The sequence below is a fragment of the Podarcis muralis genome, chromosome 13 (genome assembly GCF_964188315.1).
Source record: "Podarcis muralis chromosome 13, rPodMur119.hap1.1, whole genome shotgun sequence".
Lineage (NCBI taxonomy): Eukaryota > Metazoa > Chordata > Lepidosauria > Squamata > Lacertidae > Podarcis > Podarcis muralis.
In genome coordinates this window covers 3,005,188-3,146,128 of record NC_135667.1, presented here as the reverse complement: position 1 = coordinate 3,146,128, position 140,941 = coordinate 3,005,188, and the positions used below count along the sequence as shown (strand labels likewise).

General features: G+C 50.3%; 5 protein-coding genes and 1 non-coding gene across 8 annotated transcripts in view; 4 read left to right on the top strand and 2 right to left on the bottom strand.

Annotated features, from left to right (window-relative positions):
- Positions 1 to 1,888, top strand: part of LOC114582613 (uncharacterized) — a 7,192-nt gene extending 5,304 nt beyond the window's left edge. The window contains exon 3 of the mRNA XM_028703773.2: positions 913 to 1,888. Coding sequence (XP_028559606.2) covers positions 913 to 1,757 — 845 coding nt within the window. The 3' untranslated portion in view covers positions 1,758 to 1,888. The remainder of the gene's footprint in view (positions 1 to 912) is intronic.
- A 2,462-nt stretch (positions 1,889 to 4,350) lies between these two features.
- TMEM102 (transmembrane protein 102) lies at positions 4,351 to 12,003 on the top strand. 3 transcript variants are annotated; one of them, XM_028703424.2, is made up of 3 exons: positions 4,351 to 4,436; positions 6,744 to 7,011; positions 8,636 to 12,003. In XM_028703424.2, the coding sequence occupies exons 2-3, from the start codon at positions 6,819 to 6,821 to the stop codon at positions 9,652 to 9,654; spliced, it is 1,212 nt and encodes a 403-aa protein (XP_028559257.2). In that variant the 5' UTR covers positions 4,351 to 4,436; positions 6,744 to 6,818; the 3' UTR covers positions 9,655 to 12,003. The 3 variants fall into 3 exon arrangements, with proteins under 3 accessions (XP_028559257.2, XP_077772925.1, XP_028559258.2); XM_077916799.1 differs by lacking the exon at positions 4,351 to 4,436 and adding an exon at positions 4,448 to 4,488; XM_028703425.2 differs by lacking the exon at positions 4,351 to 4,436 and adding an exon at positions 4,537 to 5,104.
- Positions 12,004 to 37,271: 25,268 nt separating this feature from the next.
- On the top strand, positions 37,272 to 86,441 carry FGF11 (fibroblast growth factor 11). The gene is made up of 5 exons (XM_028703095.2): positions 37,272 to 37,965; positions 71,905 to 72,015; positions 74,963 to 75,066; positions 82,974 to 83,172; positions 85,532 to 86,441. Exons 1-5 carry the CDS (start codon positions 37,773 to 37,775, stop codon positions 85,651 to 85,653), a joined length of 729 nt encoding a protein of 242 aa, XP_028558928.1. The 5' UTR covers positions 37,272 to 37,772; the 3' UTR covers positions 85,654 to 86,441.
- Positions 82,824 to 82,894, bottom strand: TRNAG-GCC (transfer RNA glycine (anticodon GCC)). Its single transcript has one exon. It is a non-coding gene; the product is annotated as a tRNA-Gly (tRNA).
- A 6,518-nt stretch (positions 86,442 to 92,959) lies between the features above and the next one.
- Positions 92,960 to 114,673, top strand: CHRNB1 (cholinergic receptor nicotinic beta 1 subunit). Its single transcript, XM_028703754.2, has 11 exons — positions 92,960 to 93,053; positions 95,744 to 95,883; positions 101,984 to 102,028; positions 102,873 to 102,982; positions 104,061 to 104,169; positions 104,663 to 104,810; positions 106,801 to 106,992; positions 107,429 to 107,652; positions 109,047 to 109,222; positions 111,555 to 111,702; positions 113,468 to 114,673. The coding sequence occupies exons 1-11, from the start codon at positions 93,002 to 93,004 to the stop codon at positions 113,606 to 113,608; spliced, it is 1,485 nt and encodes a 494-aa protein (XP_028559587.2). The 5' UTR covers positions 92,960 to 93,001; the 3' UTR covers positions 113,609 to 114,673.
- A 7,761-nt stretch (positions 114,674 to 122,434) lies between these two features.
- Positions 122,435 to 133,291, bottom strand: LOC114581888 (thialysine N-epsilon-acetyltransferase-like). Its single transcript, XM_028702585.2, has 6 exons — positions 132,950 to 133,291; positions 131,743 to 131,797; positions 130,000 to 130,083; positions 129,736 to 129,837; positions 127,276 to 127,316; positions 122,435 to 125,429 (listed from the first exon to the last, which is right to left on the bottom strand). The coding sequence occupies exons 1-6, from the start codon at positions 133,010 to 133,012 to the stop codon at positions 125,253 to 125,255; spliced, it is 522 nt and encodes a 173-aa protein (XP_028558418.2). The 5' UTR covers positions 133,013 to 133,291; the 3' UTR covers positions 122,435 to 125,252.
- Between the last annotated feature and the right edge of the window lie 7,650 nt (positions 133,292 to 140,941).

Genomic DNA, 140,941 nt, shown 5'->3' with positions numbered 1-140,941 from the left:
GGGACGGGCGGTGCAAAATTTTAGTGTTGCGCAAATGCTGCTAAAATTTGAGAGCCCAAAGTCCGCCACTGAGATGGGCACCCCACCTCTTTTTAAAAACCTGCAATGAAGGACAGTCCAGCTTCTGAGGTCATGGACTCATAGGTTTGCAGAATTGGAAGGGACCCACGGGGTCATCTAGTCCAGCCCCCTTTAATCCAGTCCAGCCCCCTTTAACGCACAAATCGCAGCTAAAGAATCCCTGACAGGCAATTGGCTACCATCTGCTCAAAAACCTCCAGCGAAGGAGAGTCAAAACACCCCTGATTCAACTACAGCGGAACCTTGGTTCTCAAACTTAATCCGTCCCAGAAGTCCGTTTGACTTCCGAAATGTTCGAAAACCAAGGCGCGGCTTCCAATTGGTGCAGGCGCCCCGGAAACAATAGCCGACAGCCGCATCGGACGTCCGGCTTCCGAAAGACGTTCGGAAACCGGAGCACTCACTTCTGGGTTTTCGTTCGGGAGCCGATTTGTTCGTCAACTATGCCGTTCGAGAACGAAGGATGCACTGTATAGGTCAGCAACCTTTTTCAGCCGTGGGCCGGTCCACTGTCCCACAGGCCTTGTGGGGGGCCGGACTATATTTTGGGGGGGAAATATGAACAAATTCCTATGCCCCACAAATAACCCAGAGATGCATTTGAAATAAAAGCACACATGGTTCCTGGACCGCTGGTTCCTGGACTGTCCGCGGGCCGGATTGAGAAGGCGATTGGGCTGGATCTGGCCCCCGGGCCTTAGTTTGCCTACCCATAGTATATAATAAACAAGCCCATTGACACAGCAGGACAGTTGTTCGCCATTATTCAAATGCAACATTTTAAGAGAGTTCAATCTTTGCCGCTGCGGCCCCTTTGCTTTCTCTTCCCAGAACCCGAGACGTCAAAGATGTGCGCCACCCCCAAGACGAGGAGAACCCAATCCCGGCGGCTGGCGGCGCAGTGGTCCGACCAGACCCTCCCTCGCCGACGCCGGCGAGAAAGCTCTTCGCCCCACCGCCGCTGCCTCCACTGCACCCTGGAGCCGCTGAAGGTCACCATGAACTTGCAGAACGAACCTTTTCCCTGCAGAGAGCACCAGCGCCTTGGCCGGCGCCCCTGCCCTGATTACCTGCCATGCCACGCTCTGCGGTGCTGCACCTGCGACTGTGACCCCCGGCAGCGCCCGCGCACATCCTCAGCACCCTCCCCTGTCACCCGCTGCCGGGACGTCGCCTGCGGCTCCTCCGACCCCATGCTGGCCTCGGGCAGCAGCAACGATCACCGGAACAGCATGGCGGTAAACCCCGATTACTTCTCGAGGTTGTCGGCGAACGATAACCAGTACCGCTCTGCACCGGAGGCCGAATACCCTGGGACGGCGGGCCGCAGGCCTACCAAAGTCTACATCTACCCGGTGCACCCCCAAACGCCGCCGGCGAGCCGGTCGGGCAGCCCTGAGAGAAGCTACCGGCGACGAGGGACCATTGTGACCACGCCGGAAGAGCAGCCGGTCGAGTATGAGCCTCGGGAATCCTCCCGGCGGAAATCGCGCGCCGAACCAGAGCACCTGCTCAACAGCCCGCTGTCGCCACCGGCAGCGCCCCGGTTCCACAGCATCGGTGGCGGGCCTTTGCCAGGGACGGCGCCGCCGGAGACCCCCAGTGCCAAACCGCGGTATTCCTGGCCTGAGCCGGCCGCCGTCTCAGACTGGGTGTACCGCCCAGTGAAACAGTAGCAGGGGCCCCATCCGAAATGGGAACCCGCAAGAGAGGAGGACGAGGACCTAGCCGCCCCAGCCTGAGTCACCTTTGGGTTGGGAAAGGAAATAAAAAGCAAAACCATCGACCGCACGTCCGTTCTGCGAAAGCGTTGTGTGTTGCGCAGCGATTCTGGCTTACGATTTGGCTTGGTTTGTGTTTAGGCCTGGGGTCCTGACAGGAGCAAGGCAGCAATGAACCATGTGAAATTAACTCTTAATTTGAAGAAACAGGATCTGGCCAGGGGTGCCAGGCCTAATGAGTACAGTGTTGTAAACAAAACCTGCCCTTCTTCCCTTATGGGGTATCCAAGAGCCCGTACAGAGTCCTTAAGTGGGTTCCCTATCGGTAGGAGAAAATAACAGAGGCCAACCAGAGAATATTGAGAAGCAAAGCGGCTAGTAAGCCTGATCTTTATTAATCTGTTGCAACAGGGTGCTCCCCTCACACGCAGGAAAGGAGGAGGACACAGAACCAAGGTGTGCCTGCCCTTATACAGTGGTACCTCGGGTTATATACACTTCAGGTTACGTACGCTTCAGGTTACAGACTCCGCTAACCCAGAAATAGTGCTTCAGGTTAAGAACTTTGCTTCAGGATGAGAACAGAAATTGTGCTCCGGCGGTGCAGAGGCAGCAGGAGGCCCAATTAGCTAAAGTGGTGCTTCAAGTTAAGGACAGTTTCAGGTTAAGTACGGACCTTTGGAACCAATTAAGTACTTAACCCGAGGTACCACTGTATACACATTTTAAATTGCCTTCCCTGGAGCTCAAGACCGCCCCTCCATACATCCTACATACATCACAGAAGGGGTGTATCCCAAGACACCCCCCACAAACATCATATTTACATCATAGAAAAGGCGGTCTACAACAGAAATCCGAGTGCCTTGTTTATCTCCTGTCTGCCAGGTTATCTGATAATGCCTTATCTGATTGCCTTTCCTGGTAGTCTGGCCATTCCTTTAAGATGGTGATTTCCCAATTCCTGAGACAATGGGAAGGTTCCCTCACCCCCTCCCTCCTTGCAGAGAAAGAAAACATTTGGTCAGCTTGGGAGTCAAAATGGTTTCAGAGCGGTCTTCCTGTGCTGCTCCAGACATGCGGTCCACATATATATATATATAAGACCTTAAATTTTTTATTACAATGTATTTATGTATGTGTGTTTTCCTTGTGCAATGATCGACATTTGTTTGATTTTTGAGACCTTAAGTAAAGGTAAAGGTACCCCTGCCCGTACGGGCCAGTCTTGCCAGACTCTAGGGTTGTGCGCCCATCTCACTCTATAGGCCGGGGGCCAGCGCTGTCCACAGACACTTCCGGGTCACGTGGCCAGCGTGACAAAGCTGCATCTGGTGAGCCAGCGCAGCACACGGAAACGTCGTTTACCTTCCCGCCGGTAAGCGGTCCCTATTTATCTACTTGCACCCGGGGGTGCTTTCGAACTGCTAGGTTGGCAGGCGCTGGGACCGAACGACGGGAGCGCACCCCGCCGCGGGGATTCGAACCGCCGACCATGCAATCGGCAAGTCCTAGGCGCTGAGGTTTTACCCACAACGCCACCCGCGTCCCACATATTATGTATGTGTGTTTTCCTTGTGCAATGACCGACATTTGTTCGATTTTTGAAACCTTAGAATTCCCATAACATGGGAGAGGATATATATCTCAGTACGTGAAGCAATTATTGTGGCTTTTGAGTGGGGAAAGGTTGAAAGTACAGTGGTACATTGGTTTTCAAAAGTCTTCATTGATGAACGCGCCTCAGAAATCGAATGGCTTCTGCTGAGTGTATGTTATTTTTCTCAATTTTCTCTATTAAATATGCAGACCGCTGTTTATGCCTTGGTTTCTGAACGTTTCAGAACAAAAACGGTCTTCTGGAACAGATTATGCTCAAAAACCAAGGTACTACAGTGGTACCTCAGGTTACATACGCTTCAGGTTACATACGCTTCAGGTTACAGACTCCGCTAACCCAGAAATAGTGCTTCAGGTTAAGAACTTTGCTTCAGGATGAGAACAGAAATCGTGCTCCGGCGGTGCAGCGGCAGCAGGAGGCCCCATTAGCTAAAGTGGTGCTTCAAGTGAAGAACAGTTTCAGGTTAAGAACAGACCTCCGGAACGAATTAAGTACTTAACCCGAGGTACCACTGTACTGTAGTACTGCTGCAGTTACAAGGCAGAAGGTGGCATCAAAGTTTTCGCTTAAGGCAGCCAAGTAACCTCACCTGGGAATGCAGGTATTTGCATCCATAGAATCACAGAATTGCAGAGTTGGAAAGGACCGCAAGGGCCAGGTGGGCAGGAGTCCCAAGGCAGGCATTTTGGAAACCCACTTTAAAAACTACAATTGCAGCTGGATGGAACCAAGAGAGAAAAAAAATAGACGTCTCAGGGCTGTTAGGACTGCACTGAATTAGCCCTGGATGTAGAAAATAGAGCCAAGACTTCGCTTTGGACAAAACTGCCCAAAGTGCCTTGGAGGACCTTTTGAGAGCGCGTTAAAAAGAAAAAGGTTGGGGGGAAATACTACGTTTCCCAGCATGCTTTGGGGCACGCCTGGAAGCGGGAGTCAGTGGGGAGAAACTACATTTCCCAGGGTGCTTAGGGGCTGAGATTCCCTGGCTGTGGGCGCGCCCTCCGCTTGGGCAGGTAAGTTGCAGGTGAGCGGGATGGGGCTTCCTGGATTTCCTCGGCGGAGCAGGTAGCAGCCGGAGGGGGGGAGAGGGAGGGAAGGGGAGGAGAGGAAAAGAAAAGGAGGAAGGAGGAAGAGAGGGAGGAGGAAGGAGCAGGGGTCGTTGCACCTGCCTTTTACCTGTGCGATGGTCCCCATCGCGCGCCCAGGTGCGCCGGCAGAGCCATTCCCCGCCCTTGCGCGTCCAGATCCGAGATATTTCCAGCGGAGTCTGGCCCCCGAGGGCGAGCGCGCCCACCTGAGCCGGCCCTCGGGTAGCTCCCACCCACCCACCTACCTACCTAGCCACCTGCCTGCCTGTCCTTTTGCTGGCAAGCAGCCCAGGGGTGGCACCGCCCGCCACCCCCCTCCTCCTCCTCCACCTGCGTCTCACCAGACGCGGAAAAGCACCTTTCCCCTCTCCTCCATCGCCGCCCAAAACGATCCGTGGGAAATGTAGTCTAACCAGGTGCTGCGAACTGTAGTTTGACCCCGGCTACAGTTCCGGGAGCAGCCTGGATAAAGCGCAGTTCCCGGGGTTCTTTCTTGAAGAAGGAATCGAAACGTTTGGCGCGATGTCGGAACAGGAGGGAAAGGTTCACTTTGAAGCCGGGCCAGAAAATAGCAAAGAGTCGGTGCCAATCAGGTATAGAAAAATGGGGAATTGTGGGCAGGAAGGTGGGAATAGCTAAATTAATGGTTCTTCTAATCCGAGTTAAAAACAATAGAGGAATGTAAAAGGGTAAAATTGATGGGAACTGCAGCCAGGCAGGTTATAGCGAGCAATTGGAAAAAATGCAGAAGAGATAGGGGTGAACCAGTGGAGGAAAAAACTGAATAATATTATAATTTTAGAATATCTAACTGTGAAGGTACACAGAATGAAAGGGTTTAAGGTCAGCGAGAAAGAGGAGGATCGGTTTTGGAATCATTTGGGTAGGTTTGAACAATGTGGGGCAATTAAAATGTTAAAAGTTGAATAAACCTTGTGGAGGGAGGAGGGTTAACGTATATAAAATTGTACATATGGTTGATTTGAATATGTTATTTTTGATTATGTATACCCAATGTATCAGCCGCCTGGGAGAAGTTTCAATGCTTGTGCTTGGTTGTTGGTTTAAAAATAAAAAATTTATTAAACATTAAAAAAAAAACCTAGTTGGTGCCAATCAGAGTCAAATGTTGGTGGGGTTTTGCCAGCCGTGAATTTATTTCTTAATATTTGTCAGAAACAGCCGCCGTGTGGCAGCCTAGTCCATGTGACTATTGCAATTGTAGCTCACCTCTTCCTTCCATGCGCTCAAGGTGGCCTGTACAGGATTCCTAATTTAATTCCCATAAGAACAGCAATCCTGCGAGGTAGGTTAGGCTTAAGGTCACCCCTGCAAGGTCAGCACCCAGTGAGTCTCCCGGCTGAGCAGGGATTGGAACCCGGGTCTCTCTCCCAGGTCCTAGTCCAACGCTCTAACCACTACACGGCACTGCCCACTTTTTGCATGCTTTAAACAAACCTAGAATGAGGTGAGGGTCTTTCCGCCTCCTCCTCCGCCAGTCTCTTTTAAAAAAATAAATAAATTGTATTAACATATAAAACACATACATATACATTTACACATTTACACAATGCATGTACATAACACACTACAGTGGTGCCTCGCAAGACGAAAATAATCCGTTCCGCGAGTCTCTTCGTCTAGCGGTTTTTTCGTCTTGCGAAGCAACCCTATTAGCGGCTTAGTGGATTAGCGCTATTAGCGGTTTAGCGGCTTAGCGGCTATTAAAGGCTTAGCGGCTAAGCGGCTTAGAAAAAGGGGGGGGGAGCGAAAAAAATCTCAAGACTCGCAAGACGTTTTCGTCTTGCGAAGCAAGCCCATAGGGAAAATCGTCTTGCGAAGCAACTCAAAAACGGAAAACCCTTTCGTCTAGCGGGTTTTTCGTCTTGCGAGGCATTCATCTTGCGGGGCACCACTGTACCTTATTTTCATAACATAAAACATACCTACATTATATAATACCTACCTATACTGTACGTATCAGCATATCTACCCTCCTACCCCACATGGACATCCACCAAGTTCTCATCCAACCTTGAAATTTCATTTCTCAAATCCTTTTTGTTTTATCTTTTGCCAAACTCTGATTAATTGGAAAATATTGCAGCCAATTGTTCAAATATTTTTTAACTTCCTTCTTTCAATTTAAGTTTATTGTTTTCTCAACGGGAGCAGAGGCTGCAGTAGCAGGATCCTACCTCCTTATCAAGTCGTTTTTCTCTTCCAGTGAAGGTCGCGAGGAGATCATCCCCCCTTTTCTCTCTCTCTCTCCTCCTCTCTCTGTTCATCCTGCTGGAAAGTTGGGGGATGGCATCCCTTTTCAGGGACCCCCCCAACCCCAAGCCGGCCCCTGCCAAGCCTCTCACAGACCTGGATTTCCGTTCCGGGGCACGCATCGAAGAGATCAACCAGCTCATCCAAGAATACGAGGCCAGGGACCCAGGTGTCCGGGACGCCCCGGAACTCCACCATGCAAAGGATAAGATTTTCTCCCTGCTGGGTGAGTGGCTGGAAGGGAAGGTGTTTGGGAGAGGGGGGACAGAGGGAGACGGTCAGCCTGGGAAGGGAGCCCGTGTTGGTAAACTCTGATCCTAAACTTCGGCTGCCTTGCGGGACATCTTCGGGAGAAGAAAAGGCTCGGGGTAAACTCTACACTAATAATAATAATAATAATAATAATAATAATAATAATAATAATAATAATAATATATTTATACCCCGCCCGTCTGGCTGGGTTTCTCCACCCACTCTGAACAGCTCCCAGCAGAACATTAATACAGTGGTACCTCGGGTTAAGAACTTAATTTGTTCTGGAGGTCCGTTCTTAACCTGAAACTGTTCTTAACCTGAAGCACCACTTTAGCTAATGGGGCCTCCCCCTTCTCATCCTGAAGCAAAGTTCTTAACCCGAGGTACTATTTCTGGGTTAGCGGAGTCTGTAACCTGAGGCGTCTGTAACCTGAAGCGTCTGTAACCCGAGGCACCACCGTAATAGTAATAAAAAAGGGATAAAGCATTAAAAATGTTCTTGATCAAGACTGCCCTCAGATGTCTTCTAAAAGTCAGGTAGCTGTTTATTTCCTTGACATCTGATGGAAGGGCGTTCCACAGGGCGGGCGCCACCACCGAGAAGGCCCTCTGCCTGGTTCCCTGTGACGTCACTTTCTCAGAGGGAGGGAACCGCTAGAAGGCCCTCGGAGCTGGACCTCAGTGTCCAGGCTGAGTGATGGGGGTGGAGGCGCTCCTTCAGGTCTACTGGGCCTTTGAGGCCGTTTAGGGCCGTTTAGGGCTTTCAAGGTCAGCACCAACACTTTGAATTGTGCTCGGAAGCATACTGGGAGCCAATACAGATCTCTCAGGACCAGTGTTATGTGGTCTCCCAGTTCCCCAGTCTAGCTGCCGCATTCTGGATTAATTGCATTTTCTGGGTCACCTTCAAAGGTAGCCCCACGTAGAGTGCATTGCTGTAGTCCAACCAGAGCATGCGCCACTCTGGTGAGACAGTCTGCGGGCAGAGAGGGTCTCATCCTGCGTACCGGATGAAGCTGGTAGTAGAGCTGGGATGGTTGGATGAGGCCTCGTACGCCTCCTTCCAGCAACTCCTGCAGCCAGGCTGGTGCCAAACATCTTGTTCTGCTTTCCTTTGGACCACATTAGCGAGACCGAGAGGAGGGTCTTGAAATTTGGGCAGCCTTGGACCCCCCCCCCCCACTGTCTAGAGTTGTGCCCCAGGGAAGTCACTTCGGAGCTGCTAACAAAACAGTTTGACTTCACCCCCGGAGGCGCACTCCATTGTTGATTTGACTTCCTCCCCAGTGGCGAACTCCATTGTCAGTTTGACTTCACCCCCAGAAGAGCACTCCATTGTCAGTTTGACTCCCCCCCCCGGAGGCACACTCCCTTGCCGGTTTGACTTCACCTCCGGAGGTACACTCCATTGTCTCTCGAGACAGACGGATGCCAACAGCAACAGCTGACCAGAACCTCCTTGGACACTATCCGTGGGGGTCTTTCCAGGCAGAGGGAGAACCATTTGCTAAGGGAGGGCTGGGCGAACCAGTCCCCCAAAATTAGGGGGTCAAACAGGGGTCTCAAGTCTCCTGTTTCTTTTTTCCTCCCACCAGGTCAGGTCCAGAAATCCGAGGGGAAGCTTCCTCCCATCAACCGCTACTTGATTCTCTCCGGCGGAGCCCAGCGGGGCACCATCCACGTCGATCCTGGCACCCTGTGCCCTCTTTCCGCCGGGGGCGACTACGACGCTGACTTCACCCTTCTGGTGCCCGTCCTGAACGCGGCCAGGGTCCCTGTCACCTTGGACATGAAGCAGACCCCCCCGGGCCACGCACAGATCAGCCTCCAGCCCTTCGGCCCCGAGACGCTGACCCGCTGGTCGGACTGTTGCTCGGGCGACAAGGCCCACCTGTCGGCCGAGCTGGTTTGCGAGTGGCTCTCGCGCTCCTTCCCCGCTGACGCGGACGTGCGGGTCGAGCGGCGCGGCTCCGTCACCTCCCTGATCGTCCGCGTCGGGCTTCGCCGCGTCCTCTACGACGTCCTCCCGGTTGTGGCCTTCAAGGGCTGGCCGGAAGTTGCCCAGTCGTGGTTGGCACAAGCCCATTTCTGGGACGGCAAAATGACGGACGAAGAAGCGGCCGGCAGCTTTTACCTCATACCGTCTGCGTCCTTCGGCGCCTGGCGCCTGGCCTTTTCGACAAGCGAGCTGCACCTCCGTCGGATCCTGCCCCCGCCCCTTCTCCGCGCCCTTCGGGCCGCCATGGCCATGCTGGGCTGCGACCTGCGCGGAGGCCTGGGGCCCTACCACCTCTTCACCTTGGCGTTGTGGTCGTGCGAGCGGCTGCCGTCCAGCTACCTCGGCCGGGACGAGAACGCGGCGCACGCCTTGCTGGGCCTCTTGGATGACCTCTCCGCCGGCTTGGCGCACCGGCGCCTCCCCAGCTACTTCCTGCCGCAGTGGAACCTTCTGGAAGGGCTCGCTCGGCCGGCCCTCGAGGGCCTGGCCCGGGAAGTTGCCTGGGTGAGGGCTGACCCGTGCCGGTTCCTCCGGCGAGCCGTTGAAGGTGCCAAGGAAGCCAAGCGGTTGGCCAAGGCCTTCAGGGAGCGGGGTGCGTCCCCCGCGGCGCCGTGACCCCTTCCACGGAACGGGCACTTTGGCTTCAGGTGCCAACGATGGCCAACGAGGGCCGCCTTTGCCCATTGGTGAAGCAATCATGGCTTCGCCCCAATGCAGCCTTTCTCAGCTTGTGGGTCCCCAGATTTTTGTTGGACTACGACTTCCATCATCCCTAGCTAGCAAGGGCTGAGCTCAGGGATGATGGGAGTTGTAGTCCACAGGGGACCCACAGGCTGAGAACCGCTGCCCCAAAGGATTCTGGGAGCTGTCCGCTATTAACAATGCTGAGGTTTGGGAGGGGACCCCCATAGCGCTACAATTGCCAGAGGGGATCATCAAACCGTCTCCCTTCTTTGGGAATCGTAGCTCCGGGGTGGGAATACAGGGGTCTCCAAGTAACTCTTCGAAACCCGTAACCAGTGCTTTTTTTCTGTTTAGGGGTCCCCTCCTTTTGACTCCAGAAAACCACCATTTTTATCGTTCAAATCAGGGGAAATAAATACAGTAAATGGACAGCAACGGAACAGACGATTCACCGTGCTGGATTCACAAAATGTTTAGGGGTATGCGTACCCCCAGAAAAAAAGCTCCCAGAATTCCCAAAACCACGGCAGTTTCAATGTGGCCAAGGAGAAGTTCCCGAATTCTCTTACCATTACCTCATTGCACCATACCTTTAATACAGGATCATACCTCTTTAAACAGCCATGGCTCCCCCGCCGAAGAATCCCGGAAACTATAGTTTGCTAAATTTGCTGAGTGTTGTCTGAAGATTCCTCCCTAATTCCTCTCGGCTATTTAACAATCAATACCTCTTCCGGGGAACTCTGGGACTTATAGCTCTGTGACGGGAATACAGGGGTCTCCTCACAACTCTCGGCGCCCTTAACAAACTACAACTCCCAGGATTCTGGTTGGAGGTGGGCGGAGCCAGGACGGTTAAGGCGGGATAAGAGAGCTCGGAAGACAACGGCACAGACGGGGCCCTAAACGAAACTGGACGGCTGAATTATCGCAACCTCTCCTGCCCACCCTTTCCCCACGTCTGTGGGGTCCTGAACTACAACTCCCACACCCTCCGAGCCCTGGCAAGCGCGCCCAGTGCTCGGGGATGACGGGAGCCGTATGCCTGGCGTGCTAAGGGTCCCCCAGATTAAGCGGAAGGGTGCAAACCATTGCAATGGGGGGCAGGAATCTAATGGGGTAGAGCCATAGGATCAGGGAGACAGGACTTTGCACCCCACAACCTTCAATTGTGCCTTAAACCAATGTCAAAAACTGATGCGATGCGCCTGGGACGCTCCTCTTGCTTTTGGGTATGCAACTTCGGGCTGCTGTTCTACCGGTGTAGCGTCTTGCCAAAGAGAGAGGCCACAGGGCGACTCAGTGGGGCTGTCTAAAAAAATTTTAGACAGATTTTTAGATGGATTTCTTATATGGGATGGAGGGGGACGCTGCCATTCGACTGTTGACGCCCCCAACTTCTGCCTAAGCACTAAAAAAATTAACAAATCAACTCCCGTTTCTTTGGGGTTGGGTAAAGCCTTGGGTAGGAGACCCTCACCTTCGATGATTTCCATCAAACAGCCTCCCCGGCCCACAACCTGGCGACCTCTGGGTGTGATTTGGACTACAATTCCCATCAGCCTCCGCTGGCGCAGGAGGATGGGGCTGGTGGCTAATGGGAACCGTAGTCCAAAATGCGATTGCCGCAGGGATAGCGACGTGGTGCCTGGGCTTGCACCCGCCTTGACCAGCATGCCCAGTGGTCAGGGACTATGAGAGTTATAGGGCAGCCCTGGCCAGCCAGGTGCAAATTCATCTGCTTTGGACTACAATTCCCATCAGCCTCCGCTGGCGCAGGAGGCTGGTGCTGGTGGCTTATGGGAACTGTAGTCCAAAACAGATTGATTTGCCCCCGGCTGGCCAAGGCTGCCCTATAACTCTCATAATCCCTGACCGTTGGGCATGCTGGTCAAGGCGGGTGCGAGTTAGGAGCTCAGGAACCATGTCGCTATCCTTGCGGCAATCGTATTTTTGCAGAAGGGTCGTTTGCAGGCGGTCAATTTATTAGTTATGTTTACTAACTCCAAGGAATCTACTCTTGAGTAAAACAACTGAACAACCCTGTTTAACTGAATGCCAAACACGGGTATTCATAGGCCAAACCTTTCGGTCAGATTTGGTGCCGACATCTTGAAATCGTAGATCTAAAATCGATATCGAAGGACGATAATGAGATTTTTCGTAAAAAGTGGAATGCGCTTCATAGGCCTTGGGAGAAATTGTGTCTTATATTCGGCAGCGATCTTTGTACGCGAGGTGAATAATATGCAATAAAGGACGACTAACGTTGCCATTTGAGCAGGGCAAAAGAGTCTGGTCTGTGTCGGGTAGAAATGGCTGTATCAGCTTCCGCCAACCTGTTTGGCACTACAATTCCCACAATCTGCACCCAGCCAGATGGGAGTTGTAGGCCTGTAGCCTTATTAGACTTTACCGATTGGTTGGGTGAGCGTTGCTCCCGGACGGGAGGAAGGAAGTCAAATGACACCGAGGTTTGGTTCAGAGAAAGAGTTTATTCTGCTCTCTGGATAGCAGAAGGTACTTGCATAGTCAGTTCACAGCAAGAGCACTTAAAGAGCGGTTAGGTAAAGGTAAAGGTACCCCTGCCCGTACGGGCCAGTCTTGCCAGACTCTAGGGTTGTGCGCCCATCTTACTTAAGAGGCCAGGGGCCAGCGCTGTCCGGAGACACTTCCGGGTCACGTGGCCAGCGTGACAAGCTGCATCTGGCGAGCCAGCGCAGCACACAGAACGCCGTTTACCTTCCTGCTAGTAAGCGGTCCCTATTTATCTACTTGCACCCGGAGGTGCTTTCGAACTGCTAGGTTGGCAGGCGCTGGGACCGAGCAGCGGGAGCTCACCCCGCTGCGGGGATTCGAACCGCCGACCTTTCGATCGGCAAGCCCTAGGCGCTGAGGCTTTTACCCACAGCGCCACCCTCGTCCCAAAGAGCGGTTACCCACAGCTTATATACCCTTTCTGGTCCCCTTGCCAGGAATCCAGCCACGTCAGCTTATACACGTAAGTTGACATCCATGACCATAAACAGATGTTCCTGCTCCTGTACTCTTGACCATAAAAGGATGTTCCTGTTCCTGTATTCATTATCTTGGGGTAAGAAGGTCACCAACTCTAAGAGCACTCCTGGCGCCGTTCCCAGGGGGCTGACAAGGTCTGTGCGTCAGTGTGGTCAGAATGTAAGATAAGACCCAGATGTGCCATCCCTGCTCCACTTTGGAACTGACAAGGCCATTCATTAGGCGCCACGGACTGATAAAGGAGAGAGCTTTGTTTATACAGCTGGGTTCCTGTTATACATTTGCTCAAGAGCTCAAGTTAATGGTTTTTAGCTAATGCACCCTTGGAGAAGGGAAAATGGGGATTTGGGGGCCCGTTTCAGACTGACTGCGCAGTCAGATTTGGGGGTTTGGGAAACCCATTCCTTCAGACCCGAACAGCTGGAGGACTCCAGGTTGAGTTCCCTTTTTTATTTTTATTTTTGGACAACCAAGTCTTCAATATACACAGAGGCGTTTGAACTTTCTGCTCTTCGCCCTACCGAATCCTTGATTTACAAAAGAGGGGTTGCCAACTGACTGTGGCTGTGACTGCTCCTGTGCTTTCGGCAGCAGTCCAATGGGGAGATACGAGCAGCTAATGTTTTCTCTGGATGGAGAAAAGGGCGTGATTGCTGGGCTAACCTGTGCAGATCCCACTGCGCTTTGCAGGCACAGTAACAGATGCTAACTGGAAAGTTGGCCACCCTGAGCCAAAAAAGCCTGCTCCTCTCTCTCATTCCACGCCAAATCACCTGTTGCCGTGTGCTTTGTTTTTTAATTGAATAATCAATAAAACTTAATTTTTAAAATATATCAGATGACATTGTAACCTAAGAGGGTACAATTTTAACTATTCTCACGAATGTGTGAGTTATTTCAGGCTCAGTGAGACCTTAAACCTGTACAAATAATAATAAAATTTTGGGGGTGAAAATTTGACATCAAAATCAATTTATTTTATAACCACAAAAAACACCCTCCTTATTTTTAAAACATAACAAGTACGTGGTTAGCCCATTCTACAAAAAAATACTATGATACATGTGATAGTTGTGGTTTGCGCTCTATGGCTTATTGAACCTAACGGGAATAAAATGACAAAAATTCACTTTGAATGGCCGGTGACCCTTTTCTGCGGCACTTAATACCATTTGTATACCTTCTTTTGAAAGAGACCACAATTAGCTTTATTTTGATACCCGAATAAGCCCAAATGGTTGAAAAATAAGCGAAATAGGTCCCCCCTCCCAAAAAAACTGGTGCAGAAATCGGAGTTAGCCAAAATCGCTCGAAAATCAGAATTTTAAAAAAATTCTCCTGCACCCGGTTTTGGACCAAAAAATCTAAAAAAATTAATTTGAGGTTATCTCATCTGCACATAATTTTTTTTTGGAAGAAAATCTGAGTTGTGAGAGCATGATCCAGTATTAAAATCAGGTGATTTGGCGTGGAATGACCCCCTCCACATTTTCGCCTCCAGGTAACTGAAAACGGCTGCATGCACACACTGCAACCCCCTAGGGCAGATTTTCCCCAACCTGGCCCCCTCCAAATGTCCTGGCATGCTGGCAGGCGCTCATGGGAGTTGTAGTCCAGCGCCCAGGTCCATGCTGCAGAAAGCAGCCCTTAGCATCCAATGAGGGTTTGCTGGTGTGTTTTCTAGGCTTAGGGACGCGGGTGGCGCTGTGGGTAAAAGCCTCAGCGCCTAGGGCTTGCCGATCGAAAGGTCGGCGGTTTCGAATCCCCACGGCGGGGTGCGCTCCCGTTGCTCAGTCCCAGCGCCTGCCAACCTAGCAGTTCGAAAGCACCCCCAGGTGCAAGTAGATAAATAGGGACCTCTTACTAGCGGGAAGGTAAACGGCGTTTCCGTGTGCGGCTCTGGCTCGCCAGATGCAGCTTTGTCACACTGGCCACGTGACCCGGAAGTGTCTCCGGACAGCGCTGGCCCCCGGCCTCTTGAGTGAGATGGGCGCACAACCCCAGAGTCTGTCAAGACTGGCCCGTACGGGCAGGGGTACCTTTACCTTTTTACCTTTCTAGGCTTGCCTGCAGAGGGCGCCAGAGGATTGCTTTTATAAACCCATTTTTTTTCCCAACCAGCCTTGTGACAAATCAAATTATTCTTGCAAGGAGGGCAGTGGTGGAGAGGAGATAAGAGCTGCCTAATAATAATAATAATAATAATAATAATAATAATAATAAAATAATTTTTATTTATACCCCGGCCATGTTGTTGTTGTTGTTGAGTCGTTTAGTCGTGTCCGCCTCTACGTGACCCCCTGGACCAGAGCACGCCAGGCCCTCCTGTCTTCCACTGCCTCCCGCAGTTTGGTCAAACTCATGCTGGTCACTTCGAGAACACTGTCCCACCATCTCGTCCTCCGTCGTCCCCTTCTCCTTGCGCCCTCCATCTTTCCCAACATCAGGGTCTTTCCCAGAGAGTCTTCTCTTCTCATGAGGTGGCCAAAGTCTTGGAGCCTCAGCTTCAGGATCTGTCCTTCCAGTGAGCACTCAGGGCTGATTTCCTTCAGAATGGAGAGGTTGGATCTTCTTGCAGTCCATGGGACTCTCCAGAGTCTCCTCCAGCACCAGAATTCAAAAGCATCCATTCTTCGGCCATCAGCCTTCTTTATCGTCCAGCTCTCACTTCCATACATCACTACAGTGGTACCTCAGGTTAAGTATTTAATTCGTTCCGGAGGTCTGTTCTTAACCTGAAGCACCACTTTAGCTAATGAGGCCTCCTGCTGCTGCCGCACCGCCAGAGCACGATTTCTGTTCTTATCCTGAAGCAAAGTTCTTAACCCGAGGTACTATTTCTGGGTTAGCGGAGTGTGTAACCTGAAGCGTATGTAACCTGAGGTACCACTGTACTGGGAAAACCATAGCTTTAAATGCCGGCTATTGGGAAACACTGGCCTGCGAGCGCTCCAGTTGGAGAACAGCCTTGACCAAAGGTGTCATGGGCTTTGAAGACACTCGAACTCAGGACGCGAGGGAGAAACGTGCTAAGAGGAAGGCACGCTTGGCAAACTCACACCGTGATCAACTCCCGCCCGGAAACCTATGTCCCCACTGTGGGAGGACGTGTGGATCCAGAATTGGCCTCCACAATCACTTATGGACTCGCTGTTAAAACTGTGTTTATGGAAGACAATCTTACTCGGCTACGAGGGATCGCCAAAGAAGATGGTTTGGCTCTTGAGCTGCTCGTTTCAAATCTAGCCCGCCTGGCGGAGCCAGAATGAAACTTTCTAAGCCTTCAGAGGTTTACAATGAGGCAGGTGTAGAGCTGGGAGTTTTGGAAGCTGCCGGGAGCCTGCCTGGATTATGAAAATGCAATCCTCTGTCAGAAAGTCCTTCCTTTCCAAAATGGGGAGAGGGGTGGGCAGGAAAGAGCAAAGCCCTATTTGCATATGCAAATGGAGAAATCAGGCATCTCTATCAAAGAAAGCAGGTTGGAGCAAAGATCTCAGGGCCTTCATCTCATCCCTGCCCACCCACCTCGAAAAGTGATTGCCTGCGGGGCACCCAGAGGTTAAGCGAGGATCTGTTTGCGGGCTGTTAGAAACAAAAACCTGCCCTTATTTCCTTATGGGGAACACAAGAGCCCTTATATGATTTGATTCCCTCCCTCTCTTTCTTTTTTCTTTTCCTTTCTCCTCCTGCGATGAGGCTGCATTTTAATATTTTAATGTTTCAATATTTTAATCTTGTTTTTAAGTTGTATTCATTCAACTTGTTTTTATTAGTGCTTGTAAGCCGCTCTGAGCCCGGCCTTGGCTGGGGAGGGCGGGGTATAAATAAAAATTATTATTATTATTATTAATTATTATTATTATTATTAAGTCCTTTGTAGGTTCTCCATTGGCGGGGAAAATAACAGAGGCCAACCAGATAATATTGAGAAGCAAAGCAGCTCGTAAGCCTGATCTTTATTAATCTGTTGCAACAGGGTGCTCCCCTCACACACAGGAAAGGAGGAGGACCCAAAACCAAGGTGTGCCTGCCCTTATATAGACACTTTAAATTGTCTGCCCTGGAGTCCAAGACCACCCCCAGACACATCATATCTACATCACAGAAAAGGCGGTCTACAACAGAAATCTGAGTGCCTTGTTTACCTCCTGTCCGGCTGGTTACCTGTTAATGCTCACTTGACTGGATACCCTGGGGAGCCTGGCCAGTCTTTTGTAATGATAAATACTTAGTTCCTGAGCCAGATCACAGGCTCACACCCTATTCAAACACAGACATACCCTTAAGACAGGATTTGTGAAGGAAAAGACAATGGGGAGGCTTTTCCATTTTCCTTTGACCTTGCAGAGAAATCATTTGGTCAGTTTGGGAGTCAAAATGGTTTCATGGCTGCTCTCCTGTGCAGCTTCAGACATGTGGCCTATATATCTATGTACGTGGATGTGGGTGGCGCTGTGGGTTAAACCACAGAGCCTAGGACTTGCCGATCACAAGGTTGGTGGTTTGAATCCCCGCGACGGGGTGAGCTCCCGTTGCTCGGTCCCAGCTCCTGCCAACCTAGCAGTTCGAAAGCATGTCAAAGTGCAAGCAGATAAAGAGGTACCACTCCGGCGGGAAGGTAAACGGCGTTTCCGTGTGCTGCTCTGGTTCACCAGAAGCGGCTTTGTCATGCTGGCCACATGACCCGGAAGCTGTACGCCGGCTCCCTCGGCCAGTAAAGCGAGATGAGCGCCGCAACCCCAGAGTCGGCCACGACTGGACCTAATGGTCAGGGGTCCCTTTACCTTTTTATTATATACATAAGACCTTAATTTATTTATTTCAGGGCGCAGTTTGTCCCTCCCCAGGGGAGAAGCTGCTGCAGGCGAAAATTCCCCCTCCTGCAAAGTCTTGCCTCTGCTCGCCCTCCCCGGCTGCAAAACGTGGGTGTGAGAGGGGGGGAGTTGTAGGCCCTGCCTCGCTTGCCCTTCTGGCCTTGCCTCCGTCTTCCGGGCGACTCTCAAATCCCTCATGTCAGCGCTAATCTTTAAAGCCCCCTTTCTGGCACCCTTCCCGAAAAAGAGAGAGAGTTTTGACCCCGGGAGGCCAATCGAAATCCGGGCGAGCCGAGATGTCCTGGCTTTCGGAAGAGGGAAAAGTGGGAAATTAAAACACAACAACCAATTGCAGCTTAACGGGGCTGGTTATGAAATTGACTGGGGCCAGACAGATGGTGGCAAGCGGCAAGGGGAGTCCTTAATAAGTATCGCCGGGGAAAAAGAGGACACAAGATTTGCATGTGCCGATGGCTTTGGTTGTTTGTTTCTCGCTAGGATTTAAGAACAGAGCCGGCTGGATCAGGCCTAAGGGGGTCCATCGAGTCCTGCATTCTGTTTTCACAGGGGGGGGGGGGACCGGATTTAACCACCCCCCCCATGGGAAAGCTGCAAGCACAGGAGCGCTCTCACCTCCTGTGGCTTCTGGCGACCGGTATCCAGTGTTGTTGTTGTATTTGAGGTTGAATCCTGACAAGACAGAAGTACTGTTTTTTGGGTGACAGGAGGCGGGCAGGTGTGGGGGACTCCCTGGTCCTGAATGGGGCAACTGTGCCCCCGAAGGACCAGGTGCGCAGCCTGGGAGTCATTTTGGACTCACAGCTGTCTATGGAGGTGCATGTCAATTCTGTGTCCAGGGCAGCTGTCTCCCAGCTCCCTCTGGTACGCAGGATGAGACCTTCCCTGCAGAATGCGGCAGCTAGACTGGGGACTGGGGGCGGCCGCCGAGACCACATAACACTGGTCTTGAAAGATCTACGTTGGCTCCCAGTATGTTTCCAAGCACAATTCACAAGTGTTGGTGCTGACCTTGAAAGCCCTTGTTGTTGTTTAGTCGTTTAGTCGTGTCCGCCTCTTCGTGACCCCCCTGGACCAGAGCATGCCAGGCACTCCTGTCTTCCACTGCCTCCCGCAGTTTGGTCAGACTCATGCTGGTCCCTTCGAGAACACTGTCCCACCATCTCGTCCTCCGTCGTCCCCTTCTCCTTGTGCCCTCCATCTTTCCCAACATCAGGGTCTTTTCCAGGGAGTCTTCTCTTCTCAGGAGGTGACCAAAGTCTTGGAGCCTCAGCTTCAGGATCTGTCCTTCCAATGAGCACTCAGGGCTGATTTCCTTCAGAATGGAGAGGTTTGATCTTCCTGTAGTCCATGGGACTCTCCAGAGTCTCCTCCAGCACCAGAATTCAAAAGCATCCATTCTTGGGCGATCAGCCTTCTTGATGGTCCAGCTCTTACTTCTATACATCACTACTGGGAAAACCAGAGCTTTAACTATACGGACCTTTGTTGGCAAGGTGATGTCTCTGCTTTTTAAGATGCTGTCTAGGTTTGCCATCGCCTTTCTCCCAAGGAGCAGGAGTCTTAATTTCGTGGCTGCTGTCACCATCTGCAGTGATCATGGAGCCCAAGGAAATCCTAAACAGCCTCAAAGGCCCAGTAGACCTGAAGGAGCGTCTCCACCCCCATCGTCCTGCCCGGACACTGAGGTCCAGCTCCGAGGGCCTTCTGGCAGTTCCCTCCCTGCGAGAAGCAAAGCTACAGGGAACAACAGCAACATCCTATTATTTATACCCCTCCCATCTGGCTGGATTTTACGGATCAATGGCCTCATTAGATAGTAAAATTCATGTTAAATTGCTGTTTTAAGGGTTTTAAAAAGTCTAGAGCCGATTAATCCATTTTGCATTACTTTCTATGGAAAAGCGTGCCTTGGTTTTGGAACGCTTTGGTTTTGGAACGGATTAAGTTTGAGAACCAAGGTACCACTGTATCACTATGCACTCTACAATTCCACGCATGCTTGTCTAGTATCTTGGTACACAACTGTTATTATCCAAATATCTTCATGATTTATAAACTCCTATGCTTTTTATAAATATGTTCCAAATATTGTTCTACTTGTCCATACAAAGTCTATGTCTGTAAGCAATCCATTCACAAATTGCAAGTTTTGTCATGTATCCAGTCCATTGACTAACCGGTGTATCCTTCCAGTGCATCGATATCAGTCTTTCGGCACGAAAAATCCATTTACAGTGTCCAATTGTCAAATTCTATATAGAAGGCACGTAATTCAAAAGAATATTTTCCTTTGAAAAATTTAACTTTTTTTCTGCACGTTCATGTTTATACAATCCAATACTTTCTCCCAAAACTTAGTAAGCCTAGGACACTGTAAAAAACACGTGTTTCAAATAAGCATTATCCTTATTACTGTCTCCAACCCCCTGCAATGCAGCGCAGTCCTTTCCTACATAAATGTAAGAGACCAATAATTCCAAATAACATTTTCTGTTGTATATCCTAGTTTAAGATCCATAGGCACCTTTGCTTCAGAAGCTAAAACGCCAAACAATTTAAAGGCACACAGCTCGCCGCAAAGCACCCTGGGACTTGTAGTTTTGTTAAGGGCGCCGGGAATTCTAGTTCGGTGCAGGGGGAACTATAATTCCCAGGATTTTCAGGAGCAAGTTGCTCGCTTTTAAACTGCACGATGGCGCGATTGGCGCTTGCAGAGAATTTTCCCTTTCCAAGAACTCGCCTAATCTCATTTGCCAATGCTACTTAAGCCGGTGACCAGCCACGCAGCTCTCTAATTAATTAATAAGCCAATTAGCAGCGTGATTAAGAGCTTCCTTTTGACCGCCCTGTCCGTCAAGTGCAGCGGGTAGTGCCTGAGTTTTAGCGTGACGGAAGAGCGTCTTTCTCCCCACCCCAACCCTCCAAATCAATCGAGGCGGCAGAAGGATGATCAGAGAGGCTTAAATTCTGAGCAAATTTGGACGTGGTCTAGAATAACAAGGGATTTATTCGGGGCCTGCCCTGGAATAATGAATATTAGGCCTCGCTTCGACATCATCGCCAGCAGGGGGAAGCAGCTTGATATAGAAACTCGGAGCGGTTAACCTCCACCTGCCCTCCTCCCCCCCAAAAATTAGCTGCATCATAAGGGGGGGGGGAGAGAGAGGGAAGCCACAAGATCAAAGACACCAGCCGCTTGAAATTTATTGCATCTCTTTCCCGCGTTTCGCAAGTCCCTGATTCAGCAAGCGCTGCAGAAAATAAATATTAGACCTGGGAATCGGAATTAATGAAGGGCAGGCTGGGAGAAGCGATTCCCAAAGCTGTCCTCCCTTTACACACACACCTAAGGATGTGAAAATCCAATTTTCCTTTTCCCAGTCTCCCCCAAGTTCAGGAAACAGCCACCCAGATGATCCAAAGGGAGGGACTTTTTTTAATTCGGAGGAAAGGGGAGGAAGAAGAGGCGACGCCATCGAGGTTGACGAAATCGCGCCTGGCATTGAAGAAGCGTTCCTCCTTCTCCCGTAGCAACAGAACGTGGGGATGTGCAAAGGAACCGGACGCCGGAAGGTTTGGAAGCCAGAAAAGGAATTTCTCTGCCGTGCGGCGCAGGGTTCAACAGCGGAACTCCCTGCCACATGAGGCAGCGATGGCCACTCACCTGGATGGCTTTGAGAGAGGATTGGGTAAATTCATGGAGGAGGAGAAGCTGACCCAGAAACTCCAGCGGGTGCAGAATGCCGCAGCGAGGCTCCTTACGGGGTCCTTGCCGCGGGATCACATTCATCCAGTGCTTTACCAACTGCACTGGCTCCCGGTGGAGTACAGGGTCAGGATTAAGGTGCTAGTTTTGACCTTTAAAGCCCTATACGACCTAGGACCCTTGTACCTACGGGACCGCATCTCCTGGTACGCCCCACGGAGAGGTCCACAAATGACAACACCTTGGAGGTCCCAGATCGCAAGGTGGTTACATTGGTCTCAACTAGGGCCAGGGCCTTTTCAGTACTGGCCCCGACTTGGTGGAACGCTCTTTCCCAAGAGACCAGGGCCCTGTGGGACTTGACATCTTTCCAGGGCCTGCAAGACAGAACTGTTCCGCCTGGCCTTTGGTTTGGACTCGGTCTGACCCTTATGTTTCCCTCCCCTTATGGTCTTGATCTATCAGCTACTTTAAAATGAGGCTGCATTTTAAATTGCATTTTAACCTGTATTTTCAATTGTGTCTCCCCCCTCTCTTTCCCCCCTATTATGTTTTTTACTGTGATTTTATTTTATTGGTGTTAGCCGCCCTGAGCCCGGCTCTGGCTGGGGAGGGCAGGGTATAAATAAATTATTATTATTATTATTATTATTATTATTATTATTATTATTATTATTATCATCATCATCATCGATGGCTACTAGCCAGGATGGCTGTGCTCTGCCACCCCAGTTGGAGGAAGCAATGCTTCTGAAAAGCAGTTGCTGAAAGCTGAACGAGAGGAGAATGCTCGAATCCTGTGTTCGAATCCTGTTCGCTGGTTTCCCAGAACGGACATCTGGTTGGCCACTGTGAGAACAAGATGCTTTGCCAGAAGCACTGATCTAGCAGGTCCTTCTTGTGTTCTTACACAGATTGTGTTTTTAAAGAGTCACCGTGAAAATCGTCCGAATTTAAGCGTGCGGTTTCTCCTGAATATGCACAGTTTTCCTGCACGCAGTTTTGCTGAAAATACACAGTTTCGCCAATGCAAGCTTTGCCCACCCCACACACATAATGAATTTTGCACGCTCGTTTCTAAGCTGGGCTGGGCTGTCACCAATATGCTGATGACACTCAGCTCTATCTGCTGATGGATGGCCACACCGACTCGGCCCCGGACACACTGACCAGATGCTTGGAAGCTGTGGCTGGATGGTTTCGTGGGAGCCGATTGAAACAAAATCCTTCGAAGACAGAGGTCCTCTGGCTTGGTCGGGACGGCATGGGGATGAGGGACCAACTCCCTTCTCTTGCGGGGGCCCAATTAGTGCCATTGCCTTCCGTTAAGAGTTTGGGTGTAATCCTTGACGCCTCCCTTTCCATGGAGGCGCAGGTTACAGCAACAGCCAAGGCGACATTTTTCCACCTTCGCCGCATCAAGCAGTTGGTCCCTTACCCTTCCCGCCCCGACCTGGCCACAGTGATCCATGCGACGGTCACCTCCAGGCTTGACTACTGTAATTCGCTCTACGCGGGGCTGCCCTTGAAGCTGTCCCTGAAGTTCCAGTGGGTGCAAAATGCCGCAGCGAGGTTCCTCACGGGGTCTCTGCCATGGGAGCATATTCACCTGGTGCTATACCAGCTACACTGGCTCCCGGTGGAGTACAGGGTCAGATTTAAGGTGCTGGTTTTGACCTTTAAAGCCCTTCACGGCCTAGGACCCTTGTAGCTATGGGACCGCCTCTCCTGGTCTGCCCCACGGAGGACCTTAAGGTCCATAAATAGCAACACCCTAGAGGTCCCAGGCCCTAAGGAAGTTAGATTAGCCTCAACCAGAGCCAGGGCCTTTTCAACACTGGCCCCGACCTGGTGGAACGCTCTGTTTCATGAGACCAGGGCCCTGCAGAGATGCAGATTGCTTGCAACAGGACCCCTGAACCCACTACTTTGGGGGAATCCTTGCCCGGTGGGTGCAGGTTTTTTCCTAAATTATAGCTCTCCCCACAGGCCCTGACCCCCCTGGCAGGCTGAGATATCGCTGAGCCGAGCCAGGGAGTTCTGTCTAGGCAATTAGCAAATTGCCTTGGAAGAGGCCAGAGCTGCGAAAAGCTTTTTTTTTTTATAAAGAAATCTTTATTATTTATTATCGGAGAGCAGGAGAGGGAGAGAGAAAATGAGGGTTTTATAGCTGGAACGTAAACGCTGAATGTGGTCCATTATTTTGCTAATGGATTTCATTGCCTCGCACGGAGCTCTTTGCATAACAGGTCCCGGGAACCTCTGGCAAGGCCTCTGGCGTGGAAGGGGGTGTTTCGGGATAAGTGCGGGAGGGAAGTAAGGACCCCTCCCCAGCTATCGATCATGAAATTGGCTCTGGGTAGGTGGGTGGGTGGAGAGGAGATGGTGTGAGGGTTTTTTTTCTTGCAGGGGGTGTTTACAAACCGCTCGGTCTGGAACACAGACCCGATGGATCGCAGTAAAGGACGGTGAAACCCAGTATACTGTTTCTGACGGTGGACAGCTCACAAGCAGGGTTCTCCACTGGCTCCCCCAGCATCTGAGACTCGGAGGCCTCTGCAAATGTAGGATTTCAGGCCAAAGAGGGGGTGAAGAGAGGCTGGTACGCAGGATGAGACCCTCCCTGCCCGAGGACTGTCTGGCCAGAGTGGCGCATGCTCTGGTTATCTCTCGCTTGGACTACTGCAATGCGCTCTACGTGGGGCTACCTTTGAAGGTGACCTGGTAACTGCAATTAATCCAGTATGCGGCAGCCAGACTGGGGACTGGGAGTGGCCACCAAGACCACATAACACCGGTCTGGAAAGACCTTCATTGGCTCCCAGGACGTTTCTGAGCACCGTGCCACCACCGAGAAGGTCCTCTGCCTGCTTCCCTGTAACTTGGCTTCTCGCAGGGAAGGAACTGTCAGGAGGCCCTTGGCGCTGGACCTCAGTGTCCGGGCAGAATGATGGGGGTGGAGATGCTCCTTCAGATATACTGGGCCTTTGAGGCCGTTTAGGGATTTCAAAGTCAGCACCAACACTTTGAATTGTGCTCGGAAACGTCCTGGGAGCCAATGTAGGTCTTTCAAGACTGGTCTTATATGGTCTCGGCGGCCGCTCCCAGTCCCCAGTCTAGCATTCTGGATTAGTTGTAGTTTCCGGGTCACCTTCAAAGGTAGCCCCATGTAGAGCGCATTGCAGTAGTCCAAGCGGGAGATAACCAGAGCATGCGCCACTCAGGCCAGACAGACAGCGGGCAGGGAGGGTCTCATCCTGCGTACCAGATGGAGCTGGTAGACAGCTGCCCTGGACACAGAGCTGACCTCCACCTCCATGGACAGCGGTGAGTCCAAAATGACTGCCAGGCTGTGCACCTGGTCCTTCAGGGGCACAGTTGCCCCATTCAGGACCAGGGAGTCCCCCCCCACATGCCCGCCCCTGTCCCCCCGAAACAGCACTTCTGTCTTGTCAGGATTCAACCTCAATCTGTTAGCCGCCATCCATCCTCCAACCGCCTCCAGACAGCGATGCTTCTGAATCCCAGTTGCTCGAAACAACAGGAAGGGAGAGGGATCTTGAGTTCGAATCCTGGTTGCTGGTTTCCTTTGGGGCACCTGCCTGGCCACAAAGGCTGCAATTGCCAGCTGGCTTCAAACCTATGTAAACTGCTCCATTTAGCGGGGTTCAGTCTACAACCCGCTCTGCACATCAGGGTTCGGGGTTCGGGTGTCCGCCAGAGCCAGAATCCCACCCAATACATGCAGTTCCCACTTTGGCCATCAGGGGGCAGTAGCCGCCTTCAGGTCCCTGTCTTGGCTGGGGCAGAGCCAATAGCCTTTGGCCACCGGACAGGGAGCTGTCAGCGAACAGAAACACTTATGAAAATTTGATAGGCGCACCCATTAATTACAGCTCTCCGGAGAGCCGTCTTCTCCCGCTTTAAGTGCCTCTTCAATCGCTTCCGCTTCTGGAAAGGACTCGGACTCCTGGGTTCTCTGCTCGGCTTTGGGCCTCCTAGAGATCTGAAGTCTCCAGGTTGGGCGACCAAACCTCCAGGTAGCAGAGAGGAGGTTTGAATCTCCAGGTCGGCAGATTAAAGGATTCGGCTGACGGTCTGAAAAGGTCACGGCACAAAAGGAAAAGGAACGAGGAGGGGAGAGGAAAGAGACGAAGAGCAAGCCGCCAAATTCTTGACATTGGAAGGTTCTTCCAATGACCAGGCGGAATCAGAGGAGGACATAGGCATTTCGAATTTCAGTGGCTCCTTGATAACCAGATAATAATATTATTTAATATTTTAATGTTTCAATATTTTAATCTTGTTTCTAAGTTGTATTCATTCAACTTGTTTTTATTATTGCTTGTTAGCCGCCCTGAGCCCAGCCTTGGCTGGGGAGGGCAGGGTATAAATAAAAATTATTATTATTATTATAACGCAGATATTCTTTTGCTTCTTGACCCCTGTGCAACTGTACTCATTCTGCATTCCTACCCTGTAGTTTCACTTCTTGCCTTTGAACTTTCCTCCATCGCCGTAACACCCCTCTCGTGCACATTAGAAAACGGCATCAACCAAAAAAATCCTTCGCGCACACACCCAGAGAAAAAGCACTCTGCGCATGCTCAGAGGTGCTGGTGCTCAAACCGAGCATCCTTTCTCCAGGCTCTGGGAACGTGGCAGTCTGAACTAAGAAGAGTTCGTCATGAATAATAGCAGAGAGACAGGAATTAAAGAAGCTTTTAATGAGGGTGAAAGAGGAGAGCGCAAAATATGGTCTGAAGCTCAACATCAAAAAAACAAAGATCGTGGCCACTGGGCCCATCACCTCCTGGCAAATAGAAGGGGAAGAAATGGAGGCAGTGAGAGATTTGACTTTCTTGGGCTCCATGATCACTGCAGATGGTGACAGCAGCCACGAAATTAAAAGACGCCTGCTTCTTGGGAGAAAAGCAATGACAAACCTAGACAGCATCTTAAAAAGCAGAGACATCACCTTGCCAACAAAGGTCCGTATAGTTAAAGCTCTGGTTTTCCCAGTAGTGATGTATGGAAGTGAGAGCTGGACCATCAAGAAGGCTGATCGCCGAAGAATGGATGCTTTTGAATTCTGGTGCTGGAGGAGACTTTTGAGAGTCCCATGGACTGCAAGATCAAACCTCTCCATTCTGAAGGAAATCAGCCCTGAGTGCTCACTGGAAGGACAGATCCTGAAGCTGAGGCTCCAAGACTTTGGCCACCTCATGAGAAGAGAAGACTCCCTGGAAAAGACCCTGATGTTGGGAAAGATGGAGGGCGCAAGGAGAAGAGGACGACGGAGGACGAGATGGTGGGACAGTGTTCTCGAAGCTACCAGCATGAGTTTGACCAAACTGCAGGAGGCAGTGGAAGACAGGAGTGCCTGGCGTGCTCTGGTCCAGGGGGCCACGAAGAGTCAGACACGACGAAATGACTCAACAACAACAAGAAGAAGAATAAAACGGCGTCGACCAAAAAAACCCTTCGCACACCCACCCAGAGAAAAAGCGTTCTGCGCATGCTCAGAGGCGATGGTGCTCAAACCCAGTGTCCTTTCTCCAGGAGCTGGGAACGTGGCACTAAGAACGTGAACTAAGAAGAGTTCATCATGAATAATAGCAGAGAGACAGGATCCGAAAGAGACTTTCCGCGGCGTCTCCTGGGATGTGGGGCGGCCATGTGCTTCTCTGCCGCTCGCCCGCCAAATGTCACCACAGGCCCTGGGCAAAGCGGTTTGGGGGTGAACCAGCTGCCTTCACCAGCCCTGTCCCCTCCTCGTGCGAAAGGCGCATCCGTGTGTGAGAATTTAATGAGCCTCCGCTGTGGGGCTGAGGCCTTAGAGAGAGACAGAGAGAGGCAGAGAGATGGAGAGGGGATTTCGGAGTGGAGAAGACCTGGTTTGTCACCCAAGCGGGCGGGCAGAGAGGGAGAGCTTTTCCCGGCGCCCTCTGCATAATTCAACGCCACGCCTGCCTCCCTGCCTGCCGTCACATGGACTAAGGTTTCTTGAGAAACAAGGCGTCCCAAAATACAGATGTTGAACGTGTAGCAGGACCCCCCCCCCAAATCATTCAGTTTGTACAAACTTCACACACTCACACTCACACACTACATACGCTACGCTTCTGTTATAAATTCATAGAAAATCAACCATACATCGGATTTGCACTGTTCCACTTTTATTTTACTCCATGAAGGAAGGACTACAAAATGGGGAAGGTTTGATACAGGCCAGCCATAATCCCTTCACCATGCAGCACATCCACAGGAGCCCTGCCCAGTTGCTTTGCCAACCCTGATGGTCCTAGACAGAAGACCATCAAGATCACAAAGAACTTGCATATGGGAGTGGACAGTGGCGTAGCGTGGGGAGTGCAGGGGGGGCCGGCCGCACCGGGCGCAACATCTGGGGTTAGGGCAAATCCACAGGTTAGGGGGCGCAAATCCACGGGTTAGGGGGCGCAAATTACTTGCCTTGCCCTGGGTGCTGACAACCCACGCTACGCCACTGGGAGTGGATTCAGCACGGACTGGAACAAAGGACAATGATCAGATCTTCCCTCTGGGGGCAGGAAACTGCCAACTCCCCTTTGTCTCCTGGAAGTGACTCGTGGGGAGGGGGAACCAGCCAGGTGACAGGACACTCAGGTTACCACCACAACTCCTCCCTCAACCCCTCCTTTCTGTGATGTATGCATGATGTTTCTGGGGGTGGGCTTGACCTACAGGGTGGGAACTTCAAAAGTTTTTATAAGGCCTTGCACACCATTTTCCTCTGTCTTTCCTCTCTCCTGCAAGTGAGGGGAGCACCCTGTTGCAACAGATCAATAAAAACCAAGCCTACAGGCTGCTGTTTTGCTCCAAGTTATCCTGGTTCGTGTCTTTGTTTTGTCCAAGGGAGCCCTTGGATTTTTCCGGTAACAAAAGGATTTGCATGGAAATTCAACCCAGGGGAAGCGAGGAAGTCACTTATCAATGTTAATACGTATAATTTTTACTCAGATTAGGATTTGTGTTTGTCTTGTTTGTTTATAATTTTGTGAAAATTAATTTTAAAAATTGAAAAAACAAAAACAAAAATACAGATGTTGAGAGAGTGCGCCAAGGCGCTGTTTCTAACCTGCGGTATTTATAAAGGCTCGTACCCAGTGCTTTTTTCCCTGGGGGACACGGTTTGGGGACGCATACCCCTAAACATTTTGTGACCCTAAGTTCGGCCTCACGGAGGGACAGTAGTGTTTTCGAGGTTACCAGAATGAGTTTGACCAAACTGCGGGAAGTAGTGGAGGACAGAGGTGCCTGGCGTGCTCTGGTCCAGGGGGCCATGAAGAGGCGGACATGACTAAACGACCAAACAACAACAACAACAGGGAAATGGATGCGCTGGAGCCCAAATTGATGAAAAAGGGAGAACGATAATAGCTCAAATTGAAGTTCAGGGAGAGGATATATATTGGGTAAGAATCTATGGCCCAAACGATAATAAAGCAGAATTTTTATAGAAGAATTTAGAAAATGAGAGTACCCCTAAACATTTTGTGAATCTACGTTTGGCCTCGTGGAGGGGCAGTATTTCAATACGAGTAGGGAAATGATGAAAAAAGATGAAAAAGGGAGAATGATAATCGTTCAAATTAAAGTTCAGGGAGAGATATTTGGTAGGAGTCTATGCCCAAACAATAATAAAGCAGAATTTTATTTTAAAAATTAGAAAATGAGAGTACCCCTAAACATTTAAAAGCACTGCCCCTGCCTATTTTAATCCCTTTGATCGTGGAACTGTAGACATTTTTCGGTTGATATTTTATTGAGTTTCACTTACAAGAGGGGAGGGGAAAGGGTGTGAGAAAGAAAAATGCAGTATATACAATAAGTGCAATCAATTACACTTCCACAGATTACGGTAAAGAAATAAATGTCGTCCCAGTAGGGTTATTAATGGCCTATGACGTTGCGTGTAAACTGGTTCCAAATGTCTATGCGTTTGTCCAGAGAAAGTCTACGTCAAGCCGCTCCTAAGTTGTGAGTGTTGTCGTATTGTCAATCCGTTGCAAGGGGCCCCGTGGGGTCATCTAGTCCAACCACCTCACTATGCCCCCAAGAGAGAAAAAATACTGTAATTATAGAGTGGTAGATTGGGGGGGGACCGTGAGGGTCCTCTAGTCCAACCCCCTACAATGCAAGAATCTCATCTGTGACAGGCAGTTGAGGTGTGGAGCAAGCGGACAGCAGAAAAAAAGAATTTCCCCTCCTCTTGTAACACCAGAACTCCATTGAAGATGAATGTTGGGAAACTGAGGACAGAGAAAATAAAGTCCTTCCTCGCGCGGCGCAGAGTTGAACTGCAGAACTCCCTGCCACAAGGCACGGATGGCCGCCAGCTTGGATGGCATTGGAAGAGGATTAGAGGCAGAGGCTACCATGGGAGACTGCATGCTTCTGAATACTGCAGGTGAGGGCAATGTCTTGGTGGACCACTACGTAAGGCTATCGATGGCTGCAAGCAAGGCTGGATTTAGGTTTGATGAGGCCCTGAGCTCCTGAAGGTAATGGGGCCCTTTCTATGTCCAGCTGTCCTTTGTCAACAACAAGTTGTCCCTGCTTTTTTGTGTTGAATATATGTTCTATGGTCACTGATGGACCTAATAGGCATCTCAAGCCATTTGCCCATGTTGCCCTGCAACCAGTCCATGCAGAATGTAGGCACTCTATATATAAAGCTAAAGGGACCCCTGACCATTAGGTCCAGTCGTGGCCGACTCTGGGGTTGTGGCGCTCATCTCGCTTTATTGGCCGAGGGAGCCGGCGTACAGCTTCCGGGTCATGTGGCCAGCAGGGCTAAGCCGCTTCTGGCGAACCAGAGCAGCACACAGAAACGCCGTTTACCTTCCCGCCGGAGCGGTACCTATTTATCTACTTGCACTTTGACGTGCTTTCAAACTGCTACTTGGCAGGAGGCCAAACCAGTGATATTTTAGGGAGCAGACTAGCAGGCAGGGCCCATGACTTACATCCTAGGAGCCCACACAACACAAAACCCTGTTGCTGTAGGTAGGTTTTATTTTATTTGTTTTTTATCTTATATTTTGGAAATGTACATCCAGTTTTTTCCCCTTTACATTTTTCGGGGGCCCCAAGAGAGTGAGGGATGCGGGTGGCGCTGTGGTCTAAACCACAGAGCCTAGGACTTGCCGATCAGAAGGTTGGTGGTTCGAATCCCCGCAATGACGGGGTGACCTCCCGTTGCTTGGTCTCAGCTCCTGCCAACCTAGCAGTTCAAAAGCACGTCAAGTGCAAGTAGATAAATAGGTACCGCTCCGGCGGGAAGGTAAACGGCGTTTCCGTGCGCTGCTCTGGTTCGCCAGAAGCGGCTTAGTCATGCTGGCCACATGACCCAGAAGCTGGACGCCGGCTCCCTCAGCCAATAAAGCGAGATGAGCGCCGCAACCCCAGAGTCGTCCGTGACTGGACCTAGCGGTCAGGGGTCCCTTTACCAAGAGAGTGGGGTCCTAGGCTATAGCTTGTTTAGCTTATATGGGAATCCAGCACTGGCCATGATCCAGGATGGCTCTGCTCTGCCTCCAGCAGGACGGGAGAGAGTGGCTCTTGCGTTCGAATCCTGCTTGTAGGTTTTCCTTGGGGGGGGGGGAAGGTTGGCCACTGTGGGAACAGGAGGCGGCAGTCGGCCCAGCTGTAGGGCTCAATGGGTGCTCCCTTGTGTTGGGGCTTCAGTCCTGTTAACGGAGAAATCCATTGGACAAAAAAAACGAGTACCCCAGCCAGGAATACCAGAGCAAAACAGCAGCCAGTCGGCTTGGTCTTGATTGAAGGCTGTCGCGACAGGACTCCCACCTGCCACCAGGTGGAACAAGATCGAAGCCCCGAACAAGAGAGAACCCAAACTTTTATTAGCTGCTAATCCCCATGTTACACCCCCCCCCAAACTACATCACTCATACATCACGGTTACATCATGAAAGGGGAGGTCTGGTGGCCGTAATCTGAGCATCCTGGACCCTGCCCCATGGTTCTCCTTGCCCTCCACCAAACACCCATCAAGTGTAAAAAGAGATCTTTACATTTCCCTGTTTCCCAGCCAAGTTAATCACACCCTTTTGTCTTCATCTGGGTTTGTTCTTTCTGGAATGGCTACCTGTCTGGCACTCAGGTATCAGGATGCCAGGGATTATCACTCAGGCAGAGGGGCTGCTGAGGAGCTGAGCTCACCTGTCTATATGAAGTTTTCCCAGTGAGCCAGTACACAGATACATTTATCAGTAAATTCTTACATTTGGTATCGTGCAGCAAAGGCCCTTTGAATAGGCAGGAAGAAACTGTGATGAAGTGTTTTGTGGGGACAAATCACAAAAGCCACAAAAGCGATTGTGCTGATTTTGGTAGTGGGCTGCATGTGCATGATATCTGCTGGAGGGGCAAACACCCCCCAACCTATACATAAATTCCTGCAACAAACCTCAGGTCAGTTCCGGGTGTCCCTCTGACCCCGGTGAGTATGGCTAACCCCAGATGCACCCAAATTGTGGGAGAGATGGAGAGGTCAGGAATCCTCGTGTTGACAGATGAAGAGCCCTCTGCGCTCGCCTCCGGTTCAGGGCTGTTTCGTAATGCGTTTCCAAGCTGCGCACCCCCCCCCACGATATTCTCCTCTCTCTGGAGGCGACGGGTGCCCCCACACACCCAGATACAGTTCACCCCACAGATAACACATCAAACACACACACATGCACGGATCGAGGCGTACACAGGGAGCCATCCGGCACTATTTGAGCAGCATTACATAATAACTCCGTTGCTCTGCTCCTTCTGTTTGTTTTTTCGAAACCTGTATGAAATTTTAATGCCGTGTGTGGAAGGGAGGCCAGAAAAACCACGAGGCACAGTGCGCACAGTGCGCACACCAGAGAGGCCCCACGGCGCACGGCGCACCCACCGCTTTCCGAGAGAGGAAGGATCCCGTCAGGGTGGTTTTTTCTTCTCCTCGTATTCAGGGTGAACCTCGTACAGTTTCAGAGCTGGGCTCCCCAAAGGTCATCTAGTCCGCCCCGCCCCTGCGATGCAGGAATCGCAGCTTAGAGGAGCCCCGGGACAGGTTAACCTCTGCTTGGAAACCTCCGAGGGAGGAGAGTCCATCGAGGGAGTTTCTTACGACGTCGAACGGCTCTTAGCATCAGAAGGTTCTTCCTGACTTTTCGTCCGAATCTTCTTCCTTGTCATTTGAATCCATCAGTTTGGATAATAATAATAATAATATTTTATTTATACCCCACCCTTCCTGGTTCAAAAACTGGGCTCAGGGCGTCTAACAACAAATTTAAAGCACTTAATTACAAAAGCAGCATAAAATACAGTATAAAAACATGAATAACAATAAAATTCAGAAATCAAAAATCAATTCGATAATCCCCAGGGCTAGCTGGCTAAGTTAGTCCTATTTGGGCCTGCGAGGAGACATGGGGAGAATTAGCTGTGGGGTCTCAGAGTGGGTGATCTTCATAAAAAGGGGAGGGGGAGGGAAGAGAAGGGAAATAAAAGATCAGGCTGAATTCAAATTAAAGGCCAGGCGAAATAGCTCTGTCTTACAGGCCCGGCGGAAGGAGGTTAAATCCTGCAGGGCCCCGGGTCTCCTGGGACAGAGCATTCCACCAGGTCGGAGCCAACACTGAGAAGGCCCTGGCCCTGGTGGAGGATAGTCTGGCTTCCTTAGGGCCCAGGACCTATAAACTATGATTATTCATGGACCTTAAGGTCCTCTGCGGGGCAGACCAGGAGAGGAGGTCCCGGTTACCCTCCAGAGCAGCAGAAAACCAGCTTGCTCGATTTCCCAAGTGGCAGCAGCTCTTCAGATATTTGAAGATGGTTATCACATCTTCTCCATGCTAAACATGCCCTCCTCCTTCAACTGTTCCTCATCAGGCATGGTTTCCAGGCCCTTGGTTATCCTGGTCACCCTCTGCCCACCTTCCAGTTTGTCCATCTCCTTCTGAAACTGAGGTGCCCAGAACTTTGGGAAACATTATATTTGCAGCGGATGAAAGGAAATCTCTTGTTTATGATAGGCAGGAAACCCGCACTGCAATCTGTAATAATAATAATAATAATAATAATAATAATAATAATAATAAATAATTTTATTTATACCCCGCCCTCCTCAGCCAAGACTGGGCTCAGGGCTGCTAACACACAATATAAAAACAAACTGATTGAAATACAACTTAAAAACAAGATTAAAATACAACATTAAAACATTAAAATACAGCCTAATATGATGTCTGTTCCTGGCAATCGCCCTTCAGCGATTCGCAGAGCTCCTCTGATGTCACGGAATGTTCCCAGGCGGTTCTGGTGCCGTCGACGGAATGCTCAAAAGCAGCTTTCTGTGTGGGAAGGGGAAAGGTCAGTTTGGCTGGGGGGCAACTCTGAACCAGCCCCGCGGAGAAGAGAAGCAACTGCGGGTTGGCACGAAGGCTGAGAAGGCAACAGAGTTTTGGAGGCTTGGAGGCCAACAAAGCAGAGTTTGGTGCGTCCGCGTTTCAGGTATTGATTTGAAGCAAGCGGCCAAATCACTGGCGACCGGCGTCTAGCAAAGGAAGGTTTGCAAAAGGGCATTGTCAATCTAAGTCGCTTGCGGTGTCCTGTCCAGCACCTAGCACACCAGTGGTAAACCGGGCATGATCCGGGAAACAGCAACGCCTCTTCCTTAGTGGATTGGGGACAGGTCTCCTGTACGCATAGCTCAAGAGTTCGGGTGTCTTCCTCCAGCAAAAAGACAGTGTTTTGTGTTGTGTGGGCTCCTAGATGTAAGTCACGGGCCCCGCCTGCTCCCTAAAATATCACGGGTTTGCTCCTTTCTATATATAGGGTGCCTACATTCTGCATGGGACATGGGTGGCGCTGTGGGTTAAACCACAGAGCCTAGGGCTTGCCGATCAGAAGGTCAGCGGTTCAAATCCCCGCCGGGGACGGGGTGAGCTCCCATTGCTAGGTCCCTGCTCCTGCCCACCTAGCAGTTCGAAAGCACGTCAAAAGTGCAAGTAGATAAATAGGTACCACTCAGGCGGGAAGGGAAACGGCATTTCCGTGCGCTGCTCTGGTTCGCCAGAAGCGGCTTAGTCCTGCTGGCCACGTGACCCGGAAGCTGTACGCCGGCTTCCTTGGCCAATAAAGCGAGATGAGCGCCGCAATCCCAGAGTCGGCCACGAATGGACCTAATGGTCAAGGGTCCCTTTACCTTTATATATAGGGTGCCTACATTCTGCATGGACTGGCATGGGCAAATGGCTTGAGATACCTACGAGGTCCTTAAATGACCATATAGCATATATTCAACACAAAAAAACTGGGACAATTTGTTGTTGATGAAGGACAGCTGGACATAGAAAGGGCTCCATTACCTTCAGTAGCTTAGGGACTCATCAAACCTAAATCTGGCCCTGTGTATATGGTGGTCTTGTAGTAAGATTAAAATTTAAAAACAAATAAAATAAAACCTACAGACAACAGCAGGGTTTTGTGTTGTGTAGGCTCCTAGGATGTCAGTCACGGGCCCCGCCTGCTCCCTAAAATATCACTAGTTTGCTCCTTTCTATATATAGGGTGCCTACATTCTGCATGGACTGGTTGCAGGGCAACATGCGCAAATGGATTGAGATAACTATGAGGTCCATAAATGACCATATATCAACACACACAAAAATGGGGACAATTTGTTGTTGACAAAGGACAGCTGGACATAGAAAGGGCCCCATTACCTTCAGTAGCTTAGGGACTCATCAAACCGAAATCTGGCCCTTGGCTAGATCACCCTGGGGGTGAGGGAATCCACCATTTTATCCAGGGCAGAGGGCAGGAGGCAGCCAGGTGAAAGGGGGGCAACAGAGACAGGGCCCCCCTACCCAGTTTTTCTCACCTCTCACTGTCCCAGAGTTTTGTTCCTTCCCTCCCCCATTGCAAACAGAGATGGATTCAGAAGCAGAGGGGGCCTTTTTGGCTCTGCAGGGGAACAGGCGACCCCCACCTCGCCTCCTCCTCCTTCCCCCCTGCTGAAGACCTATAGCTCCCCGATGAGAGATTCCCTAATTTCCATGTCTATTGACTGCTCCCAGGGTGGGAATATGCAGCCATTAGTCCTTGTCCCAGTTCCATCGATCTGTAAAGGCTCTCTCTCCTCGCCTCTGGCAAACGCAGCCGGGAGGCCTGTGATTTAAGGGGCGTGCGGTGCGGTTAATTTGTACACACACAAATCCTAAAGTGTCGCTGAGATCAAATCCCTTCCAGAAACCACACCTTTCCGCTCCCTCTCTTTTCTGGAAGTGATGGCGAGAGACATATGGGGAATGGGAATTGAACTCTGTACATGTTCAGGGGCTCCTTGTTTAGACCTTCATTTAAAAAATATACTGTGGGAATGTTGTTTTTGTTAGTTACCGTGGTTATAGGTAGCAATTGTGGTATCCTTGTGATAATATAGGTATCCTTGTGATGGGTAGCAATTGTTCCCATTGAGCAGAAGGGAAACTGAGGCCGAGAAAGGAGAGGTTCAAGGGAAGTCCTGTTCCCCGTGGCCAGCTGAGACAAAGCCACTCTGCACATGCTCAGATTCCCCTTTGTTGTTTGAGATGGTTTACCTGTCTGAAAGGTGTACTGACCCCACCTAGGGCGCTGTTTCGCACGAGGCATTAATTCATCCCCCCAAACAACCCTAAGGTCACCCCAGGAGTCACAATTTGAACCCTGGTTTCTCCCTGGTTCTAGTAACCCGACACTCTAAGCACCCCCCCCCCAACCCCCGTTGCCCGCATCTAACACGCATTTAAAGCTTCCCTTGTGGAACCCTGGGAATTATAGTTCCCAAAGGGGGTGCTGGGAATTATAGCTCCCTGAAAGGTAAACTACAGCTTCTAGGATTCTGGGGAGGAGATAAGCCAAGCGCACTCTATACGTGTTCTAAACGCGCTTTCGATGCGCGGTGCGGATACGACCCTCCGCTAGGGCGGCGCCCGCTCCTCTCCTATCGGGGAACGGGAGACGCGTCGCGTCGCCTGCAGGGGGCGCTGCTGGCAAAAGCGCGCTGACCCACATGGGATGCGCCGCCAGGCGGTGCAATGGGGGTTTGGGGGGGGCGGGAGGGGGGCGCACGTGTCCTTGCACGACCCCCTCCCACCCCAAGACCCCTTATTGAGCCAGGGGACCCCCCCCCCACGCCTCCAGGGACCCTTCCCAAAGTCAGCGCGACCCTTGCGGAGATTTTCTTGCCATGACTCATTACATTCCGATCTGGAGCTTCACCCCACGGCTGGGGGGCGGGGGGCGGAGGGCGAGGGAAACCCTTTTGGGGTGTCCCCCGTGTCTCCCCCACCCTTTAAACCCACCCACACCCGTAGCGATGCGCGTCCAAACCCCGGACCCTCCAGCCCCCCGTCTCCAATCGCTACGGATTAATTTCAATTAATACTTCTGCGGGGGGGGGGGACTCTCCCGGCTTCCTTCCGCAGACAGAAAGGGACGTCTTCCCGCCCCCCCATCAACGCCCCAGGAGAGGAAGACGGACCCCCCCCCAAAATCAAAAGACACCTTTATATGGGGAGGGGGCTACCTGGACGATAAAGACTTTCTCCCGTTCCACGCCCCCCCCCCCCGCACGACCAAGGGTGCCTAACAGACTGGGACACTATCTCGCCCCCCCCCCCCGAGCTTTGTCACGGGTGTGTGACAGAATCCCTCTCTCCCTCCCTCCCCCCACCCCTCCCTGTTCTGCTCTCTTCTCCTCCGTCTATCCCTTATAACACACCCAGATCAACTCCCCCCCCACCTCGATCCAGGAGATCTCTCTCGCTCGCTCTCGCTCTCTCTGCCCACCCCCTGGGCTTCTCCCTCCCTCCCTCCCTCCCTCTCCACACATAATTAACCTCTGAAGCTCTGAAGGACACCGGGGTCTCCTCCCCGCCCGCCCCCCCCCCTCCATCCATCCATCCATCGCTCCCTCCCTCCCTCCAAGCGCAGCGGAAGCCGGGATGGAGACGGCACTCCGGCGAAGGCGGCGGCGGCGAGGGATCCGTCATGGGATCCACTCCTAGCACGAGAGGGAGAGCCAGCCGTCGGCAGGGACCCCCCTCTCTTTCGGAGGGGGGCGCCCTTTTCCCGGGGCTGCCCCGGAGGAGGGAAGCGATCTCCACCTTGGAGTCACCCTAAAAAGAAGAGGAGGAGATACCCAGCTTTTTTATTTTCCCTTTTTTTTTGGAACCGCTGGCGGGGCTCGAACCCGCCGCCGCCGCCGCCCCGTCGGATTGCCAGCCGCGCCGTCCGGCCGGAGAGCGGCGGGATCCGCAGCGCATCTTCGCCGGGACGCCTTGACCTGAGAGGGCGTGGAAGGAGAGGAAGGGGAGAGAGAGAGAGAGAGGAAGGGGCTCCCCCCTCGCCCCCCAAAACACCCCTCGCCCCCTTAGTCCTGCTCGCCTCCGGATGGGGCAGGCATGGCCGCCTTAGCCAGCTCCTTGATCCGGCAGAAACGGGAGATCCGCGACCCGGTGGCCAGCCGGCCCGTCTCCACGCAGAGGAAGGTTTGCCCTCGAGGGACCAAGTCTTTATGTCAGAAGCAATTGCTCATTTTAATCTCCAAAGTCAGACTGTGCGGGGGGAGAAAGGGGCGGCTGGAGAAAACGCCCGGTAAGTCGCCCCCTCCCCACTTTACACGACCCCCCCCCCATCCCCTTGCGGAGAGGGGGTCCCGGATCCTGGATCTCTCTCCGGAGGAGGGGCGTGCAGGCATGAGGTGGGTCTTGGGTTGTGGCTCAGCCGGGGAGCGACTGCTCCGAGTGCAGAAGGATGCTGCCTGCCCGGGTCTGGAAATCGTGGAGAGCTTCTGCCGGCCAGTCCTGAGCTATCTGGTCCTGTCTTGCCTGGGTCTTAAGGGGGAGTCATGAGGTCTAGACTCTTGGTTTGTCAATGAATGTAGCTGGGCGGTGGAGCAACTGCTTGGAGTGCAGAAGGTGGAAGGGTTCGGTCAGATCCTGGCTCGAAATCCTGGAGAGACGCTGCCAGCCAGTGCTGGCAACGTTGAACTGGCCGGGCCAAGGCTCTGGATAGGTGTGTGATGCAAATGCCTTTGAAATACGCAAATCACGGCCTGCTGTGTTTGGAGTGTGTTCTTCGGCCCCAAAGCCCTGCAGTGACAGGACCCTCGCTCCCCAAAATTTGTTGGGGTGCGAATTATCTGCAAACTGCAGTGCCTGGAGGTCAACAGCAGGGGGCGCCGTCCCATTGCGGTTAATGCAGACCGCTTGTGGCGGGGCGAGGGGAAGGCTTCCGTTTCCACAGGACTGGGCGGTACCCCAAATATATATCCCGGGGTTGACGGCTTCGCACGATTGTTGTAAATATGGACTGTCCTTTGTGAGTTGCAGGGCCCTGGGTTCAACAGCAGGAGGCGCTGTTTTCAACCTTGCGCTTCCACGGGTCTCCTGCAGGGGGCGTTGGTTATGCGGCTTGACGGAAGCGTTGTCTCCTCTGGGTCAGCAGTAGGGGGCGCTGTTTTGCAATGGGGTGATCTTCTGTTTCTTCTCTTGGATAACTGTGGGACTCATTGCTGCAGGAAAAAGCCTGTTCAGTCTCTTGAGGGCTAGAAACTTAGGTTAAAAAGGCACATATCGAATGTATAAACCCATAAATTTCAGACGCACCCTGGAGGGGCTTCTGTGGGGTGCCCGGTGCCCCCTGTTGGCTGAAAATGTTATTAAAGTACAAATTTATTTTACTTTTAACTGGTCCATCTGAACCCGGAAATAAATAGCAGGCAAGTTTATACCGTACAGACGTACGGGACAGTGGAATGTGTGAAGGAGTCCCTGCAAAGGTAGGCGAGTAATTTTGAAGAACTAAATAATTTCGGCGCTGCTTTTTGCAGCTTAAAGTTCGTCTAACTATTTCCTACTGGGAAATGTTTTGGCTTCTGTTGTCGAGTTTTCCGAAGGATCAATCTTTTAGCTCGTCTTCCCTGCCTGAGGAAAGTTAGCAAGCTTTTGAATCCGTAGTAACAATTATTTGCAGCCGTTTCTGAAACCGCCACAACTGTGGGTCACCAAGTCCGGGCCTTTAAACCTCAGCGGTGCGGGGAATCGCCGTATTCCAGTCCCCACCCACTCTAACCAGCATGACCAGTGGTCAGGGCTGTGGTCCAAAAATCTCTCCCTGAAACCATCTGTCTGAAATAAGATGGGCCAATGTCCGGACTTAGAGCTGAGAATTCCTGGGTTTGCAGCACTCTGCGCATGGTCAGAGGCCCTGTCCGGCTGTTTGATCAAGGCGCCTGCTTTCAGGGCTGAACAGTGTGTAGAAATCCGAATAAACGAGCCGCGATGCTCTGTAGAATACGGAACGATGCCCCGTTTGGGTTTTTACGGCTTTTGGAAAAAGATAGCCCATTAATTTTAAAGGTCTCTAAATGAAATCGCAGCTGGCAAGTCCTGAAATCCAAGGGTTTATCATGCCCAAATGTGAAATCCTATATTTGCTTATTCTCAAAACGCTACCTAATTGTGCCGGGATGGGGAATTATATTTAAGGCTTATTATTAGTCTAAGTGGTCGTGTCTATATAGACCTCTTTCTCCTGGCCTGTTCCGGAAAGAATGCTGCGCCCCCAGGCAGGGGGCAAAGGGGAGGCAGGCTGTCTTCCCTAGTGGCTACAGCGGCCGGCCGCAGTCCTTAATTTCTATTTCAAAAGCTCAAGCAGAGGAATGAAGCCACTGGGCTGGATATGGAAAGGGTCTGTAAGGGGCTCGGTGGCAGAGCCCGGATTCCACACTCGGAAGGTGCTGGGTTCAAATTCTGACAGCATCTCCAGGTAGGGCTGTCTGTAGAGGAACCCTTCCCAGTGGTCTTAATTTAGGACCAGGTCGCTTCCTAGGCCAGCCAGTGGCAAGGCAAAAGATTTGGGGGGCAAGCTCTGCATTGCAGAGGGCCAGACTGAATGATCTCAGGGGCCAGGGGCCTGATCCGTCTCCCTGCCTCGCCCCCTATTTCCAGGTTGTACTAAACTTATTGATCTGGGTTCCTGGGACTGATGGGAAGGGTGGCCCCTCACTCAACACTCAAAAGCTCTGCATGGATTCTGCTTTCTGCTAAAGCGAATTATTCTGCCGTAAGGCGCTTTAGACGTTGTGGGGAAGAAGGAGGAAAACGCCCGAAAGTTTGAGAATCACAAAACGGCCTCGGATGTAAGTTGAATGGGACTTCCTTCCAGGCAAATAGTTGAGCAGGAATTTGAGGCTTGAGATGGTTTAAGGCTGTGTTGTTCCCCCAAAACCTCGTTCCCTCAAGGGAGTTTGTCAGTCCTGGTGGCCTCTGAAGAAAAGCCTCGAGGATCCTTGTCCACATTAATGGACGCGCCACCGAGACTGCTCCTTCCCTCAAAATCTGTGTGCCCTGGTGACCCCTAGTTTGCGGCGTTTCCTGGGTACCTTAGGGGCAGCTGAGTGGGGGTCGCTGGGGCGTTTGCACCCCTTCTCCCCGGCTCAGGGTGCAAAAACCTCCCCTGGAAAGGGATATTAGAAATCTCAAAACGGAACCGCAGAGCTAAGCGCAGAGATCTGACCCCACAGAGGACTATCTCTTCCATCCTTCCGCTCTGTTTCGCAGGAGCGTGCCCCCGTTTCGATGCCCGTGGGGCTGTGCCAATGGCGGGGGTCCGCCTGGCTGGGACACCCCACGGATACCTTGGGCCGCAACCTGCCGTTTCCCCCAAAGAATATAGACTCTTCTCTACGGAAAGGGCCGGGTTCCTGTGGCCGTTTTCCACACCACACAGACGCCCCACCCAGCTGAACATTTGACAAGTCACTGCGTTCCTCTTTGGAAACGGGTGGATTTCAAAAGACAGCACAGAGACAGAAAGAGAAAGAGAGAGAGAAAGAGAGAAAGAAAGAAAGAAAGAGAGAGAGGGGTATTTTATGGGGAATTGCAACGGCCGGATACGAAAGAGAATCGCTGTCTCCCCTCCACCACCCTGAAGCCCCCTCCCCTCTCTCCAATTTTGTCCTTCAAATGTCTTGGCGAATGACAGAGTGACAGGCACTGCAGGCCTCCATATCCAGGAACCGCGGATCTCTCCCTGGAACTTTGTGGCAGACGAGCGCCTTGTTTTTCTCATTATCTCCCTTCTTCTTTTAAAAGGTGTTTCCTCCTCCGTTCTTCGTTTAATCGCACGCCTTATATCTTAAAACCTTTGCACCCATCTTCGAGACGCGTAAGGAGCCTTCGCGTAACTCGTAATTAAAACAAGAGTTAAAACCACAAAGAGGGATTAATTTTTCAAAAGGACAGCCGGCCGCGCAGCAGACATTTTGCAAAAAAATGGGAAAGGGTTATTATTACTAATTGCTCGCCCTTGACCCCCAAGGTCCCTGGGTATTAACGCTCAATATTAGACACAGTTTAATATTGGGTTTTAAAAACATGCACCTCGATTGTCAAAAGCCGGTGTAAAGACACGTATCCTAGCAGGAATCAGAGAATTGTGGGATTGTAGGATAGGAAGGGAAACCAGGGGTTGTCTATTCTAACCCTCTGCATTGCAGAAATCTCAGCTAGATCATACATGACAGGCGGGCCATCTAATCTCTGCTTAAAAACCGCCGATGAAGGAGAGACCATCATCTCTCGAGGGAGACCGTTCCACTGTCGAGTGGTTCTTACCGTCAGAAAGTTATTCCTGATATTTAGCTGGAATCTCCTTCTTGTGACTTGAAGCCACTGGTTCGGGGCCTAGCCTCCATGGGACATCCCGTGAGATATTTGAAGATGCTAACCAGTCTCCACTTTATCAGGCTAAAGGTAAAGGGACCCCTGACCATTAGGTCCAGTCGTGGCCGACTCTGGGGTTGCAGCGCTCATCTCGCTTTACTGACTAACGGAGCCGGCGTACAGCTTCCGGGTCATGTGGCCAGCATGACTAAGCCGCTTCTGGCAAACCAGAGCAGCGCACGGAAACGCCGTTTACCTTCCCGCCGGAGCGGTGTCTATTTATCTACTTGCACTTTTGACGTGCTTTCGAACTGCTAGGTGGGCAGGAGCTGGGACCGAGCAACAGGAGCTCACCCCGTCGCGGGGATTTGAACCGCCGACCTTCTGATCGGCAAGTCCTAGGCTCTGTGGTTTAACCCACAGCGCCATCTAATTCCTTCAACTGTTCTTCATATGGCTTGGTTTCCAGACCTTTCATCATCTTGGTCACCCTCCTCTCTGTGTTCCATATTGTCGACACCCTTCTTAAATTGGGGTGCCCAGAACCGGACACTGTATTCCAAGTGTGATCCCACCAAGGCAGAATAAGGGGGACATTTCCGAGCACAATTCAAAGTGTTGGTGCTGACCTTGAAAGCTCTAAACGGCCTCAAAGGCCCAGTAGACCTGAAGGAGCGTCTCCACCCCCATCGTTCTGCCCGGACACTGAGGTCCAGCTCCGAGGGCCTTCTGGCGGTTCCCTCCCTGTGAGAAGCCAAGATACAGGGAACCAGGCGGAGGGCCCTCTCAGTAGTGGCACCCGCCCTGTGGAACGCCCTCCCACCAGATGTCAAAGAGAACGACAACTACCAGACTTTTAGAAGACATCTGAAGGCAGCCCTGTTTAGGGAAGCTTCTAATGTTTAATAGGTTATTGTATTTTAGTGTTTTGTTGGAAGCTGCCCAGAGTGGCTGGGGAAGCCCAGCCAGATGGGTGGGGTATAAATAAATAAATTATTATTATTATTATTATTATTATTATTATTATTATTATTATTATTATTACTTCTCTTGATCTAGACACCAGACCTCATCATGCAGCCTAGAATAGCATTAGGCTTTTCTGCTGCTGCATCACACTGCGGACATGATAAGCTTGTGGTCCACCAAGATTCCTAGATCCTTTTCACATGTACTGCTGGTAAGCCAAGTGTCCCCAATCCTGTATTTGTGCATATTTGTTATCAGTGTAAACACGACAGCCGCGCACCACTTTTAGTTGTTCTCTGAGAGGTGGAGGAGGCGGGGAAGAAAACAGGGACATTTTGGGATCAAATCCGAAACTTCTGTAATTCCGGAACTGTCCCAGGAAAATCGGGACAGGCAAACTAAGGCCCAGGGGCCAAATCTGGCCCAATCGCCTTCTCAATCCGGCCTGCGGACGGTCTGAGAATCAGCGTATTTTTATATGAGTCGAATGTGTCCTTTTATTTAAAATGCACCTCTGGGTTATTTGTGGGGCACAGGAATTCGTTCATCCCCCCAAAAAAAGAATATAGTATGGCCCCCCGCAAGGTCTGAGGGACGGTGGACCGGCCCCCGGCTGTAAAAGTTTGCTGAGCCCTGAATTGGAGGGCATGCAAGTCACTGGTCCTCATTGATGGCAAAGATATGCCTGATACGGCGTAGGTAATAGCTTGCTAAAACCCACCCACAGGTTGCTGGAATCAGATTCCCAGTGGGAAGGGACAGTTCCTGGCCTTTATACCCATATAAGAACATGAAAAGTCCCTGCCTATTATTTTTTTATCTCGTATTTTTGTGTGGCGAACCGGCCTGAGATCTGCGGCCGAAGGGCGGTGTATGAATGAGCAAAATACATACTGCGGACCTGAGCTCAGGAGCATGTGGGGTTTTGCAGAAATGAAAAATTAAAACGAGGGGGTGGTCCCTCCCCCAGCAGGCTTACAGTCTGAAAAGCGGCACAAGGGAGACCTTCGAGGCAAAGGGAGGCGGAGGTCAGTGGTGGAGCAGAGAGGGGAAATTTGGTTATTTCAACTACCAAGATGAGCAAGGGCCTGGAAACTAAGCCTGATGAGGAACGGTTGAAGGCGCCGGGGATGTTTAGCCAGGAAAAGAGGAGACCCGAGAGGAGACCTGAGAGCCACCTTCAAATATCTCAAGGGCTTTCACACGGAAGAGGCAGCGAGCTTGTTTTCTCCTGCTTCGGGTAGGACTCGAACCCGTGGCTTCAGGTTACAAGGAAGGAGATTCCGACTCAACATGAGGAAGAACTTTCTGACAGTAAGAGCTGTCTCCCTTGGGAGATTATGGTCTCTCCTTCCTTGGAGGTTTTTCAGCAGAGATCGGACAGACACCTGTCATGGATGCTTCGGCTGAGATTTCTGCATTGCTTGGGGTTGGACTGGATGACCCTCAGGTGTCCCTTGCAACTATCAAGATTCTATGATACGTGTGTATTTTTGGGTGGGTGTGTATATATGATTCTGCCTCTGCCAGTTTTGGGGAGGGCTCAGAGGCCGTGCAGGCACCCGCATCCAGCCTTGGGACTTCTCTGCCCCTTCCAGAACCTGCGGAAGAGGCTGGGCTGCAGAATTCGCACTCAGCACCAGATTCAGAGTGGTATGGGCAAACCGAGGTGGCGCAGAATTGAGACGGTCCAGTCTTGGCCTCGGACAGGGTGCCATACAGTGGTACCTCGGGTTAAGAACTTAATTCGTTCTGGAGGTCTGTTCTTAAATTGAGGTACCACTTTAGCTAATGGGGTCTCCTGCTGCTGCCGCCGCACAATTTCTGTTCTCATCCTGAAGCAAAGTACTTAACCCGAGGTACAGTCATACCTCGGGTTACAGACGCTTTGGGTTGTGCGATTTCGGGTTGCGCACCACGCCAAACCCGGAAGTACTGGAACTGGTTACTTCCAGGTTTCGGCGCATGCGGAGAAGCGCAAAATTGCACATTGCGAATTGCGACCTGCGCATGCACAGATGCGGCGTTGCGGGTTGCGAACGTGCTTCCCGCACGGATCACGTTCGCAACCCGAGCGTCCACTGTACTATTTCTGGGTTAGCGGAGTCTGTAACCTGAAGCTTCTGTAACCTGAAGCGTCTGTAACCCGAGGTACCACTGTCTTACGAAAAGTCCCATCGCCTCCAGACATTTCAACATTTCTCCATTGAGAATAGGGACGTCTCATCCTCCATCACAAAGCTGCTCCCACATCAAATACACATTAACACCTGTCACCTTGAGCCAACGAAGATTTATCTGGCTCACCTGCCTCGCAGGATTGTCGTAAGAGGAAAAACGTGCGAGGGCAGGAATTGTGTACAATTGTGTACAACAAATAAGTGGAAAGAAATCAAAGTTTGGCTGGAAGCTGCCTTGAGTCCCTTTCAGGGAAAAGTCAAGGTAATAATAATAATAGTAATAATAATAGTAATAATAATAATAATAATAATAATAATAATAATAATAATAATAATAATAATAGAAACTGTGAGAATGATCAGAGACATTGTTGTTGCTGCTGCTGAGTCTTTTAGTCGTGTCCGCCTCTTCGTGACTCCCTGGACCAGAGCAGGCCAGGCCCTCCTGTCTTCCACTGCCTCCCGCACTTTGGTCAAACTCATGCTGGTCGCTTCGAGAACACTGTCCCACCATCTCGTCCTCCGTCGTCCCCTTCTCCTTGTGCCCTCCATCTTTCCCAACATCAGGGTCTTTTCCAGGGAGTCTTCTCTTCTCATGAGGCGGCCAAAGTCTTGGAGCCTCAGCTTCAGGATCTGTCCTTCCAGTGAGCACTCAGGGCTGATTTCCTTCAGAATGGAGAGGTTTGATCTTCTTGCAGTCCATGGGACTCTCCAGAGTCTCCTCCAGCACCAGAATTCAAAAGCATCAATTGATCAAAAACATACCGGAGAGTAAATCCTATTGAACTCAGTGGAACTTAAACGCTTAGGATTGCAGTGCAAGGCTGCTCAGTCTTTACCAGCTACCTGGGAGTAAACGCCATTGGATACAGTGGTGCTTACTTCTGAGTAGACAGCGTGAGGCTCCATTTACAAGAAAGGAATAATAAACGTTCCGCGGTGTTTCCTATTTAAAAAGGCTGGCTGGGGAAGCATTGCAATTAAAGAATTCGAAGCAGATTGCTGGCCTTTTCCTTCAAAAGGGCTTCATATGCCAACTTCCTTTGGTGCAGGGATTTTATTTTCGGAATAAACAAGAGTCTGCTTTTGCATCTACAGAGAGAGAGAGAGCGCAAAGGCTTCTATTTCCAAAAAGGACAGGAGAGTTTGTGTGTCTCCATCACTTTTAATCGAGACGCGGAAGGGAGGGAACAGGAGAAGCGGGGGAAATTGTGGGATCAGATCAGAAAACGGACACGGCTTCTGCAATTCCAGGACCGTCCCTGGAAAACCGGGGCATTTGGACTGCAATAAATTCACCCCTGTTGCTGCAAACACCCAAGTCTGCCTCCTGCTTCTGGGGAAAGATGACTTCTTTTCTGCCCTATGCCGAATCGCGACCTGCACATGCGCAGATGCGGCGCTGCGGGTTGCGAACGTGCTTCCCACACGGATCACGTTCGCAACCCGAGCGTCCACTGTACTATTTCTGGGTTAGCGGAGTCTGTAACCTAAAGCTTCTGTAACCTGAAGCGTCTGTAACCCGAGGTACCACTGTCTTACGAAAAGTCCCATCGCCTCCAGACATTTCAACATTTCTCCATTGAGAATAGGGACGTCTCATCCTCCATCACAAAGCTGCTCCCACATCAAATACCGCCTCTATTTTTTGTTGTTGTTGTTTAGTCGTTTAGTGGTGTCCGCCTCTTCGTGACCCCCTGGACCAGAGCACGCCAGGCACTGCCTCCCGCAGTTTGGTCACACTTCGAGACCACTGTCCCACCATCTCGTCCTCCGTCATCCCCTTCCATCTTTCCCAACATCAGGGTCTTTTCCAGGGAGTCTTCTCTTCTCCTGAGGTGGCCAAAGTCTTGGAGCCTCAGCTTCAGGATCTGTCCTTCCAGTGAGCACTCAGGGCTGATTTCCTTCCGAATGGAGAGGTTTGATCTTCTTGCAGTCCATGGGACTCTCAAGAATCTCCTCCAGCACCAGAATTCAAAAGCATCCATTCTTCGGCCATCAGCCTTCTTTATGGTCCAGCTCTCACTTCCATACTTCACTACTGGGAAAACCATGGCTTTGACTATACAGACCTTTGTTGGCAAGGTGATGCCTCTGCTTTTTAAGATGCTGTCTAGGTTTGTCATTGCTTTTCTCCCAAGAAGCAGGTGTCTTTTAATTTCGTGGCTGCTGTCACAATCTGCAGTGATCATGGAGCCCAAGAAAGCAAAATCTCTTAGCTGTCTGCTAACCTGTGTCCCTGTTTTGACCTCGATCTTTTTGCCTTGGGGGGTTTGCATTGAACTTCCTCAGGAATCCCCAGAGGTGGGTCAAGGCAGGCATCTTCTCTGCAGGGGGAGGGCTGAAGCTCAGAGCATCTGCTTTGCGTGTGCAGAAGGTCCTGGGTTCGAATCCCGACCGCTCAAATTCCAGGCAAGGCTGGAGAGACCTAAAATCCTGCAGTGCTGACTTAGCAGAGGGCCAGTGGCCTGATTCTCAACATAAGGCCTTTTCGAAAGCAGCCATTGATAAAAAAAACCATGAGGTCTAGGATCTTGGGCTGTCGCTCATCCGCCCAGCATGCAGAAAGCCCTCGGGACGAGGCAGCGTAGTTTGCTCTGAGGCGCATGCGGGTGCCGGATTCGAATTGCGGGAAAAGAGATTGCGGCTAAACTTTAGCAATAATAATAATAATAATAATAATTTATTTATTTATACCCCGCCCACCTGGCTGGGTTTCCCCAGCCACTCTGGGCGGCTTCCGAACAGAACACTAAAATACAATAACATTTAAAGTTTCCCTGAACAGGGCTGCCTTCAGATGTCGTCTAAAAGTCTGGTAGTTGTTTTTCTCTTTGGCATCTGGTGGGAGGGAGTTCCACAGGGAGGGCACCACCACCGAGAAGGCCCTCTGCCTGGTTCCCTGTAGCTTTGCTTCTCGCAGGGAGGGAACCGCCAGAAGGCTCTCGGAGCTGGACCTCAGTGTCCGGGCAGAACGATGGGGGTGGAGACGCTCTTTCAGGTCTACTGGACCAAGGCTGTTTAGGGCTTTCAAGGTCAGCACCAACACTTTGAATTGTGCTCGGAAACGTACTGGGAGCCAATGTAGGTCTTTCAAGACTAGTGTTATGTGGTCTCCCAGTCCCCAGTCTAGCTGCCGCATTCTGGATTAGTTGTGGTTTCCAGGTCACCTTCAAAGGTAGCCCCACGTAGAGCGCATTGCAGTAGTCCAAGCGGGAGATAACCAGAGCATGAGCCACTCTGGCCAGACAGTCTGCGGGCAGGGAGGGTCTCATCCTGCGTACCAGATGGAGCTGGTAGACAGCTGCCCTGGACACAGAACTGACCTGCGCCTCCATGGACAGTAGTGAGTCCAGAATGACTCCTAGGCTGCGCACCTGGTCCTTCAGGGGCACAGTTGCCCCATTCAGGACCAGGGAGTCCTCCACACCTGCCCGCCTCCCATACTTCTGTCTTGTCAGGATTCAACCTCAATCTGTTAGCTGCCATCCATCCTCCAACCGCCTCCAGACACTCACACAGGACCTTCACCGCCTTCACTGGTTCCGATTCGAAAGAGAGGTAGAGCTGGGTAGATTTCAGAGCGTCAGAGCCGTTTGACCATGGAACGGACTCCTCAGAAGGTGGTGGACTTTGGGTGGCCACCTGTCCTGCGATAACTGCATTGCTGGGGGCGGGTCAGACTAGATGACCCTCGGGTCCCCTTCCGACCCTTGGGTTCTGTGATTCTGTGAAAGCAAAGGTACTTTGCAGTGCACTGCCTCCTGCTATTCCCCACTTGACGGGCATCTAAAATATTCTGCTGGACCCTTCTGTGTTTTCCGGTGCGCCTTTGGCAACCAACATGTTCACGCATAAAACGGCTCAGGGACGGGCTGCCGCCGTGTAAATGGGAACGGATGTGGAGTAAGACCCTCCTTCGATGAGTAATATGTCTCAGAGCAGGAGGACATCAGGCGGCGGTTCTGGAGTGTGACAATCAGGGTGTTACAAGCCTTTCCTTCTTTTAATTTGCTAAATCTTGCAAGCGTGGGGAGGAAGAAGGCTGCAGAGAGAGAGAGGAGAGTCCGTTCTGTGGCAGCACCAACGAGGAAAGACAGACAATGGTGCTGGGTTCGAATCACTTTCAATCGAGGCTGTGCGTTTATTTTTATTTTTTTAATGTTTATGAGGTGATTGATTTATTTTTTCCAAAAAATTTATTCGTTTCCACAATATTATAAACCCACAAAAAAACACACAAGACAAACAACCACAAATCATAGCCTTATTGAAAATTACACTTATTAAGTTTGTTAAGTGACTTCCCCGCTTCCCCTTGGTTGAATTTCATTGCATGTCCTTTTAACGCTTTTCCAAATCCCGATTTTTATAAAATTTAACTGAAGCATTAACATCCTTAGATCTTCACCTTATGGAATTAAACACGTTAATTCGTCACTTAACAGAAATCAAATCCTTAGCCCATTAAGTATCTGCAAGCTGTTTTCAGTTAGTTGAACTTAGCAAATTTAACTAAATAATCATTAAATTTATTCCATTCTTCCTGATGCTCCTCCTCCTTCTGGTCGCGGACTCTTCCGGTCTGTAGAGGTAGAGAACCTGTAATGCTCTAATTTTGCATTTATATCCCACCTTTTTCTCATCCGAGGAACTCAAGGTGACGCAATTGGTTCTTCCCTTCTTCCCTTCATCCCAGCCACAACCTTGCGAGGTAGGATAGGCTGAGAGGAGGCCGTGGCTGGCCCCAAGCTTCGTGGCTGAGTGTGGCTCTGAACCCTGGTCTCTCTCCCAGGTCTTGGGCCGACGCTCTAACCACTACACCACCGCTGCCTCCCGTACTAGGAACCTTGTATTCCTTCAGTTCATCTTAGGGTACGGACCAGGGCGAACCCACAGCACCCGATGCACATTTAAATGTGCTATCCTAGTTTGCTTAAGGGATGTGTTTGAAATATGTGTTGTATGTTCTTTAAAATTATTATTATTATTATTATTATTATTATTATTACATCTATATCCTGCCTTTCCTTCAAGGAGATCGAGGTGGCAAGCAGAGTTCCCCCCTTCCCCATTTGATCCTCACAACGACCCTGCGAGGTCAGTTAGGCTGAGAGACTGTGAGCTTCATGGCTGAGTCAGGATTCGAACCCTGGTCTCTCCCAGGGTTCCCAGCTACCGCACCCTGGCTCTCTGTGTGGACCTCCCCCCGTTGACCTGCACTGAAGCTCGCAATCTTTCTCCGAGCAGGATTCGAATTCGGGACCCGGCCTCCGTCCGGGGCGCAGAACCTCCTCCTTAGCCAGAACTTCCCTCTTGAGTCGTTTCTCGCCCACTCCAAGGGGAAACGGGGGCATAAGAAGAAGATCGGAAGATCCTTTCGCTAGATCAGGCCGGCAGCCCATCTGGCCCGCATCCTGTTATTGCAGCCGCCGACCAGCTGCCTCAGTAGGAAGCCAGGGAGCAGGACACGGACGCAACAGAGCGCTCTGCCCACCTGTGATGTTCAGCAACCGGTATTTAGAGGCACAATCATAGCCCTGAAGGAAGGAGCGCAGAAGCCGGGCTCCAGGACACCTGGGTCCCTTTCTTCGCTCAGCGTGGGCCGAATTTGCAGTGTTACCTGATCTGGCGCTGCCGGGAACAGAGGGTGGTCTCTCGTTAAAGAACTTAGAGGCCCAACTTTACCGGGCTTCTTTTGAAACCCGGGGGGGGGAGCGTAGTTGAGCCGTGGAACTCCCCGACTCATGAAGCAGTTGGGGCCGCCAACTTTGACGGCTTTAAAAGAAGGTTGGCCAAACTCACAGAGGGGGGGGGGGATGGCTACGCTCTGCCACTGCTGCCGGAGGCAGCGATGCTGGAAACTGCAGGAAGGGAGAGCGTTGGTTGCGGGTTCGAATCCTGCTTGCGGGTTTCCCACTGGGTTGGGCGCTGTGAGAACAGGATTCTGGGCTAGATGGGGCTTTGGCCTGATGCAGCAGGACTCTTCTTTGTTTGGATGAACAGACAGCCCTTCCTTCCTCCCTCCTTCCTCCCTCCTTCTTCCCTCCCTTCTTCCTTCCTTCCTTCCTTCCTCCCTTCCTTCTTTCCTTCCTTCCTTCCTTCTTTCCTCCCTCCCTCCCTCCCTCCCTCCCTCCCTCCCTCCCTCCCTTCCTTCTTCCTTCCTTCTTCCTTCCTTCCTTCCTTCCTTCCTTCCTTCCTTCCTTCCTTCCTTCCTTCTTTCTTCCCTCCCTCCCTCCCTCCCTCCCTCCCTCCCTCCCTCCCTCCCTCCCTTCCTTCTTTCCTCCCTCCCTCCCTTCCTTATTCCTTCCTTCCTTCTCCCTCCCTTCCTTCTTTCCCTCCCTCCCTCCCTCCCTCCCTCCCTCCCTCCCTCCCTCCCTTATTCCTTCCTTACTCCCTTCCTTCCTTCCTTCCTTCCTTCCTTTCCTTTCCTTTCCTTTCCTTTCCTTCCTTATTTCCTTCCTTCCTCCCTCCCTCCCTCCTTCCTTCCTTCCTCCTTTCCTCCTTCCTTCCTTCTTCCTTCCTTCCTTCCTCCCTCCCTCCCTTCTTCCTTCCTTCCTCCCTTCTTCCTCCCTCCCTTCTTCCTCCCATCCTCCCATCTCCCTTCCTCCTTCCTTCCTTCCTTCCTTCCTTCCTTCCTTCCTTCCTTGAGAGCGGTCACAATTTCCCGATTTCTCTTCTGAAAACCCCTTTCTCACATTTGCAGGTTCCTGGCTTCAACTCACATCTGATGCATATTTTCTCTGCATGTGTGAAAAGGTCATTTCTGTTCCGTATTGATCGTGCCGGGACAAAATGTACTCTGGATTGAGACTTTAGAAAAATTATACATTACAACTGTAGAATCGTAGGCCAAGGGGTCGCCAAGCAATGCAGGAATTGTATTTAAATGGATTAAATCCACATTTGAACATCCTTTTAGTGTGCAGTTATTTGCGATCCTCCTTTCCAAACTATTTGCACCTGGAAAAATCTTTTGCGTGGACACACCGATACATCCTTGCATTGCCTTTTCAAACTGCACACATTCCGGTTCATTTTGTGATTTTGCGTTGTGTATTTTTGCTGCGGCGCAAGAATGCCGATGGCGTCGGGCGGCACATCGCGGGGCGATTGCTAAAGCGGAACGATGTGCGGACGGCCCAGCGTAAATGCAGTATAAACCCGGCACTAATGCGGTCTTATTACATCAGTGACATGTTGCAGAATAGAGCCAGGGGTCAGCAAACGTTTCCACTGACCCTCAGACCTTGTGGGGGGCCGGACTGTATTTTTGGGGGGCAAATGAATGAATTCCTATTCCCCACAAATAACCCAGAGATGCATTTTAAATAAAAGGACACATTCTACTCATGTCAAAACACGCTGATTCCCGGACCGTCTGCAGGCTGGATTGAGAAGGCGATTGGGCCGGATCCGGACCTTAGGTTGCCTACCCATGGAATAGACCCCTAGGGGCATAGGTGTAGAGGGGAAAAACCCAAATGGTCCCATCTTCGATCGGCCACAGACTATCCTGGTACGAGAGACACCCCTCCCTCTGAAATCTTGGAGAGCTTCTGCAAGTCAGTGTGGGCAATATTGACTTATTAACATTATGTCCGTATTCGTCTATGTTCCTGCGTCTTAAGCGAAAGGCCGTGGGCTCAGGGCCGGTTCATCTGCATTGCCTGAATCCCAGGTAGTGCTGCGAGAGACCCCAGCCTGGCTTCCTGGAAGGATGCTGCCGGTCCGTGCAGACAACACACAGCTAGCTCTGGAGGGTAGGACTCGAACCCACAGCTTCAAGCTAAGAGAAAGGAGATTACAACTCAACATACGGGTTAAACTTTCTGGCAGTGAGTGCTGTTGAGGACTCCCTCCTTAGAGCTTTCTAAGCTGAGGTCTGTCATGGATGCTTTAGCAGCGGGTTGGGCTGGATGACCTCCCGGGGTCCCTTCCGCCTCTAGATGGCTCTGGAATCGGCTCTCAAGAGGGGACGGCAGCCGCCACAGCTCGGGCCTGCGGGGTTTAGGCAAATACCCGGAGGAGAGCGCTCGATTGCACCCGCATGTCAAGGGGCAGTCTACCTGCGGGTCTCCGCGGCTGCGAGACAGAGTCGGCAGGGGTTGCGTGGGCTGCCCACTGTCGGAGATAATAATAATAATAATAATAATAATAATAATAATAATAATAATAATTTATTATTGTACAACGCCCATCTGGCTAGGTTTCCCCAGCCACTCTGGGCGGCTTCCAAAATACACTAAAATGTCAAACATTAAAAACTTCCATAAGATGTCTTCTGAATGTCAGGTAGTTGTTTATCGCTTTGACATCTGATGGGAGGGCGTTCCACAGGGAGGGCGCCACCACCGAGAAGGCCCTCTGCCTGGTTCCCTGTAGCCTCACTTCTTGCAGGGAGGGAACCGCCAGAAGGCCCTCGGAGCTGGACCTCAGTGTCCGGGCTGAACGATGAGGGCGGAGACGCTCCTTTAGATCTACCGGACCGAGGCCGTTTAGGGCTTTAAAGGTCAGCACCAACACTTTGAATTGTGCTCGGAAACGTACTGGGAGCCAGTGTAGGTCTTTCAAGACTGGTGTTATGTGGTCTCGGCGGCTGCCCCCAGTCACTAGTCTAGCTGCCGCATTCTGGATTAGTTGCAGTTTCCGGGTCACCTTCAAAGGTAGCCCCACTTAGAGCGCATTGCAGTAGTCCAAGTGGGAGATAACCAGAGCATGCGCCACTCTGGCAAGACAGTCTGCAGGCAGGGAGGGTCTCATCCTGCGTACCAGATGGAGCTGGTAGACAGCTGCCCTGGACACAGAACTGACCCGCACCTCCATGGACAGTGGTGAGTCCAAAATGACTCCCAGACTGCACACCTGGTCTTTCAGGGGCACAGTTGCCCCATTCAGGACCAGGGAGTCCTCCACACCGGCCCGCCTCCCGTACTTCTGTCTTGTCAGGATTCAACCCCAATCCATTAGCCGTCATCCATCCTCCAACCGCCTCCAGACACTCACACAGGACCTTCACCACCTTCCCTGGTTCCGATTTGAAAGAGAGGTAGAGCTGGGTATCATCCGCATATTGATGAACACCCAGCCCAAACCCCCTGATGATCTCTCCCAGTGGCTTCATATAGATGTTGAAAAGCATGGGGGAGAGGAGGGAACCCTGAGGCACCCCACAAGTGAAAGCCCAGGGGTCTGGACACTCATCCCCCAACACCACTTTCTGGACACGGCCCAGGAGGAAGGAGCGGAACCGCTGTATGGCAGTGCCCCCAGCTCCCAGCCCCTCTAGACGGTCCAGAAGGAGACAGGATGCCGGGCTTCCCCGTCCTTTGGTGCGATGCTCACCATAATAAACTCCCTGCCCTCTCTATCTGCACCTCCCTGCCCGCCCGCAGCACCGAGTCGCTTGTGCCCCCCTTGGGTACTTGGCCTGCAGCACGTGCCAGCTTCAAGCTGGCATCCAGAACATCTCTCTGCTCGCCTCGCCTCGCCTCCTCTCCCTTCCTGATTTCTTGGCGCCCGGCCTCTACCTCATTACCCTGTGGTGTCCTTGCAGCTGGCAGAACAGCGTTGGCCGTGGGAGCCGGCCAAGAACTCAGCCCCACAGACTCTCTCTCTGCCACCCTCGGCCCACAACACCCCGATTTTCCCTCTGCACATTACACCCCAACCCTAAAAAAACCCCAATCCCATAGCAACCTAAAACCGAGCCCCCCAAAACCTGATTTCCCGGCAAACGGAGAGCAACTATTTTGAAGCCTCCTTCCTCATTCCTGCGCCTTGTAAGCTCCCTGGGGCAGAGACTTTGGCGTCCTCGCATCGGTACGACCGCGACCGGATCAAACCCGGGTTCATTCAGCACACGGGTATCCGATTTTGTTTCGGTTCTCTGGGGTTGCCGGGGTCATCCGCCGAAACGATCATCTGTGGCTCAGTGGGGTGGGGTGGGGACAGCTGCTTGGAGTGTAGAAGGCACCCGGTTCAGTTCCCTGTGGGGTCAGGCCAGTGACCCTTATAGCCCAGCATCCGAAAGGGAAACCTGCACGCAGGATTCGAACACAAGAGCCAACTCCTGCGGTTTCCAGCCTTTGCTGCCGGCCAGTGTGAACAACACTGAGCTAAGCAGGCAAAAGGGTTCAACAGAAACTGGATGGTTTGTCCTGCCTGGGATTCGTTTGCTACGATTCCTGAATACACAGGGTTGGTCTAGATGACCCTCAGGAGACCCTACCAACTGTACAATTCCAGGATTCCACAAGCATTCGCCAGCCACCAGCGGCCTTCTGCATATGTGATGTTCAGCTGGGTTGGAAAGGAGAATCTCCAAGCTGTCTCCACGCAGGCGAAACCCCCATTCTCCCTTCTTCTGATCTTCCTTGGCACAATTTCTTGGTTCCGCCCTTCTCAACCCACCCACAGCCCCTGTCTCCTTTTCAAAGAATTTTAGAGCTGAAAGGGACCTCCGAAGGTCATCCAGTCCAGCCCGCTCCAGTGCTGGAGCCACAGCTCGAGAACCACCCGACAGATGGCCACCCTATCTCTGCTTAAAAGCCTCCAGTGAAGGAGAGCGTGCCGTCTTCCACGGTCACCGCCACGTTCATTCAGAATCTCCTTCTTTCTCATTTGAACCCCTTAAAGTTTGGGTCCTCCCGGGACAGTAGCAAACCATCTCTCTCCACCTTCTGTGGGGAAGCCCTTCAGATCTTTGAGGGTGGCTCTCGCAGCCCCGGTAGGGACGCGGGTGGCGCTGTGGGTTAAACCACAGAGCCTAGGACTTGCTGATCAGAAGGTGGGCGGTTCGAATCCCCGCCACGGGGTGAGCTCCCGTTGCTCGGTCCCTGCTCCTGCCAACCTAGCAGTTCGAAAGCATGTCAAAGTGCAAGTAGATAAATAGGTACCGCTCCGGCGGGAAGGTAAACGGCGTTTCCGTGCGCTGCTCTGGTTCGCCAGAAGCGGCTTAGTCCTGCTGGCCACATGACCCGGAAGCTGTACGCCAATAAAGCGAGATGAGCGCCGCAACCCCAGAATCGGCCACAACTGGACCTAATGGTCAGGGGTCCCTTTACCTTTACAGTGGTACCCCGGGTTACATACACTTCAGGTTACATACGCTTCAGGTTACAGACTCCGCTAACCCAAAAATAGTGCTTCAGGTTAAGAACTTTGCTTCAGGATGAGAACAGAAATTGTGCTCTGGTGGCGCGGCGGCAGCAGGAGGCCCCATTAGCTAAACTGGTGCTTCAGGTTAAGAACAGTTTCAGGTTAAGTACGGACCTCCAGAACGAATTAAGTACTTAACCCGAGGTACCACTGTACCTAGCAACCGAGCGAGGGACAAATGTCCCCCATTTTTCATTGCCCAACAGGTGAGCCGGCCCCGCGACGGGCAAGGGCGGCTTCTGAAAAACCCCAGGCCTTCGAGCGGGTGGAAGTGCTTGAGGAAACACCGCAAAAGCACGTCCAAAGAGCAGGCCGGGTCCCGTCTGGGGTGGGGGGTGGGAAAGAGGAACCCCCCCCCTTTGCCTGCGGTTCCTTCCCGGCTCTGCGGTCAGGCTGGGGGAACCACCCTCCAGGCCCGAGGCCTCCCCAGAGGGTATCCGTTTCCACCTCGCGGGCAGTTTCCCGGCTTCCTCATCGGGGAAAGCGATCCGTTTGGAGGCGTCTAAAAAAAGGGACGCGGTTTTTATTGCCAGGAATAAATATATTTATGGAGGCTTGGAGGGAAGCGCCGCGGCGCTCCCTCGCCGGGTTTTTATTTGGGAACTTATTCGGAGAGTGGGATATAAACATGATGGATGCCTCTCGCGGAGGCGGGTGCCAAATTTCCCGGGCGGTGTGGCTTAGGCGTGGCCCACCAGCCGCGGCCGGGCTGCCCTACCCCATTGCAAAAGGCTTCCCTCTTTATCTTTCCATTGGGGGCACACACACACCCCACTGCCCTCCCCACAAGGTCAGCCCAGACGTCTCTCCTGCCTCCCTCTCGCCTTAGCAACAAACTCACCCCCCCCATCCCTGAAACAGGCCATGGGAACCAGATCTCAACCTCTTATTTCTTCATTCTCCCATTTCTCTATCCTTGCATGCTCCAGGCTAGCTGCAAAGGCAGCCAGGGCTATTATAATAAATTAAATCCATTTAAATATATCTGCATACATTATGGGAGGAAGGGAGCTTTGCAAAGCTGTTGGAAGAAGCAGAGAGAGAGAGAGAGAGAGAGAGAGAGAGAGACGACCCCGCGTCTGTGTATTTAAGAACCGTCTGCTTGTAGGAAAGGCGGAAGGGAATAATTATCCGGATAAATTTATTCCCCTGGTTTCTTCCTTCCTTTCTACTGCACGCCGTATATTTCCGTCCTCAGTCCTGATTGGAAAAGATCTCTGCCCCCAATGCAACGTCCTGGATGTGGGGCTCAAGGTCTGTCCCAAATCTCTATAATTACACCCCATCTCTTCCCTTAAGGTACTGAAGGTGATAGCCGCGCTCCCAGATCGCCCAATATTCTAGTCCGCATGGGCCTCTCTGATCCCACCCTGCTCCCTGAATCTGTGCCCCCCCCCAAAACCCCACAAACCCTTCTGAACCCCTCGATTTTACATCCTAACACCACAGAACCTTACTTCTTCCTGCCACTGTGCCCCCAATTATCTCCAGCCTCTCATCTGATCCCTAAATTCTCAGCTTTGAATGACACGCCCTGCTCCCCCCAATCACATCCTGCTTGATGTGTCCGCCCACAACGCCCCCCCTCCCGGTTCCGCCTTGCTGGCCCCCCAAGAAACCAGTCTCCCAGGTGCCAATCACGCCTCCCCGCCAAAGCCCCGCGAGCTCCCTTTCAGTGGCATTTCTGTGCATCGGCTGGATGACCTTTGGGGGGCCCTACAATTCTAGGATTCTGCGATCGAGGGTCCCTATAGCCCCTCTTTTATGCAGGAGCCGGACAGCCGTCCGCCGGGGAATCTCCGTCTGTGCTTCCGGCATTGCAGTGGGTTGGGCTGGATGACCTTTGGGGGGCCCACTACCAACCCCGAAACCATATGACACATACACACACACACACCCCGAGCTGCTAAGCTTTCCCCCGCACCCTGAGTTTGCAGCCCGTCGCAATACCAGCCCCCTATCCCAGGCCAAATCTCAGACCCCCGTCCTTTTGCTTTCCCCGGAAAATACCCTTCCTCCCTTTTCCGCCTCCCCCCAAACCGCCTAGGGATTTCTCCCTCCCGCCTCCTGTGATCAGGAGGACCTCTGCCTCTGCGTAACCTTGTAGATTCCTCCTCTCTCTCCCTCTCCCTCTCTCTGCAGATGCGGAGGGAGAGCGAGGGAGTGTGACAAGGGAGAGGAAGGAAGGAGAGAAGAGGTGAGACAGGCAGGCAGGAACGAACCGCCTGGGTGTGCGTGGGCCCAATATTCTGCACCCACAATGTCGGTGGCAATGGAAAAGGCTTGCCAAACAGACACCCCAAGGCTGGGGGTTCACCTGCCCCCCTCCAAGGCTGAGGGGCTCGATTCTCCAGAAGGGTCCACGAGATTATCTTTCATTTTTTGACCACTATCATTCTCCCACCCAGCACCAATCTCTGAGCGAACCCCTCTTTCCCGGGGTTCGGTTTCCCTTGGGACGAAGGTCAACGGAGACCGTAGTGTCTTTAGGCTAGACCCGAGCCTAAGGTGTAGGGGTTCACGACGTTTGCACCCCAAAAAAGATCTCGCCTCTCCGTCATTCGCAGTTTTAGGTCCAGCGCAGAGCAAGCAGGTCTCTGTGTCGCCAGCTCCCAGCCTGGCTTCTGACGCAATTCGCACCCGGAACTCAGGCTGTTGCTCTGGGAGAAGGGGCTGGGGAAAAGGCCTGGTGGGACCCCTCACTTATTTGAAGCTGGGTCGTACTTTTTGGGTGCTGAAGAGAGTACCTGAGTGGCCTGCTAAGGCTGTCGTCTTACAAAGAAACTACCATATTTTTTGCTCTATAAGACTCACTTTGTCCCTCCTAAAAAGTAAGGGGAAATGTGTGTGCGTCTTATGGAGCGAATGCAGGCTGCGCCGCTATCCCAGAAGTCAAAACGGCAAGAGGGATTGCTGCTTTCCCTGCGCAGCGATCCCTCTTGCTGTTCTGGCTTCTGAGATTCAGAATATTTTTTTTCTTGTTTTCCTCCTCCAAAAACTAGGTGCGTCTTGTGGTCTGGTGTGTCTTATAGAGCCAAAAATACGATAGATCGGCGATAGAATCCTCTCTTGGATTCTAACCTTTGCTGGGTACAGAAAAGGGACTCTGGGCATCATCCAGACTGACCCCGCCTCAAACCAACAACACTATTCTTCAGCAGACTGGGGGTGCAACTTGCAAGCTCCAGCCCAGGTTGGAAATTATAGCATCTCTGGGGTGTCCTCCCCTTTCCCAATTAACCTCCGTCTCCAAAGCTCCGTAGTGGGAAGGAATTGAATGGCACACTTTTGGCGATGGGGGTAAATGCTCAACACGTCACGCTGAATGACGTCCCCGCGACATCACCAGGGGGTAGAAATCCCCCAGGCGCATCTTGCGGCTGGCGCGGTTCCCGTGGCGACCATGTGGAGATCTCTGGTTGCCAGGCGACGGACCTCTCCATCTGGTAGCCAAACCCTGTGAGGTGGGTGGAGGGGCTGTGTCTAGCCTCAGATCACCCAGTGAACTTCCTGACTGAGTGGGGATTTGAACCCAGATCTCCGAGGTCCAACACTCCAGCCACCACATCACCCTGGTTTCCTAGAGTCCTTCTGCTATGGGGCAGCCCTATAAATTAAGTAGGCAAATCAATTTGGGGAGAAGGATCTGAAATTTGGAGAAGGATCTGAAATATTTCCCTTGAAGCCTGGATTTGTTTGAGTTGATGTTTTAATGTGTTGTAAACCACTCTGAGATGTTTTCTTGGAAATATAAAGCAGTAAAGAAATCAAACAAACAAACAAACAAACAAACAACAACAATAATAAATTTCATTGTAAAGGGGGGGAAAGCAACTAGGATTAAGGCACTGTTTGGCGGCCATATATTTGAGTTTCAAACATTGCAGCTAAGGTCATTGTCTTACACAGAATCTTGTCTGGCTAGTTCAGCAGTAGAATGCCCTCTTGGATTCCAACCTTTGCTGGGTCCAGGACCCTGGGGCATCATCCAGACTGACCCCCCCAAAATCCCACAACGTTATTATTCAGCAGACGAGGGGTTGCATTTAAAAAGCAGAGACATCACCTTGCCAACAAAGGTCCATATAGTTAAAGCTATGGTTTTCCCAGTAGCGATGTATGGAAGTGAGAGATGGACCATAAAGAAGGCTGATCGCCGAAGAAAGGATGCTTTTGAATTCTGGTGCTGGAGGAGACTCTTGAGAGTCCCACGGACTGCAAGAAGATCAAACCTCTCCATTCTGAAGGAAATCAGCCCTGAGTGCTCACTGGAAGGACAGATCCTGAAGCTGAGGCTCCAAGACTTTGGCCACCTCCTGAGAAGAGGAGACTCCCTGGAAAAGACCCTGATGTTGGGAAAGATGGAGGGCACAATGAGAAGGGGAGGACGGAGGACGAGATGGTGGGACAGTGTTCTCGAAGCTACCAGCATGAGTCTGACCAAACTGTGGGAGGCAGTGGAAGACAGGAGGGCCTGGCGTGCTCTGGTCCAGGGGGTCACGAAGAGGCGGACACGACTAAATGACTAAACAACAGCAACAACAAAGGGGTTGCATCTTGCAAGCTTCAGCCGAGGTTGGAAATGATAGCATTTGGGGTGTCCTCCCCATTAACCTCTGTCTCCAGGGCTCAGTGGGAGGAAGGAGCCGAATGCCACACTCTCGGGAACGGAGGTTAATGCTCAACACATTGCACTGGTTGACATCACCAGGGCCTGCCCCGGGACATCACCAGAGGTCGTCGCTGGGTTCTCACATTGCGGCCCTGATCACGTCAGTCGTTGGGGGGACCCAAGTGGAAAGAGTTCTTCTTGCGGACTTCCCCAAGTCCTTCATGGCAGGGGGTTGGACTAGATGGCCTTTGGGGAACCCTGCCAATGCCACAATTCCGCGGTGCATCTGGTTGGCCTGATCTAGCAGCTGGGCTCTTCTAAAGTTCCGAGTTCCAGTCCTACCACAGCTCAGGCTCCTTTTCAAAAACGGATCGGGAAGAGAAAAAGAAAATATCACGTTGCCTCTTTTTTTTTTTTGCAAATTTACAGTGCGACTGTACTTGGAGTACAGTTCTGGCGCTAAAAAGATATTGCAGAGCTGGAAAAGATTTGGAAAAGGTGGAGAGGAGGAAAGGTGACTGCGTTCAGAACTCTTTCCTTTAGCTAAAAAACCCACGGAAGAGGAGAGGCCTATAAAATTATACCTGGCGAGGAGAAAGCAAAGAGGAAAAGTTTTTATCTCTCTCTCTCTCTCTCTCTCTCTCTCTCTCTCTCTCGTAGTGCTGGAACTCAGGGCTGCCCAATGTAGCTGAAGGATGGGAGATTTCAGGGCAGATGAGAGAAAGTCCTCCTTCACGCAGTTATACTGCGGAACTCCCTGCCACAAGAGGCCGCAATGTTCCACCAGCTTGGAAGCTTTAAAAGAGGATTGGACAAATTGATGGAGGGGGAGAAAGCTATCGATGGCCATTGTTATTGGGTCCTGAATACGAGCTTCTTTTGGCGGGGGACGTGTGGATCTGGTTTCCCACTTTGAGAACAGGATGCTCAGCTAAATGGAAGCTGGTGGACCCCATTTTTCAACAGGGGTTGGCCGCCTGCTAGAGATTCTTTCGCTGTGATTGCTCCATGGCTTGGGGGTCAGACTGGATGACCCTCAGTGGTCCCTTCGAACTCCACCGCTCTGTTATTCTTTCTCGGCCTTGGTTGTCCCCGTGTGTGAAATGGGCACGTCACACCGGTCAGGAGACCTGGCGGTGAAGGCTGCAGAAGATGATGAATAAGGAGCTGTCTGTTTGAGTTGCTTTGCTAATTATCTTTTTTTTGGTCAGGGTGTTGGAGGGAGAATCGCCAGCCCCTCCAAAGGCACTATCAGCCGCAGGCGAGAAAAAACCCAGAGTCATGGATAGAGGAGGGAGAGGGAAGGAGATGTTTTGCTGGAAATCTGCATCTCATCCCTTGCTGGGCCAGCTGCCTCTGAGAAGTGTGTACACCTCACCACTTAAAAAGATTACATTCATATACAACTAGATTGATTCATCACTGCGATGGGACGTTTGCCTGCGGGAAATAGAGCGGGGGGGACATGAAATGACCGCGGGAGGCAAAATCCAACTTTCTGCCCCCACTAAAAAAATATTTTGCACTTCCCTCCAGGGAACCCAGGCGTCCTGCACCCCTCGCCCTAACTCCAAATAAATTGTGATTTATTTATTTTGGAACAAGCCAGATTTTGCACACACCCCCCCCAAAAAAATTGCATGAACCAACCCCCCTAAAACTCAACCCCAGACCCTTCTTCTTTCCACCTTGATTTGGGGAAATCTGAGCCCGTTCCCAGATTTATCTCCCTCCCCCCTTTTCCTTAAGGGAAACAGCAGAATTAAAATGCTCAAATCTCCCCCGACGTTGATGGAACGGGAAATCTCTCGCTGCGTCTCGTTAAAAGGGACCCATTTTTCTTCCCTAAGTATAATTTGCTTAAGAGTCTTTCCCCTGCGTTGTCATATCCCAGATGCTGGCGCCCAGAATATACCCCTTTCGCTCTGTAATGGCTCGTGAATTATTTCCAAGGCCTGTCAAAAGGCGGAGAGGGAGGGAAGGAGCGGCAGAGGAACAAAAAGAGTGATTTTCTGAGCTTGAAGCAGGCCAAGAATGGGGGGGGGGGGGAAAGATCTCTTCGGAATAGAGATGTCCTAAGATGCGCGCTCCGTGCGTGTCTCAAATGTGTGTTTTGTTTTGTGCAAAAATCACGCCTGGGGTCTGTAGCTTTTCGGGTGTGTGGTTTTTTTTTGTTTGTGTGTGTTAAACCTCAACATTAAATTAGCCAGAGGACCGAGGGAATTTCTCGCAGCACAATTCTCCTCGGAAGATTCAGGGCAGATAAAAGGAAGCCACCGCAGAGTTAAACCGTGGAACTCTCCGCCACAAGAGGCCACCGGCTTTAAAAGAGGGTTAGACAAATTCTAACGGCTCGGCTCTGCCTCCATGGTCAGAGAAACAACGATGCTTTTGGATCCCAGTTGCTGGAAAACACTGGAGGGGAACAGTGTTGGTCTTGTGTTCGAATCCTACTTGTGGGTTTCCTATAATGCGCGTCGGGTTGGCCACTGGGAGACCAGGGTGCTGAGATCAGCAGAAGGGGCCCTTTTGGCAGTTCCTCCACCCTCAGAGACCCTTGAGGGGATGTTTTGAGCAGTCGTTTTTATGGCTCGAAGGGACGCGGGTGGCGCTGTGGGCTAAACCACACAGCCTAGGGCTTGCCGATCAGAAGGTCGGCGGTTCGAATCCCCGCGACGGGGTGAGCTCCCGTTGCTCGGTCCCTGCTCCTGCCAACCCAGCAGTTCGAAAGCACGTCAAGTGCAAGTAGATAAAGAGGTACCACTCCGGCGGGAAGGAAAACGGCGCTTCCGTGCGCTGCTCTGGTTCGCCATAAGCGGCTTAGTCCTGCTGGCCACATGACCCGGAAGCTGTACGCCGGCTCCCTTGGCCAGTAAAGCGAGATGAGCGCCGCAACCCCAGAGTCAGCCATGACTGGACCTAATGGTCAGGGGTCCCTTTACCTTTAGCTTTTATGGCTCTAAATGGTTTTGAACTTTTTTTTTGTATCGCGCACTATTTTGTTTCAATAGCATTGCTGCATTTTAATTGTCCAACCTGCCCAGGGAACTCAGGGCTGGGAGCTAATGAGAGTTGCAGTTCCCAGAAAATTCCCGTTGGGCGTAGTAGCCCAACACATTCCAGCTGTTTGATTGGAATTACCGGTATATTAGTCATACCTCGGTTTACAGACGCTTCAGGTTGCACTTTTTCGGGTTATGGACCTGCCGAAACCCGGAAGTCCCGGAACGGGTTACTTCCGGGTTTCGGGGGTCGCACATGCGCAGAAACGCTAAATTGCACTTTGCGCATGTGCAGAAGCGCCAAATCGCAACCTGCGCGTGCGCAGATGCGCCGCTGCTGGTTGTGAACACTGCGGGTTGCGAACGTGCATCCTGCGTGTTTCACGTTCGCAACCCGAGTGTCCACTGTATTATTATAGTTGTTACGGGGATGACATGGAGGGGCGCACATCTTTACTGTATAGTTGTTGTTGAGTCGTTTAGTCGTGTCCGACTCTTCGTGACCCCCTGGATCAGAGCACGCCAGGCACTCCTGTCTTCCACTGCCTCCCGCAGTTTGGTCAAACTCATGCTGGTAGCTTCGAGAACACTGTCCCACCATCTCGTCCTCTGTCGTCCCCTTCTCCTTGTGCCCTCCATCGTTCCCAGCATCAGGGTCTTTTCCAGGGAGTCTTCTCTTCTCATGAGGTGGCCAAAGTCTTGGAGCCTCAGCTTCAGGATCTGTCCTTCCAGTGAGCACTCAGGGCTGATTTCCTTCAGAATGGAGAGATTGGATCTTCTTGCAGTCCATGGGACTCTCAAGAGTCTCCTCCAGCACCAGAATTCAAAAGCATCCATTCTTCGGCAATCAGCCTTCTTGATGGTCCAGCTCTCACTTCCATACATCACTACTGGGAAAACCAGAGCTTTAACCATACGGACCTTTGTTGGCAAGGTGATGTCTCTGCTTTTGAAGATGCTGTCTAGGTTTGTCATCGCTTTTCTCCCAAGAAGCAGGCGTCTTTTAATTTCGTGGCTGCTGTCACCATCTGCAGTGATCATGGAGCCCAAGAAAGTAAAATCTCTCACTGCCTCCATTTCTTCCCCTTCTATTTGCCAGGAGGTGATGGGACCAGTGGCCATGATCTTCGTTTTTTTGATGTTGGGCGTCAGACCATATTTTGCGCTCTCCTCTTTCACCCTCATTAAAAGGTGAAATTCCTCCTCACTTTTTGTGACACGCTAGTGGTGTAGTGATGATGTATCAGTGATGCCTCTCAAAGTGTATTCTGGGGGAGAAGAGGGAAGTTTTAAAAGAGGAGGTCACCCCCTGCTCGGGGTTCTTACTCCTGTGGGGACCTGTTGTGCAACAATAAAGATCATAGTCTACTGACCAACTAAGTTTGTCCTTGGTATAAGCTTTCATGTGCATGTATCTGAAGAAGTGTGCTTATACCAAGAACAAGCTTAGTTGGTCTCTAAGGTGCTACTAGGGACGCGGGTGGCGCTGTGGGTTAAACCACAGAGCCTAGGACTTGCCGATCAGAAGGTTGGCGGTTCAAATCCCCGCAATGGGGTGAGCTCCCATTGCTCGGTCCCTGCTCCTGCCAACCTAGGAGTTCGAAAGCATGTCAAAGTGCAAGTAGATAAATAGGTACCGCTCTGGCGGGAAGGTAAACAGTGTTTCTGTGCGCTGCTCTGGTTCGCCAGAAGCGGCTTAGTCCTGCTGGCCACATGACCCGGAAGCTGTACGCCGGCTCCCTCGGCCAATAAAGCGAGATGAGCGCCGCAACCCCAGAGTCGGTCACAACTGGACCTAATGGTCAGGAGTCCCTTTACCTTTACCTTTAAGGTGCTACTGGACAATTTTTTTATTTTTTTATTTATATATTTTTATATATTTATATATAGCAGAGACATTACCTTGCCGGCAATGGTCCGTATTGTTAAAGCTATGGTTTCCCCAATAGTGATGTATGGAAGTGAGAACTGGACCATCGAGAAGGCTCTGGGCGGCTTCCAACAGAATATTAAAATACAATAGCCTATTAAACATTAAAAGCTTCCCTAAACAAGGCTGCCTTCAGATGTCTTCTAAAAGTCAGGTAGTTGTTTATTTCCTTGACATCTGGTGGGAGGGAGTTCCACAGGGCGGGCGCCACCACCAAGAAGGCCCTTTGCCTGGTTCCCTACAACACTTCTCGCAGGGAGGGAACCGCCAGAAGGCCCTCGGCGCCAGACATCAGTGTCCGGGTAGAACGATGGGGGTGGAGACGCTCCTTTAGGTCTACTGGGCCTTGAGGCCGTTTAGGGCTTTCAAGGTCCGCACCAACACTTTGAATTTTGCTCGGAAACGTACTGGGAGCCAATGTAGGTTTTTCAAGACCGGTGTTATATGTTATATGCTCCAGTCTTCTAAGAATCTCTGATCCTGTGGGTTTTGAATCCTTCCTGTTAATTTATCTAATTCTGCATAGTCCATCGACTTCATCCGCCATTCTTCTTTCCTCGGTAATTCTTCTTGCTTCCATTTTTGTGCCAATAATATTCTTGCAGCCGTCATTGCATATAAAAACAACTTACAATCCTGTCTATTAATATCATCTCCTACAATGCCAAGTAAAAATGCTTCTGGTTTCTTAATAAATGTATATTTCAACATCTTTTCCATCTCATTATATATCATTTCCCAGAAGTTTTCCATTTTTGTGGGATATAAAAGTAACAATGATTGGGAAGAATAATGCCTACGATGGTTTTCCCTGTCTCTGTGTATCAAGGAACTTTCTCGCCACCTTTCACCTTCTTTCCCCTCTTTAAACTCATTTTGCAGACCTCTCTGTGAGGGTTCCCTTCCCCGCAGCTGGGTTTTCAGCACCTGCACAGAAAGTTGCAATGCAACAGGAGAACTTCCTTCATCAATTTACGCCCCAAGAGAACCGTATGGGGAAAGGGCTGGGAGCAGTGGCCATCTCCTTAATTGGGTTTTTTTAAATCTGAGGTCGGGTGGCCATCTGTCAGGGAAGCTTTAGCTGAGATTCCCGCATTGCCGGGGGTTGGACTAGATGACCGCTGGGCTTCCCTTTGAACTCAACACATCCGCAATTCCAGCAGGAGCTACCGATGTCTGCAGATGGAGTCTGCAGGGTAATAATAATAATAAAATTTATTTATAACCCGCCATCCCCGGCCAGAGCTGGGCTCAGGGCGGCTAACACCAATAAAATCACAGTAAAGGGGGGAAAGGGAGGGGGACCAATTTAAAATACAGGTTAAAATGTAATTTAAAATGCAGCCTCATTTTAAAAGTAGCCGATAAATCAAGACTATAAGGGGAGGGGAACATAAGGGTCAGACTGAGTCCAAACCAAAGGCCAGGCGGAACAGCTCTGTCTTGCAGGCCCTGCGGAAAGATGTCAAGTCCCGCAGGGCCCTGGTCTCTTGGGACAGAGCGTTGCACCAAGTCGGGGCCAGTGCTGAAAAGGCCCTGGCCCTAGTTGAGACCAATCTAACCACCTTGCGATCTGGGACCTCCAAAGTGTTGTCATTTGTGGACCTCTCCGCGGGGCATACCAGGAGAGGCGGTCCTGTAGGTATGTGGGTCCTAGGCCGCATAGGGCTTTAAAGGTCAAAACCAGCACCTTGAACCTGACCCTGTACTCCACCGGGAGCCAGTGCAACTGGTAAAGCACTGGATGAATGTGATCCCGCGGCGAGGACCCTGTAAGGAGTCTCGCTGCTGCATTCTGCACCCGCTGGAGTTTCTGGGTCAGCTTCAAGGGCAGCCCCGCGTAGAGCGAGATACAGTAGTCAAGCCTGGAGGTGCCCGTCGAATGGATCACTGTGGCCAGATCAGGGCAAGAAAGGTAAGGGACCAACTGCTTAGCATGGCGGAGATGGAAAAATGCCATCTCCCGCTTGCTCTGGGAGTCCCCCCACAAGAAAATCCCACAGGTAGGAACCGCTCCAGCAGCCCCACACACTCTGTGACGCTTCTGGCTTTTTCCTCCAAGGCCCAAGTGGGCGTCAAGAGGGGTGTCAGAGCTCAAGAGCTGGGGCGGCCGACCGAAAGAGAGCTTGATGGGCCCAGGCAGGTGGCAAGGGGGTTGGATATGAGGTTGCAATGAGCCTGTTTTTATTATGCGGCAGCCAGACTGGTGACTGGGAGCGGCCGACGAGACCATATAACACCCATCCTGAAAGACCTACATTGGCTCCCAGTACGTTTCCGAGCACAATTCAAAGTGTTGGTGCTGACCTTGAAAGCCCTAAACGGCCTCAAAGGCCCAGCATACCTGAAGGAGCGTCTCCACCCCCATCGTTCAGCCCGGATATTGAGGTCCAGCTCCGAGGGCCTCCTGGCAGTTCCCTCCTGAGGTTACAGGGAACCAGGCAGAGGGTCTTCTCGGTGGTGGCGCCCGCCCTGTGGAACTCCCTCCCACCAGATGTCAAAGAGAAGAACAACTACCTGACATTCAGAAGACATCTGAAGGCAGCCCTCTTTAGGGAAGCTTTTAATGTTCGATGTACTAAAGTATTTTAATATTTTTTCGGAAGCCGCCCAGAGTGGCTGGGGAAGCCCAGCCAGATGGGCGGGGTATAAAAAATAAATAAATAAATAAATAAATAAATAAATAAATACCGTGTTTTTTGCTCCATAAGATGCACTTTTTCCCTCTTAAAAAGTAAGGGGAAATGTCTGTGCACCTTAGGGAGTGAGTGTGTGGTCGATTGCCGGCTCCCTTTCCGGCCCCTTACCCAGGCCTCCATTGCTGAATGTATCTGTCTGGAAACTGTAGAAAGGGCTCCCTTTCCTTTCCTAAAGGAGCTGCAGAACTGTGAGTCGAACCCCGTAAAAACAGGATTTCCCCCCTTTGCAAAGTAAGCTCAACAACTTTTCAAGAAGGACACTGACAAACTGGAACGTGTCCAGAGGAGGGCAACCAAAATGGTCAAAGGCCTGGAAATGATGCCTTATGAGGAACGGCTAAGGGAGCTGGGCATGTTTAGCCTGGAGAAGAGGAGGTTAAGGGGTGATATGATAGCCATGTTCAAATATATAAAAGGATGTCACAGAGAGGAGGGAGAAAGGTTGTTTTCTGCTGCTCCAGAGAAGCGGACACGGAGCAATGGATCCAAACTACAAGAAAGAAGATTCCACCTAAACATTAGGAAGAACTTCCTGACAGTAAGAGCTGTTCGACAGTGGAATTTGCTGCCAAGGAGTGTGGTGGAGTCTCCTTCTTTGGAGGTCTTTAAGCAGAGGCTTGACAACCATATGTCAGGGGTGCTCTGATGGTGTTTCCTGCTTGGCAGGGGGTTGGACTCGATGGCCCTTGTGGTCTCTTCCAACTCTGTGATTCTATGAGGTGGTCCTCAAAAAAGGGGGTTTTCCACTTTGCAAAGGAAGCTGCACAACTTTGAGCTGATCCTTAAAAAACCAGGGCTTTCCCCCTTTCTGACTCTAAAAACTAGGTGCGTCTTATGGATCGAAAAATACGGCATTTGTTTGGTTGGTTAGTTGGCTGGTTTTTCAGATTAAACCTTTACAGTCACATATCGAACGTCCAACAGAGAAGATTCTAAAGAATCTCCTAGACCTCCCTTCCTCCCCTTTGTGGGTCGTGTTGTTAATCGTTTCCTCCAGAGTCTTTTATGATAATCCAAACCTTTTACATCTCCATTATGTCCGGAATTCACCATTAAACTACAACGTCTAGCGCAATTTTTACGATTCTAAGCTGAGCCACCGGCGTGATGCAGCAGCCAAAAAGCCTAACACAATTCTAGGTTAATGAAATCCCAATTTCTCCACACTTTAACGGGAGTGGGGCTGGCCATCTGGAGTTGGCCGTGTCCGGTTCTGGACGGCTCGTGTTGGCATGTTGGAGTGGGTTTCAGAGGAGCACAATGGTGGGAGGAATGAGACTAAAGGAAGGGGTCTGCAACCCGCAGCTCCGGAGCCGCATGTGGCTCTTTTACACCTTTGCCGCAGCTCCGGGGCGGATACTAGCGAGGGGAGGAGGCGCATTGTGCGCCCCGACACTCCCCACTGTGGCGGGCGCTGTACTGGCTGTGACGTCGCATGGGGGCGGTGCGTGAGTTAGTCACGCACCGTCCCGACATCACCTTCCCGCCCGCCGTCAGATCGCGGCTCCGGAGATATATTTGTTTTAAATGTCGCAATGGTTTTGCGGCTCCCAGTTTTTTTCCCCTTCGGAAACGGGTCCAAGTGGCTCTTTTTGTCTTAAAGGTTGCAGACCCCTGGACTAAAGGAAGGGGGACGGATGTGCAGCTTGAAAAATGAAAAACTGACATGACTGCACCATTGCAAAATGTTTAGGGCTGCTAAGGACATTACACAAGGTTTGGCTTGCATCAGGCAGTAGCCTTAATAGTTTGTCCGAATGCCCATGGCAGGAATTGCAATGCACCGTGCTAGGTGCTGTACAGTTTTTTGTTGTGTTTTCACAAATGCCCTCCACCTCTGCAGTTTTCTGAGTGGGGGAGGGAGGCTTCCGCAACACAATGCTTCGTGTTTCAGGCTGCAAAGCCCTGGGTTCAAATCTCAGTGGGGTTGAAGAGTAGGCCTGGTGAAAAGAAACGTTTTTGACCAGTGCCAAAAGATATGTTTTCGTGTTTTGTGTTTTTTTTGTTTTTTTTTGTTTTTGTTTTTGATGTATTTTTAATCTTTGTTGGAAGCCACCCAGAGTGGCTGGGGAAACCCAGCCAGATGGGTGGGGTACAAATAATAAATTATTATAATCATTATTGTTGTTGTTTAATTGCTTTTATTTTTTCATCTATGTCATTTTAAATTGCAGTTGATATTAACGCTATATTCTTAGTTTTAGATTTTATGATTTATGTGGAAATTGTTTTCCATTTGGTTGTGTGTTCTTTTTGATGTGTTTTATTTATTGTTTATGGCTTTTGTTATGTTGCTGATTGTGTAAATCTTGTCCTGTTAGAAGCCGCCTTGAGCATTGTTTGAACTAGGGCAGTGTTTCCCAACCTTTTTTGGGCAAAGGCACACTTGTTTGATGAAAAAAATCTCGAGGCACACCACCATTACAGCCCCGTGACGTCAGCGCGCAGCGTCATGCCGGGAGGGAAGGGCGCCGGGGCGCTGCTACTGCTGCTGCCGCCGCCGCTCCTGGCAGGCATGGGCCCAGCTGAGGCGGCGGCGGCTGTTGTGGTGGTGGCGGCGATAGCGGGCGGAGGAGGGGGCGGCGGCGGGGCCGAGGTGGCCGGCGGCGGCGGGGGAGGCGGCGGCGGGTGGAGCAGGAGGGCGGCCGAGGCCGGTGAGGGAGTAGGGTTGCCCGGGGCTTGAGGAGCTGTCGCCGGGAGTTGCTGCTGCTGTTGTTGCTGCTGCTGCCCGGACATGCCGGCCTCCTCCTCGTCCGCTGTCTCGCGCTCCTCCCTTTTGCGCACGCTGCCCCGCCGCCGCCCCATTGGCCGGGTCCTGTCAGCTGATCCTGTGTTATTTCCTGTGTGTGTGTGTGAGGGGAGAATGGAGAGAGAAACCTCGGCACCACCACCGCGGAGCCGCCCCCGGCTCGACGCGGATCCTCGCCGCCGCCGCCCCGCCTCTCGCCGCCCGACTCGCCCGCCTCCCTCCCACGGCACACCAGGCAACGTCTCGCGGCACACTAGTGTGCCGCGGAACACCGGTTGGGAAACACTGAACTAGGGAAAGGCAGCATATGGATAAAAGAATGAATGAATATGTGAGGATGGTGGCAGCCGAGCCTCTCTGGGGAGAACATCCCGCAAATAGGGAGCCACCACAGAAAAGGCCCCGCTCTCTTGCCGCCACCCTCCGGGCTTCCCTGAGGAGGTTGGGGGCACGCAGAGAAAGGCCTTAGACGGCGATTGGAGGGTCTGCGTCGGTTCACATGGGGAGAGGGAAGTGATGTTTCTTACCATGTCTCGCTTGTTTTCCCACCCCCGTTCCGGTGCAGAGCCGCAGCTGAAAGGCATCGTCACCAAACTCTTCTGCAGGCACGGCTATTATCTCCAGGTCCACCCCGATGGCAGTATTGACGGCACCAGAGAGGACACCAACGGCTTCAGTAAGGGCAGCTGGCAGGGCCGGGGGCCGGGGGAACCCCTCGCCTGACCCACGTCCGTCACCCAAAGCCCCGGCAGGAGATCTGGAGAAAGCTCTGACCCTCCAGCTGAGCATCCCAGAACAGATCGGGGCAGGAAGCCTCCACTTATTCCCTTTCCAGGAGGGGTAGGGCGGGCAGCAGGGAGCCAGACACCAGGTGGCGCCGAAGAGCCAACGCCTTATTCATTTTATTTATTAGAGTCATACACTGCCCTTCTTCGCCGTAAGATCTCAGGGCGCTTCCTTGCCAAGCTCGCAGAGTCAAAGGAGGAGGAGGCAGCCTCAGAACCATGCCGCCGGAAGGGAACCCCAAAGGTCACCCAGCCTAACCCCGTGCAACGCATCCACGCAGGGGGTCAGCCAACGACTCAGAAATATTTGGGCCCTCCACCTGCCGGTTGGGTCCTTTTTTGGGCAGGGGGTGTCATGGCCTAGCCTGGCCCCGGTTTGGGGCAAGACCTGGGATATATTTCCGGGCCATTTGCGAATTAAATCCTGCCCGTTCTTTCTCCCAGGGGGCTGGATCTGGGGGCCCTCTCGCCTGACCATACAGCCCCCCCCCCCGTCTGCAGCCGCGGTCTCCCTCCCCCTGGCTCATTCCCTCGCTGGCTTGCACCATCTGTCTTCCCTTCCTCCCTTCCTCCCGCCTTCTCTCCCCGTCCATTCCTGGCTCTCTATCTGAGCATAATTGAGCTGGCCCGTCCTCAGAGGACGCGTGATTGATGATCCCTGCTCCTTCCATTTCATCCCGTCCTGGGCTGCTTCCAGCAAATCGCTCCCCTCCACCCTGCGCTAGACCCGAATACAAAACCGGGAGGAGGGTAGCAGCAGCCACGGCCGCAGCAAATCTCGCCACCCCCCTCGTCCCCTCGTGCTCTTGCATTTAAAGGAAGTAATAATAATAATAATTTATTATTTATACCCCGCCCATCTGGCTGAGTTTCCCCAGCCACTCTGGGCGGCTCCCAATCAGTGTTAAAAACAATACAGCGTTACATATTAAAAAATTCCCTGAACAGGGCTGCCTTAAGATGTCTTCTGAATGTCAGGTAATTATTTATCTCTTTGACATCTGATGGGAGGGCGTTCCACAGGGCGGGCGCCACTACTGAGAAGGCCCTCTGTCTGGTTCCCTGTAACCTCACTTCTTGCAGTGAGGGAACTGCCAGAAGGCCCTCGGAGCTGGATCTCAGTGTCCGGGCTGAACGATGGGGATGGAGACGCTCCTTCAGGTATACAGGACCGAGGCCGTTTAGGGCTTTAAAGGTCAGCACCAACACTTTGAATCATGCTCGGAAACTTACTGGGAGCCAATGCAGATCTCTCAGAACCGGTGTTGTGTGGTCCCGGCGGCCACTCCCAGTCACCAGTCTAGCTGCCGCATTCTGGATTAATTGCAGTTTCCGGGTCACTTTCAAAGGTAGCCCCACATAGAGCGCATTGCAGTAGTCCAAGCGGGAGATAACTAGAGCATGCACCACTCTGGCGAGACAGTTCGCGGGCAGGTAGGGTCTTCGCCTACGTACCAGATGGAGTTGGTAGACAGCTGCCCTGGACACAGATTTGACCTGCGCCTCCATGGACAGCTGTGAGTCCACAATGACTCCCAGGCTGCGCACCTGGTCCTTCAGGGGCACAGTTGCCCCATTCAAGACCAGGGAATCCCCCACACCAACCCGCTCCCTGTCCCCCAAAACAGTCCTTCTGTCTTGTCAGGATTCAACCTCAATCTGTTAGCCGCCATCCATCCTCCAACCGCTTCCAGACACTCACACAGGACCTTCACCGCCTTCACTGGTTCTGATTTAAAGGAGAGGTAGAGCTGGGTGTCATCTGCATACTGATGAACACCCAGCCCAAACCCCCTGATGCAGAGGCTTTCGAAAGGTCCGCCTGCCGCCCACCTCGAACTCGCTCCCCGTGGTCTGAGTCCCTTTCCAAAGCAACCCTTCTTCCCGTTCCTCCTCCTGCTGCTGCTGCCGCCAGCAGAATTCACAAGTTCTGCCCATGGGGGTCCTTCTCTGCCCCCCAATATTCCCTCTCTCCTTCCTCGGAGGTTTTTAAGCAGACGTTGGCCACCTGCCGTTCTAAGATTCCTAAGCCATGGTTCCTGCCTTGCAGCGGGTTGGGCTGGATGACCTCAGGGGGTCCCCTTCCAGCTGCACGGTTCTGTGGTTCTAGGATTCTTTCCAAAGGGCACACAGGTCCAGGCTGCCAACTAGGACAGGGGGAGGAATTCGATTTCGCCGGAAAACGACCCACATCCTCGCTTCTCGAACCAAAACCATGTTTTGAATTCGGCACTCCTGCGATGTCCGCAAAGAACCCCTCCAAACTAAGAAGGTGTTTGGAAAGGCGTATATCTGCGAAAATAAACGAGGAAAGGAGCATTAAGTTGCGGGGAAAGCCTTGCAAAAAACAGCGAATATTAGGCAAGGTTTTGATCTGTTTTTATTTTAACTCTTTTGAGAGCTTTCGTATACTGTTTCATTTTTTTACCAATGATTGTATTATTTTATCTTTTTTGGGAAACTGCTGCAAATTTTTGGGCTCGGTTCCTCGCAATCGAGCAACGCGTAGATTTTTTTAGGAAGCATAATGACGCGAATTTTTGAAAATTGCATTCGGAAGGCTGCGTTCGCGCTCGGATGCCGGCGAATTTTCACGAGGCCTAGTAGCTCCTTTCAAAGTTCACGTGCGAAGAACGGATCTTGAGAAATGTTAGAAATGGAAATGGGCAGTTTTTTGGGAGGAAACCCCCCTCCCCAGTTAAAAAAGCCTTCTGACAACTAGGGGGCGGGGGTGGAGTAAACCTGTTTGCTGACCCTATTCTTGACCCCCCCCAAAACCCTCTTCCTGTTCTTCCTTTGGTGTTGACACCGACCTCCTTTCTGCCTCTCTCCCCGCAGCCCTCTTCAACCTGATTCCCGTGGGACTACGCGTGGTCGCTATCCAGAGCACCAAATCGGGCCAGTACGTCGCCATGAACGCCGAGGGCTACCTCTATACCTCTGTGAGTATCCGGGGGGGTCGATTCCTCCTGCCGACGGGCGCTGGAAAATTCGGGACGGAGGGGGGGGGGAGAGAAACTACCTTCTTTGTGCAGCTGAACTTGCGGAACTCCCCGCAACAGGAGAAGATGGCGGACCGCTTTAAAAGAGGGGCAAATTTGCAATGGAGCTGGAGAAGGCTGTCGACGGCCTCTGCGGTTGGAAGAAAGCAATGCTTCCGAATGCCAGTTGCTAGAACGTGCAGAAGGGGAGAGTGCCGGTCCTGTGTTCGAATCCTGGTTGCAGGTTTTTTTATTGGCCACTGGTTTGCTGGGCTAGTTTGATCCAGCAAGCTCTTCTCACATCCAGAAAAGTGCTTTAGATGCATGAGTTTGCTCCAATACGTTAGGTAAAGGTAAAGGGACCCCTGACCATTAGGTCCAGTCATGGCCGACTCTGGGGTTGCGGCGCTCATCTTGCTTTACTGGCCGAGGGAGCCAGCGCACAGCTTCCGGGTCATGTGGCCAGCAGGACTAAGCAGCTTCTGGCGAACCAGAGCAGCGCACGGAAATGCTGTTTACCTTCCCGCCGGAGCGGTCCCTATTTATCTACTTGCACTTTGACATGCTTTCGAACTGCTAGGTTGGCAGGAGCAGGGACCGAGCAACGGGAGCTCACCCCGTGGTGGGGATTCGAACCGCCAACCTTCTGATCGGCAAGTCCTAGGCTCTGTGGTTTAACCCACAGCGCCACCCGCGTCCCTCCCCACTAAACCTCAGGACGAATTTCCTGGCCGTAAGAGCCAAAATGGTCTCCCTCGGGAAGTGGCAGACTCGCCTTCCTTGGAGGTTTTTAATCCGAGGTTGGGTGGCCATCTGTCAGGGATGCTTCAGCTGAGATTCCCGCATTGTCGGGGTTGGACTGGATGACCGCTGGGGGTCCCTTCGAACTCAACACTTCTGTGATTCCAGCAGGAGCTACTGATGTCTGCAGATGGAGTCTGCAGGGTAGTCCCTGCTTGCTCCGGGAGTCGTCCCACAAAAAACCCCACAGCTAGGAACGGCTCCAGCAGCCTCAAGCGGCCCCACACACTCTGACCTTTTTCGCCGCGCGCTCAATGGGGGTCAAGAAGGTTGTCAGAGCTCAAGGTCTGGGGCGGCCGACCGAGAGAGATCTTGATGGGCCCAGGCAGGTGGCGAGGGGGTCGGATGTGGGCTTGGGGAAGCGATGCTCTCCCTTCCAATTGGGGTCAGGGAATTCTCTCTCCAGAGGCCTCGTTAAAGAGGGCAGCTGCTAATTGCAGTTCACAGAGAGAGAGAGAGAAAGTATTCCCCTCCCTGGGAAATAATTACTGTACATGATTCGTTTCACGGGTGCCTGTGCAAAATGCCCCTCCCTGCCTTAAAACCCGGAGACCCGTCTGCAGATCTACCCATGATCGCAGAACGGCAGCCTCGGAAGGGACCCCGAGGCTCATCTAGTCTAACCCATTGCAATGCAGCAACCTTTTGCCCAATGTGGAACTCGAACCCAGAACCCGGCGTCGAAGAGTCTCGTGCTCTCCCGACTGAGCACCCAAGAGGGCTGCTGGGAAAAAGGACAGGCAGAAGAAGACAGCGCAGCCGCCGCCCATCATCCGTACCAACCGGGATGGACCAAGATATTCACACCTGGCGGGGGGAGGGCAGCACAACTTCCTGTGGCAGGGAGTTCCTCAGTTTAACAACGTGCCAGCACTTCCTTCCATCTGCCCCCAATCTCGGCTGCAAAGCACAGGGCATTCCTACAAAAACAACAATCCCAGGAGGAGCCACCGTTGGCCAAGGGCGCCAGGAAACTACAGTTCCCGGGAAACTACAGTTCCCAGAATTCACTGGAGAGAGCAAATCATGCGCTTGGAATGTGCTTCAAAGGCCCGTGCGCTCACTGTCTGAGATAAAATAGTGTCTTTTCTAAAAGTCGGCCGGCTGCCAGGATCAGCCGACCCACCTCTGGGTGCCCCTTCCTCGTCCCCCGGCCCGGCAGATGCCAAGGCGCCCTGACCCCCCCACCTTTTGCTCTCCCCACGGGAAGCGCCCTGCCTGCAGCAGTGTGGCCCGTGGCTGAGCGACACATCTGTGGGTCAATTCCTGGCAGCGACTGCCTCGGAGGGGCAGCGTTTTTTGGCGGGGGGTCCCCGTTCTGAAAACAGAGAGGGAGGTTGGATTGGGAGGCGCCGGGTGGGGGCTGGGGGCTGGGGGAGGCAGCGAGGGTTGGGGGGGGCACGATGAATCATTTATCGGCCGCCTGGAGAGGTGACCCCGATCCGGCGGGGAGCGTGGAACAGCTGACAGGGAGGGAGTTTTCCCTGGGAAGATGGTGCCTGTCAGAAAGGATGAGCGCAGCAGAAAGTGATGCCTGGCTGCTTGGGTTTGTGAGAGCGAGGGAGAGAGGCAGAGGGAGGGACGGAGGGCAGGCGGGCGAGGGGCCAAGAGAAGGGGGGCGGCATAGCCAGGGAGAGGGAGAAAGAGGCTCTCGGGACACCCCCAAAAAGAAGAGGAAAATCAGCGCATAAGGAGAGGCGAGGGGAGGTGATGCACAAAGGCATGGAGGCAAATATCCTCCATTCTTCTGTATGCACTTTGCATTTCAAGGCCAGAATTTAAGGGGTTTTAGATCCTTTTGAATTATGGTGTTGGAGGAGACTCTGGAGAGTCCCATGGACTACAAGAAGATCAAACCTCTCCATTCTTAGGGAAATCAGCCCTGAGTGCTCACTGGAAGGACAGATCCTGAAGCTGAGGCTCCAAGACTTTGGCCACCTCATGAGAAGAGAAGACTCCCTGGAAAAGACGCCCTGGACCAGAGCACGCCAGGCCCTCCTGTCTTCCACTGCCTCCCGCAGTTTGGTCAAACTCATGCTGGTAGCTTCGAGAACACTGTCCAGCCATCTCATCCTCTGTCGTCCCCTTCTCCTTGCGCCCTCCATCTTTCCCAACATCAGGGTCTTTTCCAGGGAGTCTTCTCTTCTCATGAGGGGGCCAAAGTCTTGGAGCCTCAGCTTCAGGATCTGTCCTTCCAGTGAGCACTCAGGTCTGATTTCCTTAAGAATGGAGAGGTTGGATCTTCTTGCAGTCCTTGGGACTCTCAAGAGTCTCCTCCGTCACCAGAATTCAAAAGCATCCATTCTTCGGCCATCAGCCTTCTTTATGGTCCAGCTCTCACTTCCGTACATCACTACTGAGAAAACCATTCCGGATGCCCGTTCAGCTTCCAAAATGTCCGGCAACCGAAGCATGGCTTCCGATTGGTTGCAGGAGCTTTCAGCTCTTAAGCAGAGAAACGTTCGGGAACCAGAACACTTAACTTCCGGGTTTTCAGAGTATGGGAGCGGAGGTTTGACTGTCCCTGGTACAGGACAGACAGACAGCCACCCAACCTCTTCTTTGAAGCTTCCAAGGAATGGAAGCCCCTTCCACAGCACTGAACTAGGTAAAGGGACCCCTGACCATTAGGTCCAGTTGTGGCCGATTCTGGGGTTGCGGCGCTCATCTCGCTTTATTGGCCGAGGGAGCCGGCATACAGCTTCCGGGTCATGTGGCCAGCAGGACTAAGCCACTTCTGGCGAACCAGAGCAGCGCACGGAAACGCCGTTTACCTTCCCGCCGGAGGGGTACCTATTTATCTACTTGCACTTTGACCTGCTTTCGAACTGCTAGGTTGGCAGGAGCAGGGACCAAGCAAAGGGGGCTCACCCCGTCATTGCGGGGATTCGAAACTGAACTGAACTAGAGGGACCAGATTAGTGGCTCATCAGCAGGCAGCACCCCCTGTTTGCAAACCAGGTCTTTGTTCAGAAGCATGAGGGCTAGAATCTTAGGAGAAAGGTCACAGATCAGCATCTGAGCATCTTCTTGGCATGCAGAAGGTCTCACATCCGATCTGTCGATAGCCGCCTCCTCCTCTACGAATTTGCCCTGTCCTTTCTTTCTTTCTTTTATAATATTTTTATTGCTCTTTCATTTTTTCCGTTTCAACATACAGTCATACCTTGTGTTACAGACGCTTCAGCTTGCGTTTTTTCAGGTTACGGACCGCCGAAACCCGGAAGTACCGGAACGGGTTACTTCCGGGTTTCAAGGGTCGCGCATGTGCAGAAGCGCTAAATCGCGCTTTGCGCATGCGCAGAAGCGCCGAATCGCAACTCGCGCGTGCACAGACGCGCCGCTGCACGTTGCGAATGCTGCGGGTTGTGAACGTTCACCCCGCACGGATCACGCTCGCAACCCGAGCGTCCACTGAACTCTTGAAATTCACTTTATATACAGTGGTACCTCAGGTCAAGTACTTAATTCGTTCCGGAGGTCCGTTCTTAACCTGAAACTGTTCTTAACCTGAAGCACCACTTTAGCTAATGGGGCCTCCTGCTGCTGCCGCGCCGCCGGAGCACGATTTCCGTTCTCATCCTGAAGCAAAGTTCTTAACCTGAAGCACTATTTCTGGGTTAGCGGAGTCTGTAACCTGAAGCGTATGTAACCTGAAGTACCACTGTATTGCTCCTACGAGCGTAAACTTCCCTCCCTCCCGCTTCCTGGTTTCTATCTTCGCATCCTAGCATTTCTTAATCTTCCCTTTTACGTTATTCCTTCTTGCCCTGTCCTTTCTTAAAGCCACCCAGGCTGGTGAATGGTCCTTGTGGCAGGGAGTTCCACCGTTTAACCCTGCACCAAAGAGGCCCAACCAATCCAGTGTCCGATTTTCGTGGTTTCCCCCAAACGGGACATGAGCGCAGCGCCAGCTCTCTCGACGCCTCGAGAGAGGGCCGCATTCGCTTCCTGGAAGGCTTGCGAGGGCCGTTTGCCTGTGGTGGGCGGAGCCAAAGGCAAAAGTGGGTGGGGCCCTGAATATGAATTCTCTCTTGACACGCCCCTCTCTGTCCTGGGAGATTAAGCACAGCTGGGGGAGAAACAATGGAGGTGCCAATCAGCAGCAGAGAGGGTGTGGCTTGGGGCAGGGGGCGTGGCCAGGAGGGGCTCCCCAGGGCCAGAAAGCAATGCTTAAAGGGCCACATTCTGCACCCAGGACTGAGGTTCCCTACCCCCATCCTAGACACTACAGGAAGGCTGCCTGGGAGGGAATAGGATTATTCAAGAGCTACCGGAAAAGGGATGTTTTAAAATTGATTAAGGGCTATTATAGATACATAAAGGAAGATCTGATCTGCTTGTCTGCTTTGAGGGCAGGTGATGATGATGATGATGATGATGATAATAATAATAATAATAATAATAATAATAATAATAATAATAATAATAGAATTTTATTTATACCCCACCCTCCCCAGTCAAGGGCTCAGGGTGGCTAACAAGCAATAATAAAAACAAGTTGAATGAATACAACTTAAAAACAAGATTAAAATACAACATTAAAACATTAAAATGCAGCCTCATCACAGGAAATGTATAATGTATAAAAGCCTCAGTCGAACAGGTGACGTGTAGGGAGAGGGGTTGAAGGTTGGAAATCTTATACGATACGATACGATACGATACGATACGACAGTCTTTATTGTCGTTGTCCCATACGGAACAACGAAACTGAAAAAATCTACGTCAGACATTCAAAGCTGGGAACGGCACAAGGGGAAGGAAACTAGAGGGGCAAAAGGGGTGGGATGTCAGCTTTTTAATTTGTATTAATTTGGTCACGATTTGTTTTTAAAAAATTATGGGAAATCAATAAAAAGAACTGGAGGAAGAAAAATGCAAAAATTGAACTTGCACGCCTGCTAAAGGAGATAGGCCAGGGATCTGTGGGGTGAAATAACCTCCCCATCTTCTTTCCCCTGATCCCTGCGGAAATCTCTTGGGAGGGATTTTTCCTCCTCCCTCCCCCACAGATCTCTTGGCGCGTCTTAAGACGCCTTTTTAGTGCCAATTAAACAGCTTTGAAGAAATTTGGCAGTGAAAATGATGGCGGCTGGCGGCTTGGGAGTGAATAAAAGTAGCTGGGGTGCTTGATCGGCCGGGACACTTTGCTCTCATTAACGTTATGGATCCGCTGGCGCCTTCGGCCTCACGATTCTGGGATGGGGACCCAGGTATCCTGGGGAGACCCACCGTTCCTGTGGGTGACCTAATAAGGGTGTCCATCTGGTGTTGGGCAGCACCACCCAGTGGCAGGCAGCTGTCAAAACAAGCCAGTGTTTGCATAAATGGGTTTTTTTCTCCTCTTTTCGGAGTGGTATTTTATTACATCTCCAGCTTTTCCTCCAAGAGAGCCGGAGGGATGTATAATGGTTTCAAAATAGTTGATTTACATATATATATATTTTAATGGTTGATCTGTTGTATATAGATACATTGCGTTTTCTTTGATTGTTTGCAGTGATGAAATAAAGCGTTTTCTTATGCAGCACTATCTATGTATGTAGAGTTGTAGAGCTATAATAATTTAATAATAATTTATTATTTATTCCCCGCCCATCTGGCTGAGTTTCCACAGCCACTCTGGGGAAGCTGGAAGATGTCCTCTAGTCCAGTGCAGGAATCACAACGAAAAACCAAGCCTTTAGTGTCATCAGCCTGTGGAACTCCCTGCCAATAGAAATTCAGCAGCCAATGTCAGGGCCAACGTTTCAATGCCTGCTGGAAACTTTTCTGTTCTTCCAGGCCTATGTAAGCGGTTAAGAATAAATACAGTGGTACCTTGGTTCTCAAACTTAATCCGTTCCAGAAGTCCATTCCAAAACCAAAGCGTTCCAAAAACCAAGGTGTGCTTTCCCATAGGAAGTAATGCAAAATGGATTAATCTGTTGCAGACTTTTAAAAACAACCCCTAAAACAGCCATTTAACGTGAATTTTGCTATCCATTTAACGTGAATTTTGCAAAATAAATAGCAAAAACAGACAGACTTCAGCGTAACACTCAGATCGGAAGCGTAACACTCAAAACGGAGCACATTCGGCTTCTGAAAAAAGTTCGCAAACCAGAACACTTATTTCTGGGTTTGCAGCGTTTGGGTTCCAAGTTGTTTGAGTACCAAGGCGTTTGAGAACCAAGGGACCACTGTATTGGCACGATGGCTAGCTGATTTCTGGTTTTAACTTTTGATATGCTTTTTTATCATACGGCTTTCTGTACAATTGTTGTAAGCAGCTGCGATTTCCTTCATTTATTCATAGCATTTGTCGGCCACCTTTGTCTCCAAGGAGTTCAAGTGGGCATAAATAGTTACCTCCTCCCATTATTATTATTATTATTATTATTATTATTATTATTATTATTATTATTATTTGTACCCCACCCTTCCATCTGCTTTGCCCCAGCCACAACAACCCTGTGATGTATCTCAGGCTGGCCCAGGGTCATTCTGCGAGCTTCGTAGCGAGATTCGAACCCCGGTCTCTCTCTTAACCCCTGCACATATTTATAGAGTAAAGGTAAAGGGACCCCTGACCATTAGGTCCAGTCGTGACCGACTCTGGGGTTGCGGCACTCATTTCACTTTACTGGCCGAGGGAGCCGGCGTACAGCTTCCAGGTCATGTGGCCAGCATGACTAAGCCGCTTCTGGCAAACCAGAGCAGCGCACGGAAAAGCCATCTACCTTCCCGCTAGAGTGGTACCTATTTATCTACTTGTACTTTGATGTGCTTTCGAACTGCTAAGTTGGCAGGAGCAGGGACCGAGCCACGGGAGCTCACCCCTTCGCGGGGATTTGAACTGCTGACCTTCTGATCGGCAAGCCCTAGGCTCTGTGGTTTAACCCACAGCGCCACCCGCGTCCCTAAAACACAGTTCCATTGGCCGGGAATCGAACCCGGGCCTCCCGCGTGGCAGGCGAGAATTCTACCACTGAACCACCAATGCAGGCACATTTATAGAGAGCAGTACATAAATGTCTTTTTTAAAAAAATCAATGAATCTAACAAACCTCTCCCCCCTCCAGACTCACTTCACCGCCGAGTGCCGTTTCAAGGAGTGCGTCTTTGAGAACTATTACGTCATGTATTCCTCCACGCTCTACCGTCAGAGGGAGTCTGGGCGGTCGTGGTACTTGGGCATCAACAAAGACGGGCAGGTGATGAAGGGAAACAGAGTCAAGAAGACCAAAGCAGCCGCCCACTTCCTGCCCAAACTGCTGGAAGGTGAGCAGAGGCGGGGGTGGGGGGGCGTTTGGGAGAGAAAGCCCCGGTTCTCGGTGCCGTGCGAGTGATCTCTGGCGGTGCCTCTGCTCCCGGCGCACGTGATCTCTTGCACAGCCGAGAAGGAAAGCTCCGATCCGCTCCCAGCCTTCCTATGAGCCGGTCTGTCCTTGCATATTCCTCCCAGTTGCTTCAGATGCGGAATAAAAAGGCTACAGTGGTACCTCGGGTTACATATGCTTCAGGTTACAGACGCTTCAGGTTACAGGCTCCACTAACCTAGAAATAGTGCTTCAGGTTAAGAACTTTGCTTCAAGATGAGGACAGAAATCGGGCTCTGGCGGCAGCGGGAGGCCCCCTTAGCTAAAGTGGTGCTTCAAGTTAAGAACAGTTTCAGGTTAAGAACGGACCTCCAGAATGAATTAAGTACTTAACCCGGGGTACCACTGTATTTCAGATGCCTAGCTGAGAGAGTCCTGAGAAACAGATTCTGAATCTTATTGGTCAGGAAGAGACGATGGACAGGGCAGAGGGCCAGTGCCGTATTTACGTATAAGTTAAAAAAGCTGTAGCTTATTATTATTTTTTATAATAATATTTTATTAGTGTTTTCCAAAAAATAACATCAACAAAAATCAACAGAAATCACAAGAAACAAACAACAAACATCAAAAATCTAAACAGAAAAACAGAAAAAAGAAAAATGCAAAGGAAAAGAACACTCTTTCATATTAATAACTTTCAAAACCTTATTCTCTTTGCTTCCACCCGCCTTCCCTTCTTGTATTCTACTTTAAAAAATTAGTTCAAAATTAGATCGTTCATTATTCATTTTAAATCTTTATCCCTCCCTTTATAATCTTATTTATCTTAATCGCTAGAACCCCTTCATTTCATTTTCAGAGCCTTGAGCATTCATAAATTTTACAGTATTTTTGTAGATAAACTTTAAACTTCTTCCAGTCCTCTTCCACCTGCTCCTCTCCTTGATCTCGGATTCTGCCGGTCATTTCTGCCATTAAAAAAACACACACAAAAAACACCGTAGCTTAGGGCCACACTCTCTTTGGGGTGCCCCCAAAAAATATAAAGGGGGGAACTGGATGTATGTTTCCAAAATATAAGATAAAAAGGTAAAGGGGCCCCTGACTGTTAGGTCCAGTCGTGGCCGACTCTGGGGTTGCGGCGCTCATCTCGCTTAATGGCCGAGGGAGCCGGCGTACAGCTTCCGGGTCGTGTGGCCAGCATGACTAAGCCGCTTCTGGCGAACCAGAGCAGCGCACGGAAATGCCGTTTACCTTCCTGCTGGAGTGGTACCTATTGATCTATTTGCACTTTGAGGTGCTTTCGAACTGCTAGGTTGGCAGGAGCTGGGACCGAGCAATGGGAGCTCACCCCGTCGCAGGGGTTTGAACCGCCGACCGTCTGATCGGCAAGTCCTAGGCTCTGTGGTTTAACGCACAGCGCCACCCGTGTCCCAAAATATAAGAGAAAAAACAAAATAAAACCCACAGCAACAGGGTTTTGTGTTGTGTAGGCTCCTAGGATGTAAGTCACGGGCCCCGCCTGCTCCCTAAAATATCACTGGTTTGCTCCTTTCTATATATAGGGTGCCTATATTCTGCATGGACTGGGCAAATGGCTTGAGATACCATTATGAGGTCCATAAATGACCATATAGCATATATTCAACACACACAAAAAAGCGACAGTGTGTTGTTGACAAAGGACAGCTGGACATATCAAGGGCCCCATTACCTTCAGTAGCTTGGGGCCTCATCAAACCATAGCTGTCAACGTTTCCCTTTTTAAAAAAAGGGAAATTCCCTTATTCCGAGTAGGATTCCTCGCAAGCAAAGGGGAAAGTTGACAGCTATGCATCAAGCCTAAATCCGGCCCGTTTCCTCCTTCCATCAGGGATGCAGTCTAGACTTTCTCCGAAGCCAGCCAACCTCGCTGCTGACTCATGAGTAAACCAGAATTACTGCAGCGTGGCAAATAGGCTAGGATTAGTCCAGTTTTTGAGCCACAGGTTTATTGTACGAAGGCAAGCTGAAAGGCTTGAAAAAGGAACAATTAGAAGGAGTTGGGGGTGTTTAGCCTGGGAAAGAGGAGATCAGAGAGCCATCTTCAAATATCTAAAGGGAAGTTGCCAATTTTGGTGGCTGCCGCCGCTGCCTCCTGTGGCGGGGAGTTCCGCCGTTTAACTGTGTGCCGCACGGCTCTGCTGCCTTTGCCCAAAGAGGCAGGCGGAAGGCCGGCTCAGAGAACTGGCAGGAGCCCAGACGAGGTCTTCCCCGCGACTGGGGGCCGATGGGAATCGTAGTCCGTTTTAACCCTTTCCCCCTTTCTTCCTCCGCAGTGGCCTTGTATCGCGAGCCTTCCTTACACAACGTGGTGGAACCGGTCCTGGCGAAGAAGGCAGAGGAGGCTGGTGCCGCCGCCGCGCCCGTCAAAGAGATCTCCAAGGCGGAAGCCACGTAGCCCCGAGGAATGGGGGGGTGCCCCTTCTCCTCCGCCCCCCATAACTCCCCCGTGCAAGCCGCCTGCACACACAAACCCCCACACACACCTCTGAGACGGCCAAAAAACACCTTCCCAAACACACCTTCACGGATCTTCCATCTTCTCTCAGGATGTGTCTCCCCTCCTCTCTCGCTGTCTTCCGCCTCTGCGGGACTTTGGACCCGGACAGGATCCGGCCGGGAAAGGAGGAGGTCCGTCGTCGGCCGCCAACTTGGACGAGGGGGGAAAAATAAGTCTTCCGTTCACGCTTACAGGTGCAATACGGCCTCCGGCCACACGGGGGCGACATTGCGACGCCGGGATTTTTCTTCTTCTACCAAACTGTGACAAATCCACTGTGTATGGGGCTTCCGGCCTCCCTATTGCAGAAGTTGTTGCGTCTCGTCAGGGATAAAAGCGGCGTTTTTTGCAACCCAACCGATCCACAGCAGTCTTCCAAAATGGCGCAACGTCTTCGCCAAGGCGGACGGCACAACTTCAGGGAGAAGGAGAGCGGCAAGTGTTTTTAAAAGAAGCGTGTCGACGTTCTTCTAACAGCCAATGGAAAACGACACAGTTTCCTACTCTGGGGGGTGGGGTTTGGAGGGAGGGGTTTCAATTTCGTGACAACTGTGCTATCCCCTTTTCCGCCATCGGAGGGCGACATTCACCAATCTGGAATTGCTGCGGGATGTATATAATTTCACCGCTGGTCTTTTAGGATTTGTGAATAACAGCGGCAGGTGGTTATATGGGGGTCGGGCGGGGGGGGGGTGAATTGACTCTTGGTTTAACCAGCTCAGGTAGCTGAGACTGTCTTCTGCCTCCAGAAGGTCCCAGGATGTAAAAACTGGGGAGAAACCTTCAAAGCAAAACCATCTAAACACTATTAAGTGGAATCTTTTTCTTCGTTTGTGGGTACTTTTTTAAAATGAAAAACGTAATGACTGTCCGTCCCCCACAAAAAAACAAAACAAAAATTGCAATGCCAGTTCCGGACACTCGTGATGCGAAGGGCTACCCCGTGTTCTGGAGCAAGAAGACTGTATTTCTGATTTCAGCCACCGGGGGCCGACATTGCGCTATCAGGAACCAAGAACATTTTTCAGCCTGCGAAACTAACAAGTGTCATACCCACCTCCGGCCACCGGGTGGCAGCATTGCGTTCACGCCAAGGGGCGTTTTCCCAGCTCCCACTGCAAAAGAAGAAAATGCAATAACCATATTTGGCCACTGAGTGGCGACACTGTCATACTGGCCTGCGGGGGTGGAGGTCGCAATCTGGACACCCCCCAAAAAAACATAATTTGCAACATCTTGATGATCTTCCCGGCGCATGGACCTTATAGGGGAACAAATAGCCAATAACTCGGGGGAGGGTGCATGCCATAAAACTCTGCGCCCGCCCCCCCCAAAAAACCCACCAACATTTTGACACCCCCAACCCTGATTCCTCCTGCATCCCAGAGCCAAGATTCGCCATACTCCAATCCAGGCCATAAATGAACGAGACTGAGGGGGGTTGGGGGGTAAGCCAATTCGAACCCGTGTTCTGCGAGGGGGTGGGGGTAGCATTTATTAATACTTGTGGGGTTCGGGGAAGGGGTTCGGAGGGGTCTCTAGGGTGGGGGGGTGGATGCAGAATAGTTTTTTGAAATGTATCTCGCATTGCCCTGTGTTTGCCCGGGACCGTTGCATCGGGGTTGGGCTGGATGACCTTTGGGGTGTCCCAACTCCGATCCCTGCTAGAGAACGGGGGGGGGGGTGTTTCCTGTTCCCCATTCCCCCATCCTTCCTGCCCATCCATGGACGCATGTTCTAATTCCACACAGCCACTGAGCTAAGCTGCCCCCCACACCACAAAAAAGCCCTGGGATCCCGGGTTCAAATCTCAGAAACCACTAGTCCATCCTCCTCCAACCTGCCGCCCCCCAGGTCCTTTTTGGACTACAACTCCCATGGGAATAGTCCAAAAACAACTGGGGCGCCAGGCTGCGTTAGACCCTCTTCCAGAAAGCTGGGCCTGGGTTCCGCAATGCCTTCCCCACCCCCCCACCCCTTGGCCCCGGGTTCCAAATTCGCCTCGCCCTGCTCCATCCTTACTGAGCCATGTTTGAAAGAGAGATCCGATCTCTGTCCAGCCAACAGAGAGCAGGAAGGGACCAACAAACGGGATATCCAGGGGATTCTTTGCACGCGGGACCTGCCCCGCGGCGGGTTGGGCTAGATGCCCTTCGGGGTGTCCCGACCCTATGATTCCACGATCAGGCCCGATGCTTTAATGAGCCATATGCGGCAGTGACTACCTATCTTGTCTTCCTCCTGGCGGTGACCATGCCCAGCCAGAGCCATAGGTGTCCCGGGCACCCGCTGCCACCCTCGAGTCTGAAACCAGGCCTCTCCTTATCCCCTCCTGTCCAATGGCTACAGGGTTCAAGCGAACTCAGGAATTTCTCTGCTGAGGATCCAGCAGGGGTGCAACGGTGTCTTTGCAAGGTGCGGCCACAAGGGGGCGACAGCTTCCCGGAAAAAGGAAAAGGCACACAGGGGAGCAATTCTCCGCCCGGCCACCAGTGGGCGGTGTGTAGGGCCAGTGGGAAGCGCATGGATCGACCGACTGGTGCAATGTTTTGAGTGAGCTGCTTGGTTTTCTCTTTCGGGGGGGTTGTGCGCAAATGATCTCTTCCATGCGCAAACACACACACACACCACATCGCTGCGTCTTTTTTATCCTCCTGCCCAAATGGAGTTGTATAGATTCAGACGTGCGGCAGCCGTCATCAAATACAGTGGTACCTCGGGTTAAGTACTTAATTCGTTCCGGAGGTCCGTACTTAACCTGAAACTGTTCTTAACCTGAAGCACCACGTTAGCTAATGGGGCCTCCCGCTGCTGCTGCGCCGCCGGAGCCCAATTTCTGTTCTCATCCTTTAGCAAAGTTCTTAACCTGAAGCACTATTTCTGGGTTAGCGGAGTCTGTAACCTGAAGCGTATGTGTCAAGGGCTCAGGAGCAGAGGCACAGGAAAGGGAGGAAATAGAGAGCGAGGGGGAGGAATCCGAAGGAAATGTTAGCGATGACAGCGGTCCGAGGTCTCTGAGTCTTTCCAGCGAATCGGAAGATTCACAGAAAGGGGCTCCCATGGTCAGAGCAAGGGGGGTGCCTAGGGGGACACCCCAGGAAGAAGGGGCCAGAGGGGACTCAGAGAGCAGCAGTTGGAAATCAGGACCAGCTTCCCCACCAGAGCGCAGTAGGGGGGAGGAGTCCCAGGTATCGGGAGCAGGCGGCTCACCGCCAGCGGGAGGAGAGGAGTCAGGATTGGCCACGCCTCCATCGGAGAGCGAGGAAACGGTCAAGAGGAAGGTGGAAGGCTGGGCGCGCGCGCCAAGTTCAAATGTACAGGAGGGCGGCGCAGTTGGCAGCCCGGATAGGGAGCCAGGTCCCAAAGCCCGCCGAAAGGAGGGGGAGGAGTCAGGGGGGTCAGCGTCAGAAGAGTCCAGAAAGGAGGAGACCCCGGGGGGGCAGAAGGACCCAGAGGAGAAAGGGGAGACGGAAGAGGTGGAGTAAGGTTAGAGTCTTAAGCTGGTGTACAGGGGGTGGAGACTCAGATGGAGCTTCGCCGGTCTAGCCTCTAAGACGTAGAGCTGGGCGCTGCGGCTTGGAAATGGAAACTGTACTTCAATAAAGACTTTTGTACATTACTACCGGCTAGCGTTGGTCCTCTGTGAGCTGGGACCTGGAGCCAGCTCTGACAGTATGTAACCTGAAGCGTATGTAATCCGAGGTGCCACTGTATCTGAAAGGCTGTCCCGTCACGGGAGAGGGAGCAAGCTTGCTTTCTGATAATCCAGAGAGAAAGGACCCAAACCGAGGGATTCGAATGACAAGAAAATAAATCCCAACAATGGTTGTCATTATGATTACATTTATTTAGTTGCAATTCTGGAATTGCAGGAACTCTTATGTCTATGATTCACGCGAGGTTTTTAAGCAGAGGTCGGAGCTCCACCTATTCTGGATTCTTCATCCTGCAACGCAGGGGGGGTTGGACCCTGTGGGGGGGGTTCTTCTTTCCAACTCTATGGGCCCTCCAACGCCCCATTTCCTGCCGCGGCTTTAACCATTTCACTGCTGGGTGATGAATTCTTGCCCTCACCTTCCTGCAACGCATTTCTTGAACACCTCTCTCTCTGTGTGTGTGTGTGGTTTTTTTTACATGTACGGACGTCGCAATTGCATCAGTACCAAGCAAGCAGTTCAGAGCAAATGGCTGGCGTGAAAGGTTGCGGGTTCGAAATCTAACCTCTTTCCTCCCCCCACCTTTTTTTTGTGCGTGCAAACTTTATATCTGAAGGCTGTACTGTGTATATAATTCTGTATAATCTCCTTCCTCCCAGCCACCTTAATGCCTCAGCCGAAGGACAGGGCCGTGGGAGAGCGAGGGCTGGGAGTCCAACTCTGCCTGGTCTCCTTTGGCGTTAAACACCCCTCTCCTGCCTCCCCGTGTGTGGGGTTCCCTGGGTCTTCCCCTCTCCCTTCTCTCCTTTCTCCCTCCCTCCCTCCGCCTCTCCTTCCCCTCCGTTCTCCAACTTCTCCAGAGGTTGCCAGGCACAAACGTGGTTCCGTGTTCGATTCCTGCCGTGCAAGGGGTTGGTCTGGATGACCCTCGGGTCCCTTCCACATTGTGAAGGGATTCCAGAATGAAAAATCATTCCAAACCCCACTCCGATTTCTGAGCCGGATTTGAAATCTGCACCATGTATATTCCCACCCCCTTTTTTTTGTTGGGGGGGGGACGGACACCTGAACATTTTGAAATATGGGAATGGGACTGTTTGCTTTCCCGAACATCCTAATTCCTCGGCCCAGTACAAAAATCAAATTTGGGGGAGAAATTATAAACCTAAAATCAACCCAAAGAACCCCTCTAATTTTGAATTGGGCTAAGGAGTTGGTGAAAAGCAGTCCTTTTTTTCTTTAAAAAATGGTCAGGTTCCTCTCTCTCTCTCTCTCTCTCTTTAATTGATACAGCAAAAAAAGAAAAAAAACACAGATACAGGATTACACACAGGAATAACAATAAACACAAAATTTTCTTAACAAACCATAAAGCATAAGTTGCTCTTAACACTATAGACCCGACCCCCCATATATTCCTTATTTCAATTTCATATTAATTATTGCCAATACACACTTTTATCATCATTTAACTTTTTCTCAATATATCTTCACTCTCGTGGCTAACGTGCGGCGATTACTGAAGTTCCCCTCGTTTTGACTCGAGAAAACCACCGTTTTACAGTTCAAATCGGGGGAAATAAAGACTATACGGACAAAAGTACGACGATTCACAAAACGTTTAGGCCGGGTTTGCGTACTCCTGTGCCCCCCCCCAAAAAAAGCACTGATGAAAAGCAAACTCCCCGATTCCCAGATTTCAAAATCCTTTTCATTTTGCTTCCAGATCTGAAATGGAAAAACGGGATTTCAAATCTCTTTGCAGAAGAACCAGCCTTTCGGAAATAAATTCCCCTCCAAATTTCAGATCTCCCTGTTTGGGAGTTTGAGTTGCACCGTCTCGATCGGAAGTCAGAAAAAACTGCATTTTGGGGCGTGTTTAATTTTGGGATCAGAAACCTTTTCGCTCCCAGATGTGTGCCACTGTTCTGCTACAAACCATGGACACTTGACAACCGCTGGAGGAGGCGGGGCTTGCCTCCTTGGCTCCGCCCCCGCTCCCGCCTTCTCCTCCCCCCTCCCCTTTAACCAGCACAGAAAAGCAATAATTGCAGGAATCCTCTCTGCCTTTGGCCCCGACTTCCCTTGCATGAGAAACCGGCTCCCTCTCAGCAATAACTTAAAAACCTCCCCTTTCCATAAACCTGGTGCGATGGGCCGAGAGTCTCCTTGCCCCCCCTTTTGTCCTGCACTCTGGAAATAATAATAATAAAAAGAAAGTTTCTATTATTTTACCTGGCTTGTCTCTGTGAGTATCTGGAGGCGGGGTTGGGATGGATGACCTTTGGGGGGGCCCACTACAACTGTGATGTCTCTCGTCCCCCGAAGGTTTGGGTGGCCGCCTGTTGGGGATTCTTCAGCCGTCATTTCAGCATTGCAGGGGGGTTCGGCTGGATGACCCCTGGGTGCCCCTCTGAACTTGACCATTCTACAATCCAGACACGCTGGGGATTTCCTCCCCGGCCACCTTTTTAAGGTTCCCTCCTTGGCTTGGACTCGGGGGCTTCCCATGCAGCTGAATGCTGAAAGAGTCAAGAGTTCTTTGCGCATTGTTAAACTGCGGAACTCCCTGCCACTTGAGGCGGCAACGGCTACCAAACTGGAAGGCGTTAAAAGAGGACTGGACAAAGAATAAAGGCTATGGGGTGGCTACTAGATGTGATGGCTCTTCTTCTGAAGGCCAGTTGTTAGGGGCCACGGGAGGGAAGAGCCGGACTTGGGTTCGAATCCTGCCCGTCGGTTTCACATAACGGGCGTCTGCTTGGCCACTCTGAGGGCGAGATGGTGGAGAGAGACTAGCTCAGTCGGTAGAGCGTGAGACTTTTAATCTCCGGGTTGTGGGTTCAAATCCCACATTGGGCAAAAGATTCCTGCATTGCAGCGGGGTTGGGATGGATGACCTTTGGGGTTCCCTACGATTCTGTGATTAGATGGGCTATTGGCCTGATCCTGCAGGGCTCTTCTGAGCTGCTTATATCTCCTCCTAGCTATTGAACCGGAGTCCTTTTCCAACGCAAAGCTGGGCTGGAACCCATCACCTCTTCCATATATACGGTATATATATAGTTTTGGCTCCAGTCCAGTGTGACTCCATCTCTGGCCTTCCCTCCCCATTCCAAACTCCAGAACAGGATCCGGCTCGCGGTTTCCCCGATCCCTGCTCCTCTATTCTTCCGGCTCCAGTTTCTCCAATGATCCATTTCCACATTTTGGAACCGGGCTCAGAATGCTGCCTGCCAGAGTCTGGCACTTTGGTCTCAAAGTTCGGCCGAGCCGGTTATACGGTCTGGCTTGCGATTCCTGCACCCGGAGAGGCTTTTAAGAAAATATATATGAAATAAAGGCCTTTTCTGGAGGGCCTTTCTGGGAACAGGTGGCCCGGCCGGAAATCCCACAACAGCTGTGAGATGCCAACCAGTAATACAATCTTCGCTTGCCGGACAAACCCTGCTGTCCCTTCCAGTTTTCTGTTGACTGACAGGTGCCAACGCCAATAAGATGCTCTTGTATGGCCTTGGGGGAAGGGGCTGGGGGGGTGGCTGGATGGGGGTCACTTCTTTCTGGGACCTCGCAGATAAACAAGGGATATCATGGCGGGCCGAGCCATTCTTTGGGGTCTCCTGTGGTCTCTTTGTGTCCTGGGTGAGTGTTTTCCTTTTTCCTCCTAATAAAGTTCAGCCTGCGATGTGGGAGAGGGGTTTGGGGCAGCTGGTGTAGTGGTTAGGGTGTCGGGTCCCGGATTCGAATCCCCCACCCGAGCCCCTAATTAAGAAGAATAATAAATTTTTATTTATACCCCGCCCTTCGCGGTTCAGAAAACCGGGCTCAGGGCGGCTAACGACAAATTTATTTATTTATTTTAATAAGTTTTTATTGTTAAAATAATTCAGCATTAATGCACACATATTGCGAATATACAAGCATACATTTCACGCAATCCTTAAATATATACAAACATACCTACATTCAGTCCCACAGATAACTCATTTTCCTACCACAAATTTAAAACAATGGATGCAACAAAAAACACGGCGTAAAATGCAGCGTAAAACGGGAATAGCAATAAATTCAAAATTGCCTCTCGCTGCCTGGCCTCCATCGCAGGGTGGTGGTTGTGAGGAGAAAATGGGGAGGAGGAGAATGAAAAGAAATATATAAGTGTGAGAAGGGAGCGATAAAAGCTCCGTTCAGATCGTTGTGGAAACCCCCCCTGCTCAATATATATAATTTTTGCAGCCTGGAGAACTGAGCGCAGCCTCGTTTATTGATTCGGGGTTTCCAGAGGCCCTGGAAAGATCTCTGCGCCTTCCTTATCATGTCATAAAAAGAATATAAAGTTGAGAAATTCGGGGAATGAAATGAAAGGGATTTGTTGCAGTGCACCCGATCTGATTTCCTGACAAGATGGATGAGTAATAAAAGGAGAACGAAATATCTCAGGGAAGCGTTGCATGGAGAATAATGAAGTCCTACAAAGTTTCTACAACTGCATCGGTGCTTTTCTTGAATTACCAAATGCCAAATTGTTATTATTTTATTTGGAAAATCTTGGGTTTTTTCTGTGCTTTGCCCTAACCCTGTTCTCTGTCTGGCTGTTGGGTAATTCAGCGCCGAAGAGTGTCATTTTAAATGGCGGTCAAAAATATTATTATAACGATTATATTATTATTATTAATTATTATTATTATTATATTTCATCAAAAATATTATTATAACGCTTCTGCTTCTTCTTTCAAACTAACCTCCGAGTGGTTTGCAGCATCCCTAAAGAGAGGCAGTGCGGTGCAGTGGTTAGAGTGCCGCGCCGTGACCCGCGAGAGAGCTGGGTTCGAATCCCCGCTCACTGGCCTACCTCACAGGGCTTGTTGTGAGGATTAAATGAGGAGGGGGAGAACTGTGAACGACAGCTTCTCGGAGGAGCAGATGGGGTATGAATTTAGCAAGCAAATAAATAAATCGCGCATAGGCTCAGGTGCCAATAATACAATGCAAATTCCACATTTTAGGCCAGAAGTAAGGTAAGTTAGGGACGCGGGTGGCGCTGTGGGTAAAAGCCTCAGCGCCTAGGGCTTGCCGATCGAAAGGTCGGCGGTTCGAATCCCCGCGGCGGGGTGCGCTCCCGTTGCTCGGTCCCAGCGCCTGCCAACCTAGCAGTTCGAAAGCACCCCCGGGTGCAAGTAGATAAATAGGGACCGCTTACTGGCGGGAAGGTAAACGGCATTTCCGTGTGCTGCGCTGGCTCGCCAGATGCAGCTTGTCACGCTGGCCACGTGACCCGGAAGTGTCTTCAGACAGCGCTGGCCCCCGGCCTCTTGAGTGAGATGGGCGCACAACCCTAGAGTCTGTCAAGACTGGCCCGTACGGGCAGGGGTACCTTTACCTTTACCTAAGGTAAGTTAGCCGTTTCGACACCAGGATAAATGTAAAAAAAAACTAGTATACGGGGATCCTAATAACTGTTAGCAGATCCAGGATGCAGAAATGGTGGAGAGACAAGACAACGCCGTCGGCCCTAAATAGAAGTGATTTCTGCTCACACAGGTGAAGGGAGGCCGTGGGGAGGAGGGGAGGGTTAGGTTGAATTTGGGAAATAAAATAATATATAGGACAGCAAAGGATATAATAGATCCTTATAGAACAGCAATATCTTGTAACCAGAACAGAAGTTTAAAAGCGGAAGTAAATGTACTTTTAGTATTGCCATTATTGTAATAGTTATTATTATTTCTTATCGGTAGAAGGCAATGTTGATTTACCCCTCTTTGTTTTGCTGTCTGTATAATTTTTTTTTTTTAAGTCAATAAAAAGAAGAAGTGATTTCTGCATTGCAGGGAGTTCAGCTGGATGATCCTCGGAGATCCCTTCCGTTTGAAAACGCCGGCTGCGTGAAGATAAATTCAACAGTGCAAATAAGTTTTGAGGGATGGAGTACCGAAGGGTTCAGTTTATGCAAAATACGCAGGGATTTCTGCTGTGCAAAATGAACCACGGAAAGGGAAGCCGTTGATAGTTTAAGGCAGTTCAAGTGAATATTCTAAAACTGAAATTTAATTTTAAAAACAACCTTTTTAAAAAAATCGCTTCCAATGCCACAAATCTGGGCTTCGTCGGAGGATTTTAAAGAGAGGTCGGCTGGATGTCCGTTGGGGATACTTCAGATGCAATCCCTGCGTTGCGGGGGGTTCGGCTAGATGGCCTTTGGGGGTCCCTTCCAACTCCTCAGTTCCGTTCCAACGTTGGACTTTCCCAATGGCCTGTGATCTGCCCGGTTGCAGAAGACAAACTGAGTCTCTCTCTCTCTCTCTCTCTCTCTTCTCTCTCTCTCTCTCCAGTTGTGAGCTGCTCAGAAGTCGAGGGCCGCCTGGTGAATAAACTCACCCAGAACTACTCCACAACGGTCCTGCCCGTCCGCAGCGTCAACGACAGAGTCCCCGTCCGCATCGGGATGTCGCTCTCGCAGCTGATCAGCCTGGTGAGCGAAGGGTCATTTGGACCCTGCGGCTTGGAGAGGGTGCAGGACTTGGAGCTGCCAGCAGGGGGAGGTGTGGCGGCACGGCAGCCAATCAGAACCCTGCTGCTCTTGCCTGCAGAGGGCAGTCTGTCTTCCTTTTCCTGTTGGCGCAATACCGCGGGGGAACAGCAGAGGGCAACAGTGCAGAAGGGGCGCTGTGCAAATCTGGTGGATGTCACAGTGATGCAGAGAGTCAGTCTCTTTAGATTCAACCCGGCTTTTCCTCTAAACGGAACCTGTCCGGATGTTCAAAATGTGGGGCGGATTCCTGCATTGCAGGCGGTTCATAGAATCTGGAATTGTAGAGTTGGGACCCCCAAAGGTCATCCAATCCAACCAGGAATCGCTGCTAAAGAATCCCTGGCAGGTGGCCATCGAATCGCTGCTTCGAAACCTCCAAACCTCTTAGGGAGTCCGTTCCGCAGTCAAATGACTCTTGCCTTCAGAAAGTTCTTCCTAAATTGTGTGAAAATGGTATATTGCTGGTATCTAACACTGAGTAAGGGATGCGGGTGGCACTGTGGTCTAAACCACAGAGCCTAGGACTTGCCGATCAGAAGGTCGGCAGTTTGAATCCCCGCCACGGGGTGAGCTCCCGTTGCTCGGTCCCTGCTCCTGCCCACCTAGCAGTTCGAAAGCACGTCAAGTGCAAGTAGATAAATAGGTACCGCTCTGGCGGGAAGGTAAACGGCGTTTCTGTGCGCTGCTCTGGTTCGCCAGAAGCGGCTTAGTCATGCTGGCCACATGACCCGGAAGCTGTACGCCGGCTCCCTCGGCCAATAAAGCAAGATGAGCGCCATAACCCCAGAGTCGTTCGCGACTGGACTTAAAGGTCAGGGGTCCCTTTACCTTTACCTAACACCAAGTAAACTGGCAAAAATCTACTAAATCAAACAAGTGTTGGAAATGTAAAGAGAAAAAAGGTTCTTTTTATCATATGTGGTGGTCTTGTAGCAAGGTTAAAGCTTACCAGGAAATGATATACAGTGGTACCTCGGGTTAAGTACTTAATTCGTTCTGGAGGTCCGTTCTTAACCTGAAACTGTTCTTAACCTGAAGCACCACTTTAGCTAATGGGGCCTCCCGCTGCCGCCGCGCCACTGGAGCACGATTTCTGTTCTCAACGTGAAGCAAAGTTCTTAACCTGAAGCACTATTTCTGGGTTAGCGAGTCTGTAACCTGAAGCGTATGTAACCCGAGGTACCACTGTACAGTGGAAGCTCGGGTTGCAAACGTGATCCATACGGGAGGCATGTTCGCAACCCGCAGCGTCCACAACATGCACGGGTTGCGATTCGGCGCTTCTGCGCATGTGCGAGCGCCAAAACCCGGAAGTAACCCGTTTGAGTACTTCCGGGTTTCAGTGCGTCCGTAACCCAAAAACGCGCAACCTGAAGCGTCTGTAACCCGAGGTATGACTGTACAATGAATTGAAAAGGATGTTCAAAATAACTTTTGCAAAACAAAAACCAGAAGCTTTTCTTTGGGGGATTATAGGGGCAGAACTACCTAAATTGTATAGGGATTTATTTATGTATGCTATACTGCGGCAGCAAAAATGCTACTTGCCCCAAAGTTGGAAGAAGGAAGAATGGATACAAAAACTTGTGGAATATGCAGAAATGGCGAAACTTACCGGAAGAATAAGAAATCAAGATAAACTTTTTATAAAAGAATGGCAACGGTTTATTGAATATTTACAGATAAATTGCAAAGAGATGAAAACATTGGCAGGATGTTTGTAATAACCTGCAGGTTCATAAGAGTATATATTTAAAGCAGATAATTAAATGAGCAAATTAGCTGAATGTGGACATGCAGAAGATATTAAAAAAATAAATTTAAGGAGCCGCAGAAAGAGGGGGAAGGAAGTAAAACTTTGAGATGTTCAATTGTAAAAGTAATGAAATGTATAAACTTGAAAAGTATAAAGAGAAACGATAAATTTCTTCCTAATGTTTGGTCATGGAATTGTACCCCCAAACTTTTGCTCAACATGGGACTCGAACACAGGACCCTAAGGATTTTGAGCCTCATTCTCTGCTGACTGAGCTATCCCAACTAGCAACAGTTTGTGAATGTTTATTCAAAACCTTCCAAGGAGTCTAGTTCATTTGTTGTTGTTTTTTAAGTAGTTTGTAAAAAGTTCCCATTCCTCTTTAAATAATAATAATAATAATAATAATAATTTATTATTTATATCCCGCCCATCTGGCTGAGTTTCCCCAGCCACTCTGGGCGGCTCCCAATCAGTGTTAAAAACAATACAGCGTTACATATTAAAAACTTCCCTGAACAGGGCTGCCTTCAGATGTCTTCTGAATGTCAGGTAATTATTTATCTCTGACATCTGCTGGGAGGGTGTTCCACAGGGCGGGCGCCACTACCGAGAAGGCCCTGTGCCTGGTTCCCTGTAACCTCACTTCTCGCAATGAGGGAACCGCCAGAAGGCCCTCGGAGCTGGACCTCAGTGTCCGGGCTGAAGGATGGGGGTGGAGACGCTCCTTCAGGTATACAGGACTGAGGCCGTTTAGGGCTTTAAAGGTCGACACCAACACTTTGAATCATGCTCGGAAATGTACTGGGAGCCAATGTAGGTCTTTCAGGACCAGTGTTATGTGGTCTTGGCGGCCGCTCCCAGTCCCCAGTCTAGCTGCCGCAATCTGGATTAATTGCAGTTTCCGGGTCACCTTCAAAGGTAGCCCCACGTAGAGCGCATTGCAGTAGTCCAAGCGGGAGATAACTAGAGCATGCACCACTCTGGCGAGACAGTCTGCGGGCAGGTAGGGTCTCATCCTGCGTACCAGATGGAGCTGGTAGACAGCTGCCCTGGACACAGAACTGACCTGCGCCTCCATGGACAGCGGTGAGTCCAAAATGACTCCCAGGCTGTGTACCTGGTCCTTCAGGGGCACAGTTACCCCATTCAAGACCAGGGAATCCCCCACACCCGCCCACCCCCTGTCCCCCCAAAACAGTACTTCTGTCTTGTCAGGATTCAACCTCAATCTGTTAGCCGCCATCCATCCTCCAACCGCCTTTAAAGTCACAGTTGTCCTTGTCACACAATTTATACGTCAATTTTGCCAGTTCTGCATAGTTCATCAATTTCCCTTGCCCCAATCTTTTGTCGGGGTTTCTACATTCTTCCATCCTTGTGCTATTAAGACTCTGGCCGCCGTTGTCACATACGTAAAATATGTTCTTCACTTTCCTTGGCAGGTCTTTTCCTACAATCCCTAACAGAAATGCTTCTGGTGTTGTTGTTTTTTGCAAATGTTAATTTGAACATTTTCTTCTTTTCCCCCCTCTACATTCCCACCACTTATGATAAAATATTATGGCACAAGATATAGGCCATAATATACTGTCTGAAGACTGGGGAAGATTGTGGAAAACAGACTTACAATTTACAGACTGCTCTCTTTGGAAAGGAAATTAGATGAAAATGATGTACAGATTGCAAGAATGTATAAAACTGGGACAAATGTATGTTGGAAGTGTAAGAAAAAAGAAGGGAGCTGTTATGTACTGAGTTGAATAGCATCCAAAATGCAGCAGTCTGATTAATCCTAGAACAATAGGATCCAGAATGCAGCAGTCTGATTGGTCCTAGAACAATAGGATCCAGAATGCAGCAGTCTGATTGGTCCTAGAACAATAGGATCCAAAATGCAGCAGTCTGATTGGTCCTAGAACAATAGGATCCAGAATGCAGCAGTCTGATTGGTCCTTGAACAATAGGATTCAGAATGCAGCAGTCTGATTGGTCCTAGAACAATGGGATCCAGAATGCAGCAGTCTGATTGGTCCACAGGAGCCACCCAATCCAGCTCCAGGTGGAAGTGAATCCGCAACCTGATTGGCCTACAGGAGAATCCCGGAATTAGCCAATCACGTGGGGCCCATTGTGTATATAATGTATAGAAAGCAGACATTCTGGGGGAACTTCCATTCCTCCTCAGCACTATGAGCTGAATAAAGAGCATGAAATCCACACTCGGCTCCAAGTATATTTCAGGAGACTTTCAGATTTTTGAAGATGGCTCTTATATCCTCTCTTCTCTGGGCTAAACATCACCCAATTCCCTCAACCGCTCCTCCTAAAATTCAGTTTCCAGACCCTTCATCATTTGGGTCACCCTCTTCTGCGCACCTTCCAGCTTGTCGACACCCGCCTAAAATTAAGGCGCCCAGAACTGGACGCAACAGGACTCCAGGCGGGGTCTGGCCAGAGTGGTTGGGATAGATGACCTTTGGGTCCCCTCCAATTTTACAATCCTGTGATTCGATGTCTCCTCTGGGCTTGGGCCAGGAAAGAGTTAACGGCGGCAGCTCGACAGCTGAAGATCCTGGCTATTAATAGCCGAATCCTGCAGCCACCCAGGACAAAGGAAGGCAGGTCTTCCTGTCCCTCTTAGCTCATCCTCCCTCCAGGAATGGTCCCAATTTCCTCCCCAAGAAACAGCGAGATAGAATAAAAGCACATCTTCAAGTGCAGTTTCTGCTGCTGTTCCAGACTTTTGTTATTTCGTTATTTCTAGTTGGGATAGAGCAGGGGTCAGCAAACGTTTTCAACAGGGGGGCGGTCCACTGTCCCTCAGACTTCGGGTGCGGACAGCAGACTATATTTTGGAAAAAATAATAATGAACAAATTCCTATGCCCCACAAATAACCCAGAGATGCATTTTAAATAAAAGGACACATTCTCCAGATGGGCAAGAATTAATTTATTTTGATGACGATGATGATGATGATGATGATATGCTTGCAAGCTTGCAAGCATCAGTCCAGCAGGAACAGGCTGCAAATTATTGCACAGATTGTCAGGGTGGGTGGGTTTCATTTATATGATTTCGTTTATACACTGCACGATGCGGACGGTCCAGGAATCAGCGTGTTTTTACATGAGTAGAATGTGTCCTTTTATGTAAATTCCATCTCTGGGTTATTTGTGGGGCATAGGAAGTCATTCATTCCCCCCCCCAAAAAAAAAAATATAGTCCGGCCCCCCACAAGGTCCGAGGGACAGTGGACCGGCCTCCTGCTGCAAAAGATTGCTCACCTCTGGTTTAAAATATGCACAAAGTTAAAAGGTCAAAAACTTGCCTGAATGAGAATATTTTTAGCAGGTGCCAAATAGAGTACTGTCAGAGACTGCCTCCAGGTCCCAGCTCACAGAGGACCCACGCTAGCCAGCGGTAATATACAAAAGTCTTTATTGAAGTACATTATCCATTTTCAAACCCTAGCGTGCGTCTCTACGTCTAGACCCTAGACCAGCGAAGCCTCGTCTGAGTCTCCGCCCCCTGTACACCAGCTTAAGACTCTAGCCTTACTCCACCTTTTCCGTCTCTCCTTCCGCCTCTGGGTCCTACCACCCCCCGGGGTCCCTTCCTTCCTGGACGCTTCAGAGGCGGACCCCTCGGACTCTTCCCCCTCCCTTCGGCGGGCTTTAGGACCTGGCTCCCTCTCCGGGCTGCTCATTGCGCCACCCTCTTGTACATTTGAACTTGGCGCGCGCGCGCTGCCTCCGACCTTCCTTTTGACCGTTTCCTCGCTCGCTGATGCAGGCGTGGCTAACCCTGACTCATGTCCTTCCGCTGACGGAAAGCTGCCTGCTGCCGATGCTTGGGACTCCTCCCCCCTACTGCTCTCCGGTGGGGAAGCTGGTCCCGATTTCCAGCTGCTGCTCTCTGAGTCCCCTCTGGCCCCTCCTTCCTGGGGTGTTCCCTCTGGCAACCCCCTAGCTCTGACCACGGGAGCCCCTTTCTGTGAATCCTCCGATTCGCTGGAGAGACTTAGAGACCTCGGGCGGCTCTCATCGCTCACTTCCCCCTCGGATTCCTCCCCCTCGGTCTCTAATTCCTCCCTTTCCTGTCCCTCTGCTCCTGAGCCCCTGACAAGTACCATGAAGGGGTCAAGTGGCAGGGAGTTCCGAGTGTAGCTGCCGCCATACTGAAAGATTGGTTTCTTGCAAACGTGGTCCCTCCGACTGGGCCAACCGTTAGTGCTCTGAAAAACCAGACAATCCTTTTCTTTTCTTCTTTGTTTCTTCAGGCAGAGAAAGACGAGGAACTGACAACCAAAGTCTATTTGGATCTGGTAGGTGGAAATGAAATCTCTCTCTCTCTTTGCCTCCCTGACAAACGAATGCTTCTCCCCTTTTGGGGTAAGCGCCAGAAAGGGATCCAAATTCAGTTTTGTTCCAAGGGGTTTCTCCTCCGACTGCATTTCCAAAGGCACAGAATTCTCCCAGGCAGGGGTGCCCAAACGTTTTCAAACAGGGCCAGATTGCTGATCTTTTTTTTAGGATTGAAGTTGTTGAGCTACAATTTTACCCCAAGGGGCCAGATTTAATCGACCAGCGGGCTGGATTAGGCCCCCAGAACAGACTTTGGACTTGCCTGCTTGAGAGGATGTTCAGAAACCATCAGGCAATGCTTTGTCTACTGGAACTTTTCCAGGAGCGATTAATAATAATAATAATTTATTTATACCCTGCCCATCTGGCTGGGTTTCCCCAGCCACTCTGGGCGGCTTCCAACAAAACACTAAAATACAATAACCAATTAAACGTTAAAAGCTTCCCTAAACGGGGCTGCCTTCAGATGCCTTCTAAAAGTCAGATAGCTGCTTATTTCCTTGACATCTGCTGGGAGGGCGTTCCACAGGGCGGGCACCACCACCAAGAAGGCCCTGTGCCTGGTTCCCTGTAACCTCACTTCTCGCAGGGAGGGAACCGCCAGAAGGCCCTCGGAGCTGGACCTCAGTGTCTGGGCTGGACGATGGAGGTGGAGACGCTCCTTCAGGTCTCCTGGGCCTTTGAGACCGTTTAGGGCTTTCAAGGTCAGCACCAACGATACCCTTCCTCTTGCCTTTCCTCCAATGACTCTCTCATCTCCCTCTTGAGATAAAACACATCTTTTCCCCTCTCTGTGGGTACCAGACATGGACCGACTACCGCCTCGTCTGGGACCCCGACGACTACGACGGCATCACCTCCGTCAGGCTTTTCTCGGACGAGGTCTGGCTCCCGGATATCGTCCTAATGAACAAGTGAGTGGCGATGAGGACTAGGAACCTTGGCGCTGTCAAAAGGAAGAGACCTGCGGCGAAGGGAGGAGCTGTTCCCAGCAGGGATCCCTCGCCTTCCCATATAATGCCATAATATGGCCTTCTCATAATGGGCGTCTGGGGAGATCCACCCAGATGGGCAGGTTATAAATAATAATTTTTTATTAAATTATTATTATGGGCCACTGGCCTGAATCAGCAGCCTCTTCTTCGGCTCTCAAGGCATTGACAAACCTTCTTCTCCATGAACTGGTCCAATCGTTTTCTAAAGTCATTCTCGTCGGTGCCCATCTCTGCCTCCTGTGGCAGGGAGTTCCGCAGATTAAAAGTGAAAAAGTCCTGTCCTGAATCTCCCATCATTCACCTTCCACACAAGTTCAAGCGTTACGGGAGGAGAGGGAGAAAAACATGTCTCTGACCTCTTTCTCCATGCCAGGCACTTTTGTATAGACTTCTATAAGAATAATTTATTATTTATACCCCGCCTATCTGGCTGGGTTTCCCCAGCCACTCTGGGCGGCTTCCAGCAAAATATTAAAAACACGATAAAACATCAAACATTAAAAGCTTCCCTGAACAGGGCTGCCTTCAGATGTCTTCTAAAAGTCTGGTAGTTGTTTATCTCTTTGACATCTGATGGGAGGGCGTTCCACAGGGCGGGCGCCACCACCGAGAAGGCCCTCTGCCTGGTTCCCTGTAACCTCACTTCTCGCAGGGAGGGAACCGCCAGAAGGCCCTCGGAGCTGGACCTCAGTGTCCGGGCTGAGTGATGGGGGTGGAGACGCTCCTTCAGGTCTACTGGGCGTTTGAGGCCATTTAGGGCTTTCAAGGTCAGCACCAACACTTGGAATTGTGCTTGGAGATGTACCGCCTCCTCGCCTTTCCTCGAAACCAAAATGTTCTCTAAACCACAATGGGGGGGGGAGCTCTCGCACTCGGTTCCAGCTCGCGGGTTTCCCATACAGGCGTGCGGCTGTGTGAAAAGGAGGCCAGACTAGAAGGGCTATTGGCCTGAAGCACCGGCTTAACCTTGTTTTTGTCCCTTATTCACCCTGTCCAGCAACGACGGCAACTTTGACATTGCGCTGTCAATCAACGTCCTGGTGAACCACAAAGGAGTCGTCCGGTGGCAGCCGCCAGCCATTTACAAGAGCAGTTGCAGTATCCAGGTGAGTGAGATTTTCTTTATAAAAAATAAATAAATGAGATGTGGTTACAAATACAGGGGTACCTCGGGTTACAGACGCTTCAGGCTGCACACTCCGCTAACCCAGAAATAGTGCTTCAGGTTAAGAACTTTGCTTCAGGATGAGAACAGAAATCGTGCTCCAGCGGCGCAGCAGCGGCGGGAGGCCCCATTAGCTAAAGTGGTGCTTTAGGTTAAGAACAGTTTCAGGTTAAGAACGGACCTCCGGAACGAATTAAGTACTTAACCCGAGGTACCACTGTACTATAAAATGAATATGCGCTGCCGGGAGTGCAAAGATCTGCCCACTGCCCCCAAATTTAGTTTTTGTTGTTGTTGTTGTTTAGTCGTGTCCGACTCAGGGGGGAAAAGAAAATACAAATATACAGAGCATGACAGTACTGTAAATTTAAAAAATAACATCCTGGACATTTTTTTCTCTCATTTTTTTTTGGGGGGGGGTATTTGTGCGGCAGGTGACGTACTTCCCCTTCGACTGGCAAAACTGCACGATGGTTTTCCGCTCATACACTTACGACACCTCTGAAATCACCCTTCTCCACCCGGTCGGTGAGGACGGGTTGGAGGTGAAGGAAATTATCATCTACGAAAACACGTTTATCGGTGAGGAATGGTGGATTCTGGGGAAATGCGCGTAGCGGGGGCTGGCTAGACGAGGAAGGGTAAAATGAGCCCTAGACACACACCCCCCCAAGGCATGGCCCAAAAGACAACTTAGACCAGGGGTCAGCAAACTTTTTCAGCAGGGGGCCGGTCCACTGTCCTTCAAACCTTGTGGGGGGCCGGACTATATTTGGGGGGAAATAAAAATGAACGAATTCCTATGCCCCACAAATAACCCAGAGATGCATTTTAAATAAAAGGACACATTCTACTCATGTAAAAACACGCTGATCCCCGGACCGTCCGTGGGCCGATTGAGAAGGCGATTGGGCCGGATCCGGCAGAGAATGCCCGGTAGCAGAGTTTAGATTCGCAAAAGTCAAGCAGTAGTATAGTGTCGGGAATATACCGTATTTTTTGCTCTGTAAGACGCACCAGACCACAAGATGCACCTAGGTTTTAGAGGAGGAAAACAAGAAAAAAATATTCTGAATCCCAGAAGCCAGAACAGCAAGAGGGATCGCTGCGCAGCGAAAGCAGTGATCCCTCTTGCTGTTCTGGCTTCTGGGATAGCTGCGCAGCCTGCATTCGCTCCATAAGACGCACACACATTTCCCCTTACTTTTTAGGAGGGAAAAGGTGAGTCTTATAGAGCAAAAAATACGGTGGGTGGTTGGGATCCTTTTGTCCCGTTTAGTTGCATGCTGCACTCCCCTCTTTCTAGCCCTCTTCTAATGAAGAGACAACAAGCTGTTAAGTAAGTTTAAAATGCTTTACTTACAAAAGTTCCAAAGGTAAGATTCATGCATTTATCCAAGCAGCAGCAAAGGAGAACATAGGCAGAATACTCTCGGAATTGAAATTGGAAAAAATTGAAATACTTTATTGCCCCTTGTACAACTTGTATACAGTGAGATTACACGACCACCCTCCACTCAGCTGTCTTAGTCTTAATTCCCCTCGTTTACTGACGCACACCCACCAAACCCAAAAGTCAGTTGCCCTGTTGTTATCTTTTCATTCAGCAGCCCACGGATAGAAGCCGTTCTTTACCCTGTTGGTGCGACCAATCATGCTTCTATATCTTTTGCCCGAGGGCAGGAGATCAAGAAAGTGCCGGCTAGGGCGTGAATCATCCCTGAGAATCTTCCTCACTCTCCTGAGGCAACGTTCTTTGGGACAGCCCATAATATCTTGTGCTGTATTCACCACCTTCTGTAGGCACTTCCTATCAGTTGATGTCAAACCAGCGTACCACACCGTGATGCAGTAGGAAAGGACACTTTCTATTGCGGACCATTAGAAGGAGATCATCAAATGTTGGTTGACCTTGTTCTTCTGCAAGACTCTGAGGAGATGGAGTCTCTGTTGGGCTTTCTTAACCACCTGGGTTGTATTGATTTTCCAAGTAAGGTCTTCACTGAGATAAACTCCTAGGAATTCAAAGGAAGAGACTCTCTCCACACAGCCCTCCCTGATGTACAGCAGGGCTAGTTCTCCTCTCTTCCTCCAAAAGTCCAACACCATCTCCTTTGTCTTGCTGATATTAAGGTGCAAGTTGTTCCCTAGGCACCATGGAGATATTTTTTGGACCTCCCTTCTATACGCTGATTCGTCTCCACCTGTTATTAAAGCCATTATGGTAGTGTCATCTGCAAACTTAATAATTGCAGTAGACGGGTCAGATGATACACTGAGAATTGTATTTGCATTAATTGTACAAATTGTATTAATTGCAGAGAATACAGAAAGCTTGCTTAGGCACATCTTCCTTGGTTAGTTACATGGTGAGGAGAGAGTGAGACAGGAACAGGAAAAGGAGGCTTCACTTCCTCCCTCGCCAGGCGGAAGAGTGGGTGTGACCTAACTGAGTCTAGGAACACAGCTCTATTGTCTTAACCCCTTCATGCACTAACTAGGAATCACGCATCGTTGTGTTTGACTGCAATTTCCTCCAAGTAAACTTCGCTTCTGTCTTTTCCTTCGGCAGACAACGGGCAGTGGGAGATCCGGCACAAACCATCCCGCAAGAACACCCTCCCGGGAGACCCCCTGTATGAGGACATCACTTTCTACCTCATCATTCGAAGGAAGCCCCTCTTCTATCTCATCAACGTCATTATCCCTTGCATCTTGATTACCATCCTGGCCATCTTTGTCTTCTATCTCCCGCCGGATGCTGGTGGGTAGCCAGAAAAAAAAGAGCCACTCTTGAGCGACACCTTCAGGCTGTTAGGTGTTATTACACCCTGCGGGATGGGCGTCTTAGCTGAGCCTGACCATAGCTGTCAACCGTCCCTTATTTGGCGGGAAAGTCCCTTATCCCAGCGCCGTGTCCCACTGCTGTCCCTTATTGATGATGTCCCTTAAATTTCCTGGGTTTCAAAGGAAGCAGCTCCTCTCCCTCCCTCCCTGCCGGCCAGGGAGGAGGGAGGCTCCAGCTGTGTTGCTTGGCTGCGTTGCTCACCCAATAAGGAGCCTGAGAGCGACTGGGGGGTGGAGCTTGCATGCCTTGTGCACAGTTACCCCATTCAGGACCAGGGAGTCTTCCACACCCACCTGCCCCCTGTCCCCCAAGAACAGTACTGCTCATGTTCTCCTCCACCTCCCTTCCTCAGGCGAGAAGATGACCCTCTCCATCTTTGCTCTCCTCACTCTCACCGTCTTCCTCCTCCTGCTGGCCGACAAGGTTCCGGAAACATCCTTGGCGGTGCCCATCATCGTGAAATACCTCATGTTCACCATGAGTCTCGTGACTTTGTCCGTCATCCTCAGTGTGGTCGTCCTCAACTTGCACCATCGCTCACCCAACACCCATGAGATGCCCTTCTGGGTGCGACAGGTATGTGGGGGAGATTGACACTAACATTTCTTCTTCTTCGGCGATCCCTCGTAGCCGAGTAAGATTGTCTCCCATAAACACGGTTTTAACAGTGAGTCCGTAAGTGACTGTGGAGGCCAATTCTGGATCCACACATCCTTCCACAGTGGGGACATTGGTTTCCGGAAGGGGGTTGATCCCGGTGTGGATTTGCCAAGCGTGCCTTCTTCTTGGCACGTTTCTCCCTTGCGTCCTGAGTTTGAGTGTCTTCCAAGCCCACGACGCCTTTGGTAAAGGCTGTTCTCCAACTGGAGCGCTCGCAGGCCAGTGTTTCCCAATTGTTGGTGTTTATACTACATTTTTTGAAATTGCCTCGAGAGAGTCTTTCAACCTCTTTTGTTGACCACCAGCATTACGCTTTCCATTTCTAAGTTCAGAATAGAGTAGTTGCTTTGGAAGACGGTCAGAGGCAGCAATGCTTCTGAAGAACAGTAGCTGGAAACTGCAGGAGTGGCTCTCGCACTCGGGTCCTGCTCGCAGGCTTCCCAGAGGCATCTGGGCATACTCTGTGGTGGCAGCATGCTGGAGTAGATCCAGTAGATCCTTGGCCAGATCCAGCAAGCTTCATATTACATTCTTATGCCTTTCAGACTGCAATGAGCGTGAGATGCCAAAAGGCCAGGGAGAGATTCACAGCCATTAAAGGCCATAGGGACTACCATCAGCTGTCAGATTACTAAATAATACAAATAATGATATTTTTTTATTTATTCCCCGCCCATCTGGCTGGGTTTCCGCAGCCACGATTACAGTGGTACCTCGGGTTACATACGCTTCAGGTTACATACGCTTCAGGTTACAGACTCCGCTAACCCAGAAATAGTACCCCGGGTTAAGAACTTCAGGATGAGAACAGAAATTGTGAGGCAGCGGGAGGCCCCATTAGCTAAAGTGGTGCTTCAGGTTAAGAACAGTTTCAGGTTAATAATGGAGCTCCGGAACGAATTAAGTACTTAACCCGAGGTACCACTGTATATAAAAGCATCTATATAGTTTTGTTTTCTGGTCTTTGGTTTGGACTCAGTCTAACCCTTATGTTTCCCTCCCCTTATGGTTTTGATCTATGGGCTACTTTTAAAACGAGGCTGCATTTTAAATTGCATTTTAAGCTGTATTTTAAATTGGTTTTCCCCCTCCCCGTATTATGTCCTTACTGTAATTTTTACTGGTGTTAGCCGCCCTGAGCCCAGCTCTGGCCAGGGAGGGCGGGGTATAAATATACTGTAATTTATTATTATTATAGACACAACTACCTTCTTACCAATACCTTCTGCCTTGCTGGCATCCCTTAAGCAGAAATGTGGGGGGAAATGGGAGGAAACGTACTCTCTCTTCCTCTCTCCCTCCTTCTCTAGACCTTCATCCACACACTCCCCCGGTATTTGGGCTTGCGGCGCCCCAAGACAGAGACGCTCTTGAAACCTGCGCCCCCACACCCCAAACAAGATACCGTGGTGAAAAGCAACCGCCGGACGGACGAATATTTTATCCGCACCCCTGCCTACGATTTCCTGTTCCCCAAACCCAACAGGTGAAGAGGCCCTGACCCGGTGCCAGGCAATTTGACACTGGTGGGATGAACGAGAGAGAGGCTGTTGCTAGGTAGTTCTGAAATTGTGGCAGTGGGAATTGGGGGGGGGGGGATTCCCCTTATGGGTTCGAGTACGGAGAATCGCCCCAGACTCCCAGTCGGTGAGACTTTATTCAGGATTGCGTCACCAGGTAGAGTCCAAAGAGCATTCCCGATTTCCTCGCAAATTGCAAATACAATTTGGTCATGTTGACAGTAAAGCCAGTTAAGAGGTTTTCAAAGCCCGTTGAGAGCGAGGGCCAGTGATGTCGTCACTCCAAATGGGGAAATATCTTCGCCCTGGCACTTTTCAGGACTAATTGGGTTTTTTTTGCCAAAGGAGGGCCCTCCCCATTTGAGAAATATTTGCTACTCTTGAATAAAGGTAAATGGTAAAGGGACCCCTGACCATTAGGTCCAGTCGTGGCCGACTCTGGGGTTGTGGCGCTCATCTCGCTTTATTGGCCGACGGAGCCGGCGTACAGCCTCCGGGTCATGTGGCCAGCATGACTAAGCCGCTTCTGGCAAACCAGAGCAGCGCACGGAAACGCCGTTTCCGTTCCCGCCAGAGTGGTACCTATTGATCTACTTGCACTTTGATGTGCTTTCGAACTGCTAGGTTGGCAGGAGCAGGGACCGAGCAACGGGAGCTCACCCCGTCGCAGGGATTCGAACCGCCGACCTTATGATCGGCAAGTCCTAGGCTCTGTGGTTTAACCCCACAGCGCCACCCGCGTCCCTTACTCTTGAATAAAAAAAAAGGTAAAGGTACCCCTGCCCGTACGGGCCAGTCTTGACAGACTCTAGGGTTGTGCGCTCATCTCACTCTAGGGGCCGGGAGCCAGCGCTGTCCGCAGACACTTCCGGGTCACGTGGCCAGCGTGACGAAGCTGCATCTGGTGAGCCAGAGACGCACATGGAAACGCCGTTTACCTTACCGCTAGTAAGCGGTCCCTATTTATCTACTTGCACTTTGACGTGCTTTCGAACTGCTAGGTTGGCAGGCGCTGGGACCGAGCAACGGGAGCGCACCCCGCCGCAGGTATTCGAACCGCCGACCATGCGATCGGCAAGTCCTAGGCTCTTGAATAGCTCCCTTAAATAGTAGGCCTGAGTGAGGGGAAGATGGCGGTCTCAGCTTGTTTAATCAATGGTGGACTCCTTCTTCCATTCTCACCCTTTCAAGGTTTTCATAGGAGGGTCATCCGCAGTGCAGGGGTCTTTTGCCCAACGTGGGGCTCGAACCCTCGACCCTGAAATTCAGAGTCTCATGCTCTGCTAACTGATTGACTTACGTGGGAGAGGATATATTAATTACAAATATCCTTCCAGATTCTCACATGTGTGGGATCAGCTTGAATAATCAGCTTGATGTTTGCATTTGGAACGTGGGCAGAGCTTTAGATGACCACCCTTTGGCAGGAAAATAGAAGCTTAGGAAAGGCTGAAAGCTGGTACTTTTGGAGTTACCTGCTTGATAAAAGAATGACCGTAAAGTAAGTTTAAATTGGGGTTTACTTACTTAAAAGTCTTGCACTCATTTTCAGCGCCCAACAGCAGCAAACACAATGCAGGTGAAAAAATTACTTCTAGGTTACAAAATATATAGTTGAATAGTAAAAATGTTTCTATGCTCAGGGAGAGTTGAGACAGACATCCATCCCAATCAAAAATATGGTGCAAAAGGACAAAGAGAGAGAGGATAAGGGTTTATATCTCTCGTTCCTTCCAGTCACTGGAAACACTGGAAATGACATCACACAGAGTTCTCTCTCTCTCTCTCCATCAATCACATTCCTATGGTCTGAGTCTGCCTATCTAGGAATTTACATCTCTGTGGTTGTTAGCCCCTAGACCAGAGGTCAGCAAACTTTTACAGCAGGGGGCCGGTCCACTATATGTGGGGGGCCGGACTATATTTTTTGGGGGGGGGAATGAACGAATTCCTATGCCCCAGAAATAACCCAGAGATGCATTTTAAATAAAAGCACACATTCCATTCATGTAAAAAACACGCTGATTCCCGGACCGTCTGCGTGCCGGATTTAGAAGGCGATTGGGCCGGATCCGGCCCCCGGGCCTTCGTTTGCCTACCCATGCCCTAGACCAACGGTTCTCAACCTGCGGGTCCCCAGATGTTGTTGGACTACAACTCCCATCATTCCTAGCCAGCATGAGCAGTGGTCAGGGATGATGGGAGTTGTAGTCCAACAACATCTGGGGACCCACAGGTTGAGAACCGCTGCTAGATTTACTAATTAAATTGTTAGGTTTGACGGCAAATCTCCCGCAGGTTCCAGCCAGAGGCATTCCCCACGGATATGAAGAAGTATATTGACGGCCCCAGTCACTTCATCGCGCTCCCGCCAGACTTGAAGGCCGCCATGGACTCCATCACCTACATAGCAGAGCAGCTCCAGGAGCAGGATGACTATGATGAGGTGAGTTCTTCCAGAAGAAACCAAGCATTCTGGGGAAGGATGGAAGGATCTGGGCGTGTTTTGCCTGGATAAAGGGAGACCGAGAGGAGATGCAATGTTTTTGTTTAGTTGTGTCCGCCTCTTCGTGACCCCCTGGACCAGAGCACGCCAGGCCCTCCTGTCTTCCACTGCCTCCCCCAGTTTGGTCAAAGTCATGCTGGTCCCTTCGAGAACACTGCCCAACCATCTCGTCCTCCGTCGTCCCCTTCTCCTTGTGCCCTCCATCTTTCCCAACATCAGGGTCTTTTCCAGGGAGTCTTCTCTTCTCATGAGGAGACCAGAGTCTTGGAGCCTCAGCTTCAGGATCTGTCCTTCCAGTGAGCACTCAGGGCTGATTTCCTTCAGAATGGAGAGGTTTGATCTTTTTGCAGTTCATGGGACTCTCTATTGCACCATGAGATGCAATAGCCACCTTCAAATCTCTGGTGGGCTTCCACATGGAAGAGGGAACAAAGGTGTTTCCAGAGGGCAGGACCCCCAAAACCAACAGATTCAAGTTACAAGGGAGGAGATTCCAGGCAGTTGGAGGGTGGATGACGGCTAATGGATTGGGGTTGAATCCTGACAAGACAGTACGGGAGGCAGGCAGGTGTAGAGGACTCCCTGGTCCTGAATGGGGCAACTGTGCCCCTGGAGGACCAGGTGCGCAGCCTGGGAGTCATTTTGGACTCACCGCTGTCCATGGAGGCGCAGGTAAATTCTGTGTCCAGGGCGGCTGTCTACCAGCTCAATCTGGTACGCAGGATGAGACCCTCCCTGCCCACAGACTGTCTCTCCAGAGTGGTGCATGCTCTGGTTATCTCCTGCTTGGACTACTGCCATGCGCTCTACGTGGGGCTACCTTTGAAGGTGACCCGGAAACTACAATTAATCCAGAATGCGGCAGCTGGACTGGTGACTAGGAGCAGCTGCCGAGACCACATAACACCAGTCCTGAAATACTTACATTGGCTCCCAGGACATTTCTGAGCACAATTCAAAGTGTTGGTGCTGACCTTGAAAGCCCTAAACGGCCTCAAAGGCCCAGTATACCTAAAGGAGCGTCTCCACCCCCATCGTCCAGTCCGGACACTGAGGTCCAGCTCCGAGGGCCTTCTGGCGGTTCCCTCCCTGCGCGAAGCAAAGCTACAGGGAACCAGGCAGAGGGCCTTCTTGGTGGTGGCACCCGCCCTGTGGAACGCCCTCCCATCAGATGTCAAAGAGATAAACAACCACCTGACATTCAGAAGACATCTGAAGGCAGCCCTGTTTAGGGAAGCTTTTAATGTTTAATAGGTTATTATATTTTAGTGTTCTGTTGGAAGCCACCCAGAGCAGCTGGGGAAACCCAGCCAGATGGGTGGGGTATAAATAATAAATTATATTATTATTATTATTATTATTATTATTATTATTATTATTAGTTTTTAATGTGTGATATTTTAGTGTATTTTTGGTCTTTGTGGGAAGCCGCCCAGAGTGGCTGGGGAAAACCAGCCAGATGGATGGGGTACAAATAATAAATTATTGTTATTATTAAACACTAGGAGGATCCGAGCTGTTTGGCTGTGGAACACATGCCCTCCGAAGGTGACGGGTTCTCCTTCATTGGAAGTTTTTATGCAGAGGTTGGATGGACACCTGTCAAGCAGCTCCAATTCCTGTCTCGCAGGGGTTGGGCTGGATGACCTTCTGGGGTCCCTCCCAGTTCGACTGTTCTGTGACCTGCTTCCTCCTTCCCTTGCAGCTGAAGAAGGACTGGGAATACGTCGCCATTGTGGTGGACCGCCTCTTCTTCTGGACCTTCATCATCTTCACCACGCTGGGCACCTTCAGCATCTTCCTGGACGCCAGTTTCCACCTGCCCCCCGACCAGCCCTTTCCCTGAGCCCACGGCCTCCTTCGCCCAACCGGAATAATGTGTCGGGTGGTCCTTCCACAGGGAAGGCCTGTGAACCGTTGACTTCCGCCGACACGGCGACAGGATGTGAGGAACAAGCTCATGCCCACATCCCTATGGGGTGGGTGTGGGGAACCTCAGGCCTGTGGGTCAAATACAGCCCTCTAAGCCTCTCTATTCAGACCCTAGGCCACACCCTCTCTGCAAGCCACACCCACTGGGACTCTACAAGGCCACGCCCTCTCCTCAAGCCACACCCCTACACAGACTGTACAAGGCCACACCCTCTCATCAAGCCACTCCCACTGGGACTCTACAAGGCCACGCCCTCTCTGCAAGCCACACCCACTGGGACTCTACAAGGCCACGCCCTCTCCTCAAGCCACACCCCTACACAGACTGTACAAGGCCACACCCTCTTAAGCCACACCCACTGGGATTCCAAAAGGCCACACCCTCTCCTCAAGCCACACCCACTGGGATTCCAAAAGACCACGCCCTCTCCTCAAGCCACGCCCTCACTGGGATTGCACAAGGGCACACCCTCTCCTCAAGCCACACCTACTGGGACTCTACAAGGCCCCGCCCTCTCCTCAAGCCACGCCCTCACTGGGATTCCACAAGGCCACACCCTCTCCTCAAGCCACACCCACTAGGACTCTACAAGGCCCCGCCCTCTCCTCAAGCCACACCCACTAGGACTCTACAAGGCCCTGCCCTCTCCTCAAGCCACACCCACTAGGACTCTACAAGGCCCCGCCCTCTCCTCAAGCCACTCCCACACGGATTTCACAGGCCCCGCCCTTCCTCAAGCCACCCCCACTGGGATTCCGAAAGCCACACCCTCTCCTCAAGCCACCCCCACTCAGATTTCACAGGCCCCGCCCTCTCCTCAAGCCACACCCCCAGTGGGACTCTGACTGGGTGACCTTTGTCCAGCCGCTGCCTTTCTCAGCCTAGCCTACCTCGCAGGATTGTTGTGGGGATTAAATGAGGAGGGGAGGGAGAACCTTGAGCTCCTTGCAGGGAAACGGTGGGATATTAATGCATCAAATAAAGAAATGAATAATAAAACTCTGTCCTGAGACTCAAGAGGAATTTAAGAGGCTGGGGGACGGGGCCTGCCCCTTACCCCCTGCCCCCCTCCCGGCTTGAAGGACACCTGGGCTTGGCCTTTGGGGGAGCATCGCAAGGAGAAATCTAGATGCCAAAGGGACAGATCCAGGTTAAAGATTAGTGGGGGGGGGGTTCAGAGTTAAAGACTAAACCGCCTTGGCAGCTGCTAATCCCTTCGAGGGCAAGGTTGGCCGAGAGACCTGAGAAAAGGTTAATTAACTGAGCACTTAATTATTCCCTTTCCGCCGGGCGCTCCTGGTTACTCAGCGGAAGGGACCCCCCAAAGGTCATCTAGCCCAACCCGCCGCAATGCAGGAACCACAGCTAAGGATGGATGTCCACCTGTTACCTCTGAGGTGGAGAAAGGCACTCTGCACATGCTCGGCTCTCCTTTTGTCTTCGCCCCCAATCCGCCGACACAGGGAAGGTGCAGCGCTTTTTTGCGCCACACACACACACACACACACACACACACACACCGTGGCTGAAATTCTGGGACATCCCAGGACGGAATCAGAAATTGAGGCGGCTTCTGTAATTCTGGGATGTCCCGGTAGAAACAGGACAGCTGGACAGGGTGATGTCACAGGACCGGTCTTGGAGACGGAGGTTAATTAGGAGAAGAGGGCAGAAAAAGGCAGCTCTCCCAGTCTGGCTGTGCTATGATTCGCAGGTAGCTCCTGAAGCCTGCAACCGGCTTTGTGTGTGTGTGTGTGTGTTTTGCAGGGGGTCAGACTGGATATTTATATTTATATTATTTATTAAATTTATACAGTGGTACCTCAGGTTAAGTACTTAATTCGTTCCCGAGGTCCGTACTTAACCTGAAACTGTTCTTAACCTCAAGCACCACTTTAGCTAATGGGGCCTCCCGCTGCCGCCGCGCCACCAGAGCCGAATTTCTGTTCTCATCTTAGTGGAGTCTGTAACCTGAAGCGTATGTAACTTGAGGTACCGCTGTATACCCTTAGGGAGTCTCTTTGAACCCTACGGTCTCTGATTAAAGGTGTTCTTGCATACCTGGAAATCCAACCCATCCCTCTGTCCGTTGGAGAGGGTTCTGTTGTGTTCCAAAGGCAAGGAAGGATTGGACCCTGATTAATCGAATACACAGGAGGCTTGACCAGCAAGACTCTGGGAGGAAGTGCCAATACAATGGTACCTCGGGTTACATACGCTTCATGTTACAGACTCCGCTAACCCAGAAATAGTGCTTCAGGTTAAGAACTTTGCTGCAGGATGAGAACAGAAATCGTGCTCCAGCGGCGTGGCAGCAGCAGGAGGCCCCATTAGCTAAAGTGGTGCTTCAGGTTAAGAACAGTTTCAGGTTAAGAATGGACCTCCGGAACGAATTAAGTACTTAACCCGAGGTACCACTGTAATAATCTGCCACACCCCGGCCCAGCTCCCTTTTATTAACGAAAGAACTTATAACACAGTGCTTGTAAGAACCAATCAGATGTCCACTGAGCATTTAAAAAAACAACACGTGGGACAAAGTTAGATCGGAGAAATCCTTTTAACTAGAATGACTACTTGGAGCATGCATACATGTTCAGGCTAAATAAAACAGGAATCAAGGAGGAATGCATTTAGCAAACCCCGGACAGGCAGGAAAGGAAGGATGGCAAGGAAAGAGTATTTACCATCTTGTGAACTCTCTTCCTGGCCCTTAAAGGTAAAGGGTAAAGGGACCCCTGACCATTAGGTCCAGTCGTGGCCGACTCTGGGGTTGCGGCGCTCATCTCGCTTTATTGGCCGAGGGAGCCAGCGTACAGCTTCCGGGTCATGTGGCCAGCAGGACTAAGCCACTTCTGGCGAACCAGAGCAGCGCACAGAAACGCCGTTTACTTTCCCGCCAGAGTGGTACCTATTTATCTACTTGCACTTTTGACGCACTTTTGAACTGCTAGGTTGGCAGGAGCTGGGACCGAGCAATGGGAGCTCATCCCATCGCGGGGATTCAAACCGCCAACCTTCCGATTGGCAAGCCCTAGGCTCTGTGGTTTAGACCACAGTGCCACCCGAATCCCAAGCCACCCCTGTAAAGGTAAAGGGACCCCTGACCATTACGTCCCGTCGTGGCCGACTCTGAGGTTGCGGCGCTCATCTCGCTTTAATGGCAGAGGCAGCCGGTGTCCAGCTTCTGGGTCATGTGGCCAGCAGGCCTAAGCCGCTTCTGGCAAACCAGAGCAGCGCACAGAAACGCCGTTTACCTTCCCGCCGGAGCGGTGCCTATTTATCTACTTGCACTTTTGACGTGCTTTCGAACTGCTAGGTTGGCAGGAGCAGGGACTGAGCAACAGGAGCTCACCCCGTCATTGCAGGGATTCGAACCGCCGACCTTCTGATCGGCAAGCACTAGGCTCTGTGGTTTAACCCACAGCACCACCCACATCCTTTAAGATCTACCTAACGATTAACAAACTACATCAAGGTTACCTCCTATCTTTATGGCTCAGGATGCCTGGTGAAGCAACTGGCCTGTGTTTCAGAATGCTTATAGTACGTGCCTGTCAGGCGTAGAGAAAGCAAATGGCAGAGGTGGAGAGGCTTGTGGGATTTGTTCAGAAATGATTGTCAGTGAATCAACCCAGTCAACACAATGCTTTCATCGCGGACACAATGGCTTGCTTCATTTTTCATAATTCCTCATACAGTGGTACCTCACAAGACGAATGCCTCGCAAGACGGAAAACTCGCAAGATGAAAGGGTTTTTTGTTTTTTGAGCTGCTTCGCAAGACGATTTTCCCTATGGGCTCGCTTCGCAAGACGGAAACGTCTTGCAAGTTCGTTTCCTTTTTCTTAACACCGTTAATACAGTTGCGACTTGACTTCGAGGAGCAACTCATAGAACGCGGTGTGGTAGCCTTTTTTGAGGTTTTTGAAGACTTTGGTGATTTTTGAAGCTTTTCCAAAACTTTCCCCACACCGTGCTTCGCAAGACGGAAAAATCGCAAGACGACAAAACTCGCGGAACGAATTAATTTCGTCTTGTGAGGCACCACTGTACAATCCCACCTGAACCCCACAAGTTCCAGGCAAACCTGGAGATTTCAGGTCTGGCAACCCTACTCCCCATGCCAAAATAAAGCCCTGGGTGTAAAGCATTCTAACACAGACCAGTTGCTTACCAGGCATCCTGGGTAGCTTTGATGTAGCTTTTGTTAATCTTTAAAGCTCTGGTTTTCCCAGTAGTGATGTATGGAAGTGAGAGCTGGACCATCAAGAAGGCTGATCGCTGAAGAATGGATGCTTTTGAATTCTGATGCTGGAGGAGACTCTTGAGAGTCCCATGGACTGCAAGGAGATCAAACCTCTCCATTCTGAAGGAAATCAGCCCTGAGTGCTCACTGGAAGGACAGATCCTGAAGCTGAGGCTCCAAGACTTTGGCCACCTCATGAGAAGAGAAGACTCCCTGGAAAAGACCCTGATGTTGGGAAAGATGGAGGGCCCAAGGAGAAGGGGACTACGGAGGACGAAATGGTGGGACAGTGTTCTCGAAGGGACCAGCATGAGTTTGACCAAACTGCGGGAGGCAGTGGAAGACAGAAGGGCCTGGCGTGCTCTGCTCCAGGGGGTCACAAAGAGGCGGACACAACTAAACGACTCAACAACAACAGTAGCCTTCCTACTTTGCAGGGCTCAGCATCAAGCCCTGAATGCGAGACGCTGAATCTCCGGGGAACCTTTGGGAGGAAATCCTACCTCCGCAAAACAGGTCTCTGCCTGTAGCCTCCCCTCGTGCTTCAGGTGAGAAGGGGGTCTCACCTGCCCACTACACCTGCCTTGAGTCTCTCCTTCCCTTCCCTCCTCTCTGCTGAGACGCTTGGTAATTTGCCGGTGCAGCAAATTATGCATTGTAAGCAAACACACGTCTGTGTATTTAGTCTGTGTGATGTACACGGCTCTGGATCAGTTAAGCAAATAGACTCAGCACGATCATCGGAGCAGAATTTGAATTCGGGAGTCGCGCCCGGCCTATTAACTTTGCATTTAATGGCCCACCCCCAATATCTCTCTCTTCCTCTCTGACGGCAAGGAACACAATTCGGGGGAAACGTACGAAGTGCTTGCTGGATGAGGCCGATGGCCTGTTTTCACAGTGGTTTCACAGTGGCCAAGCAGGTGGGATAAACCTGCAAGAAGCAGGATTCGAACGCAAGACCCATTCGCCGTTCCTGCGGTTTACAGCAACTGAGATTAAGCAGCAAAATGAATTGGTTTTAGAATGCTGTGTTACTTTTATTGTTGTTAGCCGCTCTGAACCCGGCTTCGGCTGGGGAGGGCAGGATATAAATAAATTATTATTATTATTATTATTATTATTATTATTATTCTTCCGACTGTGGCGGGCAGAGCACAGCCGTCCTGGCTGGTTGCCATCACAAGCCCTCTCCTCCATGAATAGCCAACTCCTTCCTGACCTGAGAAGAGCCTGCAGGATAATAATAATAATAATAATAATAATAATAATAATAATTTGTTATTTATACCCTGCCCATCTGACTGGGTTTCCCCAGCCACTCTGGGCGGCTTCCAACAAAACACTAAAATACAGTAACCGATTAAACATTAAAAGCTTCCCTAAACAGGGCTGCCTTCAGATGTCTTCTAAAAGTCTGGTAGTTATTTTTCTCTTTGACATCTGATGGGAGGGCGTTCCACAGAGTGGGCGCCACCACTAAGAAGGCCCTCTGCCTGGTTCCCTGTAGCTTTGCTTCTCGCAGGGAGGGAACCGCCAGAAGGCCCTTGGAGCTGGACCTCAGTTTCTGGGCTGAACGATGGAGGTGGAGACGCTCCTCCAGGTATACTGGACCGAGGATCCAGCCATCGGGCCCATCTGGCAGCTGCCGATAGCCCCCCTCTTCGTTAATTTGCATAATCTTCTGTTAAAGCCACCCAAGTCGCTGCTTCCAGTGGCAGGTAGTTCCATAGTTTCCATAAAGAAGGGCTTCCTTTTCTCCATGCCGTGCCATGTTTTTATTAGCATCTATCATGTTCTGGGTCCATCACCTCCTGGCAAATAGAAGGGGAAGAAATGGAGGCAGTGAGAGATTTTACTTTCTTGGGCTCCATGATCACTGCAGATGGTGACAGCAGTCACGAAATTAAAAGACGCCTGCTTCTTGGGAGAAAAGCAATGACAAACCTAGACAGCATCTTAAAAAGCAGAGACACCACCTTGCCAACAAAGGTTCGTATAGTTAAAGCTATGGTTTTCCCAGTAGTGATGTATGGAAGTGAGAGCTGGACCATAAAGAAGGCTGATCGCCAAAGAATGGATGATTTTGAATTCTGGTGCTGGAGGAGGCTCTTGAGAGTCCCATGGACTGCAGGAAGATCAAACCTCTCCATTCTGAAGGAAATCAGCCCTGAGTGCTCACTGGAAGGACAGATCCTGAAGCTGAGGCTCCAAGACTTTGGCCACCTCATGAGAAGAGAAGACTCCCTGGAAAAGACCCTGATGTTGGGAAAGATGGAGGGCACAAGGAGAAGGGGATGACAGAGGACGAGATGGTGGGAGAGTGTTTTCAAAGCTACCAGCATGAGTTTGACCAAACTGCGGGAGGAAGCGGAAGACAGGAGGGCCTGGCGTGCTCTGGTCCAGGGGGTCACGAAGAGGCGGACACGACTAAACAACAACAACAAATCATGTTCTTAAGCCTTAAGATCAGAGCAGCTGGGTACGGCTGCTTAAAATCACATTTGAAGCCCACACCCCACGGATCTTGGGAAATGTAGTTTGCTCAGAGGAACGGTAAGCGATAAACTGCAGTTCCCTGAATTCTCTCTCTGTGTGTGTGCTTTGAATGTCTTTCAAGGAATAGTGTGTGTCCACAGCTAACAATCCCCAACTGTGTTGATCTGAAATAGGTTTTTCCTCCCAATGATTTGGAAAACGAATATCCAGCCTTGCCAGTTGAAATAAAAAGATTCGGCTAAAGAGGCAGAACATCTGAAGGGCAAAGATAATTTAGATTCTTTCCACCCCAGCATGCACCGGTTGGCTTCTTCTGGCTGTACGTTTTTGATGACTCCGGGACTTCCGATCCTTCGCCCGAGTCTTCAGAATGAAAGGAGTTTTTTCCAGATACTTCCCCCTGCCGGCACTTCAAAAAAGGGAGAAATTTCAAAGGGCTTTTGAGGCTTGCAGAGTTCACTCGTGAGTCAGGCAGCAAGAAAGTAAAAGATTTCGACATCATCCTCTTTTGGCTGCAGAAAGTCCTTCGCGCAGCGTGTCGTTGACCTGCGGAACTCCCTGCCACAGGAGGCGGCCATGGCTACTAATTTGGATGATTGGACAAATTTAGGGAGGAGGAGAGCGCTAACCATGGCTAGGCTCTGCCTCCGTGGCTGCTCTCCATGGTTGCTGTTGCTCTCAGTTATTGGGGCATCTGGTTCTGCTGGACTGATCCTGAAGAATAGTCTTATATTCTCCAGGAAGAGGTATAGGGAAAAATAGGGGTGGTTGGCTTTTGCTGCCCAACTCCCCAAGGAGTCGAGTCCCCTAAGTCCATGATCCATTGGTCAGAGATAATAATAATAATACAGTGGTACCTCGGGTTAAGTACTTAATTCGTTCCGGAGGTCCGTACTTAACCTGAAACTGTTCTTAACCTGAAGCACCACTTTAGCTAATGGGGCCTCCTGCTGCCGCCGCACTGCCGGAGCACGATTTCTGTTCTCATCCTGAAGCAAAGTTCTTAACCTGAAGCACTATTTTTGGGTTAGCGGAGTCTGTAACCTGAAGCGTATGTAACCTGAGGTACCACTGTAATAATAATAATAATATTTATACCCCACCCATCTGGCTGGGTCTCCCCAGCCACTCTGGGCGGCTTCCAACAAAGTATTAAAATACAGTGGTCTGTTAAACATTAAAAGCTTCCCTAAACAGGGCTGCCTTCAGATGTCTTCTAAAAGTCAGATAGTTCTTTATTTCCTTGACATCTGGTGGGAGGGCGTTCCACAGGGCGGGTGCCACCACCGAGAAGGCCCTCTGCCTGGTTCCCTGTAGCTTGGCTTCTCGCAGGGAGGGAACCGCCATAAGGCCCTCGGAGCTGGAGCTCAGTGTCCGGGCTGGACGATGGGGGTGGAGACGCTCCTTCAGGTCTACTGGGCCTTTGAGGCCGTTTAGGGTTTTAAAGTTCAGCACCAACACTTTGAATTGTGCTCAGAAACGCCCTGGGAGCCAACGTAGGTCTTTCAAGACCGGTGTTATGTGGTCTTGGCCACATGAATGGATGTAGGCGGGAGGCAGGGAAAGCAGGCAGGTCTTCATTTTTCTGTTGCAACAGAGTTCCCTCCGCTCCTTGACCACTGGGTGCTTTTCCAATTCTACGGTTCTGTGATTCTTTGTCTTCCACCCACTGCAGACTGGTTGGCGTAAGAGCGATCAGGAGGTTTCGCATGGCGCTTCAATGCCAAAGGGCACTCGGTTCGAGTTAAATATTAGTTCGGCGTTTTCGCCCGTACCCTTTCTGTTCAATAACAAACCGGCCTAGAAGCTCAAGGACTCGTCTTCTTCCCCTTTGGCCTGGAGACTTAAAGGCCCCCCAAGAAACTGACTCTCTCCCAAACGGCGAATTTTTAACCTGAAACACGAGGCCACTTCTTTCTTTCCATCCCAGAACTGTACGGCCTGGTTCTGGCGGCTCGGTGACCGAGAGGGGAAACCACTCTGCACATGCTCTGGAGACAACCGCTCTTTATTTATTTATATATATATAATTTTTATTAATTTCAACATACCAATTATTATACATTCCACAGAACTTCACATCTTATACAGTCTTTTCGGACTTCCATCAGCACCTCTGATGATCCACGATTTTTATCATTTCTTCTGCATTTCTTAAATTCCTATTGCCTTTAATTATCTTAACTCACAATCCACCTCTTTAACCATTTTTGCAATAATTCAAATAATTTACCTCACAAAACTTCTTGCAAACCTACAAACGTAATCTGGTCATCACAATTACTTTTCAAATAGTCCGTAAATTTACACCAGTCTTCTGTGAATCTCTGGTCCCGCAGGTTTCGAATTCTTCCTGTTAGTTTATCCAATTCTGCATAGTCGATCAATTTCATCCTCCATTCTTCTTTTGTCGGTAATTCTTCTTGCTTCCATTTTTGTGCCAATAATATTCTTGCTGCCATCATTGCATATAAAAGCAACTTACAATCCTGTCTATTAATATCATCTCCTACAATGCCAAGTAAAAATGCTTCTGGTTTCTTAATAAATATATATTTCAACATTTTTTTCATCTCATTATATATCATCTCCCAGAAGTTTTCCACCGTTTTACATTCCCACCACATATGATAAAATGTTCCCTCTTTTTCTTTGCATTTCCAACGTTTATTGCTAACTTTATACATTTTAGCTAATAAGTAAACCGCTCTTTATTTTTAAGCAGAATTTGGGTGGCATTGTAAATCATCGAATCGCAGAATTCTAGAGTCGGAAGGGACACCTGAGGGTCATCCAGACCAACCCGCTCCAATGCAGGAATATTTTGCCCTGAGCAAGAACTCCCCACATTGGAAGACTGGCAAGTAAAGATGGTCAAATATGTGGATTCGGAATCGCCGAGATGAACTGTTTCCAAAGGACTGGGGCAAATTTATACTTTATATGAAAGAGAATTGTAAACAGTTGGAAACGTTTGTAGGTCTGAGTTGAAATGTTTGGTAATGGGAAATTAAGGAGCTGATTTGCTTAGAAGAAGTTGATTGCTAAAAGATTGATATAAGGTAAAAAAAATATAGGAATGTGAAGAAATTGGTAAAGTGATATGGAAGTCTGTTAGAGGGAGGGGAGGATGTCGATGCTTTATTTAAGCAATGCTTTAAGTTATGAATTTTGTGGTTTTTTGATACTGAAATGTAATGAAATGTGGAAAACTTAATAAAAATTATATTTAAAAAAAGGAATATTTTGCCCTGGTTAATCTTAAACTCCCTCCCTCCTATAGTGGATTTTTCTCCAAATCGCCGGCTGTGGCACAGCTTTTTAACTTTATCGGCCCACAAAAGCAGAGTCCCGCAGGTCTATAAACTTGCACAGGTTTACACAGAGGTATTCCCTGCCCTTGGCTTCACACATGCATGGAAATTAAATCCCGTAACAACCAGCTAGCTAGACCTGAATAGAAGAGACCAGAGATGGGAAGAAAATTAAGTCCTGACCAGAATGGTAGAGTAAGTAGACGGATTATGCAGAGATGGCAAAAAACGACTGGAAGAATCCGAAATCCGGAAAGCTAAATTTTTTAATAAGGAATGGGGGGAAATTACAATTTATCTGGGGAGAAAAAATCATTGTAAACAGTTAAAATCATTAGTGGGACTGGAATAACACTTGGTGAATTTTGGATTATAATGAAGATGTAAAAGATTTGATTAATAATAATAATAATAATAATAAATTTTATTTATACCCCGCCCTCCCCAGCCAAAGGAAAGAAAAAAACCCAATTTAAAATACAGGTTAAAATGCAATTTAAAATGCAGCCTCATTTTAAAGTAGCTGATAAATCAAGACTATAAGGGGTCTTATAAAAGATGCAGGAGGAATTGGCCGACAATAGGATCCACAAAAGGGAGGAGGGAAGTCTAGGAGATTCTTTTGAATCTTGTTTTTATGATGTACAGTGGTGCCTCGCAAGACGAAATTAATTCGTTCCGCGAGTTTTTTCGTCTAGCGAATTTTTCGTCTTGCGAAGCACGGTTTCCCATAGGAATGCATTGAAAATCAATTAATGTGTTCCTATGGTCAAAAAAAGTCCAAACAAAGCCAAATTTGGTACAACAAGAGTTTATTAAGTGCTCTTTAAAGTCACACATACTGTAAAGAGCATTTCAAAATTCAAACCCAGAATTTTTTTAAAAAAAACAGCAGAGTGGCCCAATGGTCACAGAAAATCATAAAAATGCAGGAAAAAAACACACAAGCTTCCAGATTCTTGCAAACCCCTCCCCAACTGTTCCCCCAGCCACCCACCACACAGAAATTCAAACCCAGAATTTTTTTTGTCTTGCGAAGCAAGCCCATAGGGAAATTCGTCTTGCGAAGCAACTCAAAAACGGAAAACCCTTTTGTCTAGCGAGTTTTTCATCTTGCGGGGCACCACTGTACGTTGGATATGCGATTGTAAAATTTTAATTTGGGAAACCAAATAAATATCTTTTTTAAAAGAAAGAAGGGCAAAAGGATCACCAAAGACAAAAACAAGGCCACAGAATCATCAGAAAATTTCTTCAGGTTTCTTCGCAGACTAATTTATTTTTTTGCAACAACCCTGCATTGCAGGGGTTGGTCTAGATGGCCGCAGGGGGTCCCTCTTGTGATTCTGTGACTCTTCCCCTCTTGCCCAAACTCCTCCTCCGCACTCGCTTTTGCTGCCCCTGCATCGTGGGCTATCTATCCTCCCTCTCCAACCACAAAACATGCCCCGTCCAGGAGCCTAGGGGTGGAGGGTAGGATTCGAACCCTGAGCCCGCTAGAATCTGCTCTCAGCTGCCAGCCTCCTCAGGGCCTCGTTGGGGAAACGCAGGAGGTGCCAGCCGTCCTTGTCGGTCAGGTTTTCGCCTCCCCGCCTCTCGATGAAGCTCAGGACGTCCGCCTTCTGGGAGGAAACGTGCATTCGGAGTTGGCGGACGCCTTGGCGCAAGGCAACCTGAGGAGGCAGGCAGGAGGGGAATAATAATAATAATAATAATAATAATAATAATAATAATAATAATAATAATAATAAATTTATTTATACCCCACCCTTCCCGGTTCAAAAACCGGGCTCAGGGCGGCTAACAACAAATTTAAAACACTTAATTATAAAAGCAGCATAAAATACAGTATAAAAACATGAATAACAATAAAATTCAGAAATCAAAAATCAATTCGATAATCCCCAGGGCTAGCTGGCTAAGTTAGTCCTATTTGGGCCTGCGAGGAGACATGGGGAGAATTAGCAGTGGGGTCTCAGAGTGGATAATCTTCATAAAAAGGGAAGGAAGAGGAATAAAAGATCAGGCTGGATTCAAATTGAAGGCCAGGCGGAATAGCTCTGTCTTACAGGCCCTGTGGAAGGAGGTTAAATCCTGCAGGGCCCTGGTCTCCTGGGACAGAGCATTCCACCAGGTCGGAGCCACCACTGAGAAGGCCCTGGCCCTGGCGGAGGATAGTCTGACTTCCTTAGGGCCCAGGACCTCTAAACTATGATTATTCATGGACCTTAAGGTCTTCTGTGGGGCAGACCAGGAGAGGCGATCCCATAAATACGAGGGTTTGGCAATGGGAACTTTCCAGCCAAGAGAGGACAAAGGGACTGTCTCCTTATGAGATAGTTTCCAGGTATATGTTACTTTTCTAAGCTAAGTCTGCCTTCTGGGATCCAATTGTGAACAGAATGTTGTGTGAGTAAACCTTTTTATACTTTTATAGACGACTGTGTCGTGTCGTATCTTTTAGGAGGGAATAAGGGGGAAATACCAGAGCAGTTATTCTATACCACGGGTGTCAAACACAAGGCCCGCGGGCCGAATCCGGCCCACCAGACCTCGTCATGTGGCCCGTGTAGCCGCCGCCAACCTTCACCTTTTATTCTCGCTTTTTTTTTTTTTTTGACACAAGAAAGCCGCCTCTACAGCGCATGCGCGGCAGCCTACAAGCCAGAGAACGTCTGCCCTGTAGCGGCGCCGGCCGTTCTACACAGGAAACCTCCACTTGTTTTATGTTGAGCGCATGCCATCCTGTGATGTGACGGCTGCCTGAACCCTTCTCTCCTGTACTGTAAGTACATATGATGTATGTGGGGGGGAGGGGGGTCTGCTAATAAGGGGGGGGGGGTCTGCTTATTATTCTGCTTAAAAGTCTGAGCGGTAAACTTTGGATATACTGACCACTTCCGTGTCACTTGACAGTGGTATAGGGACCATAAACTACAATCAAATAACCCAAAAATGTCCAAGAAAAGAAAAGTTGATGCAGAGGGAAGGCAATTTCAGGAGAGATGGGAAAGTGAATACATGTTTGTGATTAATGGAGACAAGCCATATGTGTAATAAACAGTGTTTGGCAATATTTGTATGTTTAAAAATAAATAAATTACTGTCTGTTACCAAAAATCATTTTTCAATAAATTGTACAATAATTGTACATTTGAATATCTACTTGCCATTATTCTGGCTATGTTTCTGCTTTCAGAGCTAGTTATTACTTACATTATTACAAAAAACAGTAATAATTGAATGCAGTGACAATAATTTATGATAATAAAGAGTGGGCACATAGTCCTACAGATACAACCGGCCCTTTGAGGGTGACCAAACTGCTGATGCGGCCCCCGATGAATTTGAGTTTGACACCCCTGTTCTAGAGGCTTTAGCGAGCCTGAGCAAACGCATCCACTGCGAGTTTAAAACGGGGAATGTTACTCTGCTAAATTGTGGAACTTGTTAACACGAGTTAGAAAGGCTATAACCAGGCAATATATCCTCTCCTGCATCCCTGAACACACAACTCACCTCACCCGCCTGCTCCATCAGGGCCTTCCCGATCCGCCTCCCTGTGAGGAAGGAGAACCAGAAGAAGCCTGTTAGGGTAGGGTGTTCTGGGTGCGATTCCTACGTGGCGAAAGAGGGTTGGGATGGATGACCTCTGAGGGTACCCGACTCTACAATTCCACAACTCTGTGACCTTGGAAGGAGGCAGATTCCCCCTCGCTGGAGGTTTCTGAACGGAGAGGGCATCTGCCAGGGATTCTTAGGCTGCGATTCTGACATGGCGAAGCGGGTTGGGCTGGATGACCTCTGGGGGTCCCAGTCCAACTCGACATCTCTCGGATTCCATGATAAACTGAGCAGGGGAAAGGTGGATTCTATCCATCCTGAGGTGACTGCATTGATACCGCCGCTTCTCTCTGAAGATACAACCCAGGGTGGTAAGAATTTTGTGGCACTTCCAGGGGACCCCAGTTGGCCTCTCACCTGAGCTCTGGCCAAACCTGCTCAGCTCCAGCCATTCTACAGCCTCTTAAACCATGGGTGGGGACGCAGGTGGCGCTGTGGGTCAAACCACAGAGCCTAGGGCTTGCCGATCAGAAGGTCGGCGGTTCGAATCTCCGCGACAGGGTGAGCTCCCATTGCTCGGTCCCTGCTCCTGCCAACCTAGCAGTTTGAAAGCACACCACTGAGAGTACATAAATAGGTACTGCTCCAGCGGGAATGTAAACGGCGTTTCCGTGCGCTGCTCTGGTTCGCCAGAAGCGGCTTAGTCCTGCTGGCCATATGACCCGGAAGCTGTACGCTGGCTCCCTCGGCCAGTAAAGCGAGATGAGCGCCGCAACCCCAGAGTCGGCCACGACTGGACCTAACGCTCAGGGGTCCCTTTACCTTTGCCTTTATTCCTTCTCTTAGGGACGCGGGTGGCACTGTGGTCTAAACCACTGAGCCTAGGACTTGCCAATCAGAAGGTCGGTGGTTCGAATCCCCACGATGGGGTGAGCTCCCGTTCCTCGGTCCCTGCTCCTGCCCACCTAGCAGTTCGAAAGCACGTCAAAGTGCAAGTAGATAAATAGGTACCGCTCCGGCGGGAAGGTAAACGGCGTTTCCGTGCGCTGCTCTGGTTTGCCAGAAGCGGCTCAGTCCTGCTGGCCGCATGACCCGGAAGCTGTACGCCGGCTCCCTCGGCCAATAAAGCGAGATGAGCGCCGCAACCCCAGAGTCGGCCACGACTGGACCTAATGGTCAGGGCTCCCCCCCCCTTTTTTTAATCTATGGGTAGGCAACCTAAGGTCCGGGGGCCGGATCCGGCCCAATCACCTTCTCAATCCGGCCCACGGACGGTCCGGGAATCAGCGTATTTTTACACGAGCAGAATGTGTCCTTTTATTTAAAATGCATCTCTGGGTTTTTTGATGGGCATAGGAATTTGTTCATTATTATTTTTTCCCAAAATATAGTCCGGCCCTCCACAAGGTCTGAGGGATAGTGGACCGGCCCCCTGCTGAAAAAGTTTGCTGACCCCTCTCTTAAACCCTGGCCCATCATGAAGCACAAAGAGGGCTTTTTCAAGAGCAGCTGCTGCACCCTTGATCCGCAGAAAAGGGGCGCGTCTTCGGTGCGCATTGAATTCTTCAACCTTCAAATCTGAAATATTACGAGGGTGCTAAAAACTTGTAACGTGACTTGGGAATTCCAAAGATATTCTGGTTAGGTTGCTGTAATTTGGTTTTTCTTGGTAAGCAAACAGGTGTAAAATTGCACAGAAATCGTTAAAAGGGATTGCCAAGTACTTGCAGTTGTGGTTGTGGTTGCTGCTGCTGCTGCTTATTATTATTATTATTATTATTATTATTATTATTATTATTATTATTTAATAATTTTTAATAATTTATTATCTATACCCCACCCATCTGGCCGAATTTGCCCAGCCACTCAGGGCATCTCCCAATCAAGTGTTAAAAACAATACAGCATTATATTATTATTATTATTATTATTAATTATTGCAGAGGCTGGATGGCCATCTGTCGTGGGTGCTTTAGCTGAGATTCTTGCATCGCAAGGGGTTGGGCTAGATGACCTTTGGGTCCCTTCTAACTCTACGATTCTACGATTACGTGACATTTTCAGGAGGTAAAATTAAAATTCCCCTGGTTTTCCGGAAGCAGATTGTGTGCTCCTTCGTCAAACACAGAGACCAATGTTGTCCGATCCAAAAGAGAATTGAAGAGTTGGATTCCGCACACCCAAAAACATATTTTTAAGACCGCCCCCCCCATCACCGCTAAAATTGGCTAAAAAAAAAGAAAAGGTTTCGCCCCGCTAAAATAACACGTGGCTATTCGTAATGCTTCTGAATGCAAATTTCTGCAAACCACAGGACGAGAGAACGCTGGTCTTGCGTTCGAATCCTGCTTGCGGATTTCCCAAAGCGGCTGGCCGCCGTGAGGACAGGATTCGACCGCTACCTCCCCATCCGTACCTCTAAATTCCGGCATGACGTACAGATTGTCCATGTAGATGTTCTTTCCCCTCCAGGTGTTATAGGTGTACGAGAAGAGGGTGTACCCGATAAGGGTGTAGCCTGGGTGTGGAGCAAAATAAATAATGTTACGCAGGAGTTCAGCCTTGCTGGCATTTCCAAACCACCCACTTGTGCCTCAATCGCAGCAGTAGCAGCTTCTCCCTGCGAGCCGGATCATGTCTATCGCAAGATTGGACATGATTCGGCTCATCCCCTCATTACCTTCCTTGCTTTTCTCTTCGGCGGGGACTTCGGCCACAAGGCACTCGTACTGGGACTGCTCTCCAAAACCGGCTTTCTTCAGCTCTGGGGAGGAAGCGGAAAAGGGAGGAGCAGTAATAATAATAATAATAAATAATAATAAATTTTTATTTATACCCCGCCCTTCCCGGTTCAGAAAACCAGGCTCAGGGCAGCTAACGACAAATTTAAAACACTTAATTGATGCAACAAGAAGCAGCATAAAATACCGTATAAAATGTGAATAACAATAAATTCAGAATTCAAAAATCAATTTAGGGGGGAAATCCATCCAATAAACATTAGATGATCACCAGGGCTAGCTGGCTAAATTAGTCCTAAATGGGCCGGCGAGGAGACATGGGGAGAATTAGCTGTGGGGTCTCAGAGCGGGTAATCTTCATAAAAAGGGAAGGAAGAGGAATAAAAGATCAGGCTGGATTCAAATTAAAGGCCAGGCGGAATAGCTCTTGTCTTACAGGCCCGACGGAAGGAGCTTAAATCCTGCAGGGCCCTGGTCTCCTAGGACAGAGCATTCCACCAGGTCGGAGCCACCACTGAGAAGGCCCAGGCCCTGGTGGAGGATAATCTGACTTCCTGGGACCTCTAAATTATGAATATTCATGAACCTTAAGCTCCTCTGTGGGGGAGACCAGGAGAGGTGGCCTTTCAACAATAAAACTGCCTCTTAACGCCCCCTGTAGGTGATCCCAGTATCATCCCCAGGGGCACAACCACCCCTGCAAAAGGTAAAAGGTAAAGGACCCCCGGACGGTTAGGTCCAGTCAAAGGCGACTCTGGGGTTGCAGCGCTCATCTCACGTTCAGGCCAAGGGAGCTATAATAATAATAATAAAAATAAAATTTTATTTATATCCCGCCCTCCCCAGCCGAAGCTGGGCTCAGAGCTGGCGTTTGTCCGCAGACAGCTTTCCGGGCCATGCGGCTGGCAGGACTAAACCGCTTCCAGTGCAAGGGGACACCGTGACGGAAACCAGAGAGCATGGTTCCCGCCGGAGTGGTACCTATTTATCTACTTGCACTTTTGACGCACTTTTGAACTGCTAGGTTGGCAGGAGCAGGGACCGAGCAACGGGAGCTCACCCCGTCGCGGGGATTCGAACCGCCAACCTTCCGATTGGCAAGCCCTAGGCTCTGTGGTTTAGACCACAGTGCCACCCGAATCCCAAACCACCCCTGTAAAGGTAAAGGGACCCCTGACCATTAGGTCCAGTCGTGGCCGACTCTGGGGTTGCGGTGCTCATCTCGCTTTACTGGACGAGGGAGCCGGCGTACAGCTTCCGGATCATGTGGCCAGCATGACTAAGCTGCTTCTGGCGAACCAGAGCAGCACACGGAAACGCCGTTCACCTTCCCGCTGGAGCGGTACCTATTTATCTACTTGCACTTTGACGTGCTTTCAAACTGCTAGGTTGGCAGGAGCAGGGACCGAGCAACAGGAGCTCATCCTGTCGCGGGGATTCGAACCGCCCACCTTCCGATCGGCAAGCCCAAGAGGCTCCGTGGTTTAGACCACAGCGCCACTCGCGCTCCAAACCACCCCTGTAGGGAGCCGCTAATCTAAGGCTACCAGACGTCCCTGCTTCCCCAGATTTACAAAGCAGTCCCCATACAAAATCCATTGAAGTTGAAAAGTGTCCCCAGATTCATTGGGAAAAATCTGGTAACCTTATAATCTATTTGCACACTGGAGCCCCTTCTTTACCTTCGACATTGGTCCTGAGCGAGCCCAAAGGGACGTTGTAAATGCCCGCAATCTCCTGTTTATAGGGAGAGAGAGAGAGAATTGGGAGCAAAAGCTCTGGTTTGCAGCCGCCTCAAGACTCATTTGTTCCCCCTTTCACCCAGGGATCCTTATGATGAATCGTGCACAGAAGAACAGTCAGGATCAGGCCCAGGGCTGGATTTAGGTTTGATGAGGCCCTAAGCTGCTGAAGGTAATGGGGCCCTTTCTATGTCCAGATGTCCTTTGTCAACAACAAATTGCCGCTGTTTTTTTGTGTTGAATATATGCTATATGGTCATTGATGGACCTAAAGCCATTTGCACATAACAAAATGTGTATTTTATCAAAGTAATTGTTGAACTGAAATACTAACAGAAGTATATTAATAGTGAAATAATTATTAAGCTCTAACTTAAAATGATTTTTTTTATCCATAACAAACGTAATAATGCAAACACATTGGCATTGGGCAATAACAAAAGTTGCTTTAGAAACACAGTTTACAAAGACTCATAATTTGGGGGGGGGCCAAGAGAGTGGGGCCCTAAGCCATGGGTAGGCAAACTAAGGCCCAGGGGCTGGATCCAGCCCAATCACCTTCTCAATCCGGCCTGCAGGCGGTCCAGGAATCAGCATGTTTTTACATGAGCAGAATGTGTGCCTTTATTTAAAATGCATCTCTGGGTTATTTGTGGGGCATAGGAATCCGTTCATTCCCCCCCCCCAAAAAAATATATAGTCCGGCCCCCCACAAGGTCTGAGGGACAGTGGACCGGCTCCCTGCTGAAAAAGTTTGCTGAGCCCTGCCCTAAGCTATAGCTTGTTTAGCTTATACGTAAATCTGGCACTGACAGGCCAACAGGTCTAGTCCAGCAACAGAAATTTTGGCACCTGAGGCGAACCACAAAATGGTCTCTCCTTCCCTCCAGGGAAGAAGATATTAAATGAAGATACAGATCAGGAGCAAAGGGGAAATAAAGATCTGTCGCAGAAGCATTGATTCGTACGGTTGGAAGAGACCCTGGCGGTCATGTATTCCAACTCTAGGAAGGTGACAGAGCAAAGGTTGGCTAGTCTGGGGTTCTTCAGCTGCGATCGATTCAGTCATTGTGCGGGGTTGGGCCAAATGACCTTCGGGGGACCCTTCCAACTCTGACCGTTCCGTGCTTCTCATCCTGTTCCTCACCTTCACCAGTCGCATGATGTCCTTCAGGTCCTTTGGGGCGCAGGGGCGGATGGCAAAACTCATGGCTCAGTCCAGATTCTCCCGGGCTACTTACTCTGTAGAAAGGACTGCTGTGTGCCTCTGGGCTGCGTCTGAAAGCTAGGAAGGTGGGTGGTTGGGAATCTGCTTGATTCCTGAGTGACGACTGGACTCCGGTGGGGGTGGGAGGGGTTTCTGGGTGCTTTGCAGGGTGAAGGTCCCAAGGTCAATCCGTCAGGCTTCCTAGATCTCAGCGAGGAGAAGATGGGAACTTGAACTCTCTCCAGGGTCCATAGCTTTCGAGAAGTGACAGTCATATCCAAAGGCAACAAGTACAACCAAGTACAACAATGGGATGTCAATATTGTTGCAGGAATTTATGCATAGGTTGGGGGGGGTGTTTGCCCCTCCAGCAAATATCACGCACCTGCAGCCCACTACCCAAACCAGCACAATCGTGTTTGTGACTTTTGTGATTTGTCCTCACAAAACACTTCATCACAGTTTCTTCCTGCCTATTCAAAGGGCCTTTGCTGCACGATACCAAATGTAAGAATTCACTGATCAATGGATCTCTGTACTGGCTCACTGGGAAACTTCAGAAATTCATATAGACAGGTGAGCTCAGCTCCTCAGCAGCCCCTCTGCCTGAGTGATCATCCCTGGCATCCTGATACCTGAGTGCCAGGCGGGTAGCCATTCCAGAAATAACAAGCCCAGATGAGGACAAAAGGGTGGGATTAACTTGGCTGGGAAACAGGGAAATGTAAAGATCTCTTTTGTTCCACTTGATGGGTGTTTGGTGGAGGGCGAGGGGAACCATGGGGCAGGGTCCAGGATGCTCAGATTACTGCCACCAGAGCTCCCCTTTCATGATGGGACCATGATGTAGGAGTGATGTAGTTGGGGGGTGTAACATGGGGATTAGCAGCTAATAAAAGTTGGGGGTCTCTTTTGTTCTGGGCTTCCATCTTGTTGCACCTGGTGGCAGGTGGGAGTCCTGTCGTGACAGTCTTCAATCAAGACCAAGCCTACTGGCTGCTGTTTTGCTCTGGTATTCCTGGCTGGGGTCCTTGTTTCTTGTCCAAGGGAGCCATCGGATTTCTCCATTAAGAATTTAAACTCTTTATATAATCTATACAGGACATAGAACAATATGAAATATGCACTCTCTGCAAAACCAAATAAACAGAAATCTTCTAAATCTCTGAAAGTCACAAATTATGGATTCTCTTTGTAACACTGGGGTTTAATTGTTTGGTTACTTATAGTTTTCAAGAAGGCAAGGCTGGGTGAGCCTTATCACTTCAATAGCCCTCCTTCGCACCAGGTGCTTGTCTATTTTTAAAGCCATCACTGTGGCAGGGAGTTCCACAGTTTAACCATGCACAGAGAAGGCCTTTTCCGTCCCAAACCTTCCAACAAACAGCTTCCTGTGATGTCCAAGAATGCTAGTGTTAAGAGAGGTGGGGGAGAAAACTTTTCTATATCCATTTTCTCCATGGTTTTATAAGATCCTACCATGCAGGTTCATGCAAGATCATGGCCACTGGTCCCATCACCTCCTGGCAAATAGAAGGGGAAGAAATGGAGGCAGTGAGAGATTTTACTTTCTTGGGCTCCATGATCACTGCAGATGGTGACAGCAGCCACGAAATTAAAAGACGCCTGCTTCTTGGGAGAAAGGCAATGGCAAACCTAGACAGCATCTGAAGAAGCAGAGACATCACCTTGCCAACAAAGGTCCGTATAGTTAAAGCCATGGTTTCCCCAGTAGTGATGTATGGAAGTGAGAGATGGACCATCAAGAAGGCTGATCGGGGACTTCCGGCGAGGCAGCATGGCGGCAGCAGCAGAAGAAAAGAGCTCCTGAAGCCAGCCACATTAAAAGGCTCTATCTGGCCAATTCCCGGACCCCCAAAATTGCTGCTGCCAACACTGCCAGCGGAGAGGTATTGGGGGTGCCCGGGCATCTATCAAAGGAGCCAAAGCACCCCCCCCCACGACCTTGACTGAGCCGGAAAGGCACCCGACCCCCCCCCCCCACAGCCGAGAGGAGCTCCAAAACCAGGAGGACAGTGGAGCTAACGCAAAGAGGGAGAAAGAAAGGGAGAGAGAGGAAGAAAAAGAAAGAGAGAAAAAGGAGCCCCAAATTTACCGTTGCTGCCCCCATCTCTGCCGACGGGAAAGCAGAGGAGAGGTAGGTGAGCACGGTGAAGGCTTCGGGGAAGAAAAGGGAAAAAAAAACGCACGTGGCTGAGCCCTACCGGGAGCTCCAGCGGCAAGGAAAACCCAGAGAAGCTGCATAACAAAGGAGAAAAAAAACTACCCTTTTCCCCCTTTCTTTTCTTTTTTTTTATAACTCCCCCCTTTTTTTAACCCCTTCCTCCCCCTTTAAAAAGAATATATATATATATATATATATATATATATATATATATATATATATATATCTCTTTCTTATCCCTCCCCCCCCCCATATACCTACTTTTACCACTTTTCTTTTTAAAAGAGGGGCCACTGCTGCTGCAGCCACCCTTTATTTGAATCTTTATATTTATTTCTATCTTTTCTACACACTACTTAAAGACACACTTTTCCACACACACACCCTCAATTTAAACATCATTTTATTTCCACCTCAAACTCCCCTCTTAAGATTTAAAATGGCAGTACCCAGAAAACAACCCTGAACCATCACAGGCCATTTCCTGGGACTGCCACTTCGCCCCAGACTTTCCACTCTCTTTTACCTACCCTCTTTTACCTACACTTTACTCATTTTTTAAAAAAAAATTAAAAAGCTCTATCTAAAGACAACCCCCTTTTTCTTTTTTTTCTTTTTTACCTTTAATTCTCATTTTTATCTTTCACCCGTACATTTTTAATTACTTTTTTACAAACAAAAAATAATAACAATAATTAGGGGGAAATATTATTATTTTGGGGGGGGGGGACAAAACCAAACCATACAATTATTATTCTTTTCTTTCCCTCTTTCTCTTTTTAAAGCTCTTGTTGGTTTGTTCTTGAAGGGGGAATCCTTCGCCCCCAGCTACGACCACCACTCCCTTTTAAAACAAAAATTTCCTCCATATCACTGCTATTGCTATTGATACTCTCCCCCTCAACTTCCCCCTTTTTTATTTTTCTCTCCCATCTCTCTCTTCACCCCTCCTCATTTTTTCCCTTTATTCCACCTTTCATTTTCCATCCCCAATTTTGTTTTCTATCCCTTTTATTTTTTAAAATCAACCCCCCCCTTTTTAGCCTGTTCATCAGTTTGTTTTTGAGAAGGGAGCCCTTCCCCCCCAACCCCTCTTTTAAAATAAGACTCTCCCCCCCATACCATTGCAGCAGCTCCCCCTCTCTTTTCTCCTCCTTCCTTTTCCCACCTTTTCCCCTTCCTCCTCTCCTTTTCTCTCCCTCCTCCCTCTCTCCATCCCCCCCCCTTCCCCTAAAGGAAACGCATACACACATTCATATCACCCTATCATAATTTGCCCCCCTCATACTATAGCTAAAACTACTGCTGCATTCTAATACCGCTGATATTACTGTACTCTCTCTCTCTCTCTCTCTCTCTCTCTCTCTCTCTCTCTCTCTTCTCTTTTACTCCAATCTCCTCTCTCCCCCGCCTCCCCCCTTTTTACATATACCCTATTTGTCTGCCTCTGTTTCTGAGTGCACTCCCAACCCCAACTTCCACCTTAACTGGACCCCAATACCCCTTTTGGGCATATACAACCCCCTCCTAAACACATATTTCCCCTGGCCCCACCCCTCTAATCTCTTGCATCTCTACCTGCTAACCCCCCTCCCTTTATATGAACTGTCTGTCCGTTAGTCTACCCATCTCTGCTTACCTCCCCCCCCCCCCCGCCTCGGCGGCACCGCTGAGGCATCTACAGAAGCCCTAGAGAAGTTCTTAAAACACAGGCTAGAAGTGACACAAATGACCACCTAATCCAAACGCTCTGTAAAAGCCACCAGCCAACAAAGCCTGATCAGCTCAGCAACCCAACAATACCCAGGAATCACCACTGCCACAACTCCTAACCACCACACGCCCAACCCCAAGAGGACGCCAGGCCAACCTCAAACCAAAACCATCAGGGAGACCGAGATGACACCAACCAGGGAGATGGCAAACAATGCTAAGATGGTAGCTCCCCTTCAAGATGATGACCACCCAATAACGAAACGAGATCTGAGGGAAATGGAAGCACGATTAGAAGAAGCACTGAAGGCCACAATGGCTCCCATGCAGGTACTAATCAACAATCTAACCTCCAAAGTGGAAGCTCTAGAGAACAAGAACCAAATGCAAGAAAGAATAATAGAACAATACCGGGAGGAGAACCGACGTGTGAACAAGAAACTGGACGAACTGGTAAACCAAATGGAAGCAGAACACAACGAGATGAAAATTAAGCAAGCCGACCTTGAAGACCGCAATAGACGTTGTAACATCCGCTTCCGCAACTTTCCTGAAAAAACAGAGGAGAAAAGCCCAGCAGACCTAATTATACGCTGGCTGAAAAACACAATCCCAAGCCTGAAACTTGAGGCAGATGACTTGGAGAGGGCTCACAGAGCCCTAAAACCTATGCCAAAACCCAGCGCCCCCCCCCAAGAGACATCATTGTATGCTTCACACGCTACAAAAAGAAGGAGGAGGTATGGCACCAACTCAGAAACTCAAGCAACCTTCGATATGGAGAAACCCCCATCCTGGCCTTACAGGACCTATCTCAGGATACCCTAAACCGGGGGAAAAGCCTGCGCCCATGCACCCAGCGTCTCCAACAAGCAGGGATCAAATACCGATGGGGCTTCCCCTTCCGCCTCATTGTAACAACCAACACAACACAACACATGGCTACCAACATACCTGAGGCCCTGCAACTACTAAAGAACCTTGAACTCGACCTCCCGCCGGAATGGCAACCGACAAACCCACCAAGTGACAGCCCCAACCACGAGGAAACAACAGCAAACAACTGGACAACGGTACAGAAGAAAAAGATACAACAGAAGCGGCGCAACAACGCAAACCAATACAGGCAAGCATCATGCTCAGAACCGTCCCGCCGACCATACGACACAAGAAACCAGACCAAGATTAACCAAACCAATTCATCGCAGATGGACAACCCTACAACAACAACAACCGCAGCTGAATGAAGAAACCGGGGAAAAACCACAAACTGAAGGACTGGTGATTCCCCCCCCCCTTTCCCCCTCTCCCCCCCAAACATAGATTTAGTTAACACCATCAGCATCCCCCCCAACCCCGCACCCCCACAGAAATCCCCACCCCAACACCAGTCCAGACGACCTCAACCACATTCCCCATCACCCACACCTTCAACACCCCCATACTCCATACTAGGGAAAAACAAATCCTCCAACCTTAATAACACAACCCACAATCAGGCTAAAATCTGATACCCAACCAGCACTATGGTGGCACCAGAGCGTACCAACACCCACATCCCCACCCCAACACACCAACAATGTTGCTTATAACACTGGCAACATTGCTTATGAACCTTATACCTGACAGCGACACTACAAAGTCACTTCACACTGTCTCGCTGATCACCCCCTATCGCAAACAACAGGGGGGATGGCCTGTCCTTGAACACGGCCTTCCACACCAGCTGAGACCTAGGACCAACTGGCTAAATGCCAGATGGTCTAAAATACCCCAAACAAACACCTATATGACTACATATAGGAAACTCTCTACAACTTACCCCCTACTCTTTAACCCAAATCTTACTCTAACCCCATTAGCCCCCCACCCACCACACCCTAGGTCAGCGCAACCTCACTGGTTCTTTAAACAACACGAAGAGAGAGACACAAGACAACCCAAACGGGTTGGCAGGGAATCGCCCCACATAATAGATAAGCAAGATGGCTAACCTAAAAGCAATCACATTAAATGTGAGGGGGCTGGGAAACCCCATCAAAAGAAAACGCATCACCTCATACATAAACACCATGAAACCACACATCACCTTCCTACAAGAAATACACAACCCACCCAAAGGCAGCAAACTCCTGAGCGACCCCCGCTTCAGTCAACAGTGGGTCGCACAAGGCTCAGGGAAAGCTCGCGGTGTAGCCATAATACTCAGTAGAGACCTGAACTTCACTGCCACAACAGTCCTCAAGGACAAAAAAGGCAGATTCATTTTCGCTAAAGGGACACTTGATGGCAAAATCAAACTGACAATCGGCTCCATATATGCCCCAAACACGAAACAACTAGAATTCTTCCAGAAGACACTAAACAAATTCTTCTCCTTCTCTGAAGGGGAAGCAATCCTAGGAGGGGACCTCAATCTAAATATGAAAGGTATATCCCTGAAAGATATCCACCCCACAACCCCATGGGCAACCTTCCTCCGAAGGAAACCCCCAACAATTAGGAACTCTTACAAGTTACTAAAAATGCTAAAAAACAGGGGTCTCTACGACATTTGGGGTGAGCAAAACCCGGGAGACATCAGCCATACATTCCAATCGGGACGCCATGATACAGTGTCCAGACTAGACAGCATTCTACTCACACAGGGTCTGATTCCCTCAGTAGAATCAACAAACATAGGTAACATTAAAATCACAGATCACGCCCCAGTAGAAGTCATCATTAAAATAGGAGAAGGAACACAAACCACCCCATCATGGTCCTTCAGCCCCATCCTAACTACAAACAAACAAATTAGAGAGAGTCTCACAAAAACCCTCCAAAACTACTTCAAGGAAAATGATGTAAACAATACAACAACCCCCCTCCTATGGGACGCAATGAAAGCGGTCACCAGAGGAGCTTGCATAAAAGAGAAAACATTCCTTAAAAAACAAACCTCCTCAAAAATTAGCAAAATAGAACAAGACATCACAGCCCTCTCATCACGCTACAAACAAACAGGATCTAAAAAACTCCTCAAACTTATAGAACAAAAAAGGAGAGAACTAGACTCCCTAGAAATTAACAAAACAATGATCAACATTCTATACTCTAAACAACGTTTCTATGAATATGGAGGGAAAAACTCCAGATTACTAGCAAATAGATGTAGGAAAAAAGCACTCAAAACAAGAATACACTGCATCACCAAAAAAGACGGCAACATAACATTCTCCCCCAAAGAAATAATCTCAGAATTTGCAGAATTTTACTCCAACCTATACACCTCCCGAAACCCACCAGAGAAGGAAATCAAAAAATTTCTAGCAGGACTGACCATGCCTACCCTAACTGATGAGGAGCGGGAATTCATGGACAGCCCTATCACCCCAGAGGAAATAGATGCAGTCCTCAAAAAACTGAAACCACATAAAGCCCCAGGCCCAGATGGCTTCACAGCAGAATTCTATAGGAAATTTAAAGAACCCTTGATGCCCTACATGACCCACCTATTCAACTACATCATAAAAGGGGGCCCCATCCCCCAAACCTGGACCCACTCCAAAATAGTCTCCATCCCAAAACCACTAAAAGACAGCCTCAAAGTAGAATCATACCGCCCAATCTCATTAATAAACCAAGACTACAAGATATTCACATCAATCTTGGCCAACCGCCTAAAAATCTTCCTACACAAGTTAATAGCCCCAGACCAGACTGGCTTTGTCCCTGGCCGCAATATAACAGACCCCATCAGGAAACTACTGAACCTGATCGAACACAGCAAGGCAACCAAACTCCCATTGACAATTATGTCCCTAGACATCCTCAAAGCCTTTGATTGCTTAGAGTGGAAATACATATTAGCAGTACTAACCAACATGAAATTTGGCCCCAACTTCCTACAGATCCTCAAACAAATATACTCCCAAGCCTCAGCAAAATGCAGAACTAACAATATGGATTCTAATACTATAGCTATCCAAAGAGGCACGAAACAAGGATGCCCACTGTCTCCCTTCTTATTTATCCTGGCTCTGGAACCCCTA

Excerpts from the sequence above, each read along its gene's own strand:
- CHRNB1 (XM_028703754.2), top strand. The coding sequence starts at position 93,002 with ATGGCGGGCCGAGCCATTCTTTGGGGTCTCCTGTGGTCTCTTTGTGTC. Across the intron at positions 95,884-101,983 it reads TCTCGCAGCTGATCAGCCTG|GCAGAGAAAGACGAGGAACT; the intron begins GTGAGCGAAGGG and ends TTGTTTCTTCAG. Across the intron at positions 102,983-104,060 it reads GATATCGTCCTAATGAACAA|CAACGACGGCAACTTTGACA; the intron begins GTGAGTGGCGAT and ends CACCCTGTCCAG.
- LOC114581888 (XM_028702585.2), bottom strand. The coding sequence starts at position 133,012 with ATGAGTTTTGCCATCCGCCCCTGCGCCCCAAAGGACCTGAAGGACATC. Across the intron at positions 131,798-132,949 it reads ACATCATGCGACTGGTGAAG|GAGATTGCGGGCATTTACAA; the intron begins GTGAGGAACAGG and ends CCCTATAAACAG. Across the intron at positions 130,084-131,742 it reads GCTCAGGACCAATGTCGAAG|AGCTGAAGAAAGCCGGTTTT; the intron begins GTAAAGAAGGGG and ends CTTCCTCCCCAG.
- TMEM102 (XM_028703424.2), top strand. The coding sequence starts at position 6,819 with ATGGCATCCCTTTTCAGGGACCCCCCCAACCCCAAGCCGGCCCCTGCC. Across the intron at positions 7,012-8,635 it reads TAAGATTTTCTCCCTGCTGG|GTCAGGTCCAGAAATCCGAG; the intron begins GTGAGTGGCTGG and ends TCCTCCCACCAG.
- FGF11 (XM_028703095.2), top strand. The coding sequence starts at position 37,773 with ATGGCCGCCTTAGCCAGCTCCTTGATCCGGCAGAAACGGGAGATCCGC. Across the intron at positions 37,966-71,904 it reads GCGGCTGGAGAAAACGCCCG|AGCCGCAGCTGAAAGGCATC; the intron begins GTAAGTCGCCCC and ends GTTCCGGTGCAG. Across the intron at positions 75,067-82,973 it reads AGGGCTACCTCTATACCTCT|ACTCACTTCACCGCCGAGTG; the intron begins GTGAGTATCCGG and ends TCCCCCCTCCAG.